The sequence below is a fragment of the Cupressus sempervirens genome, chromosome 6, assembly GCF_028749045.1.
Source record: "Cupressus sempervirens isolate cs-2001-9-10 chromosome 6, ASM2874904v1, whole genome shotgun sequence".
Lineage (NCBI taxonomy): Eukaryota > Viridiplantae > Streptophyta > Pinopsida > Cupressales > Cupressaceae > Cupressus > Cupressus sempervirens.
In genome coordinates, this window is record NC_143123.1 from 89039027 (window position 1) to 89183205 (window position 144179).

The 144179-nt window shown below is 33.8% G+C and overlaps 1 pseudogene; it reads left to right on the forward strand.

Annotated features, from left to right (window-relative positions):
* The first annotated feature begins 6573 nt into the window (after window positions 1–6573).
* LOC149551331 (MAP3K epsilon protein kinase 1-like) lies at window positions 6574–81123 on the forward strand (annotated as a pseudogene).
* The last annotated feature ends 63056 nt before the right edge of the window (window positions 81124–144179 follow it).

Genomic DNA, 144179 nt, shown 5'->3' on the forward strand with positions numbered 1-144179 from the left:
TAGTTCTCTGATTATAACATCTATAAGCCTTGATTTTTAAAGAATAACTAAGAAACATACCTTCATCACTTCTAGCATCAAACTTACCAATATCACCATCTTTTTTAATATAGCACTTACTCCCAAAAAAATTGAAATACTTAACTATAGGTGAGTGACCAAACCATATTTCATAAGAGGTGTTGTTTGTGTCCTTTTTGACTTGCACTCTATTCATAGTGTAGACTACAATAGTCATAGCTTCTCTCCAAAATGTCTTGGATACATCATTCTATGCTAACATAGCTCTTAAACTTCTGTAACTGACTTGTTCCTTCTCTCTGCAATGCCATTCTATTCAAGGGTTCTCAAAGCTGATAAATGTCCTTTTGATTCCATTTTCTTCACCAAACATGTTAAACTCACTTGAAGTAAATTCTACTCCTCTATTTGATCTTAAACATTTAATCTTCATACCAGATTCATTTTCAACTCTATTCTTGAATATTTTAAACTTATCAAATGCCTTAGATTTATGTTTAAGAAATGTAACCCACGTCATTCTAGAAAAATCATCAACTAGAATCATAAAATACCTTTTACGAGAGAATCTTTTAGTCTTTGTAGGGCTGTTGAGATCTATGTGTACAATCTCCAACTTTTTTGTAGTGGTAAACTTTTTGCTGGGAAAAAAAGCTTTGTTATGCTTTTCCAAAACACACTCCTTGCAAATTGTGTTAGTAGGCTTTACAATCTTTGACAAATCTCTAACTAAAAATATTCTACTAGTCTTCACAATACTGTCAAAGTTTATATGACAAAATCTCTTATGCCATAACCAACTTTCATCTACCTTTGCAACCAAACATGACATTTCAGTAGGATTCAACTAAAATACATAACCTTTAGATCTAGTTCCTATTCCAATTACCTTTCCATCTCTGTCTTTAATCATAACCTCTAGATCTAGTTCCTATTCCAATTACCTTTGCATCTTTGTCTTTAATCATGCATGTCTTTTCTATGAACTATAATTGATAGCCTTTGTCTACTAATTGTACGACACTCAAAAGATTGTCTTTTAAACCATCAACAAAGTATACATCTTCAATGTTAGTCTTACCTGCCTATATATGTTCTTACAGATTCATCTTCCATCATTAAAGCATCTTGAAACATACAAATCCAACTTTGTAGCCTCAACTTCTTAGAATGTGCATCACCTTCAAAACTATTTTCCAAATCTTTCCAAATCAAATGTGAAGTAGCAAATGATTTTACCTAAGTTTAATCAATTTTAGGAAGTGTAGTCAATAGTGCTTCTCTAGCTCTCATGTCGCACATAAAAAGATCTCTTTTTTCCTTGGTACAAGTTTTCAAATCCTTTTCAACAATGATTGTCTTCTTTGAATTTGTCAAGATCCAATATCTTGGACCCATACACAACAGATTTGTCTTCATATTTTCTTTCAAGCTTTCATAATTTGTTCCATTGAACTTCAGACTATCTTTCCTGAACATATTTTCCATGGACCTCCCAAAGTTTTTAAACTTTATCTTTAAGGACCTGATGCTCTGATACTAATTGTTAGAAATAATAGTCTACCAAGATAACTAGGAGGGGGGGGGGGGGGGGGTGTGTGTGAATTAGTTATCCAAAATTTAAAAAATTTATCTTCCTTAAACAAACTTAACCATTCAACCCAAGTAAACAAAAACCATAATAAGATGCACATAGACAATTACACTAGATATGTTGACTAGGGAAACCCTTGATTAGAGGGAAAACCTCGATGGGAATGATTCCCACAAGTTGATATACTAATATAAATATTCCTTGTTAGAATATGGACCTTGTTAGGAGTGTATTACAACATTTAGTAGAATGATTCCTTGTTAGGAGACATTGAATCCCTCTTAGGAGATTCCAACCCTATTAGGAGTTGTAGTACAATGTATGCAAGAAGAGCCCATTGCCCAAACATGCAATTTCAACTACAAGAAGAGTTCACTAATCAAATAAGTAATTTACTATTATTTCTTCATTTCTTTTGTTTTTTCAACCAAACCAATCACTCTTAGACATTGTAAACTAGGTCATGAACCTCAAATCCAAATTCCAAACCTCAACGCACTCAACAAAACCTTGGCAATGAAGTTTCCTTAACTTCTGCACTGCTCTATTCAACTTTGCACTCCACACTCTGTGCTACTTATCATCAATCATAAAACCATATCATTCATTACCATGATAAAGGGAATTTTCCTTCCTTTATACCAAGTCCTTAAACAATTCCCTAAGCTGGCTATTAGACCTTCTCAATTAATTATTATAGGACCATATTAAGAACATGTTACACTTAGTGATAACATTAATCTTTTGCCTTGCAACTTGAATAACTTTCAGCACATGCAATATTATGATGAGTGAGATTAAGCATGTCATTGCCAACATGTATTCTTCATGTCCTCAACCTTGATTCTCAGAATAACAACTCTGCTAAGAGATATAACAACTTTACTAGAACATGCCTCTATAAACTCTATCTCAGAATATACATCACCAAAACTTACATAACTTCCTCTATACGCATCCTTTCTTCTTCCAATGTTAACTACACATACCAAATACTTAGAAGTATCTTCCAAAATCTTGAGTAGGTAGAATACTCAACTACCCATCCATACCAAATTGATCTTTATGTTGTTCTTATGTCAAATAACATAGAAAATTGTTATGTTGACATTAATGACAAACTCAATCATGAATGTAATATATCATGATAGTAACATATCTACAATACTCCCCAATATGAATATTTTCATCATTCATGCTTCCAACCAATCTTCTAATAGCCTAATCTCGACCAACCAGAGATAATAGAGCAGATGATTTGATCCTAGGACCAATGATTTGAAATATACACAACATTGTTCATCTAAACTAAGCAACACTGCAACTTTTAGCATTAGGTGAGAAAGGCATACCAAATCCAAACAACGTCAAATATCTAAAAAATGAAATAGGTTTTTGTAGGCATAGACAACATAATCCTATAGTACTTGGTAATTTATTTGTACCTCAGGTGAGCTCAGAGAAATGTCTTCTCAAAGATCAATACTTGATGGTGCTTAGAGACCCTTAGGAATGCTTCTGTTCAGTGTGGTTGATATTATTTGAGGGATGTTGTGGTTGAAATGAGGTTGGTCCTAGCCTAAAAAATGACCAACCATACCTAACAGAGCAAATAATTTGATCCTGGACCAACGGTTTGAAATATACACAACCTTGCTCATTTGAGCTAAGTAACATTGTAATTTTTGGCACTAGGAAACAAAGGGATTCCAAATCCAAACAATGTTGAATCTCTAAAAAATGAGATAGTTTTCTATATGCCTATACAACATGATCCTTTAATATCTAACAATTTGTCAATATCTCACACAATCTCAGAGATATATTTTCTCAAATATCACACCATGATGGTGCTTAGCTTTCGTTCAGTCTGGTTGATGTACCATCTAAGGGATGTTATGGCTGAAATGAGGTTGGTCATAGCCTAAAGTTAACCAACTGTAGCTAACAAAATAGACAATTTGATCCTAGGACTAACAATTTTAAATATACGGAAGCTTGCTCATTTGAAATGAGCAACATTGCAACTTTTGGCATTAGGTGAGAAAAGGATGTCAAATACAAATAAAGTCAAATGTCTAAAAACTAAGATAGGTTTTGTAGGGCTAGAAAACACAATCCTATAAACTTAATAGTTTTTCATTAGTTCACACAAATTTAGATAAATGCTCATTCAAAGATTTCAAACTGATGGTGCTTAGAGACCCTTAGAGACACTTTTGTTTGGTGTGGTTGATATTGTCTAAGGGAAATTGTGGCTGAAATGAACTTGGTCCTAGCCTAAACTTGACTAACCAAAGAAGATGATTCAATCCTAGGACCAACGGTTTGAAATATACACAACCTTGCTCATTTGAATTGAGCAACATTGTAACTTGTGGCATTGGGCAAGAGATGGATTCCAAATCCAAACAAAGTATAATATCTAAAAATTAAGATAGGTTGTTGTAGGTTGTTAGTGAATAGATTGTCCTTCGAGAAAACATGTGCAAATCTGACCCTAAATGCCCAAATGAAAGGACTAACTAACACCAACAGTTGGACAGGTTATCATGGAATTGATAACCTTCCTCTGAATTATCGTATGAAATATTCAATGAATTATTTGTGAATGCTTTTGACCAGAAAGCATAAAAGGATATCAAACATCTACCTGTAAATACAATGTAGATGCGAAAACCTATACTACTGCATAAAAAGAGAATAAAGAATAGAAGATGACACAAAGTTCATTTGTTGTGTGCTACATTGTGCAATGAGAAAAAAATTGTGTCTTTCACCTGCTTGAGAGAATTAAAAATCAGAGCCTCTAAATATATTTTGAAAAGATAATGCAACAGGGAAACAACGATATCGAAATGTAATTCAGAGAAAACTGAAAATGACACTAAGTTCATTACCAGTGGAAGGAAAATATACCATAATCAAAGTTCTGATATAATTAACCTTTAGTCTCCCTTCCCTGACTGTAAAAGATTATGAAATGTCTTCTACTCATTACAAACAAACCACTGTTTCAAAAAGAAAGAAACTTCTTTCATAAGATTACATCAACTATCAAAAATCTTGCCCCTATCTCAACTACAAAGTTTTGAAAAGAGGAAAAGAAAAAAAAAGCCCAAGAATTAGTTATAGAAACTGAATAGTTTGCCACCAAATTCTATAAATGGTGAAAGTATTAAACAAGGCGGGTTCCAATTTTTGGCTGCTTCCTTCCAGACAAGAGACTTTGTGTTCCAGAAAGGAAGGAGTTTTAGCAAAATCATTTTCACTTTCCTTGAGAGCTTGCAAGAGGCAGAGCATGGGCTTTATTTTTCTTTTCCTCTTTTTTAGAACTTTGTAGCTGAGATAGGGGCAGGATTTTTGATAGTTGATGTAATCGTATGAAAGAAGTTTCTATCTTTTTGAAACAATGGTTTGTTTGTAATGAGTAGAAGACATTTCATAATCTTTTACAGTTAGGGAAGGGAGACTGAAGGTTAATTATATTAGGACATTGATTATGGTATATTTTCCTTCCACTGGTAATGAACTTAGTGTCATTTTTAGTTTTCTCTGAATTACATTTCGATATCGTTGTTTCCCCGTTGCATTATCTTTTCAAAATATCTTTAGAGGCTCTGATTTTTAATTCTCTCAAGTAGATGAAAGACACAGTTTTGTTCTCATTGCACAATGAAGCATACATCAAATGAACTTTGTGTCATCTACTATTTTTTATTCTCTTTTTATGTAGTAGTATAGGTTTTCACATCTACATTGTATTTACAGGTAGATGTTTGATATCCTTTTATGCTTTCTGGTCGAAAGCATTCACAAATAATTCATTGAATATTTCATACGGGGAGCTATACCCGATAAAATTTAGAGGAAGGTTATCAATTCCATGATAACCTATTGAACTGTTGGTGTTTGTTTGTCTTTTCATTTGGGCATTCAGGGTCAGATTTGCACACATTTTCTTGGAGGAAAATCTATTCACTAATAGATTTTTGGCAACTCTGCTGGGGATCGAAAGCGAAGATCAGTATTAACATTTGTTTCCTCAATTTTCTAATTATCTCCGTGTGCAAGAGATTGGTGACTCTATTGCAAAGACCATGCCGACCATAAGAGTCATGAGGAGATTAAGGAAAAACTGTTCTCTCCCAGAACTTTATCAAATGGATGATAAAGTATTGCATGAGTTTGTGGACAACTTTAAAGAAAGCATTTCTCGGGGTGTCCGAAACAATATAACCATTGAAGATGATGACCTACCTTGGCTATTATGGAAAAATCTCTATGCTAGGTATCATAAACTGAAAGATTTTGAAGAAGAATTGGATGTTGGTGACGAGGAAGCCCTGGTGATTCCATCTCATTTTATATCATGCAATTATTCAGTCTTTAGTGAAGAAGAAATCCAACCAGAGTTACTCCAGCATCATGCTAATCCATTTTTACAAAAAGAGAATACTCGTGACAACACTGGAGTAAGGGTAAGCGATAATGCTGAAATCTTGTCTCAAGATCTTTCTTTGTCTCATGTAGAAATTTTTACAATAGGAAGTCAGGGTGATTATTCTTTTCCTGAAGTTTCTGTTTAGATACTTTCTAAAGATAAGTCATTAAATGCCACAAATGAATGTGAAGGTATTAATCCTTTGAAGGAGAATGTTGAAAGAGATCCTATTCTTGAATCTTTCTATTCTAAAGATTTTACAACAGAAAACCTTGTAGGTGATACTATTTTTAATGGACATGTATTCAAATCTTGTTCTCTGCATCCTAAGAGTTTCGGTTTCAAATATGTTGATAATCTCCCTATTTCAGAATTTCCTATTGATGAGGAAGTTGACAACTTTCCTCTGGATTTTCAATCTTTCACCTTTGATGTTGATCAAATTTCTTTGGAAAATCTTCTTGATGAAAAGATTCAAAATAATACGTAGTTTTAAAATGAATTTCCCTTTGTCATGAAGAAAGAAGATGATTTCTTATGCTTGCAAACTAGTGACCAGCCCTTACAAAAACTTTTTCCATTTGATGATGACATATGTAACTATGACAAGGTGAAAGTGAATGAAGAAGAATTTCTTTCTCATTTTGAAAATGCTGAAATTAGTACTCAAACTGTAAACTATCAAGCATGGAAAGAAATATCATTTGATCAACAAGAAGAGGTAATTGCCAAATTCTTGCTATGTCTTCAGCCTGAAGATGTCTCTCAAACCAATCCTCTCGATGGTGATTCAATTCTTCATGGAGATGAAACAAAAATGCCACTAGACAAAGATGCCCCTGTTGGATTTCTTATTGAGAAAGAAGAATATGAAGCTGACCTTCAATCTAGTAGTGGAGAAGAAGAAATCATTAGTACATTTTTGTCATCACTCAAGCTGGATCATTTCTTAGATGATGCCTCAGGTACTTGTTCAAAACAATTTCAAAATGAAGTATTTATTGGAAATTTTCCTTTTCATCCATCTATGCATGATGGTGCTGATTTGGGTAATGCTAAGATATGTGATGGCATTCTAAGAAAGGAAGGGGATGGAATTCATGATATATTTGATGACAGCTGGTTCAGTGAAAGAAATGAAGAATGCATACATCTGAAAGTTGATCCTATGCAGAAGGAGGCATCATTATGGCTGCAAATTGATCATGCACGAGAGTTGAATTTGCATGAAAATTTTCATGAGGATTGCACATTATCCTTTGGTGAAGCTTTTTCATTTCATGTTCTTCAATTTGAGGTAGAATCAAATCATGCCAGTGTGAGAGATCAATTCTTAGTGGAGATGAATACTACGATGAGCTATGGCTCTTTGGAAAAGAGAGGTGGATCAACATATGCATGTATATTGTTAGCTCAAAGTTTGGCATTGAAAGGGTCGTCATCAAACAATGGTTTGGAGCTGTTCTATTGAGGTATGATTTGTTGATTCGAAAAGTCTCCTATTTCTCTCAACCAGTAAATGGATTCACATAACTTCTTCTTTCTACTAGTTCTTATGGTAGGTTCTTTACCTACCTTTGTAAATATTGTAAACAAGTTTTTGTAGTGTGTAGTGGTAGTTTGGAATAATGAGCAAGCTTTGTGCTTGCTGGTAGGTGAGGAGTTTTGGTTTGCTAGTTTTGCCCTGCTCCCCTCCGCTCTCTCTCTGCAAGTAGCTTTCATTCTTCTTCTCTTGCTGACTCTATTTGCCCAATGGATAAGGCACTGTTCTTTCCTAGAGATTGTTGGAGTTCTCTGATTTTGTATCAAAATCAGTCCCACAATTAGAGCCCCTGTTAGCACTTGATATGGACACAATTTTAAAACTTCAAGTGTAGAGTTTGAACCACTTCAAACTGAAGTTCAAAGTAGTTCAAATGGGTTCAAAATATAGAAGGGTTAATTCATGGAGATTCATGTCAAGGCTCAAATTGCCAGATTCAGTGGTTTAGTGTAGAAATTTAGAGATCTTAGTTTTAAGATGCTCCTCAACCAAAGAATAAAATGCCATCGTAATGGATCTTTAGAATTCTTTTTAGTGGTTCAGAGTTGGTTCAATATGTTTGAAGTCATAGGTTTAGAATTCAATTCAGGTGTTTGGTGATGTCATTGTCAAATTATAAATGTAGAGACATTTAATTAAAGATGATCCATTCACCAAAAGGGAGAAAATGAAAGGAAATCGGGCTTCATTTTGGGATTCAACTTAAAATATGAAGAGAAGCTTGGTTTTTGGGTCAATCTATACAATGCTCTAATGATTCATGCTTATTTGGCTTATGGGATTCCTCGAGGTCATTTGTAAAGAACACAATTGCTATTAAAGGCTGTATACAAAGTGGGAGATCATTCTATAAATACCCATATCATAGAAAGCATCTTAGGATACCATTTACATCATCCTTCACAATGGTTTCAGACATTGCAGATGCTACTTTAAGCTAGGATGAAGTTTAGAGTAGGTGATGAGCGACAGGTTGTGCTGCTAAGTTTTTAGAGAAGTTTCTCATGTTCATAACTGTGGGGTGGATCGAAAAAATTGCTTACTAATGAAGCACCAAAGGAAGTGACCAATTGCATAAAACATCAAGTCCACGGCTTTAAATGGTGAATGAATTTGAGTAGGGCAAGGAAGATGAAGCATCTAAGAGAGATTTTCTTATTATTGTGCTCAAACAACATTCTCACATGGAGACCATGCAAACAGTAGCATTATCATATAATGGCTTGCTACTATTGCAAATATACATTCTTTATGGCCCCTGACCTATTTACATGCAAATAATCTGAGTGTGCTTCTTATTTGATTGGCAGAGTGGTGATTCAAAGATTCACATGCCATAATACCTTAATAATCTTCTAAAATTAATGCCTCAAAGTCCTCCATAGATACCACGCATAGCAATTTGGTGAAACATCAAAGTCAAGCAAGACGAGTGACTAAATCATCTTATAGCCACAACATCGAAGCTAAAGACAAGGTATGTAAGAAGCTACACGGTCCAAGGTGATGAAGTGAATGCAAATGCAACTTATGCGCAAGCACGTGAAGCTGCAAGTTCATACACAGCTTCTATGCATCATGTCTAGGTAAAGTAACCAGAGTCACTAGGGCTCTATGAACATGAAATCTATCTTAGAAAAGACAGAACATATGTATATTTTGAATCTAATGATCAACCTTTTAAAAAAGAAACATAGAGAAATTAGAATCCAAATAAAGAACTCGAACCCCAATATTTGGAGTGCCGACTGTGCATACTTGGCAAGAGCAATAGCAATTATAAGTAGAGAATGTCCATAGATTGAGAGTGGCCATTTATACTGTTATAGATGTTCAAATAAATGCCAAACCAAATGTCTCCATTCAGAACACATATACTTAGAATGGTTCTTCTCAAAATCATATCGGGTCCTGACTAAAATATGGAGGTGTTGTGACCTCGAAGCCATGAAATTTATTGGATTTGTTGTGCTACACATGCAGCACGGAGTGATCTGGCATCAAAAGTTTATATTGTCAAAGCCTCATGTTTTCTATGATGCTCACAGAATGTTGTGATTTTTGAGTGTGATGAAGGTGGTCTTTTGATCGACAATAACCACCATGAACCCCGCGGGTCTGCCTACAGCCGTACGTATGCACATTGTGCAGATGGAAAACATATGTCAAATGCTTGCACAACAAAACTTGTAGAGCTAATTACCTTGGGACCCATTAGTTCCAAAGCTCATTGCAAACATATGATCCTTGGCCTTTTTGTTCTAAGTATAAGAATTACATGATGTCAGACAATTGCAAGGGTGGTGAGTAGGATCCCCATGAATCAGAAGGGAAGCCTTTTAAAGATTCTTGAGCTCGTATATATCAATGTGTTGGTGGTGATGGAAGAAGGCACACTTTAGGCGATAAGTTACCCATTTTAGTGGAAAATCAAATTCAGAGTTAGGAGGACTCCATCCAATCCCAAAGCTACATAGTTTCAATATAAACCACCCTCAATACAATTGGGCTATGTGAACAGGATGGTCATTGCGAGCAAGTTAACAGAACTGTATCAAGGTATGAAGGAAGTAGTCATGTATTTATGGTTTTCAATTGAAGACACATCAAAGTCGGAGCTACAATCCTTGGTCACATAGTATCTCCAAGTATAGGGTGAACTGAAAATACCTAGTAGCAAGGAGCCTACAGTCAATTTGGGAAGACTAAAGAAAAACAATGATTCATTTTGTAACATGTGGCTAGACAAAATTAGATCAATTTTTCTCAAGAAAAGTTGTGGTCTATCATAATCCAATATAATACTAAAAGGGATTTGTAATAAAGTGTTTTATTATAAATTAAACCTTATGCACATATGAAAGTGAAAGGGAAAAGGAAAGGGGAAGCGATAGATTTCCAAGAATCAGTTATAGAAACTGAACAATTTGGCACCAAATTCTATAAATGGTGAAAGCATCAAACAAGGGGGGTTCCAATTTTTGGCTGCTTCCTTCTAGACAATAGACTTTGCGTTCTAGAAGGGGAGTTTTAGAAAAATCATTTTCACTTTCCTTGAGAGGCTGCAAGAGGCAGAGCATGGGCTTTATTTTTCTTTTCCTCTTTTTCAAAACTTTGTAGCTGAGATAGGGGCATGATTTTTGATAGTTGATGTAATCTTATGAAAGAAGTTTCTATCTTTTTGAAACAATGGTTTGTTTGTAATGAATAGAAGACATTTCATAATCTTTTACAGTCAAGGAAGGGAGACTGAAGGTTAATTATATCAGAACTTTGATTATGGTATGTTTTCCTTCCATTGGTAATGAACTTAGTGTCATTTTCAGTTTTCTCTGGATTACATTTCGGTATCGTTGTTTTCCCATTGCATTATCTTTTCAAAATATCTTTAGAGGCTTTGATTTTTAATTCTCTCAAGAAGGTTAAAGACACAATTTTTTTCTCATTGCACAATGCAACGTATAACAAATGAACTTTGTGTCATCTGCTGTTCTTTATTCTCTTTTTATGCAGTAGTATAGGTTTTTGCATCTACATTGTATTTATAGGTAGATGTTTGATATCCTTTTATGCTTTCTAGTCAAAAGCATTCACAAATAATTCATTGAATATTTCATATGGGGAGTTGTACCTGATAAAATTTAGAAGAAGGTTATCAATTCCATGATAACCTATCCAACTGTTGGTGTTAGTTTGTCCTTTCATTTGGGCATTCAGGGTCAGATTTGCACATGTTTTCTTGAAGGCCAATTTGTTCACTAACATAGGCCTACACAACATGATCCTATAGAACCTAACAGTTTATCTGTGCCTCTCAAGAAGGTTAAAGACACAATTTTTTTCTCATTGCACAATGCAACGCATAACAAATGAACTTTGTGTCATCTGCTGTTCTTTATTCTCTTTTTATGCAGTAGTATAGGTTTTTGCATCTACATTGTATTTATAGGTAGATGTTTGATATCCTTTTATGCTTTCTAGTCAAAAGCATTCACAAATAATTCATTGAATATTTCATATGGGGAGTTGTACCTGATAAAATTTAGAAGAAGGTTATCAATTCCATGATAACCTATCCAACTGTTGGTGTTAGTTTGTCCTTTCATTTGGGCATTCAGGGTCAGATTTGCACATGTTTTCTTGAAGGCCAATTTGTTCACTAACATAGGCCTACACAACATGATCCTATAGAACCTAATAGTTTATCTGTGCCTCACACAAGCTCAGAGAAATGCCCACTCAAAGATTGCAGGCTGATGGTGCTTAGAGACCCTTAAGGACACTTCCATTCAGTGTGGTCAATATTGTCGAAGGATGTTCTAGCTGAAAAAGGTTGTTCCTAGCCAAAATCCAACCAACTGGAGCAAGCGAAGAAGACAATTTGATCATAGGACTTTAAAATATACACAACCTTTTTCAATTGATCTGAGAAATATTACAAATTTTAGCATTAGGCAAGAAAGGGATGCCAAATCCAAAAAATATTGAATCTCTAAAAAATGAGATAGGTTGTTGTAGTCCTACACAAAATAATCCTATAACACCTAAAAATTTTTTAGTATCTCACACAAGCTCGTAGAAATGCTATCTCAAAGATTGCAGCCCAATGGTGGTTAAGGACACTTAGTAATGCATTCATTTAGTGTGGTTGATACTGTCAAAGGGATGTTGTGTTTGAAATAAGGTTGGTCCTCAACTAAACCTAATTAACCAAAGATAACAGAGCAAACAATTCAAAACTAGGACCACTAGTTTGAAATATTGACAACCTTGCTCATTTGAACTAAGCAACATTGCAACTTTTGGCATTAGGCAAGAAAGGGATCCCAAATCCAAAAAAATTCAAATCTATAATAATTGATATAGCTTATTGGAGGCCTATACAACACAGTTCTAAAGAACCTAATAGTTTTTTAGCACCTCAGATGATCTCAGAGAAATTTCCACTCAAAGATCGTTTCCCAGTGGTGCTTTAAAACCCTTAGGGATGCTTTTGTTTAGTGTGGTCAATACTGTTCGAAGGATATTGTGGCTGAAATGAGGTTGGTCTTATCCTAAACCCAACCAACTAGAGCTAATGAAGTATATTGTTCAATCCTAGGACCAATGGTTTAAAATATACACAACCTACGTAACACCTCATTTGGGAACCCAAGAGAATTAAACATAATATGTTGAAATGTTTATTGAACTATTTTTTTTATAATAAATTTTAAAAAAAACAAAGTAACAATAATGTAGAAGAAATAAATACATACACATCAAGTATACATAAGCAATTACAAATACAGTTATCCATTCTTCAAGAGTTCCTTCACGTTGAGTAACATTTAAGAAAGTTTATAATAATTAGTTTAAGTCTTCAGTACAAAGTCTCCTAGTCATAAAGAAATAAAAGATACATTATCACATAAGAAAATGCACAAGTACAAGTGGATCTAATGAATAAGATCCACTACACATGTCATAGGGTATGTGAAAATAGATACAAAAATATCCTTATATAATATCCCATAGGATCTCAAAACACATGATACATAGATACTTCAAAGGAATAGAAGTCTCAAAGATAAGAATAAGAATGATAATGGTACCATTGTATTAATGAACCTCCAACAACTAGAAATGTAAGGGGAACCCTAATGGTAAGAAGAAACTACCTCTCGACCTTGTAATCACCTAATTAGGCTCCCACTCCCATCGTGTAGGAGAGATAATGTATGATCCACACATAGATAATCAGATCATAAAACAATCGTAGGTAAGGAATATTGATAGCCAAAACTACCTCATGCGTAACACAAACTATGCAAGAGGAAGAGATAATCAAAATCGAAAGGAAACACATTCCAATACCAACACTACATACCAAATCAATATACAAATACTAAGTACAAATCAAATATAAAAACCAAAAAGATACAACCACCTCCAAATCAATGTCAAGTGTCACAAATAGAATAACCAATAGATAATAATTGTTGTCAATAAAAGTAAACCACTGATCACTAACTCTAACAATAAAACACCACCAATGAATAATTGATCATATGTTAAGAAAATCCAAGCGTCAACAATAAATACAACCAATCAATGAGTAACAACTCAGAATAAATACACCATCAAAAGTAATATCCAACAAGTGCACCACTAGAGGAAAATATTAAAAAATCATGAAGGAGACTCAGGCTATAGAGTGTCATTACATGAGCCAATTCTAAGGTTACCCTGGCAGTCTTTCAGGACCCCGACCTCCTAGTGACTCTACATGGAACTAGAATACCCTCTCATGAAGATGAGGAGAATAGTCATATCTCTCAAGGTATCATCTCATTCTCATCCTTAGTCTACACTAGTAGTCAAGGCATGACAAGGAAACATCACTCACTTATATTTTTAATTTATCTCAAGGCATGGGGGAGGAAAATATTTTAATTACTATGTTATCACTTGTTACACAACTTACAATGAGTTACCATAGCATCCACTTTGGGCCCCGACCCCCATTACAAGCCACTCCCATAGACATGTACCTACACTACCTTCCTAAAACTCACAAACCACAATTATGTCTCACAGAAAAAAAGTAATATTGATCAAATTTGGTTCCTTAATAGGAAATTAAAAAATAACATTGGTTCTCAAAACCCAAGTTCTCATAAATGCTCAATGGCATAAAGCTCATAAAACATAAATCTCAATTCAATCATAAAGTTCATTATGACATCTAGTTAAATAATCATAAAAGAAATCTCAAAAATACCTCTAGTTCACATCCTAACTTGGCCAATTAAATAACCCACAAAGAAAAATTATCACAAAAATAAATATCAAAAGACTATAAATAAAATATTAGAAAACACATAGTTTTCAGCTAGATGATTTAATTCCATCAATTTATCTTGTTTAGTTTGGGTTATCAAGATGTTTTATAAAATTTAAAATTAAAAAATAATTTAGTAAACATTGTAACATATTAGGTTTATTTATCTTGAGTTCCCGAGCGGGGCATTACAACCTTGCACATTTGAGCTAAGCAACATTGCAACTTTTGGCATTAGGCGAGAAAGGGATGCCAAATCCAAATAAAGTCAAATCTCTATAAAAAAAAGAGAGGTTTTTATAGGCCTATATAATGTGATCATATAGCACTTGAAAATTTTTCAATACCTCACATTAGCTCAAAGAAATATTCACTCAAAGATCACACCCCAATGGTTCTTAGAAACTCTTAAGGATGCTTTCATTCAGTATAGTCGATATCATCTGAGGGATGTTGTGGCTGAAATGAGTTTGGTTGTAGCCTAAACCTGACCAATCATGGCTAATAGAGCAGATGATTCAATCTTATGACCAATAATTTGAAATATACGCAACCTTTCTCATTTGAAGTGAGCAACATTGCCACTTTTGGCATAAGGCGAGAAAGGGATGCCAAATCCAAAAAAAATCAAATCTCTAAAAATTGAGATAGTTTGATGTAGGCCTAGAAAAAGCAATCATATAGCACATGATAGTTTGTCAATACCTCATATGTGCTTAGAGAAATGCCCACTCAAAGCTCGTAACCTGATGGTGCTTAGAGACACTTAGGGAGACTTCCATTTAGTGTGGTCAATACCATCTGATGGATGTTCTGGCTGAAATAAGGTTGGTCCTAGCCTAAACCTAACCAAATAGAATAAATGATTTGATCCTAGGAACAATAGTTTGAAATATACACAAACTTGCTCATTTGAACTTAATAATATTGTAACTTTTGGCATTAGGTGAGAAAGGGATGCCAAATCTAAACAAAGTCAAATCTCTAAAAATTGAGATAGGTTATTGTACACCTACACAACACAATCCCATAGCACTTGACAATTTTTTAGTACCTCGCACAAGCTTAGATAAATGCCTGCTCAAAGATTGTAGCCCGATGGTGCTTAGAGACCCTTAGGGACAATTCCATTCAGTGTGGTTGATATCATCTGAGGGATGTTGCAGCTAAAATGAGGTTGGTCCTTGCCAAAACCCAACTAGCCAAAGCTAATTGAGTAGATGATTCAATCCTAGGACCAATCCTTTGAAATATACACATTTGAGAAACATTACAACTTTTAGCATTAGATGAGAAACAAATGCCAAATAGAACAAAGTTGAATCTATAAAAATTAGGATAGGTTGTTGTAGGTCTCCACAACATGATCCTATAGCACATAACAATTTTTCAGTACATCACACGAGCTTAGAGAAATACCATCTCAAAGGTCACCGCCTGATGGTGCTTAGAGACCCTTAGCGATGCTTTCATTCAGTGTGATCGATACCATCCAAGGGACAACATAGCTAAAACAAGGTTGGTCCTAGCCTAAACCTGACCAACCAGAGCTAAAAAAGAAAATAATTTGATCTGAGGATCAACTATTTGAAATATACACAACCTTGCTCATTTGAACTAAACAACATTGTAACTTTTGGCATTTAGCGAGGAAGGGATGCCAAATCCAAAAAGAGTCAAATCTCTAAAGCCTAAGATAGGTTATTTTAGGCCTACACAACATGATCCTATAACTCTAGAAATTTTATCACTACCTTACACGAGCTTAGAGAAATTCCCACTCAAAGATCATTGCCTAGTGGTGCTTAGAGATCATTAGGGGCACTTTCATTCAATGTGATTGATACTATACGAGGGACATCGTGGCTGAAAAGAGGTTGGTCCTAGCATCAGCCCAATCAACCAGAGCTAACAAAGAAGATGATCCAATCCTAGCACCAATGATTTGACATATAGACAAGCTTGCTCATTTGAACTGAGCAATATTGCAACTTTTGGTATTAGGAGAGAAAGGGATGACAAATCCAAAAAAAGTTGAATTTATAAAAAACAAGATAGGTTTTTATAGGCCTACACAATGCAATCCTAGAAAACTTGATAGTTTTTCAGTGCCTGACACAAGCTCAAAGAAATGCCTGCTCAAAGATCACAGCCTAATGGTGCTTAGAGACCCTTAAGGAAGCTTCTGGGGTAAAAGTACAAACCCATGTCACCTTCAATAACATGATTTAATTTATTTTTCTCCAAATTCCATTATGCTCTTTCCCATAATAATTGTTGAAACAAATTAACTCTTGCAAACAAAGATGTGGATAAACTTGGTGGTGACAATGGCTCATGATGAAAGAGGTCTATCCATTCAGGCACTAATTGATGACTTTTTTTGACATCTACAATGTGGAGCACCCATTTTTTCTTGTGGAAATGATTGTTTTCTCTTTTTCCTCCTTTCTAGATTCTATGGTTGTTGTAGCTAATGTATCCAACCCTTTGTGATCTAGTTTTTCCAATACTTCTTGAACAATTTCAGCTCTAAATTCTAGATAATTTTTTGAACGGAGTTCTATAGAATTTTCACTAATGTCTTGCATAGCAAGGTTTTCTTTAAATTCCTTAGAAATTTCAATCTCACTAGATTCCCTATCATTGTCAATAAGGACGTAATTTATACTACACTCCGCTTCAAGTGGAAGATTCTGAGTTTTGCCCTTTATTTTCACTAGCTTCAATTTGTGGTAGTTTTTCGTTGGAGAGGTCTCTTTTTCATGTTCAGACACTTTAGGAGTGATTATAGGAATGGAAGCCTCTAGAACCCTACTCCTAGAGAGTCTTACACTTCGCCTCATGGGTGGTATTGACAGGCATGGGGTACTCTTTTGTTTCTACTTGCTTACAGGTGTTTCTACCATAGGTGCTTTAGAAGGTTTTTGTAGGTCTTCCTCCTCTTGAGAGTGCAAGGGTTCATTAGGGTTACTCTCCTCATTTGATTTCCCTATCTTTTCTACTTTAGGTTCCAAAATTTTTCCTTTTTCCTTCTTAGCAAAGGACCTATTTTTAACAGATGATGGGGCTTTAGGAGCACTAACAGTTTCTACCTCTTTTCTTTTCTTCTTCTAACAATGGAGGGTTTACCCTTATAATCTATTTCTTAGTTGGATTAAGAATAGAGGGAGAGGCTTTAGGAGTATTCTTAGCTCTAGGGACAACTTTACAAAATCATATGGATGTTGTTTCTCTTTGTCCTACACCTTGTCCTCCAGGGCTGACCAACCTAGGTTCTACCTCTTTCATCTACAAGAATTCCTACCATGACCCAATTGCTTATTTATTTAATTATCTTTCTACAATTAACTTTATCATACCATGATGAGAGATTGATTGATCACTTCCTGACTAAATTAGAGAAGCTTGCTTCTTAGTAATATTGAACAAGAAGTTGGGAAGGTTAACCTATCTATACTCATGTCGTAGGTGAGCCAACAACTTAAAATATAGAGCATGTAGATATTTGTATCATCCCTCACATGTCAAATATCAAATGATAAACTTAGAAGGTTTAATAAACTCCATTCACAAGGATAGCCTCAAAGTTCCTTGTTTCTTATCAATGCCCAATGGTGGGTCCTAGTGTATGCTAAATTGTACCCTAGCTGTCTTCAAATCAAACTCTTTCTCCCACTTTTTGCCCTCTTATGACAACCCAATGACTCTTGCTATTAATTCCTTTAAGAACTCAATTCTCAAACATTTAATCACTACAACTCCATCTCTTAAGATTGTCATAAATTGAAGAGATACTTCTTCATTAAATCTACTCAAACAAAGGCAATAATCAAGTCATTCCCTTCTAAACATTTTACAGCTAGCTACATCTCCCAAAAGGACTCGATGATCAATAGACTCATTCCTCTATATAAACCCACCAACGATCAACTACAACTAAATTCTAGGGAAAATCTAATGTTCAAATCTTAGCAAATCAAGGCTTACAATGCTAGCTCTAGTTTTTTTGAAAAATAATAGGTACTTGAGAAGTTAAATACACCATATCTCATAATATCCTTTTACATAAAATTTCGTAATTTTCATGCATGTACAAGTTCATCACCCAAATATGTTGCAAAACATCATTAAAAGTTAAATAACCACTTTTAATATCCTTAATTACATAATGACACAATTTTAGAAGGACAAGTCACCAACATGTGAAATTAAATACATAATTATTTCTAGTCATCTCAATGCACTTTGAAGGTACATGCACTTTGAAAATTCTTTAAAAAAAGAAACCAAACATCCATTTAAATATTCCCCTCCCCCAATTGAATGAAGGCATGGGTCCCACTAGGCCAGGATAGGCAAGATTGAATAAACATAAACAATACCAAATTGTAATAAAGCATGAATAAAATAAAATTCATGCAGAGTTATGCAAAAGGTACCTGACACTGCTACAAGAAAGATGTTCTGAAATGATCATCAAAATTGATAGAGTGATGGGATGGAAAGGTAAGATGGAAGAGAGAAAAGAGGAAGTAAAATGAGTGGTAAGAAAGTACTTCAATTAAATAAGTGTTTATTGTGAATGTCTTGATCACAGTTGAGAACTAGCAAGCGTCAGGGTAGAAGACCTAGACACAGTGGCTACAAGAACGATGATATATCATTGTGCTAGAATCATTGCAAGAACTCTTCACAACTAGCAAGTTTATGGTAAAGCTTGAGGCGATGCCTATTGACAAGCAATTTTAAGTGAACGAGATCAATGGTAGATAACTGAACTGCACCATTTGGAAATACAATAGCAATCTCATACGGTCCTAACCAGTGTGTGTGGAACTTTCCTGGATTATGTTGGTATCTTGAGTCATAAAGGAGTGCCCAATCGCCTATAGAAAACATTTTCTATTTGATAAACTTATCATGCCATTGTTTCCTTTGGTGTTGAATGAGCTTAGTATTATTTAATGCAGATTTCCACCATTCATCAAGATTGTTTAAACTAAGGATTTTGTCCCGTTGGACTATATTGAGTTCTATCCTGAGCTCCAAGGTAGTTTTCAATGTTTTATATTGAAATTCAATAGGCATTATAGCTAACTTACCATAAACAATTTCAAATGGAGTAAAACTAGTTGTGGACTTCTAGGTGGTTCTATAAGCCCATAGAACTTCAAGAAGGCATGTTGCCCAATATGAAGTGCTATAGTCTTGGTGAGAATAGATTCAAGTTCCCTATTAGTAACTTCAACTCGACCTTTAGCCTAAGGATGATAAGGTAATGGTTTTACATTCCTAATGGTATACTCCATAAAATCAATTATCAAATTTGATGTAAACTAAGTCCCTTGATCGGATGTCAATTTCCTAGGAACACCAAACTATGTAAAAATGGATTCACGTAAAAAATTTGCCACATTGTTATCCCTTGGGTGTTTCATTGGTTTATCTTATGCCCATTTGGTAACATAATCAATGTACACCAGAATGTAGGATTTGACTTGTGAAGTAGGTTCAATGGGTCGTAAAGTGTCAATCCCCCATTTGTCAAAGGGTGTGACAACTACTTGACGCTGTAGGGGCATTTCATTTGACTTAGTGGGTCTTCTTATTCGTTGACACTTGTCACATTTCTTTGTATATCTGGTTGCATCCTTATGCAAGCTTGGACAATAATACCCAGTTGTTAATATTTTGAAGGCTATTCTTTTGGCTACAGAGTGTCCTCCATATGGTCCATCATGATAGGCCTTCAAGATATCATATGTTTCATCTTCTCTTAGACACCTATGCATGACTTGATTAGGAATGATATAGAACATAAACCCAATAATCCATGAATAATTAAAGCTCTTCTTTGCTAGTAGTATTTTGGCTTAGGTAGAGAAATATACTAGCATTTTTCCTGTGGTGAGGTAATTAGCAATATCTACATACCAAGGGTTTTGTGTAGCTAATAGGAAAAGGTATTCATCCAGAAAAATATCATCAATGGCTACATGATCATCAAGGAGATGCAACCAAGAGAGAAAGTCAACTACCACATTGGCCCTTCTAGGTTCATCAACTATGGTGATGTTGAATTCTTGCATGAGCAATAACCATCAAGCCAATCTTCCTCAAATTATAGGTTTTTTCACCATATATTTTATAACAGAATGGTCACTGTGAAATAATATCGCATATCCAATGATGAAATTCCTGAAGTTATTAAGATCATAAATAGCCGCAAGTAATTCCTCTTCAGTGACTTTGTAATTGAATTCTACACCTTGCAAATTCTTACTGATGAAATAAATAGCATGTTAAAAAGAGTCTACTTTCTGTCCTAGGACAACACCTATAGCATAGTCTGAGACATCCATATGAATGTGAAAAGGTAAGCCTCAATTGGGTCCTCTCAAAACAAGCACTATGGGAAGAACTTCCTTAAGCTATAGGAAGGATGTTGCTTAGTTAGTATTCTAAAAAAATTTAGAGTTCTTTTGAGTAGGTTGTAGAGAGATGTTGTAAGTTGACTGAAGTTTTTAATAAATCTTTTGTAATATCTAGCATGTCACAAAAAAATCTGTACATCTTTTTGCTTCTTTAGCATCGTCAAGGTACTGATAACTTCAATCTTTGCTAGATCTACTTAGTTTTTGTGGAGAGAGAAACAAAATAAACCAAATACTCCTAGGAATTTAGGGTGACTATAACATCTTCTATCATCCCATCTGGTTTAATTGTGGAACTATCAACAAGTTGAAGGATGGTGGGTGTTTCTCTAAGGCCAAGAATATGTAATTGAGGCAATACCTCCTTTGTCATGACATTAATAGATGATCCTAGGTCAACCAAATCATTTTGAACTTGGATTCCATGAATAATAACTATAACTACAGGGTTCCCAGGGTCAGAGTATTTGGGTATAGCTAATTTCTCCAGCATTAAGTCAAACAACTGTCCTAGGACATGAATGGTTTTTGGATCTTTCCTCTTCCTTCCTAGCTCTTACTGCATGCTTTCTTAATAGCTTTAGTATAGGTAGGGACTTATTTAATAACATCCAACAATGGTAATTTTATTGTCATCTATTTCATCTAATTAAGAAAATCAATGATTGCATGGTTCTCCTTAGACCGGCCTTGTTCTATCAACGTATGGGAAAATGGAGGTTATTTGGCTATAGGAAAGGTATGTTGATTTGATTCATTTGCATGCCTAATTAGAGGATCCTCAACTTTAGTTATTATAGGTTCTTTAGGTATGAGAAGAGTGGTGCCTGTTCTTAAGTGAATATCATATGAAAGTCCTTTTGCATATGGCAATGCATTATGCTGACTAAGATAAGTGAGAACCAATTGACTCCACTACTTATAGTTTTTTGTTATCAAGGTAGTTAAATCTTCCTCATCTATGATGTACTAATCAATGTATCCCCCAAAATGCAAAAGAAAAAAAAACAATGACCCCCCCTAATGAAAGATTCTGGCACTTTTTATACTCAGTGTGACTACAATAGCCAATTTAGGGCCTATTTTTAAAAGCAGTATTTCTACCCATAGAAGCCTATAATTTGATTGTAGATCTAGAAAGTAGACAAAAAATCATGCACTTTCAAAAAAAAATGGAACTTGATTATGTGTTTAGATGACCCCGTACTAAGCATTTGAAGTTGTAAAAATTGGGATTTGTGATATGCAGAAAAATTTAGGAACAGAGAGCTTAAACATCCTACGCCAATGTGTAGATCATGAAATTCTACCCCCAAAAAAAAAAAAATTCTCACAAAAAGTAGTCCATATGAGGGACATATTGTTGTTTGAAAATCACCTTTGCTGTAATTTTTCGTGAATCACCATCACCGCAACTCCAAAAATTAATTGTCTCTAGATTTCACCTCAAATGGTCTAATTTGGTGAACCAAAAGTCAATTTGGGGGTTTTTGGACCTTTTGAATGTGATGCAAATATCTAATTTGCACCAACAAGCTCTAATATTGTCCTCCAAAAAATTTCTCCTCTACAGGCCTAATGGCCAAAAAAATTCTGGAAAATAATGCAGAGAAATTGTAGAGATTGAAATAATAAAATATGCATAACTGAAAATTAAATTTAGAGAACTAAAATGATCATGCCAAATTTGCAAATCAGGCCTTTGGGTGCCAGTTTTCTAAAAAAAAAAGCCTCAAATTTGACTATGGCCTTGGGTAGGCAAATTTATAGTCAAATTTCACTGAATCAACACTCCAAACGTAACAAAAATGTCTTCTTTGGCTCTAGACACTCCCAATGACTGTGATACTCTGGATATTGGTCGAGGTATCCTCAGAGAGGTGAAGTGAGAATGGTCTTGAATGGCTATGTAAAGAGAAATTCTCTCAGCTCTGATACCATGAAACAATTTGGTATAGCTATGATACCAAATAAAAAATTTCCTTAGTGCAAAATTACCCAAGATCAAGGAACTTAAGCACAAGTACAATAGTAGACCAACAAGGTATGATTAGAATAACAATATCCAAAATTGATTTATTGTCATTCAATGTTCTATACAAGTACATACACACTAGGAGTGCCTACATATAAAGGCCTCTAGAATTCCTAGGAATCAACATACTGATAAGTCTTACAACTAGGCACATGTCCACCAGGAGTGGATTATCCTCCGTTAAGCACATGAGCAAGTTCAATGATGAGAGGGTAAGCCTATAAAGGTGTAGCACATAAAATTATGTTGTAGACACCATGTTCTTAATTGAGAGTGTGAACACCTATAATGTCTACATGAAAACTTAGTTGATTATGTAAACTCCAATATTGTAGACACCATGTGCTGAATTAGAGTTGCTTTCTCCTATGTTGTCAACATGATAGCTCATAAGAGCATGCAAACTCCTAAGTGTATCACCTAAGAAATAATAAAATAATGCATTGACCTAAGTAAACTTAAGTAAAGTGTAATAAGTAAATACTTATTTATACCAACATGCTTGATATATGACAACAACAAGTAGATTATCTTGGTATTCTAGTTCAACAAAGAGGTCATTAAGATGCAAGAATTCATCAAAGGATGAGGGTATTTTTTCTTGAGCAGCAATGCATGTATTTTCAAATGGTTTTTCATTCTCGCTATGAGGTTCTTCAGGTTTAGGATTAAAAATGTCTTCCTGAAGATTACGGGGAAGAAATCTCCCAAAATGGTCTCTTCTTTTATGCATGCAAAAATGAAAATCTAATCTAATATAATGCCTTCAAGGTTGAATTAGATTGACACCTTTCCCAAAATTGGTGCCAAAAATGGTCGGTCAGCTAAATACCTTAGTAATAGAGGATTGGACATCCTTCTACATTAATTCCATGACTAGATCAAATCATGTATTTTCTAGAAATAACATACTATCTTCATTTTATTTTTCAACTTGGGAGCGTAAGCTTGAGAAGGTGGCTGAAAAGTATATGCTTTGATTCCTCTTTAAGTCATTACAACTACAACAGAAAATGAATGCTAAAGGAAATTAAACTAGGAACCGAAATGACATTTGCATTAAAGCTTAGAGTAATGCTACAAATAGTAAATCTACTTAAACACTTATGCCTCAGGAACAGTTCAATGATTCTGTTATGAATGGCTATAGAAACAATAGAAGTCTACTTTATGAGGAAATAAACTAAGAAAGGAAATCTACTCTGACAAAGCAATTCACTCACCAAGTGGGCCCCCTTGGAGTGAACAAAAAACAATCAAGTTTGAAGGCGAAAACTTGAACTCTATATTCTATTCATTCATAACAAAAAATTACATTTGAAAACAAGATTGTACTATGCTAAAATAATCTACTCTATTTCCTTCTAGTCAAACTAGGAAAAGATCAAAATCTAAAATACCTTTTCAAGGTTACATCAAAAATTATTTAAAGGAAAGCTCAATAACTTCCTACTCCTACAATCACTCCATCAACGAGGATCAATTACAAATCATAAATTCTACAACAGAAACACTTATAACTGCATTTTAACTACCCTAGAAATATAGCAGGTTGAGGAAGCTATCTTCGTACACTGATATAATAGAGTTCACATCATGACCTGCTTATATGGTGATTCTTCAATCATCTAGTTGACTTTGACTTTAGTGCTGAAATGTTGTCTTCAATACGTGTGACAACACTTACAGAGCATTAAATGCAACAACTTCTACATGCATGCATTCATTTCATCATCAATGTTAGAAAAGGTATAATGTTTAGATTATGACTCTTGCAAATCCTATGGGTGTAGGAAGGAACCTACCTAAACATAGGATAGATGAGGAAATATTTATTAGCATGTAATATCCTTCAGTAAACCATAAAAAATCATAGATTTAAGAAAACACAACATAACTGATGGATTTATACTTCAATCTTCATGTCTTAACATATAGATAGCATATTCATAAAACATATAGAATTTTTTTTTAAAACCATAGAGTCATAAACTATTTTTTTCAAGATAACTGTTAAAAATAAGATTACAATTTCTCAAAATTATGGCTTTTTAGAGGCTCATCATTAGTCCTAGCCTAAATCTAACCAACTGAAGCTAACGGAGAAGATGATATGATCCCAAGACCAACGGTTTGAAATATACACAACCTTGCTCATTTGAATTGAGCAACATTGTAACTTTTGGCATTAGGCAAGAAAGTGATGTAAGATCCAAAAAAAGTTGAATCTCTAAAAACTAAGATAGGTTGTTGTAGGCCTATAGAACGTGATTCTATAGCACATGATAATTTTTGAATACCTCACATGAGCTCAAAGAAATTCTCACTCAAAGATTGCAGCCTAATGGTTCTTAGAGACCCTTAGAGACGCTTTCATTCAGTGTGGTAGATATTGTCTAAGGGACATTGTGGCTAAAATAAGGTTGGTCCTAGCCTAAACCCAACCAACCAAAAAATAATGGATAAGATGATTTGATCCTAAGACCAATATTTGAAACATACACAACTTTTTTCATTTCAACTAAGTAACATTGTAACTTTTGGCATTAGGCGAGAAAGGGATGCCAAATCCAAACAAATTTCTCACTCTAAAAACTGATACAATTTGTTGTAGGCCTACACAACTTGATCCTATAGAACTTGAAAGATTTTGAGTACCTCACATGAGCTCAAAGAAATACTTGCTCAAAGATCACAACTCGATGGTGCTTAGAGACCCTTAGGGACACTTCTATTTAGTACGGCCGATATTGTCTGAGGGACATTATGGCTTAAACAAGGTTGGTCCTAGCTTAAACTTGATCAACTAAAGATAATGAAGCAAATGATTCGATCCTAAGACCAATAATTTGAAAAAATACACAAACTTCCTCATTTGAACTAAGAAACATTGTAACTATTGGCATTAGGTGAGAAAGGGATGCCAAATCCAAACAAAGTCAAATCTCTAAAAACTAAGATAAGTTGTTGTAGGCCTACACAACATGGTCCTATAGCACTTGAAAATTTGTTAGTACCTTACAGGGGCTCAAAAATATGCAAGAAAAAAGGATTGAGGGGTGTACACCATGAGAAAGCATTGTTGGAGGCTATATAGTTGATCCAATGGTATACCAACAAGAGATATGCCTTAATAAGGGTTAATTTTTTGAGTTGATGTTGACTATATATGTTGAATTGAAACTGTACATTGAAATTATCAATTTTGAAAGTGATTGCAAAGTGAATTCATAGAAGGCCCTAGTTTTTAGGAGCAAGTGGTGAGGATTTGATGGTTGGGAATGTAAACAAGGCCAAGGGGACTTTAAACCTACTAAATCTATGGTTTTTACATCTAATTAGGTATTGTTCAAATTTAGGGACTTAAGGATTAAGGATAAAGAGTAGTTTCTTTGTAAAAGTGGCTTATTATAAGCCTAAAAAGGGGTGTCATAGTGTGGCAACAAGGACATAATCTAAAACAAACCTATCCAATATTTTTATATGTTTTAGAGAATTCAAATGGGTATCCAAATATATAATTTATTTGTTTGATGTTTTAGGAAAGTTATGAGAAAAATGCAAGAGGACAACCATGTAGGTGTCATTAGGCCTATTAGGTGAATTTTGTATTTCCCTTATAAATCCATATAAGTTGAAGATAATTGAATATTTTTTGAAGGGTATGTTATCATAAAACTCATGAAAAAGAGTTCAAGAGCCAAATTTATAACCATAATAATAAATTCAATGCACAAATTTATATTAATAATGTACAATATTTATATCTCTTATCAGTTTTATACAAAATTTGACATCTAAATATGCACATGTGAAATCTCTTATCAAATTTTAATACAAAATATGGCATATAAATATGCACATGTTACATGTCTTCTCTATTTTATATACAAAATTTGGCATCTACATATGCACATCACTATGAAGTTGCAACATCTCACATAACATATATTAAAAAAAATTCAAAATTATTCTATGATATGTAGAACGATTCAACTATATAGCGCAAAATCAATAAGGAAACCTTCTAGATCAGCTCTAACCCTTATCGTATCAAGTATTTCCTCATGTTTAGATTCACGTACTTTCCATAACTTCTTATATTGACCTCAGATTGGTTTTGACAAGTGAGTGTCTATATACTTCAGTCATTTATTTAATTCATATCGAACAAATAGTATATACCAAGTACAACATGTATAAGATAGAGCATGTTGATTCCACAATGAGTGCCAAGTCTCTCATGTGCCAAGTCACTCAAGTGTCGAGCAGACAGTGTATGCCAAGTGATTTAGGAGCTGAGTAAGCAGTTTGTGTTGAGTCATTCAGATGCCAAGTCACAATATAGAAATTAGTATATGCTAAGTATTGAAAAATTCAAATGCCAAGTAACATAGTTTTGTCATAGTTGTTTGTATTGGCATAAACTACTATGTAAACCATTTTTGAAATGACTTATAGATTGAATAATGATATTTTGGTGATAAGGATGAATCTTAAGTTGGAATCCTTATGAAATACATGCATCCAATCAAGTAAAGGGAAGGTTTAAGTAGCAAAATAGATGACTCATAGTCTTTAATTCATACCTAACCCTAAGTCACCTGGGTCTTCTTAAGGTGGACAAACCCTAAACTTCATATGTGTGTGGAAGGAGTGACGAGAGAAGTTTGCATGTGCAAACATAGTATTCATGCTAGCTAAGGATTTATGAATTGAAATTGCATTGCAAAATTAGTTAAAGGAGAATAAGGAAGGAAGTAGTATACAATAGAGAGACATCTAATCAATAAGGATCATGAATACATCAATTTAGAAGTGATCTGTCATCAAGAAACAAAGTGCTAATCTCAAGATCAATGTTGAGTCATTCTAACAGGTGAATCAGATAAATCTCTTAACAGAGTAGTTCGAATAGTCTATATTGAAATCCTCGAACAAGGTGCTTACTTAATTGTGAGTTATAGTCCTTTAACAAGGAACACTTCTAACAAGGTGTTGAAATCCTTTAACAAGGTAAGACCTAACAGTCTTTGTAAGCCTTTAATAGGGCAGACCTTTCACAGGGTAGATCATGTCTCATGATCAAATATTGTAACCTTCATTGGATATTCTTTATTACTGCAGTAGTGAAGATTTGTGGGTGTCATCCCCACCCTAGTTTTACCTTCTTATTGGAGGATTTTTGGGTAATCATATCCGGTGTCATATATATGTGAATGCTTACTTGTTTACATGATTTAGATGTACATGCTTAACATGGTATTTTAGTTTACTTATTGAATGTATGAGATGGATGTGTGGCGAATGTTTTATGGGTCAAATTTTAAATTATTGATTCACCCCCACCCCCCTCATAAGTTTACCTTTCCTATTCTAATTCCAAAAATTGGTATTAGAGCCTAGTTCTCTGAAAGAGAAGCTTTGCAATTTTGAGGAAAGATCTTAAAAATGGAAGTCTACAAGTTGGGAAAGATCATTGAGAATTAGGAAATTGAAACACAACTCATTCTACATCAACTGAATGAAGCAAGAGAAGACTTAAAGAAATATTTGAAGAGAACGAAGGAAATTTCTATTAAGGAGAATGACACACAATACAAAGAGATGGACACTACTAGGAAATTTGTTAATGTGGACTCCAATGAATTTGATGCAACAATTGCAAATCTAATGGAAAAGAATAGAGCCCAAGCTGAAGAAATAAAAAATCTCAAGTTAGAGAAAGAATCACAAGCCATACTACTATGTGAGGTGACTAAACATAAAAAGAAAGCTATCGAAAACAAATCCATGATTGAAGATGACAAAAGAGTTTTGACCAACAAACTAGAAGAGAAATCATCAAAGCTAACTAAGATTGATAATGTGTAATTGGATACTTTGAGTCAAATGATGAATGCAAACTATGAATTGAATGTCAAGGACATTGAGATAACAACATTGAAGTTGTGGAATGAACAATTGAATAATGACCTAAAAGGGGAAAAAAACTTGTTAAAAGAGTCAATATACCAAGTGAAGCCATCAAATACTTTGAGTAATTATTGTAATCCCCTATATCCAACAATGATATATTTGGATTGGGATACACAAGTATTAAGGAAGGAGAGTCATCCAAAAGTATTGAAGAAAGGAGTAATAAATGTAAGAATTCCAAACCTACTTGTCATAATTGTGGTAATAAAGGACATACTGCTAATATGTGCAGGAGCAAGACTACAAATTAGAAGTTTAGGCATAAGAGCATGGTTCACTATCATAAGTATAAAAAACAAGGTCATCAAATACATGAATGTAGAACTAAGACCATGCACACACAAAGATTTGAAGGATACTATTACAACTGTTAGAAGTACAGACATAGAGCTTTTGAGTGCAAATCCAAACCCATGTGATCATCAGATAGGCAAATAAAGGTAAAGAAAAATGATAACTCTTAAAATTGGGATTATAATACAAGATATAGCTATCATTATTGTCAAGAGTATGGACATGTTCCTAAGAATTGTATTAGGACTCACTTCACAAGTGACTACAAAAGGTGGTTGATTCAAACCACATGTTTTAGTTGTTTGAAGATTGGTCACATAGTCAATATCATCCAACAAGGTCAAAGGCACCAAGTTGTTAGTTCAATAAAGGTAAAGGAAAAGGAAATAAAAATATTGAAAATGTCATAAATGAAATAAACAAGACATGGATGAAAAAGGAGGATTGTAGCATATCAAGTGGAGAAGGGATCACTTCACCCGATGGGTCAGGTGATCACACCTCATCAAACTAAGAAATCAAGAGGTATGTGGGATTGATAATCAAAAGTTATATCATACATTAGTTCTAAAGGCTTTAGTATTGAAAATTCTACATATGCATGAATAAAGATGCAAGATGTTGTTAGGAATCAAAGAATATTATTGTCGAGCATGAAAAGTTTTCTATGATTTTTGAGTGAAATGCTAGAGCATGTCAAGCTAATAGATTGGCTAGTTGTTGTCAAGCTCATAATGTTTTCCAAATGAATGAAAAGACTAGTGGATGTCAATTGAGCTAGAAGTTAGTTGATGCTGAGCTTACAACTGTGTAAGAAGTCATCATTAATTACAGTATTTCAAATGGGCATTTGATCAATTTTTTCTTATTTAACATCATTCAAAATTGAGAAAGAATAAGAAGAGGTAGACGTGATTTGGAAATTCATTTGAAGTAATTGCAAGAGATTTGAATAGTAATTTGACACCATTTCATCAAATTTTACAAGGTTTTTATCATGTGTTGAGCTGTGTTGTTTCTTATTTATAAACCCTAGTTTTGTAAAATGGTATCTAGTTCAAAGGGTGCAGAGGGTAATGAGGTTTTTAATTTTCAATTGGTTAGTAATGAAGTAAAACAACCTATTTTCAAAGCCATACTAGACATTGCATACAAACAAGATCCCTCTAGTGCATTATCCATGATACCACCAAATTTTCAGGATGTCAGAAAGTGTTACAATTATAAAATTGGAAGTATTGGTGACATGGAAATAAGAGAAGCATCTGGAAAACTTTGTTAAAATGATGTGTTAAGGGAAGAATTCAAGATTTTAGAAAAGAAAGGGTTAACTCATGTCCTATATTTCTCTAATGTTTTCAAAATTGAATGGATCAGGATTGCATTGAGTAGGATTCATGATGGTTTAATATGGTTAGACAATGGCCCAATAAAAATCACCAAAAGAATAATCCATAGGGTAACAAGATATCCAACCTTAGATCAGCCAAAGACTATGAGGAGTGAGTCAAAAGAGGTTATTGAAAAGAATACAAGGGCTGTATGGAATAGGAGAGGAATGATAATTGATACCATCACAAATCCTCTGGTAGATTTTAGAGTAAGGGTAATTGCACATAAGTTTTATCAATCAAGAAAATTGAATAGTGTACCTTATATTGCATTGGATGTGGGTTATGGATTATGAAGAAGGATCAGACATATGATCTTGTTGAGCTACAACTACAACAATTGATTGAAAACCTAGGAGCAATAAGGAAAACAAAGAGTGCTTAGTGCAAATTTGGAACTATTTTGATATGTATCTTCTTTTAAGTTCAAGACACATTTCCTACATTTGGCATTGTGGCATGGAAGACAAATAGGTCTGTGGTAGTTCAAATAGGAGAGTTCATTGAATAATTAGGTGAAAAATTTTGAGTTAGTAATGACTAGTTAGTTTGAGGACTTCAAGCAATCTATGAAGAAAAGATTGAGGATTCCAATATCATTAGTTGAAAAACATTATGATGATGTTTGTTTCCTAGTTGATGTTAATTTTAGATTTATTCAAGAAACAACTCCAAGAGTAAGATGGCTAAGGCCATTAGGCTATGAAATTAATGTAGATGAGGCCTCTATAGCAATAACAACATTACTTGCAGAAGATATAGATAAAGATGCCAAAGCATTTGGTAATTATGAGATGGGCAAATCTAAGATTACCATGGAATTAAAGACTACCTTTTTCATCAAGAAGAAGGAGAAGTTGGTAAAGAAATTGAAAGCTAAGTTTGGTGAAGGTGCCAAGCAAGAAGAGGATGAAGAGGGGGAAGACACTCAGACCCAAGCACCACTTGCATTAACACAAGGAAAGGGTGAAGATCAACAAGAGCAAGAAAAAAAAATTGCAAAAGGCATCGAGGAAGAAAAAATTGACTAAGCAACTACTCCTACTTATAAGAAGAAGAGAAAGGCTAAGGCATAAGCAGTGACAATATTGAAGAAGGTTGCTAAAACATACCAACACCTACCATAAGGGCTAGTACATGTGTCATTGTGTAAAAGCTGGCTGAAGAGAAAGAAAGCAGGAAGGAGGAGCAGAGAAAAGACCAAGGAGAAAGTACATTTCTCAAGTTGAATCTGATAAGGAGAGAACAAAATCTAATGATAATAGCCAATTCCAAGTGGTGAGTCATAATCCATTTTTAGATCTAGACAACCTATGTGAGAATGTTAGAAATAATGTAGATTTATTGAAATTTTCTCTAATTGATTTTGATAATCTTGGAAAAGTTGAAAAGAATCAGGTCGAGGAGGCAATATATGCCATGATGGAAAATTTTAAGAAAGCCCCTGTAGAGATTGCCAACTCTATGCTTGAAAGCCTATATAAAATAGCTGAGAAAAAATAACATCATTGTTTGAATGTAGAAAGGTGAATTAGGGAGACATCACTTGCTCAAGTTATGCCTAAACTCAGTAAGGCACAGATTGCTAAATCTATAAAGAAATATGTTATTTGATTTTTTCCTTAAAATAGAGCCTTATATTGCAGAATAACATAGAAGATGTTGTAAAGAAGACCACACAAATGTGGAAAATTACATATGGACTAGCTACAGTAAAATAAGTAGAAAAGAAGCCTATTGTGGTTAAAGATGATGAAGAAGATGAAAATAATGAAAGCACAGTTAAGGGAGCTATTGAAATGAATGTAGATGGTTAGGTAATAGATGAGATAGAGAAGAAACAAGAATAGGGTGTACAAGATACACAATTGACAAATGTTAGCCCTCAAATAATAAGTGTGAATATTGAAATAGTTATAGTAAAGGATATTTCTAATCTCACTACTTAGAACATCAACCCCTTAACCAAGGAAGACTTGAAAAAGATACTTTATCAAACTACACTATAGGCTAAATTATGTGAGAACCCTATATTAGTGAGTGTAGATGAAATTCAGAAATTAGTTACCAACACTACAAGGGAATACGTGAAAACACAAGAACCACCTATCATCACCCCTCAAGTCACTAGTATACAATCTTTAGATAAAATACCAGAAGTTACATCAGAAAAGGTTGATACGGTTGGAGAGGATAAAATGGAAACTCAAGGCACTACTGAAACACAGAGTCAAATAGGTCAAATAGATTTATTTGCACCTCCAACACAAGTTCAAGGTGTAATTGAAGGCATTGTGGCACAAATGGAAAAGCCTAAGCAGCCTAAGTTGACACCCAAGCTAAAGGAGCAAGTAGCCATTCAAGCCCTGGTAACTTTACCAAAATTTGGCACTCCTAGTCACATGCTTTAGAGGCCAAGCACAAATGCAACACCTTTGAAATTCTTATTGCTGAGTTAGAGTTCATCAAAGGTAGAAGAGGTAATAACATATGGAAATGTAAGCCTGGAAGAAGATTTTTTTCTCCGAAATGTGATTATTCCACAATGACAATAGAGCAGATGGGTATACTACGAGAAGCTCTGGCCAGAAAGAAACATCAAGAATTACTCAGAAGGGATCATAGGTAGAAGCAAGCTTTGCTTGATATTCAAGACATCTTCTTAGATGCATTTAGTCTACTTAATCTAGATGAAACCAAGCCACTTATTGAACAATTGAAAAATATAATGGAAAACGTTAGTGATGCCGATGTTGATACTAATGCAAAATTATTAGAATGGTCTGAAAAGAAATTTCAAAGTAAATGAGAAAATATTTAGTGATATAACACTTACACAAGTTGCATTGGCAACTAAGGTAGAAAGTGTGAAGAATATACTTGAGAACATTTTCTCATTGTACACCAAATTGTGCAATCATACACTCTTGACAAAAGAAACAAGGAATCACATCCTGAGCTTGGAGAGTAACCTATAGTCATTAGGAGCTAAATTTCTCATGACTCTAGCTCAAAGTGAGAAGTATTTCAAGACTTTATTGCAAACCTAGAGTCAGTTAGCAACATTATCTATAGAAGAAGCCAACATAAGGGCCAAACTGATCAGCATCCAAACTAAATTGACTCCTTAAATGGAGATTTTGCACAAGTTACACTATGCAGAAACTCTTATGAAGAAAGACCCCAATCTTTCTACATTATATGGCCTAGTTCACCTTGTTGCTGAGCTGGCCATCCAAATTAAGTCTTTTGATGCAGCTTGTGACAATTTGGATGTTGCTCTTAAAATTATCCTTGAGGTGCATAAATATTTCTTGGAAAAACACACTATTAGTGTATAGCCCATTGACATCAGTGTCAAAAAGGGAGAGAAAGTAAAAGCTTAAGAAAATAGGGAGAAAGAGAGTTAAGCTAAGAGAGAGTAAGAGCATGGGGGAGAAAGTATGAAATGCATGACTATAAATTAAAGCATATCTACTCAACAAGAGTAACATTTTGAGTATAGAACTAGATCTAACAACTCAAGGGGTGTTACCAGATTTTGAGGTATAAGTTTTTGCAAAATTTAGATATTTTTAAATTTTGTAAAGTAGCCAAATAAGAGATATGTTATGCTCATAAGAATAAGGATATCAATGCATGACCAAGTGTTTTTGACACTCATGTCAAAAGGAGAGATTTTTTTATCTTAGATTGGTTTTGATAAGTGAATGTCTATACACTTAAGTCATTTTCTTAGTTCATGCCAAACAAGTAGTATATGTCAAGTACAACATGTATAAGATAGAGCATGTCAAGTCTACAATGAGTGTCGATTCACTCAAGTGTTGAGCAGATAGTGTATGCTAAATGATTTAGGAGCCGAGTAAGTAGTGCATGTTGAGTTATTTAGATGCTAAGTAACACAATTTTTCATAGTTATTTGTATTAGCACAAACTACTATATGAATTATTTTTGCATTGACTTACAGATTGAATATTGATATTTTGGTGATAAGGATGAATCTTAACTTGGAATCCCTATGAAATACATGCATCCAATCAGGTAAAGAGAAGGTTTAAGTAGAAAAATGGATGAATTATAGTCGGTGATTCATACATAACCCTAAGTCACCTAAGTCTTTAAGGAGGACAAACCCTAAACTTCATATGTGTGTGGAAGGAGCAAAGAGAGAAGTTTTCATGCACAAACAAAGTATTCATTGAAATTACATTACAGAATTAGTTAAAGGAGAATAGAGGAAGGAAATAGTATACAAGAGAGAGAAATCTGATCAAGAAGGATCAGGAATACATCAGTTTAGAGATGATCTATCATCAAGAAAAAAAGTGCTAACCGTAGGATCAATGCTAAGTCATTCTAACAGGTGAATCAGATAAATCTCTTAATAGAGTAGTCCTAATAGGCTGTATTGAAATCCTCTTAAAGGGTGCTTACTTAATTGTGAGTTAAGGTCCTTTAACAAGGCACACTTCTAACAGGGTGTTGAAATCCTTTAACAAGGTAAGACCTCACAATCTTTGTAAGCATTTAATAGGACAAACCTTTGACAATGTAGATCATGTCTCATGATCAAACATTGTAACCTTCATTAGATACACTGTATTATTGCAGTAGTGAAGATTTGTGAGTGTCATCCCCATCCCAGTTTTACCTTCTCATTAGACATTTTCTGGGTAATCATAACTAGTGTCATTTATGTGTGAATGCTTACTTGTTTACATGATTTAGATATACATGATTAATGTGGTATTTTAGTTTACTTATTGAATGTATGAGATGGATGTGTGGTGAATTTTTTATGGGTCAAAGTTTAAGCTATTGATTCACACCCCCCACCCCCCAAAGTTTACCTTTCCTATTGTAATTCCAACACTTATTAAGAGGCCTACCATGATATGGTATCAATTGAATATTTGTTGCAACAATAAGGTCAAAGTAATGAAGAATATGTCTGTGTGTCTCAATATCCTTAAATAACCATGTAGCAGAATTCTTGATAATTGGATACTTGCATTTAATTGTAAGATAATTTAAAGTCAAAATTGAAACATTATACATGAAAATTTGACTTAAAAAGATCTTCATAGAAGGAAACAAAAATATACTACCTACAAAGCCATGTGCCTATTATTAGTTAGACAGAAAGAAACTTGGAAGCATTTGATTATGTCTAGCACCATCAGTGGCATTTACTATTACAAAAGTAAAGATGACAAAAGAGTTGATGCAAACCCTAGTGAAACTGTATGAAAAACAATATGCTTCAAACAATGTATTTCTCATGAAGCATTTATTTAATATGAAAATGACAGAAGGTGGATCTATTGCAGATCATTTAAATGAGTTTAGTATTGCTACTAGTTAGTTGTCTTCTATGGGTATCAATTTTGATGAAGAAATTAAGGCTCTATTGATTTTGTGTTCTTTGCCTAAAAGCTGGAATAGATTGGTGATGGTTGTAAGTAATTCCATTTATGGATCTAATACTCTAAAATATGATGATGTGATCGGTGTTATTTTGAGTGAGAAAACTCATATAAAAACCTCAAGTGTATCTACATTAGGAAGTTCTTTGAATGCACAAAGCAAAGGCAGAATGATTGAGAGTGGAAATAATTTTAGATATCCTAAAAAATCAAGAGGAAAGTCAAAGGGGAAGAGGTCTCAATCTAGAGGACTAAGAGATTGATGGAACTATGGGAAACCAAGGCATAAGAAGAAAAAAATTTGGACTCAAAAGAAAAATGAAGGAGATAAACTAGAAGGGAACAAGGAGGAAAATGTGGTAAGTAACAAATTTGAAGGGGATACTTTGCTTCTTTCTCTAAATTTTTTTTAGAAAGTGTTGATGATTCATGGGTTTTAGAATTTGGTGCTTCATTTCATGCTACACCTCATAGAGTTTATTTTATTGATTATGTCCCAAGGGATTTTGGGCTTGTTTGTTTGGGGAATAGTGAACATTGTCAGATTGTTGGAAAGGAAAAAGTTAAAATTAAATTGCAGAATGGGAATCAGTGGAACCTACATGAGGTAAGACATGTTCCAAGGCTGAGTAGGAATTTAATTTTATCAAGGTAACTTAGTGTAAGGTTGCATAGTTATTTTTCATGATAAAAATTGGAAGGTTTCAAAAGGTTCCCTTGTAGTAGCAAAAGGTGTGAAAGTAGGCACCTTATATCTTTGTACAGGTCATATTGTTCCTATTGAGATAATGGGTGTTGCACATATTGCATAATATTTTATATTGTATTACTTTATTTTATTATATAATGTTGTACCTAGATGGACGTGCAACATGTAAAGATTCTCATGGGATATACTTGATGAGTTGTATTGTAACACTATGATAATATTTCATGTAATTATTTAATATTGGGGAAAAGAATTAAATTTCCAATATTAAATGTGGGGTCAATGCGTTAGGTAGCATATGGTTTATGTAATACAACTTGGTGGTTTTATGAGACTTACTACTATATAAGCAGCCATAAGGGTAGTTGTGAGTGTGACAAGGAGAAGAGAAAAAGGCAAGAGTCAATTGGGACACAGCTTGATAGGCTAGCCAAGGGAGCATTTGTGAAGGTTAGAAGCATGGCATGGGATGTGTGGATTCATACTTGTTCACATGGATTTATCAGTAATGGCTATGGCTTTGAAGGCTTCCATGGTTGTATTGCAATGATGTTTTTGTTGAATAATACATGGTGATGGATGCTTTTGGGGGCTAGATTTTTTCCCCCAATCAGGGTTTTTTAGGGTATATCTTGTGTCAAATTTTTGCGGGTATATTGTCTATTCTCTTGCATGTCGATTTAAACTGCATATATATTTCAGATCTATTATGGGTTATGTGGAAATGGTTATATTCTTTATCGCAAATTTCCTTATAATTCCTTCTACTTTAATTGTTTCAAAGAAAAATGAATGTTTAGAAATAATTGTTGCAGTTGATCAGGAAGAACAAATAGATACTATATATTATGACATAGTGTTGTGGCATAGAAGACTTGGGCACATGAGTAAGAAAGATATGAAAGTACTTCATTCAAATTTTTTTTTACCAAATATGAAACGTGTTAATATGGATTTCTTTGAAAGTAGTGTGTATGGAAAATAAAAGAGAGTGAGTTTTGTGAAGATTGGGAAGGAATATAAAAGTGAGAAATTAGAACTTGTGCATACAGATGTATGGGGACCGGCTCAGGTATCTTCCCTTGGTGGCTCTCATTATTATGTTACATTTATTAATGATGCAACTAGAAAGGTATGGGTTTATTTTCGTAGACAAAAATCTAATGTATTTCAAACTTTTAAGAAATGGAAATGCTTGGTTGAAAATGAAACTAGTAAGAAATTAAAATGTCTCAGTTTTGATAATGATGGTGAGTATTGCAGTCATGAATTTGAAGATTATTGCTCCACTAATGGTATTTGTAGATAGAAAATTGTTCCATAGAATCGATAGGAAAATAGAGTTCCTAAACGCATGGACAGGATAATAGTGAAGCATGGAAGGAGCATGTGGTTACATGTTGGGTTTCCTTTAAACATGTGTGCAGAGGCTATTAATACTACTATATATTTGATCAATAGAGGTCCATCTACTCCTTTGGGTTGTGGTATTTTGGAGGAAGCATGGACTGATAAGAAGTTGAGTTATTCTTTTCTCAAAACCTTCATTTGTGAAGCATTTTCTTATATAGATTTTGAAAATAGAACCAAGCTAGAGCTAAGTCAAAGAAATGTGCATTTGTTGGATATGGAATTGATAAATTTAGTTATAGTATTTGGGATTTTAAAATTTGTAAAATTGTAAGAAGTAGGGATGTCATATTCAATGAGAAAGTGTTGTACAAAGATTTGTTATAGTAACATGAAACGAAATAAGATGATTATGTAGTGTTGGATGATACTCCAAAAGATGATGTTCCAGTGATTCCTAATAATGTGTAGCAACCATAACAACAAATACCACACACCCCAATGAATGTTAGATGGTCAACAAGGCTAAATAGACCTCTAGAAAGATGTTTTCCTTCTTTTTACTCTATTTTACTAATAGATGTTGGTGAACCTAAATGTTATGATGAAGTTGTGTAGGTGGATACTAAGATCTAGTGGGAGTCTGCAATGAAATATGAACGAACTCTTTGCTAAAAAATAAGACTTGGGATTTATGTGAGTTTCCTGTAGGTAAAAGGGCTTTACAAAATAAGTGGGTTTATAGGTTGAAAGAAGAGTATGGAGGTAAGAAAAAATTTAAAGCCAGCTTAGTTGTAAAATGATTTGTATAGAAAAAAGGCATTAACTTTGATGAGATATTCTCTCCTATTGTTAATATGACTTCTATTCACATTGTTTTAAGTATTGTGGCTACTGATGATTTTTATTTGGAGCATCTTGATGTTAAAACAACCTTCCTTCATGGTGGTTTAGATAAAGAGATATATATGGCTTAACCACAAGGATTTGAGGTCAAAGGTAAGGAGAACTTAGTGTGCAAATTGAAGAAAAGTTTATATGGCTTGAAACAAGCACCTTGAAAATGGTATCTAAAATTTGACAATTCTATGCATGAGCATAAAATATAGTAGGTGTCATTCGGATCATTTTATTTACTTTAAGAGGTTGGATCATGATAGCTACATTATTTTATGTTCATATGTTCATGATATGCTTGTAGCTAGGTCTAACATGGATCACATTAAGGGGCTAAAATGCCAGTTAGTATATGCATTTGCTATGAAGGATTTTGGGATAACAAAAAAAACCTTGGTATGAAGATTTGTAGAGATAGGAAGAACAAGAAATTGACTTTACCTTAGGTTGATCATATTGAGAAGGTTTTGCAACGTTTCTCTATGGAGAATGCTCAAACTGTCAACACACCTTTACCTAGTCATTTAAAGTTTACTAAGGAGATGTGTCCAAAGAAAAAAGAAGAGGAGGATAAGATGTCCAAGGTATCCTATGCTTCAGTTGTAGGAAGCTTGTTGTATGTTATGGTGTATACAAGGCTATATATTGCACATGCGGTGGGAGTCGTTAGCCAACATATGATTCATCTAAGAATTGAGCATTAGAATGCAGTCAAATGGATTCTTAGCTATTTGAGAGGAACATCCAGTAACTATTTACACTTTGCAGGCTCTACTATAAACTTATAGGGCTATGTTGACTCAAACTTGGCAAGGGATATTGATACCAGGTGATGTACTACAAGTTATGTATTTAGTATTGGTGGGGCAATAGTGAGCTGGGTTTCTAGGTTACAAAAGGTTAAGACTTTATCCACTATAGAGGTAGAGTATGTTTTTGCTACAAAGGTAGTCAAGGAGATGATATGGCTTCAATTCTTCTTGGAAGAATTGGGACACCCTTACAAAGATAATTATTTATTTACAAATAGTCAATGTGTCACTCATCTTGCAAAGAATTCAACTCTGCATTCAAAGAGAAAACACATTCAATTGTGATACCAATTCATTTGGTTAGTTTTAGATGATGGATAGTTAAAGCTAGACAAGATATATGTGAATGATATTCTAGCAGATATTGTTGTGATGTAGAGCCTAATCAGACTTAGAGGTTTATTCAACATGATTTCCCTCCAAATTATTTTTGTAGGGCCCCAAGATAGGGTCAAGGGGCAGTGCCCTTGTGGGATCCTAGGGTAGTGCCCCAAGTGCACTCCTTGTCACAATACAGGGTGGGGTTGAGGGGCAATGCCCCCAAAGTGGTTCTTAGGGGCAGTGCCTCCGAAGCCAAAAATTCTCTTATATTGTAAAAGGCATTGGCTACTATTTTTTCTATTATTCTAGCCCTAGTTTTGTAAGTAGCAAAATCTTGTATAAAAAGGCTTAGGGTTGAGGATTTCATTTTGAATGGTGATATTGTAGATTCTTGCAGCGGTATTATGTTGTAAGGGATTACAGATTGTAATGAGGTTGTAATCACTGGATAATAATAATATTGGACTTGTTGTCAGTGGACATAGCCTAGGGATTGGGTGAAGCAAGTTAAATCTTGTTCTCATGTTCTCTTTTATGTGATCTACTATTTTTTGGTATTGGTTATATTTGCATCTAACTATTATTTCTGTCTGAGGTTAATCCTAGTAGATATGTTTACAAAGGTAGTGACAAGGGAGAAGCTAAACTCTACTTCATCTTTAGTTGGTCTTCTAGACTAAACAAGAATAAGATAACAACAGAGTCTGGGGTGATTTGATCCAGTGGGAGCCCCATGTGGTAGCAGTATTGCTACAAGATTAGTCTTCAAGTGGGAGATTGTCGTCTAATGTGGAGTCTAATTAGTCCCCAAGTGGGAGATTGTTAGTTTTTGGTGACTGATCAGGGAAGTATTTACAAAAAAAACTTTGGGCCCTATTTTATCAAGATTTTGGGCTGACATGTAATAATTAATTATAACCCTAAAGCAGAAAATACTTGTATAAAAGGGCTTAAGGTTAGGACTTTTTCACAAGGGTCCGATGTGAAAATTGCTTCTTGCAATAGTATTGAGTTGTAAGGGATTACAAATTGTAAATAGGTTGTAATCACTAGATTGTAATAATATTGGACTTGTTGTTTGGTGGACATAGCCCACAGATTGGGTGAACTGCGTTAAATATTGGTGTCTTGTGTTCTCTTTTCTGTGATCTTTTATTTTATGATATTGTTTATATTTGCATGTAATTGTTATTTCTGTTTGCATTATTATTATATAATATAGAAGGATAAGTTAATGCCAAAATTGAAAGTAATCTATTTTAACGAAGTATTGAATTGATAACTTAGTACCTGGCTCAGCTGGGTCAAATACATGCTCATAATTTGTTGATGCTTCAATATGGTTGAGTTGTAGTGTTGTAGGAAGTTGATATGAATCAATTGGATGCAAGGGTCTACAAGATCATTGGTGAACCACTCTTTTGATTCATATTCATCCCTTAAATGATGCATACAAGAAGAGAAAAAGCATGGAAGATTTCTAGTATGAATAGCTAATGACATTGCATTTAAACTTTAAAATGAATGCATCTCATTTGATGCTGCAAATTTTTAATGTTAGGTTCATGTATCAATAAAAAATAGCTTGAAAACATATACTTACCTATATTACATGGTCTCATTTTAGTATTGCACCATTGGATAATTGTTTTAGCATTTTCTAATATTGTACCACCTTCATACTTTAATTTATCTCTACTAAGGGCTCATTTTAGACATGCTCTAACACCATTATGCTCTCCCTTTCCATGTCTCGCTTCATTGAAATTCAAAGAATATTACACTCCACTTGTCACATGCATCTTAGAAGCATGAATATTGATGATATTCCCATGGGGGAGTATTGTAGATATGTTACTATGATGATATGTTACATTCATGACTAATTTTGTCATTGATGTCAACATAGTAGTCTTCTGTGGTATCTGATAGAAGAATAGCAAAAAGATCAAGTTGGTACGGATGAATAGTTGAGTATTCTCACTATCCAAGGTTATGGGAGATACTTTTAAGTATCTAGTATATGCAGTTAATTTTAGATGAAGAAATGTTAAGTCTGGAAGAAGTTACGTAAGTTTTGGTGATGTTTATTCTGAGATAGAGTTTACAGAGTCATGTTTTGGTAAACTTATATATCTCTTAGTAGAATTGTTATTCTAAGAATTGAGGTTGACAATGTGATGAAGACATGTTGATGATGATGTGGCTAAGTTTTCTCGTCATAATATTACATGTGTGAAAAGATATTCAAGTTGCAAGGTAGAAGATTAATGTTATTGCTAAGTGTAACATGCTTTTAATGTGCTCCTATAATAATTAATTGAGAAAGTCTAACAGTCGACTCAAGAAATTGTTTATGGACTTGGTATAAAGGAAGAAAATTTTCCTTTATCATGTGGCATGAATGGATGAAATTGAAAATTGATTATAAGTAGCAGAGATAGTCAAATGCAAAGTTGAGTAGAGTAGAGTAGAAGTGAAGGAAACTTCATTGCCGAGGTTTTATTGTGTGATCTAAGGTTTGGTATTTGGATCTGAGGTTCATGAACTAGTCTACAAGGTCTGACAGTGATTATTTTGGTTGAAAAAACAAGGAAAGAGGAACATAACAATAAATTACTTGTTTGGGTAGTGAGCTCTTCTTGTAGTTGAAATTGCATGTTTGAGTAGTGGGCTCTTCTTGCATACATTGTACTACACCTCCTAAAAGGGTTGGCACAATTCTTAATAGAGTTGTAATCTCCTAACAGGGATTCATATATACTAAATGTTGTAATAGACTACTAACAAGGTCCATCCTCTAACAAGGGATATTTATATTAGTACATCATCTTGTGGGCATCATTCCCACGAGGGTTTTCCCTCTGACCAAGGGTTTCCCTAATTAACATATATGGTATAATTATCTATGTGCATCTTACTATGGTTATTGTTTACTTCGGTTGAATGGTTAAGTTTATTTAGGGAAGATAAATGTTTTAATTGTTGGATAACTAACCCCCCAACTCTCGGTTATCTTGGTGGATTATTGTTTCTAATATCCTACTCAACCAATAGAACTATTGAAAACTAATTAATACAAGTATGATAAATGTGTTTTAATCATTTTTTTGTCACTGATGTCAAACTTGCCACTTGTTGGTAAGACAATTTCTTATATGATTTGAGTACTATCATTTATTTGATTGATGAAGAGAATTTGATCAAATTGGGTGACAATAGCACCTAGAGGAAAGGTTGAGTTATGATATGGAAAAAGAGTACAAGGATCAATTAAGACAATGATATTATAGTGCATTGACAATATACTTAAGGTTGTAGAGGATGGATACATTGATTAAGTTCAGAAGAAGAAGTTAAACAAAGTTTGTCTACCAAGCTTAACAATCTACATAGTAGCCAAGTAAAGTTAGTGTAAGCGAAGCATAAAATTAGTTTGGTACAAGCAAAGTAAATTTTAGTATAAGCTGAGTGATATAGTGTAAGTTGAGTAAATTTTAGTTGATGTTGAGCACTAGTAAACTTTAGTTCATGCTGAGTGATTTGACAGTAGATGTCGAGCAACACAGTATATGTCGAGCATTAGATGCAAGTTAATGTCCAGTGTTAGTATTTTGAGAAAGATCGACAACTCGATGAATCTAAGTCAAAAAGTTTGATTTCCTAAATTGTGTAAACCATGTGGAAGATAAGCTTGATGTGCTAGTTGCATAGAATTCTTGAAGGAGAAGTTTTTAGGAAGGGGATAAAAGAAAATGATGGGTAGATTCATTAAATCCTACCTAATCTAACATAACCCTAAAATGGATGAAGGGGGATGAATGAGAAAATATCTTAATTCTCTATCTATAGAGATGGTTGGTTAGAAGAAAAGGTTGTCATGTGTGAGAACCTAAGGAAGACAAGGAGTCTAGGGTATTGCTTCATTCAATGAACTAAGAGAATAGACTGATTTGGTAAGAAAAGAAATAAGGCTTAAGGGTATGGATACAGGATGGGTGAACAATTTATCAAAGATGAAGTGTGTGAAATTCAAGTAGAATGGAGGACTAAAAACAAATACTTGTAAATTGCAAATGGATTTGTAAGTTGTTATCAGATCAAGCCTTACTGTTACTTTCTAATCATTGTACTAGTCTAGGGTAAATCCTTTGGATTTAGTTTGACCTAACAGCCACTTATAAATCCTTTAACCAAGTGATATTCCAAGTGAATCATCTAAAGTTCTCTAACAAGGCTCACTCCTAACATGATGATTGAAATCCTTTAACTAGGTCACATTTAATAGTGTGCATTGTAACCTTTAATAGGGTTAGCCTTTCACAAGGCATCGCTTTAGAAAAGTGAGAATGAGTAGCATGTTACTGGTGGTTTTTCCCAAATTGGGTTTTCATGTTAGGTCATTATGTTGAATTGTTATTGAATCTATTGTGTTTCATGCTTATATTTCTGCAAAGTTGATTTGACAATAACCTATAAGTTTAAGTGATTGTATGATCTAATGGATGCATGCATGATGAAAATGTTTTATGGATATGGGTTCACTAAGTTGTGAAAAAATTTAATTGTACATTTGGACCTTGGATAATTTATTCAACCCACCGCTTAGTTATTCTAAAGAATTCCAACAATTGGTATCAAAGCCATCTACTTAAGAGGACTAGTTTGAAGGTACTAGAAGAAAAAAGATCAAGATGTCAAAAAGAGAGATACCCAAGCTTAATAGAGACAACTTTCCTACATGGGAAAGTCTAATGAGGCTATACCTAGGAGGTCTTGGAGGTCATGCACAATCTACCATTGTTCTTGAGCATGTTGATCCTACTGGAGCCCTAACTATTGAAGATCTAAAAATGAATAAAGAACACAACCAGGCAATGTTGGAGATTGCCTCTTCCCTAAGCTATGTCAAGTTTTATGATATCAAGTATTGTGATAGTGCAAAGAAAATGTGGGATGCTCTACACACTATTTGTGAAGGTGAAAAAAATGTTCTGAGATCCAAATCTGAAAGTCTTAAAGGTAAGTGTTGGCCAAATTTGCCTTCCCACCAAAACTAGTACATTTGAATTCAAATGATGAACGACCACTTCCCATTTTTTAAATATTTGAATTCCATGGAAATATGAAATAAATTAAATAATGAGCCTTATAATATTTCCATATCCACTTATGTTTTCTTTTTGAGCTCCTGCAATTTTCTAGACTATCAAATCTTGCACAAATATACGACAGGTGCTTTCCCACTTTCTCAAATGAATGACTTTTAAATAAAGTGGGCAAGTGCCTCCCTTCCCTGTGGTATATGGCTCTCATTTCTCATGGGAAACAAATGAAGTAAGGTATCATGCTGACATGCTAATGTGAGTTGGAATATGGCTAAGATTCTATTGGTAGTCACTTTCCCGCATTCTATCTTTTGTGAGATTTTCTGGCAATGCGGACAAGTGACATTGTGACATATGGGCTAGTGGGTCCATCCTTCCATGTGAGCCACCACCATTAAAAAGTAGTGCTAGTTGGATGTTAGGTCATGCTGGGGGGATGTTGAGTGGTCTATGGGCCTGAAAGATAAAAGGATAGGTGCAGTATTAATAAAGGTTTTCAATGATCGTCAATCTTTTAGAGATCAATGATCAACACTTTCTTGCATCATGGAATTGCAAGGACTTTAAGAAATACAAGGAAGTTCCTAAAGGATACATATCCTTGTGAGCTTAGGTAGTAATAACAGTGGTAACATCATGGTTGGGTTGTGGTTCCTTGGTTAATCATGGTTAGGGATGATGCAGTTATGATGGATAAGAGGGTCAAACCACAAGGAATTTGTAGGGTGGTAGAAAGATAAAGAGCTATTGGCCCATGTGGCTTATCTCAGTTGTAGAAATAAGTTGACCTATTGACTTCTGCTAATTTGTCAAGCCAACTATGGGAAAGAGACAATTTTCTTACATGATCCAATCTTCATGATCAATTCCAACCACTCTCAAATGAATGCCATGCTTGGTAAATGAAGGAAACACTCCACCACCTCTCATTTTGTCCATCTACCTAGTCAGAGAAACTTAATGCTACTATTTTTTCTTCTCAAGGCTCTATTTTGGGAAAATATTAGATTTCATTGTATCTAAATTTGTGCCAAGATTATATTTTCTTTAGAGTTGTATGATTGTTCTTTGAGCATTTAATGACAATAGTTATGGAGTAACTCAATTAGAAATATCTTAGTTATACCTGAGCTAAAAAGGTAGATTTTTCTTATCTTTCTCTGATTCTCTAGTATTTCTTTCATGCGTACTATTATAATTTCTCATGCCTCTGAACCATTGTAATCCTCTACTAAGTCTTTTTTAGCTGTTAACACACTGTACAAGATTTCTTTGCCTTTGGTTAATTTTCTTGTCTATATTTTACAATTTGCATGATTGTATATACTTTTGACATTTGAATGATATTAAGTGAAGTTCTTCCTATAAAATTCTTTTGTTGTCTAATCTACATGTGGTTGTTGAATTAAGAAAGGTTTGAATCTGTATTCTTTGAGGTTATAACTAGTTAACTATGCATTCATGGGTAGAGATAAGTTCAAACACTCTATATTTGGTGCATCACCCCCTTAGGTAAAAGTAGGTAGATTTTCTTTCATGCATTCCTTCTCCCCTTTTATCTCTAAGTGTAGTTAGGTGTACCCTAATAGCAAAGAAAGTTGACCTTCTCTGGAAACTCAACCTCACAATTCAAGTTCCATAGCTTGGAGGTTGTTTCCATGTTTCACAAGGTTGTCATTAGGTAAAAAGTTTGGACAAGGGTGTAAATGTTTGTGACAACAATTTTTGGCACACCTGGTGGGACCTTATGAGAAAAAGATTTCAAGTCTACTAGTGTCAAAAGAGAAAGCATTTAAAGCTAATGTTGAGAAGATGGTATTTCTCTTAGTATTCTAGGCCTTCAAGGGGCTCATTTTACAAGCACTTGGTGACTCTGCACCATTCACATCTCGTTCCATGACCAAAGTTTTTGTGATTCATATCCGAAGTTCAAATGAGAGTATCTTCTAGAGGTAATTTTTGGTACCAAGAGCTCTCATTTTCAAATCTTAGAAGAAGAAAGACTAGATTTTCTCTATCACCACTTAGGAGTATAGAGGAAATACATACCCCTACAAGATCAATTTCTACTCCTCCTATTGTTAGATCTCAACCTAGGAAGCCATTAGCCCATATTAATAGATCACTTGTTTATATGGCTAGAGCCCATGCTTTTTCCACCTTTAATGGTGGAAGTCCTTTGTTATTGGCCTAAAGACATGACACACTAGTAGTTGCACTTAAAAGTATACTTGGATTTAATGGTGAAACTACTATCTCTCCCCTAGAACACATTCAAGAGGTTGCAACTATCTGCAATATCCAAGGTATTATAGAAGATGATGTGGTCGTTAGAATCCTAGATTCATCTTTAAAAGGGAAATCCCTACAAAGGTATAGGGGTCTATCACATGGTTCTATAACAGATTGGGATGGATTAGGAGCAGGACTATGTAAACACTTTGAGGACAAAAGTGATTATTTTTCACTTTTAGAACAGCTAACTACTATAAAAAGAGCTCCCCATTAATGTATGACTTATTTCAACTATAAATTTTAGAAGACATGGGAATGAATACCTACTTCAATGAAACCTACCCCTAGTAATGCCTTCTTAAATTAACTTAGAGCTTTTAATAATGATATTGCCACTACCATCCAAACCATGGGAGGACATACCTTACTTGATGCTTATGAAATAGCAATAAGGGTAGAAAATATATTGATACAAGGAGGGAAGTTAGCTTCAAGGCCTTCTGTGCCCTTTTTCCTTGATGTCCCAAATCACCAACTAGCAATGGCCCTTGTTGTCACACCTTCCACACCACGACCCCTTGTTCTATTTCCTCAAGATTCCACATCTTTGAATGGAATGAATGAAATCAAGGAGATGATGTAGTCTTTGATGTTGGACATAGATAAAAGATTGCAAGGCAAAGAAAAGAGGTTGGAATATAGCTTCTATGTGATGTAGAAAGTAATCAACAAAGTTGGACTTTGGAAAGGCAAGATGCTCAAGGTAGTAAGGCTCATCAATTACAATATCAAACTCCGAACAATGGTAGGCCTCTAAATCATAATTATGGGAGAAATTATTTTGACAGAGTGGGTAGAATAGTCATGCCTCTACCTTAAATGAAAATCAAAGTAGGGCCATAGTCCCTTAAAACAATATGGCTCAAGATCAATACTTTTGTCCCTTCTATAACTACATCCATTCCTATTGCATGTGTCAAAAGGCTAAATCTTATTTATCTTTGACCACTCAACATCTTGTAGTAGGACAATCATACAATGAAAGCCAACCCAAGGATGCCTCACATATGCAAAGACAGGGTGATTACTCCTTCATGAATCATCAAGTGGAAAAATATTGTAATGTAAACCAGGATTCCATTGCTCACAACACTAGGAGAAAAAGGAGAGCTATTGAAGATGCTACCCCTCCTCCTCCTAATAAAGCTTTAATATAAATGTAGTGCCCCATGCACAAGTAGAAAATGACCAACCCAATGCCCTCCAACAATAAAAATAGAGTAATTCTAGAAGAGATGTGAATGGCCCCCAGGTTTTTCCAACTCAACCCCCTACACTTGTAGTTATTAAAGCTTCTACCAAAGAACCTAATTCTTCATTCAGTGTGGTAGAACATAAGAAGAAGAAAAATGTGAATATTTCCATGTGGAATGTTGTTACCACTATACCCATGCAAAAGAGGCTTTTGCAGCAAGAATTGGAAAGTATTGAACCAAGGGACTAGCCACCTAGCGTGGAAGTTGCCACAAGCCTGGTACAACCATCAAGCAAGGACAAGACAAGTAAAAAGGTTAGACCTTTTCAATTTTATGTTCTTCTAATTATAGGGGATAAACTAGTTCACAATTGCATGATTGATTCAAGGGCTAGTAGTTCAGTGATGCCTAAGTGTATTGCTAATGCTTTAGAAGTGAAATATGAACCCATGGTTAGGGATGTATTATAGTTGGATGGTAGTACTATGAAGACTTTAGGGATCCTTAGGAATGTGGAAATGGCCCTACATGCATGCCTTGGTTGTACTATAACTCAAGATATATTAGTTGCTCAAGTCAAGCCACACTTTTCCATTTGTCTATCAAGAGACTTCACTGCCCAAATAGGTGGTTACATATCTTTTGATTGGTCATATGCATGTTTTAGGAAAAGATATGGGACCAAGGCTTCAATTAGAGTAAAGCCTCTAGCCCTCCATCATATCAAACCCTACACCCCTAACCTCATCAATACAAATTGCACTATCTCGGAAATGGATCCAAATGACATAGTGAATGAGCTTGTCACTTCTCTAGCAGAGATACCTAATTTTCTCTTAGATGAATGGGCTAATGCATATCAATTTGATCCCTTATGAGAAACTTTAAGATAGGTCTTGGTACATATTGTGTGTTAGAAAAGGATGTTCTTGTCCCTAACCTTATGAAAACCAAAGAAGATATGAGTGGGATATGGAGTATGCATTTTTATGGATCAAGGAATAAGAATGGATCAAGGGTGGGTGTAATGTTGATTTATCTTACACAAGTAAGGTAGTACTTCTCATTTAGGCTCCAATTTAGTTGTACCAATAATGTGGCTGAGTATGAGTCCTTGATTTAGGGTGTTCTACTTGCTCAAAAAAGAGGAATTCAAGCAATTAGTGTATATGGAGATACTGAGTTGGTGGTTAATCCAATAAGAAATTAGAATACCACTAAGAATGGTTTACTCAAGTCTTATAAACATAGGAAATGGGATTTTCTTGAAAGTTTCAATGCATTTAATATTCAGAGCATCCCTAGGAAAGAAAATAGACATGTTGATAGGCTTGCAGTAGTAGGTGCATCTTATGATGTACCAATGAATCTTGAGGAAGAGAGGATGTAACAAATAAAAGTGGTAGTTAGACCTGCTATTCCTAAAAACAACACCAATTGACAAGTTTTCAAATTTGATGCACAAATTGTAAGTTTCTTGCAGAATGAGGCAGAATTATTAGAGAGAAACCAATCTAGGTTACATGACCAGTATGGAGATCAGATCATTAATCTCACTTCCAACAAATTTCCTAAGGGTCTCATTATCTTAGAGAGCATCTTTAATCTTGATGACCAAGCAAGAGATGGAAGCATGAATCTAGCTACTGATCAATATGATTATACACCAGTTATGGTTGTTGATGGAAGGTCTTTAAACATGGGAAAGGCATGTTCTAAAATTGAGCAAGAAAGTTTCATTCATCTATGTCAAGAATTTAATGATATATTTTCTTGTACATATGATAATTTAAAGGGTTTTGACCCAAGGTTGTTTTAGCATACCATAGACCTATTAGGAAATGTCAAACCAGTAAGGTAAAAATAGACACCGATGAATCCTAGGGTTGAACCATTAATGAGAAAAGAGTTATCCTAGTTAATTGAGGCTAATATAGTTTTTCCTATCAAGCACTCATCATGGGTAGAAAATCTTATCCCTATTAGGAAGAAGAATGGAGAGATTAGATTATGTGTGGATTTTAGGGATCTTAACCAAGATTCCCTTAAGGATCACCATCCCCTTCCTTCCACGCAGTAGATCTTGTCCAAGATTAGTGGTTCAAAGATGTTCCATTTCTTGATGGATTCTCTAGCTACAATCAAGTGCTGGTCAAAGAGTCTGATAGATACAAGACTACATTCACAACCAAGTGGGGCACCTATGCTTATAGTAAAATGTCTTTTGGGCTAACAAATGTAGGTGCCACATTTCAAAAGGCAATGGAGATGGCCTTCAAAAACATGATTGAAAAATTTGTATTGGTTTACCTTGATGATTTGATACTGTATTCAAAGAATATGGCAGATCATTTTGGTCATCTTAGGAAAGTGTTCATAAGGTGTAGAGAGTTTGGGGTATCCCTTAATCCAAGCATGTGTGTCTTCACCACCAATCAAACAAAATTATTATAACACATTATTTTAAAGGAAGTTTTAACCATTAATCTAGATAGAAAAAAGGCAATACTTTCCCTTTCTCTTCCTAGTCATAAGAAGGGTCTGCAAAGTTTTCTTGGTAGAATAAACTTTGTGACGATATTTTTCCCTAATTTGGCTACCATGGTGAAACCTCTTATAGCCATGCTTAAAAAGAGTACAATGTTTACATGGACCAAGGAAGGAAAGGTAAGTTTTGAAGAGATCAAAGCAAAAATAGCCTTAGCCCCTACTCTCATCATTCTGAACTTTGAGAAGGATTTCATTCTTTATACTTTAGGTGGTGAGTTATGTATCTCTGCTATCTTAACTCAAACAAATGATAAGAATGAAGAATAGTCTATTACCTTCTTTAGTGAAGGGCTTAAGGAATATGAAGACAAATATAGTTTTGTAGAAAAGCAAGCCCTTGCAATCATAAGAGCTTTGAAGAAATTTAGACATCTTCTATCCCATAACAAGATCCATCTGCTAGTGCCCCATGCAAGTGTGAGGGACTTTCTTATAAGCAAAGACACTAGTGAGAAGAGATTCAGGTGGATTACTAAGGTAATGGAGTATGATGTTGACATATAGGTTTCCAAATTGGTAAGAGGAAAGGGATTTTGCAAAAAGATGATTTTGTCTCAGGAATCAGATGAGGAAGTTGCCATGATATTGACAAAACAACAAGAAACAAGGAGTAATGACCCAAACAGTTGGATAGATGAAATGACAACCTTCTTGTCAAGAAATGGATATCCTGAAGGGTTGGATAAGGCCAAAAGGAGAAAATATAAGTTATAATCAATTCCTTATGACATAATTGATGGTATCATTTTCAAGAGGGACTTTAACAGAACCCTGTTGAGATGCATTGATACAGACCAAGCTAAAAAAATGAGCAAAGAGCTTCATGATGGTCCTAATGGTGGCCACTTCTTAGCAAGGACAACTGCAATGAAGATCATGAGATTTGATTACTACTTGCTATCCTTGTTCCATGATTGTCATAAGTATGTAAGGAAGTGTGGAAAATGTTCTTTCTTCTTTGGAAAGCAAAGACTTGTAGCTCTTTTCCTTCATCCCATTCAAGTGGACCAACCCTTTTCTCAATGGGGATTGGATTTCATAGGCCTTGTCAATCCTCCTTCTAGCTCTAGTCACAAGTGGATCCTAGCTACTGCATATTGTTTCACCAGATGGATAGAGAAAATTTCATTAAAGGATGACATAGAATCTTTAGTTGTCGAATTCCATGATGTAATTATTAATAGGTTTGCTGCCCCCTTGATAATCATTTCAAATAATGCAAAATATTTTGTAGGAGCTTAGATGTGTTCATGGATAGTTGATCATAATATTTACTTGAGCATGTCCTCAAACTATTATCCCCAAGGTAACAGATTGGCTAATTCATCTAACAAAAACCTACTTAGGATTATGAAGAGGACTATAGAGGACAACCAAAGATGTTGGCATCAAAAGTTGAAGATAGCATTGTGAGCTGATAGAATAACACCTAAGAGGGCCATATGAAATTCACCCTTTATGTCGGTATATGGTAGAGAAGCAAGGCTTCCAATTTCATTAGAATTCCCATCCTTAGAACTGGCTCATCATCCAGAATACCATGATAGTAAGAATGGCAGAGCTGATGGAGTTGGAAGAGAAAAGGAAACAGGCCATGTAGATCCTAGAAACACATCGACAACAGGTGAAAAAGAGATTTGATAAGAAGGTTAGGATCAGAATCTTCAAAGAAGGTGATTTGGTACTAAAATGGGATGTAGACAGGGAAAAACCAGGGAGGTAGTCAAAATTTGATGCACTATGGAGTGGTCCCTATGTGATTATCAATTGCAAAGAGGCCAATAGTTTTCAATTAAGTAGGCCTAATGGTGAAATTTTGCCTGTTCTAGTCAATGGAGATAAGGATGAGTATTTCATGTATATAATTAGGTTAGTTTTCTTCCTATGGTTTCTTTTTTTCCAAGAAGTGCACAAGAACATGTGTGTTGTAGAGGTTGTAGAGGATTTCTATTCTTGGTTACAGTTGTAGAGAGGTAGTTTTGAGTTTTCTTAGGTATATTTTCTATAATTTTAGGGTTTTGTTGCATAGATTCTCACATTTTCTATGACTCTATTGCCTAATGGATGTGCAGGCTACTAATTTATGAAAAGCTAGCTTGCATCCCCCTTGAGTTGCCAAATTTGTTGGCCAAATTTGCCTTCTCGCCAAAACCACCATATTTGAATTCAAATGATAAACGACCACTTCCCATTTTAAAAATATTTGAATGACATGTAAATATGAAATAAATTAAATAAGGATCCTTATAATGTTTCCATATCCTCTTAAGTTTTCTTTTTGGGCTCCCACAATTTTTTGGACCATCAGATCTTGCACAGATCTATGATGGGCGCTTTCTTGCTTTCTCAAATGAATGAATTTTAAATAAAGTGGGCAAGCACCTCACTACCATGTGGTGTATGGGTCTTGCTTCTCATGGGCCATAGATGAAGTAAGGTATCATGCTAACATGTCGATGTGAGTTGGGATACGACTAAGATTCTATTGGTAGTCACTTTCTTGCATTCTATCTTTTGTTAGATTTTCTGACAATGTGGGCAAGTGACATTATGACATATGGACTAGTGGGTTCATCCTTCTATGTGGACCACAAGAGTTAAAAAGTAGTGCTAGTTGGATTCTAGGTCATGCTGGGGGATGTTGAGTGGTTTGTGAGCCTAAAAGATAAAAGGATAGGTGCAGTAATAATAAGGGTTTTCAATGATTGTCAATTTTCATAGATCAATGATTAGTGCTTTGCCACATCATGGAATTATGAAGACTTTAAAAAAATGATTAATTTGCTAAAGGACATGTATCCTTGTGGACCCAAGTAGCAACAACAGTGGTAACATCACAATTGGGTCACAGTTCCTTGGGCAATCATAGTTAGGAATGGCACAGTTGTAATGGATAAGAGGGTCAAACCACGAGGACTTTTTGGGGTGGTAGAAAGATAAAGAGTTATTGGCCCACATAGTTTATCCTAGTTTCAAAACTCAGTTGACCTATTGAATTCTATTGATTTTTCAGGCCAACTATGGGTTCAAGAGATGGTTTTCTTGCACGATCGAATCTTCATGATCGGTTCCAACCACTCTCAAATGAATGCCATACCTAGTAAATAAAGGAAACACTCCACTACCTCTAGTTTTATCCATCTACCTGGTCAAAGTGACTTAATGGCATTGTTTAATCTTCTCAAGGCTCTATTTTGGCAAAATATTGGATTTTATTGTATATAAATCTATGCCAAGATCAAATTTTCTAATAGTAATTGTGGAGTAACTCAATTAGAAATATCTTAGTTATGCCTAAGCTAAAAAGGAAGATTTTTCTTATCTTTCTTTGATTCTCTTGTATTTCTTTCATGCGTACTATTATAATTTCTCATGCCTCTAAACCATTGTAATCCTCTATTGAGTCTCTCTTAGCCGTTAACACACTGTACAAGATTTCTTTACCTCTGGTTAATGTTCTTGTCTATATTCTATAATTTGCATGATTGTATATACTTTTTACATTTGAATGATATTAAGTGAAGTTCTTCCTATAACATTCTTTTGTTGTTTGATCTACATTTGGTTGTTGAATTAAGCAAGGTTTGAATCTATATTCTTTGAGGTTATAACATTAATTGTGCATTCATGGGAAGAGATAATTCAAACACTCTATTTTTGGTGCATCACCCCCTTAGGTTAGAGTAGGTAGATTTTCTTTCATGCATTCCTTCTCCCCTTTTCTCTTCTAGTGTAGTCAGGTGCACCCTAATAGCAAAGGAAGTCGGCCTTATCCAGAGACTCAACCTCAAAGTTCAAGTCCCACAACTTGGAGGTTGTTTCCATGTTTCACAAGGTTGTCCTTAGGTAAAAACTTTGGACAAGAGTGCAAAATTTTGTGACAACAATAAGCTCAATATTTCTCTTGGATAAAAGATGTTGTTAATGCAATAAGAGGAGCTTACTAGTAAGATAGATAATGAGACTCTACTAAGCAAAGTTTTAAGAATACTAATTCCTATTTATGCTATTAGAGTTTCTACAATACAAGAACTAAGATGTGTACCAAGGACTAATATGACTCTTGAAGGTCTGGTAGGTAGGATCACCACTTTTGAGCTATCTAATTTTGATAATTACAAAACAAACAATGTTGAATCTACTTTCAAAGACAAGTTGTCAATGAAGGAACCTAATGAGAAGAAGAAGAGAAAGGAAAAATATGTGTCCAGTGACAGTGATATAAGTGAGGAAGATGTAGATCAACTTGAAGCACTAATAGCAATGAGATTTTTGTAGAGGTAAAGGCAAGCTCAAAGGTAAGTTATCTATCATGTGTTTCTATTGCAATGAGGTTGGTTATATTTCTGCTAGATGTCCAAAGAAGAAGAAGTACAAAGGTGGAGACAAGTGCAAAAGTAGAAGAGATGAAGACAACAAAGATTACAAAGAGAAAGGCAAGAAGTCTTGCTACATTGTTGAAGAGGGAAAAAAAGATGGATCTAATGGTCATGATAATGAAATGGTGTATGTCACAATGAAGGATGAATCTAATGAGGATGTGACAATTGCACTAGTGTCTTGTGTGAACAAGAATGATAGATGGATCATTGACAATGGGTGTTCACTTCACATGAGATGAGATAAAAGGTAAGTTCTTTACCTTGAATTATTATGATAGAAATAGTGTAAGGTTTGGTAATGATGCACCCTTTATGATAAAAGGAAAAGGTTCCATCTAACTCACATAAAAGATTTTATGTGGCAATTCTTATTATGTTGAAGGACTTAACTATAATTTGTTGAGTGTATCACAACTAAATAATTTAGGCTGTAAGATTGAGTTTGAGAACAATATTGCTAAGATATATGATACTGATGGAAAGTTAATTGAAAAGGTGATCAAAATAGAGGTAATCTATTCTACCTTGATATACAGGATGCTACTTGTATAATTGTAGAATTTGATGATGTGTGGCTATGGCACAAGAGGTTATGCCATGTTATTTTTGATAGCTTGGTTAGTATTAGTAACATGAGAAGAGTTAGAGGTTTACCTAAGTTGAAGAAACCTGACAATATAATTTGCAAACAATGTCAATTAGGCAAAATGACAAAGTGAAGTTTTAAGAGTAAGACTCATACCTCTAAATGAATATTAGAGATTGTTCATACTGACTTGTGTGGACCAATTGAAGTGCAAAGCTACAAAGGAGATAAGTACATTATGCTACTTTTTGATGATTATTCTAGAATGATGACAGTTATGTTTCTGAAACAAAAATTTGATGCTTTCCAAATGTTTAAGTGGTACTTAGCAAGAGTTAAGAAGGAAACTGGTAAAAGTCTAAAATGTTTGAGATTTGACAAAGGAGGAGAATTTAAATCAAATGAGTTTGAGATGTTTTCTAATGACAGAGGAATCAAAAGACAGACATATGCTCCTAGAACCCGTCCACAAAATAGAATTACTAAAGGGAGGAACAGGTCTATAATGGAATGTGCTAGACCATTCATGATGGAAAAAATGTTTCTTTGAAATAGTAGAGAGAAGTTGTAAGTACAACTATCTATACCTTGAACCCTGTGCAAGTCAAGAAAGATACCCATTCAACACCTTTTGAACTATGGTATGGATATTCACCCAATCTAAAATATTTTAAGGTATTTGGAAGCAAGTGTTATATTTTCAAAGATTTTAGGAGTGGTAAATTAGGTGCAAAAAAGTGAAGAAGGTATATTCCTTGGTTATTCCATAAGAAGTAAAGCTTACAATTGTTTAAATTCTAACACTAACAAAGTTGTGGAAAGTGCAAATGTGAAATTTGATGAATATGAAAAAATATGAAAAAGTACATGAGGCTAAACCTATGAAGGAACCAAAAAAATACAAATCATTTGTATACTTTTATGAAGGTATGTATGCTAATGAAGACGTTGTAAACCAAGTTGGAAACCAACAAGAAGTTTTAGTGACTGCTGAGTCACATACCATAAATGCCAAGTTGCATTCAGGAACTAAGCTACACTTAGGTACCAAGTTACATAATGAAGTTGAGACACATTTTTATTTTGAGATTTATGTACATGAAAGAGATGTTGAACTACTCGACAGAGATGTACATAGTGATTTAGAAGTTAAGAGACCAAGTGAAGAAAATAGCTCATAGAACCAAGATTGTCTAAGTCTGTCAAGAGACATCACCTGGTGCACAATCATTCGAGATAAAGATGCTAGACCAATGACAAGGAACAAGTTGAGAAATGATACATGTTTTATGAGCATGCAAGAACCTAAAATAGTGAAAGATGCCTTAGAAGATGTGGATTGGAGTAAAGCCATGAAAGAAGATATTGACCAATTTGAGAAAAATAAGACATGGACTCTAGTTCCTAGACTAGAAGATAAAAATGCGATTGACACCAAGTGGGTATATAAAAAAAGTTAGATGAAAGTGGTGAAGTCACAAGGAATAAGTCGAGATTAGTTTGTAAAGGATATGCACAAGAAGAAGGGATAGGATATGGAGAAACATTCGCTCATGTTGCAAGATTGGAAGGAGTAAGAACTTGGCTTTCTTACTTTGCATACAAAGGTTTCAAATTTTACCAAATGGATGTTAAGTCTACATTTCTAAATGGCATATTGGAGGAAGAGATTTATATAAATCAACCAAAAAGATTTGTTGATGCTGACAAAAAAAACATGGTATGTAGACTACACAAAGCTTTATATGGTTTGAAGCAAGCACCAAGAGCATGGTATGAAAGGCTTCATAATTATATTCTGAAGATTGGAAGTGAGAGGACTGGTGATAACAAAAATTTGTACTTGAAGATAGAGAAAGGAGAATGTATTTTGCTATCTAAATTTTTTGTTGATGATATTATATTTGGAGGTCAAGGTACTTTATGTAAGGCTTTTGCAAATGAAATGAAGAAATAATTTGAGATGTCTATGTTTGGAGAGATCAAGTTCTTTGTGGGTTTGCAAGTAAATCAGATGAAATATGGTGTTTCCATCACTCAGCCAAAGTATGTAAAGGAGATATTGAAAACTTTTTGATTGGAGGATTCCAAGCTAGTAAGTAGACCTATGGTGATAGGACATAAGTTATCAAACAATGATGATTTAACTGAGGTGAATCAAACATTATACAGGTCTATGATTGGAAAATTATAATATGTAGTACACAATAGACTTGATATTGCGTTATCTATTGGAACAATTGTAAGAATCTCTGCTATTCCCAAGGAGAATCACTTGACGATAGTTAAGAGAATAATGAGATATCTAAAAGGAACAAAAGACTATGGTCTATACTACAAAAAAAATGAGAAATTTGAATTGAGAGCCTACACTAATGCTCATTGGGCTAGAAATATTGATGATAAAAAGATCACTAGTGGAAAAGTATTTTTTTTAGGCAAAAGGCTAGTTACATTAACTAGCAAGGAATAAAACTACATGTCTCAATTGACTATTGAAGCTAAATATGTTGTTGTTGCAATAAATTGTACAAACATTGTATGGATCAAACAACTACTCAAAGGTATGAAGGAGGAAATCACTAAACATGTGATACTTTGTTGTGATAATACAAGTGCTATAAATATATCAAAGAATTATGTGATACATACAAAGACTAAGCACATTGCAATCAACTATCATTACTTAAGAGAGTTAGTTCAAGATAAAGAGGTGAGATAGAATATGTTAACACAAAAGAGAAAATAATTGATATCTTCACAAAAGCATTACCTAAGTATGCTCATGAGTATCTAAGAGGTAAACTAGGGGTGATGCCCCTATCAAAGGCTATCTAAGAAGCATGAAGAGTGCCTTACATCAAACAAAGTTAATTGATCTATGTTACACATTGATATAGTGGATCTTACTTTAGGACCTACTTAAAGTAATCAAAGAGCTAGAGTTACAAATCAATCATGAGCTAGGTGACCAAGGGAGAAACTGAAAATGTTCATTTTTGCATATTAAGGTGACAATCCTTTGACATTGTTGTCAAAGAGGGAGAAATCCTACAAAGGGAGAAATGAGGAAGAAATCTTGATTTGCCTCATCCTATTGAGGGAGAAATCTTGATTGCTAAGGGAGATGAAAGAAAATATAGAAGAAACATGAATACCTAATAAGAGGGAGTTAATGTCAAAGGTGATAGAATAAGTGATCTAGAGGGTATCATAAGGATGAGTTGATTGATTGTATGTTAATCAGAACATAATTTTGTAACCTATTAAAAAGCTAAAAGTTGTTGATAGAGGGGGAGATTTCAATACAAGGAATTATTTTCTTTTTAGTATTTTGTTGGTTATAATGATTAAGTTTGGTCAATTCAGTTTTCCATCAATGCCAAAGAGGGAGATTGTTGAAAATAGTTTGATACAAGTATGATAAATGTGTTTCAATCATTGTTTTGTCATTGATGTCAAACATGCTACTTGATAGTAAGAAACTTGCTTATATGATTTGAGTACCATCATTTATTTGATTAATGAAGAGGATTTGATCAAATGAGGTATCAATAGCACCTAGAGGAAAGGTTAAGTTATGATATGGAAAAGGAGTACAAGGATTAGTTAAGAGAATGATATTATAGTGCATTGACAATATACTTAAGATTGCAAAGGATGGATACATCGATTAAATTTAGAAAACCAAGTTAAAGAAAGTTTGTCTAACAAGCTTAACAATCTACACAGTAGGTATCGAGGATAGTTAGTGTAATCCAAGCAGAAAATTAGTTGGAACCTAGCAATGTCAATTTTAGTGTAAGTTGAGTGATATAGTGTAAGCCAAGTAAGGTTTAGTTGATGTCAACATCTAGTAAACTTTAGTTTATGCCAAGTGATTTGGAAGTGGATGTCAAGCAATACAATATGTGTCAAGCATTAGAAGTAAGTTAATGTTGAGTGCCAATATTATGAGAAAGATCAAGAACTTGATGAATCTGAGCCAATAGGTTTGATTTCTTGGATTGTGTGAACCACGTGGAAGATAAGCTTGATGAGCTGGTAGCACAAAGTTCATAGTGAACCATTTTGAGGTGAATTCAAAGAGGATTGAAGGAGAATTTTCAAGAACGGGGATAAAATGAAATGATGGGTAGATTCATTAAATCCTATCTAATCTAACCTAACCCTAAAATGGACAAAGGAGGATGAATGACAAAAGATCTTAATTCTCTATTTATAGAGATGGCTAGTCAAAATAAAAGGTTATCATGTGTGAGAACCTAAGGAAGACAAGGAATCTAGGGTATTTCTTCATTTAGTGACCTAAGAGAAGAGACTGCATTAGAAACAAAGCAAGAAGGCTTAAGGGTATGGATGCTTGAAGGGTGAACAATTTATCAGAGCTGACTGTAATCTGCAAATGGAGTTGTAAGTTGTTATCAAATCAAGCCATACTATTAATTTCTAATCATTGTACCAGTCTTGGGTAAATCCTTTGGATTAATGTTGACCTAAAAGTCATTTGTAAATCCTTTAACCAGGTGACATTCCAAGTGAATGATCTAAAGTCTTCTAAAAGGCTAAGTCCTATCAGGTGATTGGAATACTTTAACCAGGTCACATTTAACAGTGTTGTAACCTTTAACATGGTTAGCCTTTCATATGGCTTTACTTTAGAAGAGTGAGAATGAGTAGCATGCTACTAGTAGTTTTTCCAAAATTGGGTTTTCACATTAAGTCACTGTGTCAAAGTTGTTGTTGAATATATTGTGTTTCATGCTTACATTTCTACAAAGTAGATTTGACAGTAACCTACAAGTTTAAGTGATTGTATGATCTAATAGATGCATGCATGATGAAAATGTTTTATGGATATGGGTTCACTAAGTTTTGAAAATTTTTAATTGTAGATTTAGACCTTGGGTAACCGATTCACCCCCTCTCTTAGTTATTTTAATGAATTCCACCATAGAAAATCCTTACATTCTTGAATTGTGCAATGCAATTATCTAACCATATAATGTGTTGATTGTATCTTACATATTTTTCGTCAAATTGTCATAGAAAACTCTAAAACATTCTTGCACGAACTCTGATAAATGAGTTTGATCATTTCTGATATAGATGTGATACTCTCTTAATACCTTTTTGTCCTCCTCCATGCTATCATGTGTATGAATAAATACTGTGTACAAAAATTGACACTTGTATAGAGTTGTAATACATTGGTTGCACTTCATTTTGAGGTTTTAATGTAAATATTTTGGTGAAGTCAACAACTGACATAATCGTACCTAAGGGAAAAAATCCCTTACAGAACTTGAATTTCTCATCTAACCATCTAGCTCTATGTGTATGACCTATGTACTCATAAATTCTTTTCTCTTGAAATAATTTCACAAAATCAGCTACAAGGACATCACTTTTCACTAATTCACACCTTTTAAATTTGTTTCCATCTTTAACACCATATGTAACTGCTTTGTACTTTCTAAGAGAAAGTAGTGTCTTACCAATTTCATGTGTGCTATCTAGATGTATGCATCTATGCAATTCAAACCACCACATTGAGGGCAAAAGTCTTTCAAACATATGGTTGTATAATGTAATTCCCCACCATGTGACCCAAAAGAAGTTAATCTAAAGTTTTACTAAGTTTGACAAACAAATTTTTAAGGTAAAGATACACAACTTAACAACAACAGATATAAATATAGCAGAAGCAATTAACATACACCCATACATCAACACATAAATAGGTTACAACTCTTAAGGATCCCATGACGTTGAATCACATTTAAGTTTAATTAATACAAAAACCAATATATCCATATTAAATAAAGTCTACAAGTACAAATACCATTTAAATAATATACAATTATATATGATACCACTAAACAATAGTCAGAATGCACAATCATCCACTATATAGGTCACAGGGTATGAAACGTTGAAATAATATACATCATGAAATAGATAATATCATCTCGTAAGATCTATGAAATCAAATACAATACACTAGTTATAACCATCCAACATGGAAATACAGGAATAGATAGAAAGGAACATATGCACAAACACATCCAATAGTGGCATCTAACGGTCAGATCTCAATGGTATAAGAAAAAGCACTACCGCCCGACCTAATAGAACCTAAATGGCCCACTCTCACCAAGCCAAGGAGATAGTCTCAAGTCCCAAACATGATAACAAACTCAAAAGTCAGAAACCAACATCTAGGTTCAAGGAATCACCTGAGAGCAAACTATCTCAAAGGGTAAAGACACAAGTATCAACTAAACCCAAAGGCAACACAAACACATAGGGAATCTACTATGCAAGTGGACAAGTGTCATCACACGAACCAACTCTACAGTTACTCGGCTAGTTTCTTAATCCTTTGGGCCCCTAGTGACTCTATGTGGCACTAGTATCTTTGTGTACTGATAAGGCATACTAACGAGTCAACTCTAAGGTTACTCGGCTAGTCTTTTAATCCTCCAGTCCCTTAGTGACTTTTCGTGGTACCAATATCTTGTTAATTCATTTTAATCCCTTTTAAGAAAATATTATTACTTATTAAATAACCTACAATGGGTTACTCTGGCAGCCACTTTGGGCCCCAGCCTCCATTGCAAGCCACTTCCCAACTTAACATACAGATAACCTACCCTAAGCTTAGTAAAATCAAAAGATCACAAAAGGCCACATACCATACATCAGTTCTTAAACAAGCAACTAACAAGTATTGAAAAACACTGATCATAATCAAAGATTCCACCAATAGAATCATCCTAACAAGACTGATCCCAAAATCAAGTATACATAAACCAATCCATGTCATAACATGACATCGCCAAGAAAAAATTATACAAACACCTCAGTCCTATAAAAGCAACTGGAAAGCAATCCTAATGCAACTAACCAAAGACTCAAAGGTTATATCAAATAGGTCACACCATTCACCTCAGTGTCACAAAAGAACACTGGAAAGAAACAACAATCAATAGATCAACACACATCATAGAGCATACTAGACACATTACCATGGTTGAGTATAAAAGATTGAGATCAAAACATCATCATGACATCATAGACAAAACTGACAAGCCTCTAGTAATACAACTTGATTGGTCAAAGCTAAGTGAAACCCTGACACCCAATAGTAAAATCACACATCATAAGAAGATTGCATACAAAAGCTACTTTCACAATATATTAGGTTTTGAAAACACACCAGTTCCATTTTTCACTTATAGGTTTTCAATTTTTAGTTTCATTAGCAAAATATCAGTTCATAATCTTTGCAATCTCAAATAGGATTTCAGTTTTCATTTTCTCAAAGTATTATAATTATTAAGGTTTTTGCTAGTATTACAAACAATTTTCATATATCTGAACCATATAAACACATCCAAGTTTATAAAAAATAAATATTTTTCTCCTAATTAATTTCTTTGATTTTTAATTTACTTTAGAATTATATTTAAATAATAAAGTAATAAATCAAATTTTCAAATTTGAACAATACTCATTAAAATTAATAATTATAATAATTATCAATTATTACCATTATAATTTTAAGTTTATCAAACTTTGGAAAAACTTTCTAAAAAAAAAACCTACTAAAAATAGAAACTTTCCACAAATAGAAACATACTAAAAATAAAAACTTTTCAAAAATAGAGACTTTCTTGAAATAGAGACCTACTAAAAATAGAAACTTTCTCGAAATAGAAACCCACTAAAATAGAGACTTCCCAAAATAGAATCTTACTAAAAATGGAAACTTTGCAAAAATAGACACTAAAAACAAAAAACTACTAAAAATAGAAATCAATTTTCTTTCACACAAGGGTTTCGAAACTTAAATTCATTCACAGATATTTTTCAAGAAACAAAGAGCCATAATTTCAATATGAGGGTTTCAATTTTCCAATTTACATACAAATGATCTCAAAACAAAGAATAATAATATCATGAACAAGGTTTCAGATTCAATTCATATACAAAGGTTTCTCAAATAAAGAATGATAAAATCAAATACAAAGTTTTCAAATTCAATTCAATTCTGAAAATAGATTCACAAACACAAAGAAGACAAAGAAATCGAAGAATGATCAACTACTGTACAAATCCACAAGATCCTACCTAGATCTAATGCTAAAACAACAAATGCACATAAAACACAAGAATTTTCCTTCCCTTCAAAAACCCTCTTTCTAGAAATCAGTTCCTCCAAACCTATGTAATTGCAAAATGAGCTCTAAATATCTTATAAAGAGTTATCCCTTAATTTGGGGCTCTGATTGTCCAATCACATGAGAAAATTCGCTGATCAATTACAATTTATTACTTGTTATCTTTTACCTCTTCGTGCACAAACTTTTAGATATTTAATTAAAATATCTTTATTAAATTAATTCGCACTCACTTTATTTAATATATTATATTTTAATTTCATGCATATACTTTATGCAATTTAATTAAAATAAACTTTATTAAATTATGTTTTCTCTCTCTTATTAAATCATGAGATGCTTTAAATGTTTTGCATGTGGCTCATGATTTGATTTTCCAATTCATCTTTTGACAACATCTTTTTGGTTTGGTGAAGCTCTTGTGTTATGCCAAAAATTTTCTATTAATGTTCTTAATGCGTTAACAATAACTTTATCCTTAACTGGGAGTCTAACTTAGAATGACCAAAAAAAGTCTCATTAGAATTCTCAATTTTCTCTCGCCTCACTAAGGCTTTGACTAATGTTCTTATACTTATCCTTAATGATTTACTTGTTTTGCTTATCATACAAGTTTTTTCCATTTCCTTTCCCATTACGGTTGATGTGAGGACCCGTCGACTTGTATTAGCATCTTTATTACATGCTTTTGAATCAATGGATTGGTATGCATGAAAGAGTTTTCTAACAATGCTTCATTCACTACTATTTTCATATTCTTAACCCCAAAGTTCTCATTGTCTCTCTAAATTTCAGATTTTTAACCATTTCAACAAGTTGACATATTCCTCTTTGATTTAAATTTTCAAAATAGTTATTTGAAATCTTTTGAACTATTCTCCTACAATTTCTTTCTGACATTTTATCATGCATTGGCTTCAAAATATTTTCATCAATGTCAATTATAAACTTTGGTTTTCTGCAAATTATGCTAGGAGATGTTGATGTAAACACGTGCTCTATATTTTCATTACTTACATTATGTACATTCATCATGTCAACTTGAGATGTCTCATTAGGGGTATTAGGTGATGTAAGTGTATTTGTCACAATCATTTTAATTGGGGTATGTTGATTTTTTTTATTTTATCAAATCAAGTGCATTTGTGACATCAACATCAATGGGTAGATTTTCATTGCTTACATTAGAAGCATTTGATAATGTATGTTCATGTAATCTCCTCATACACTCTCTTGTTTGTGACTTTGTTGCCTCTCATTTTTCAAGTGTTCGTCTCTTGTTCTTTCCCATGATTGTAGATGCATATTACCCTACAAACAATAACATGAATCAAATACACAATAAAATACAAAACTAAACAAATTTTCATCATTATTTTATGCTAAATCATAAGATACAAACATAAACTAACATGTGGATACAAGATTTAGTAGAAAAAATTTATCATTTCCAAGCATTACCCTATAAACAATAACACAAATAGAATACATGATCAAATACAAAGTTAAACAAATTTTTATGATTATTTTATGCTCAATCACAAGATACAAAATTAAATATAAAATAAGATGTTGGCACATGAAAATAGATCAAATTTAGTATTCCTAAGAACAAAAAACCCTGATACTTGCATACCTAGTACCAAAATACATGTGAAACAATAGTAGAATCTCTTGGACCACACTAAAACAACATAATAACCATTTACATGTTGTTTTATTTATAGTTTTCAATAACGTGATCAGGTTATTGAGTCCTAAAAAAATTATCACTAGTACAAATATAGCAATATGTGATTAAAAAAACTACTAAATTTTGTATATACATGACTAAACTTAGTCACGTGACTAATAATAGTTAATATCTAGTTATTTATAACACTACTAAATTTACTACTAAACAATTTTAGTCACTTATTTGGTCACTAATTTTTATCATTGATTTAGTCACATATTTAGTCTTATATTTCGTACTTGATTTAGTCACATATTTAGTGGTTTATTTAGTTGTATATTTGATCACATATTTAGTATATTTAATCACATATTTAGAAGTATATTTAGTAGCATATTTGATCACATATTTAATAGTGTATTTTTAGTCATATGTTTAGTAGTATATTTAGTAGCATATTTAATAGTATATTTAGTCATCATAAGGCATGATAGAATTGAACCACCATCCTCCTGCTTGTAAAGTAGGTGCCCTTCCATTGAGCTAGCACCCTTTAAAGAATGCATCATAAAACTAATAAGAAGGTGAATCTAAATCTATTAAAACCATTAACATGACAAGTGAATGCATTATAAAACTCCTTTGAGTTAAAGATTCTTATACAACTTAGATCTCTAAATACATTTGTATGGTGTATTGCAGATTACTTCATATTTGAACATCCATTATTGTTGGAAATAATAGTCTAACACAACACTTCAAGATACAAGAGTAAGAATTACTTCCATTTTAAGTTTTTCATATGATTTATTTTAAAAGCATATAAATGTGAAGATGATGCACTTACAAATCTCACCTTTAAGGTTTTGGAACTCTATGTCTTCTACCATTCAACTTGTGTTCCTATGTAAAGAGAAAGATAGAGGTCGAGGAAATGGTTCTATTATAATGGTCATAAATCAGCTTTGATATGTAGACAATTTTTTTGAAGAAAATGTTTTGTTATATGTACTTGTGTATGCTCTAAGTATATAATAGCACTAACTTTAAATAAACAAAAATGATGAAATAATTGTAACACTTGGATTGAGGCCCTTTTAATGTCATTTACCATTTTTATCATGCATACAGATGTATCTAGACAAAGAAATTCACTTCTTACAATGTATGGTAAGGTGACTATTGTGTTAATTATGGTTGTGATCTACTAATTAAAAAGGCTATAGAAGAGGAACAAATGATCTACCAAAAATTGAAGCTCTGAGTGCTTGCAAAATTTTGAGTTTGCATACGAACAACGTCAATTCAAGTATCATATTTTGGTACCAACTCCCATAATTTTTATGTGTCATGGCAAGAACTGTAGACATCTATCTAATTCTAGGTGGCTTATAGAGTAGAAGATGAGCTTGCTGGTGTACACTTGTCAACCTATCAATTTCATCACCATTACCCATACTAATATTAAAATAATGTCTACAACATTCTCAAACCTTCTAGTGGAATAGAAACCATATTATCACAATACTAAGTAAAAATAATGTCAAAATACTTTAAATATAATACCAACTCCTAAATAACTACAACAATACATATTAAGAATGTGATTCTTTCACATTCCATGTAACTGAGAAAAGATCCTGCAAGAAAAACATAATCTGTATTTTTGAAAAAAAAAATCTCACACTAAAACTAAAAATGCAAAAACTTAAATAAAACAAACACCCTTAAACTCCATAAAAAGAGTAAATATTGTACATGGAATAGAACAATATTAAAATAATTGGTCACAATTCACTAATGAGAAGAGCATTTTACTCACATGGATTAAATATTCGTCAAGATCCCAAAATGTGGAGAAAGAGTTTTGAATCAAGCCACATTGGCCTTTTGCCTAGAACTCAATGAAACTCAATGAGCTATGCCATGATTTGGAACTTGTCAAGTTAAATTCTAAAATTTGGTGGAATAACCTAAAAAGAGCCATATCAAGAGAGACATCTACATTGAACCATGTTGTGATCGGGAGCCTCTCAAATTAAACTCTATATTTTGCCAAAATAGCTTGAAAAAAGCCACAATAATAGAGACATTTCAAATTATTTACATATTCATGACTAATTGCAATATTTTTCGAAAGCTTATGACTTTCTTATTGTTCTTTATGGTCATGCTTCAAATATCTGTCCTTAGTATAAAAATAGCTTGCACTATGTATTCTTGATTTGAATGGCCCCTAGGTTCTAGTACCCATTGTTAAATGTGAAGAAAAATATGCAAATTTATTTTAATGTGATTATCAATTAACTCCTATTTAACTTTCATGATTATCAATAGCATTAATTTTGATGTGTATTTCTTGAGATAAGATATTTGTTCTCATAATATTTCTAAATAACAAAAAAGGGTCTATACCTTGTGCACCTCAGCATATCCCAAAACTCTCAACATTTTGTTTTCATCACTTCCTCCTTGAACTTCTACCAGTCGATCCAGCAAGTGATGATGTTACAAGATCTTTGACCCTTGAGATACATATCTGTAGTAATTAGCAAAAAAAAGCATCAAAACATAATTCTTGTTTCATATAATGATATAACAACTTACTAGTTTTCTACAAAGCATGCTAATCTTTATTTCAAAGAAACAAACCATAAAGAAAAATTAAAATTCTTTGAATCGCCATTAAATGATAAATTATAATAAACGATAATTTATAACTGCAGTAAATGACATGCCAAGTTTTCCCATCTCTTTAACATATAGATGATCAATCTTTGAACTCTTATGTATGGAAGTATCTTGAACAACTGATCAACTCCTCCATCAACAATCATGATTTGAAATAGTTAGCATCCTCCTCCCATTATTTTCATGCCAAATACTGTACTTTTATCTTCAATTCCATTATTTTTCCTATCTACATTTATTGAACAATATTTACAAGTCAATTTGTGCCATCTCAACCAAGGCCACATTGGGAGTAGCTATAATGTAACTAGCAAATGAAGCAACAACTTCATAGTTAATCAAGATTAACTTCCAAGAAATAAAACATATAATCATTTCTTCTATTTATAAGTTAATCTTCAAAATTTTGAAGTTTGAAGCTAAATTTTATATGAAGAAATTAGTCAAAACCAAGAAGACGAGTACATGAAGTATAAAGAAGCACCTAGAATAAAAGTTCTCTTGATACAGAAAGTTGCTCATTTGTCGATACTGATGATAATAGTTATCCAAATGCCTGCAACAAAAAAATGTGCTAATAAAAGAAACAAATAAGGCTAATAATCTGAATCTTTAATACATGACCAAGTAGATCTTTTCTTATAAGTAGTTTAGATCATACAAATGAAAGAAACAAGATATCTCACACTAAGAAGTCAAGGAACGACATTTTAAAATTGGGGTCTTAGATGAACTCTTATCTATACATATGATGTTAATCTATTCTAATATGCATGTATGCTCATAAAGAGCACACACATATGAGAAAAATAAAATAATATAGTTCCATTTCGTCATTGTCTCTGCCTCCTTGTATTTATTATGGAGAATAGAACATTTTTTTACACACATACCCTTTTGGAAAATTCCTCTACTGTCTTTTGTTTCCCAATACTGTCCAATACACAGAATGCAAGAAAGAACCAAGTATGAGCAGTTAGTCAAGAAAAACCCCAACTAGCACCATAGCAACAACATTAAATTTATGGTGGAAAAAGGAATTGCACCCAAAACGGACGATACAGATCAAAATATGGGAACAACAACAAATTACGGTAGCTAGGGAGCTGCTCAATATTAATGGGGGTAGTTCAAATAAAAATCAACACATTGGCCCTCGGTAATAAAAGAATTAGTGAAATCAAATATTGCAGGCTGCAGATAATCTTTTGTTGGCACTTTAAGCGCAAGAAACACTTTGGGTGGTTCCAAGAACCGAAGAAAGTTTTGACACCATTTAACTTTCTTTCCTCCCTTCAAATCTGACTTCCAGCTATGCTCATGGGATTAATTCACCTCTCTTTTGCAATGACACTAAAATACATGACAAAAAATACAAGACACAACTAATACAAAAGAATTACCCTTTCAAACCAAATAAGATATTATTGCAGAAAATGGAAGCTACTTTCATTTTTAGACAATGTAATAGATAAAAAATAAGCTAGGTTGTACAGTTGTAAGAACTTTAGACTATTAAATTGACACATAATATGAAAAAATGTTAAAAATTGAAGTACAGTCGTTAAAACAAGACATTGCAAGTAAAACTTCAGTCACTTTATTCCGCATTTTATTTGTAACTAGTAAGATTTCATTTGTAACTAGTAAGAAAGCAACAACATAAAGGATATGATGTTTAGAAAGAAAACTCATAAGAAATGGTGTTTTCTTATAAGATATCAATGGAATCTTATGGAGCGAAAGAAACCTATCACTTCATTCTATCACATATTTAGTATATTTGGTTGACCATCTGCATAGAATATTAGAAGGGTATTGTTCAAGTCAACATTTAAAGAAAATATAGTTGCACAATCAACAATAAAAGATATGACCACTAATGAATCAATCAATAAAGACAATGATAGATAAGGATCACCTTTAACATCTCCAAAACTTCCCACTAAGAGTTCCAGTATTACTAATAGTGAGAGTGACAAAGCATTAGCACAAGAGGCAACATTGGATATTCCTAAAAACCTGTTAATGAATTTGAATTTGAATTTTCTAGGGTATTCTTTAGAAGAAACACCTAAATGTACTGCAGAATCATTGGTGATGCCAACTTTGTCAAATGCCAAGTACTCTGGATGAAGTAACTATTTGTGAAAAGAAAGACTCTCCAACATCCAATGGCAATTTAGAGATGAACGAAAAAGTTCTTTCTACAGAAATAAATCTTTTGTCATTAAATGATTATAAAGCTATAACAAATGGCATTAATGTTGATAGTGATGAGCAAAAGGCTAGAGAATCAAATCTTGCAAAGGAGGCTTCAAACTCAACATCATCTTTAATACCAAGTAGGTTCAGTGATACAGTTGTAGATGGCTCCTTGGATGACTTATTTGAGGGACCTCTAGACAGTCATCAAGAATCAAAAATTGCAGAAGCATCTACCTCATCTACTACACCTTCTCAAATGAATTTGGGTAGTTCAAATTTAACTAAATATGGAAATAATGATCTAGCAAACAAATTGAGGGAAAGGATGGATTAGAAGAAAATAGATGGAAAAGGAGAAAGGACAAATGGAAATTCTTTATCTTCTTTGATGTTGGATGTTGTTAAAGAGGATGGCATTAGAACAGATGGACTTGGATTTGAGGTAAAAATTTGACACATGGATATTTTCCCTATGTACAAGCTATAAAAGTAAGTATATTGATTAGCCTGTTGAAACCAAAAAAATCAGGAGATATGGTGATAGTCTGCATGCCAAAAACTTACTATAATGTTTCAGCGGTGTCCTAATCAGAAAATAATCCATTTTAGTCAGAACGGGTTAATGCCTTTGAGGGAAATACCTGAAGTGGTTAACAACCGAGTTACAACTTCTGTGCTACAAATTCTTAATCATCTCATTAAAGATAATGCAGCTTTCCAATAGAATGCTTGCCTTATTGGTCGTATTCCAGTTATCATTAAGTTTTCTCAACCTGACAACTCAAGAGAAATTTGTATGCAAGTAGCATATTTTGTACAACAATTGTGCCAAACAAGTCCACTAGCCTTGTAGATGTTTATTGCATGTGGGGGGTTGCCTAAGTTAATTGGGTTTCTAGAAATAGATTATGAAAAGTATAGAGAAATTGTATATTTGGCAATTGACGACATGTGGCAAATATTCAAGCTTCAGAGTTCTACTCCCAGGAATAATTTCTGTCGAATATCTTCTAAGAATCACATACTAATTAGACTTGTTAATACCCTTCACAACTTGAATGAAGCAACATGACTTGACTCTATGGCTGGTGCTAGTGCAACTTCTTCTTTAATATATAGTTTTTCAGAACATCACAGTCAGGTTCACTTGAGCCTTTACATCATGTTTTGGGATATCGTGATGTAGCTTAGCCACTCTCTAGTTAGCTAGATCCTGTAAATATTAGGCCTACCCTTCTTGACCCCCACCATATGCCAACAATAACTTGAGAGCCTTCACAAATGTCAATATCACAATCTCAAAGGTCAGATCTAAATCATTTTGATTCAAGGAATAGCCCAGGTCAAACATAGAAGTCATGTTCAACATCAGGAGTATTATAGACTTCAGTAGTTACTAATTCATTAGAGCTTGCAGAAAATGTTTTATCTTTTATGGGAAAAGATCCACTGGTGGGTTTGTCTAAGGATTGTGACCAGTTGGTTTCAGGACGCCAGGAGCTTTCTTTCTTGGATGTAAACACAGTAAGATAGCACCGAGGAATACCATTAATACAAAGATTTAGCACATATCAGTCATAGAAACAGATTCCTCGGTCTTTGAATAGGATAGTTGGAACTACACAAGTTTCATCATCTCAGCATGAGGCAGTGCAGCCATTGATAAGCTTATTAGAAAAGGAACCACCTTGTAGGCACCTCTCAGGCCAGCTTGAATATATTATTGTCTCTCAGGAGGATTTGAAAGATAGTCCTTCCTCTTCTAGAACATGCATCAATAGCAAGAAAGACAAATGGTGAACTAGATTATCGAATGTCTGCATTTGCAGAGAATGGTAGAAATAATGGAACTATTGAGTCAAGTACAAAATTTTCACCAAAATCAAACAAAAAGAATAGGCCACCAGTGTGTGGAAATCATACAGTTGCTGGGGAGGGAATTGCATCCATGTTTGGGCTTGCTTCACATACAACATCAGGTATTCTTTCTGGGTCTAGAGTTCTGAATCATCAAGCATACTTTCCCATATGGTACCAATACTTGATGTCGAAGATACAAGAGAATACTTGGTGAAAGTAGCAGACCTGCATTGGAGTTTTCTTGAGAAGATACATTAGTCAAGTTCATGTGCATCTCAGTTTTGCTAGTTTTCTTTTTCCAAAGAATAAAAAAGACTAATGTTGTTTTCATTATTGACAGCCTTCATCCTGTCAGTATTAAGCTGCACTTGACAATGTTAAATATTATTTGTTCACTGGAGTGGTACGCATTTAAAATTGAGGAGACATATCCAATGGGGCTAGATTATTGTGAAGGCTCTTATCAGCAAGAAAGTACACTATTTTAAATAGAACTGTCAAAGTAATTGACACTAGTTCCCTGATACCTTTATTCCAGAATATAGGGATCAATGTACGTTGAAGGGCCAAATATACAAATAACACATTGTTTGCTAAAAATATAGAATGCATTTTTTGAGATGCTTATAAGTTCAAGATACATTGGCATAATATAACAATAATAATGTGAATTTCTAATTGATTATAGCCATGCTTATTTTTTAACTAATTGCCCTCAAGCACACTTGAGGATCCATACATAGCATTTCTTGGCTGGTTATTGTGATTAAAAATGTTTATGTACATAAAAAGAAAATGTTAGACAATATTGTCTTCATAAAATTCAATTTACACATGCACTAAATCTCAATTACTTTAGTATTTTCACATACCCTAGATCAAAAGAAAATTGAAGTTGCCTTGGTTGTTATGCCCTGAATTATAATAAGATTATGCCAGATAGACTGGTGGCGCTATTTTATGAAACTCAAGATGCTTGTTTGTGTAGGATTTCACCTACTCAATAAATAACATCTTGTTATATATGTGAGTACTTCATGTAGTGTACACCATGTAAAAATACATATCTGTGTTGGCTACAAGTACTTCCTGTCGATAATCAGGATAAGGTTCTGGCCCCTGGGTTGTAGGTCCTGCCTAGGAACATCTCAGGTATGTTACACATGACCCACAGTCCAGGATTGTACCTTGGTCATACTTGGGACCAGTAAACAACATTTTCAAGGAATTCTTTTTTTATTAAATAAAATAATAATAAAGGTTTTTAAAAAATATAACTTGCCCTAGAAGTACCTACCTAAATACACTAACTATACAAAGACAAAAGAAAACAACTTTTTACCTTTCATTTGTTATTCACCAAAGGAAAAAACTCAATTGCTCCCAGTTGCTTAGGGCTGAAAGACTAATTTGATGATATCTATGGTTTACATCTGTAGTTGCCTGTATGGCCACTAAGTCTTGTTGTATTTGAATTTTAGAAGTTGTTTTAGTTTATCTCTAACATTTTACATTACTTGGTGAGTCCCCTCTTTGTAACTAAGGTAATCTGGTAACTAAGTTTTTAATTGCTGCAGGATCCTGATGGATCCATAAGCAGGATCCTGGATCCACGCTCAAATCCAAATCCAGCTCAGACCTCAATCTGGATCTGGCCTTTGACTCACGAATCCGGTAACTAAGTTTTTAATTGCTACAATGAAATTATGGAGATTTGAAAATTTTGGAAAAGAGCCAAGTCCTTGAAGGAGAAAGAAATTTTTGATGATGTATCAAAGGGAAATTCTAGATTTTTGCCGATTCATCTCTACAATAATTTGATTCAAAAAAATTAGCCCAATGAAATAGTAACCTGCCATTGACTGGCTCAAGAAGTCCATGGATTCCTTATGAATCTGTCAAAGTCTGGCTTCATCATACCATCCCAATTTTGTGACACAAAAAAGATGTTGGATCAGAAACCTAGTCACATACGGTTGTAATTTTGGCCCTCTAGTAGAAAGGTATCCTACAACATAGTTGTGAATATCCAAACGCAACTGCAGGGAAATAGAATATTTAATGAACTATTTCAACAACCTGGAATTGGACATAACCAATGCATAAGGAGAAAACTCATTATAAAAACTGAATTGACATTATGAAATATATTCTATATTTACTAAAAAATACTACAAAGTTCTCTTAGCATGAGCTTGTTCTTCTAAATCCTGTGAATTCTAAAGCCCTTTGAACAAGGCTTCCAGTTGCACTAAGCTCTCCATTAAATGAAACAAGCCAAAAACTATAGAAAAACAAAATGATCAAGTTCTATGACTGAAGGTGTTTCATTTCCTCGCCTATAACAAATAAGGTTTAACCTCCAAACACTAATTGTAGATTTATCCAGCTGCCACTTCAAATTTTATGACCGAGCAAATAGAGCTTGTAAATTATTTTTCCTGATTTGTTTATGTCTTTTATAGTGAGTTATAATTGAATGTAGTGGGAATAAATCATGATCCAACAACTAATGAAGAAAAGACCATATTACAAATAAGATTATAGTTACATGTTGATCTGCACTAGTTTATCTTGCTTGCAGTGCATTGGAGTTGATTAAGGAGAGTTGGAAGCCGAAATAAGGGCTAGAAAATAAAACAATTAGTTAACCCAACTTTTGGAGTAGTCAATATTTCCCATTTGGGTAGGGGTGAATATTTATTTTTATTGCTAAGAATTGGTCAACAATTTAGTAAGAGGAAGTAAATATTCAATTTCTGATCTCATTTCCATACCACCAACAACCACCATACAGTTTAGTGCAAGCTAGACATGCAAATTAAATTTGTGTCCATTCATTTTGATTTGAAAAAATATATAATATACTCTATTGGCGACAAATTATGATGCAGCACATAAATGTGAATGTCACCATCTCTTTTTCATGATCAAACACAATACCCCTCAATATTAAAAAAACATGCACACCAACAATGAAGATGTTGATGAAAGCCAACTTCACAATGCCCAAAGATTACCTACATGCAAATAACCTGCTGAAGAGAAACTAAAAGAGAAAAAGCAGAGCTTGGAAAATCTCAGCAGTGTGAGAGTAAAATTGTATTCCAAGTTATGAAAACAAAAAGTACAAAAGTTCAACCTTAAAGGTGAACGAAACCCTAAAGGGAAATAAAACTAGGTTTGTGCATTATAATTAATAAAAAAATTAATTATATGCACCTAAGAGAAAGCTTAAGTAACTAGAGTAATAAAAGACTTAATTAATTAAATCAACGCGATCTAATTAATAAGCGTAATAAATAATTACTCTAACACCCCCCCTTAAGCGAAGCTCAGGAGGAAGCTAACCTCGCAAAGTTATGAAAGCAGGAAAATGGGTCCCGACAACAAGGCCTGATCAAGTACCCAAAACAAGGAAATCTTTGAAAATCGGAGACAAAGGAGAAAACCCAGTGGGAAAACCTCTCTCCAAAAAGAGATAGAACAAACATCCTGAAAAAACATGAAGGAAGGCCTCAACACGACCCCCCAAGGGCAACTTCCATAACCCTAGGCATAGACCACAATTGAAGATAGCGAGGCGATGCAAATGACTTGGTGAAGATGTCGACAACCTGGGCATCAGTGGGAATATACTCCAAAGAGAGAACACCATCTTGGATCAGATGACGGATGAAATACATATGAAGCTCAATGTGTTTAGTGCACTGATGTTCCACCGGGTTGTGGGAAATATGAATAGCACTCTGATTATCGCACCACAGAATAGTGGGATGATCAGGAGGAAAACCAAACTCAGTCATGAACTACCGAAGCCATAAAATCTCCTAACTAGCAAGCACTGTAGCTTGATACTTAGCCTCTATAGATGAAAGTGCGTGAGCTTTCTGCTTCTTGCATGACCATGTGATAGGACTAGAGCCAAGACAAAAAACAAAGCCGGAAGTAGACTTTTGATCATCAACAACACCGGCCCAATCTGAGTCAGTGTAGCCAACAATGTGAGGAGTCCCTGATGTGTAATGAATGCCATACATCAATGTGCCCTGAATGTATCTCAAAATATGCTTGGCAACTTGGCAATGACTCTCATGAGGCTCATGTGAAAACCAAGAGACAAGACCCACTGCAAAGGAGAGATCAAGACAAGTGTGTGTCAGGTACAACAAGCTACCAACCAACTGCCTGTACAACGTGGGATCCACTGAAGGCGAAGTGCAAGAGGTAGACAAAGTAACACCCGATTGAAAAGGTGTAGGAGCAGGCTTGCAATCAAGCATGTCAAAGTGTCAAAGCATGTCAAGAGCATACTTATGCTAGTAAACAAAGATTCCAACAGGGGACTGAATAATCTGTAGATCAAAAAAATAGTGTAGCAGACCAAGATCAGTCATCTGAAATTGTTCCATCAATGCTCTTTGAACATCCTTAATCATAGAGGACAAGCTAAATGTGAGAAGAAGATCATCAAAATATAGCACAAGGATCAAAACCTCAGCCTCAAGATGCTGAATGTAGACTGTAGGATCGAAATGGCAGCGCAAAAAGGATTTAATCTTCTCATACCAAGCCCAAGGGGCCTATTTGAGACCGTATAGTGAGTGTTGGAGTCTGCAAACCAAGGAGGAATCCTGCACAAATCCCTGAGGCTGCTCCATGTAAATCTCCTCAGTAAGATCACTGTGCAAGAATGCACTCTTCACATCCATCTGAAAAATGGGCCATCCCTGTGAAGTTGCAAGGGATAAGACAAGGCGAATAGAGTTCATCTTGGCGATAGGGGTAAATGTCTCAGTGTAATCAATACCCTCAACTTGTGAAAAACCCTTCGCAATAAGACGTGCCTTGTACTTATCAATAGAACCATCAACAACAAACTTAGTACGATATAGCCATTTGCATCGCACTACCTTTCTTCCCTTAGGAAGAGAACAAAGATCCCAAGTATGATTCTTCATCAAAGAAGAATACTCCTCCATTGCATTGTCCCACTCAGAATGTCCTGTCGTTGCTACAAATGTCTGAGGATCAGCACAAATGGCATGACTAAGAAGACTAGAACCCATAGTATGAGAATGGGTGCGACAGGAAGTGGACGGGTCACTAGCTAGAGATCCTCAAGCCTCAACTGTAGCTCGAGCCCATTTAGGCAACTAGGGAGGATCCTATGGCGGAGGTAAATGGGGATCACCAAGATCATCATCCTCATCATCCAGAAAAGAGAGTGGAAAGGATGAGGGAGTAGTGGTAAGTGAAGTAGACTCTGGAGATAGGGTATCTACTACAGGAAGGTGCCCATCAAACTATACATCCTGTCGAAATAGGACCTCTCTGAAATCAGGATCAAACAACCTATCAGGATCAAACAACCTATAGGCCTTAACATCTTCGTAGTAGCCAACAAAAATGAGGTGTCAGCTCTTCCACTCCATTGCTCTCCTTTAAGCATCTGGTACAAATGCCCATGCTTCACTACCAAAAACTTGAAATGAAGATACATCAGGCTTGACATGAGACCAAGCCTCCTCAGAAGTCATATGTTGAACTGCCTTGTGAGGCATCCAATTCTGAATATAGTTGGCACAATTAACTGCCTCTTCCCAAAAACACGAATCCATGGACCTGGACTGAATCATACAATTAGCCATCTCCTAAAGTGTTTTGTTCTTTCTCTCTGCCACAACATTCTATTGAGGGGTGTAGGGTACTGAAAACTGATGGTGAATACCATGTTCAGAGAAAAAATCCCTAAACGCTTGGTTCACATACTCCCCCCCATTATCTGTGTGTATCCACTGGATAGAAAGACCAAACTACTTCTCTACAAATGTCTTAAAGACTCGAAAGGAGTCAAAGACATCAAACTTGTACTTCAAAAAGTACACCCATGTACGTTTGGAGAAGTCATCAATGAAAGTAAGCACATATTTGGCACCAGAAAAAGGAGTGAGAAATGACATGAGGTCACTATCAGATCAACTCCAATGGTGCCAAAGCACGAGTGGCTTGTCCATGTGGAAAAGGATCCTTATGTTGTTTGCCAAGAGCACAACCCTGACAAACACCATCTGTGCAGGAGATTTTGGGAAGCCCAAGAACAAGTGCATGTGTACTCATTTGCTAAAGATATTTGTAATTGACATGGCCCAAACGCTCATGCCAAAGTCTGCTTACTGAATCTGCATGTGCAACAAGACATGAACCTGTGTCATCAGAAGACTCAAATCCATCAAATTTGTAGAGGCGAGATGCAAAGTCAACACTCCCAGTAGCCACAATCATCTCAGAATCATGCAAGTCCTGGATAACCACTTCATGTGGTGAGAGCTCAACTATCTTACCAGAGCCAGAGTGGCAAATCTGATAAATAGACAATAGGTTCATCGATATGTCAGGGACAAGGAGAACATCCTGAAGAGAACCCCCAGCTAATGCAACAGAACCAGAACCCATGACTAAAAGATGTGATGAGTTCCCCACAGCAATCTGTGAAGTAGCACAAGGGGCAAGAGAGGTGATCAACTACTGAGTGTTTGTCATATGGTGAGAGGCACTGGAATCAAGAATCCAAGTAGGCCTAGAAGTCATAGCTCGTGCAGTAAGAGTGTGAACTTTCCCTGCAGGGGGGATGAAGACTTAGGAGCTTAAATGTGATGCTCTTGCATGGCTTCCTCTAAAGCCTCCAAACGTTTCCAACACCTAGAAACAGGATGTCCATCCTTTCCACAAAAATTGCAAGTCTCAGTTGATTTCTTCTTAGTCTTGGAGGTGGACTTAGTAGACTTCGAAGAAGATTTACCCTTGAAAGGGTTAGCTGGAGGTTTGGAATCAGTTTTTGGTGTATCTTTCTTCAGTTTGGCTTTCTGTTTTGGTTTCCCCTGAGAAGTCTGAGCAAACAATGCCTGGCTAGAAGAGCCAGAGGCATCACCTATTGGATCTTTGCCTGTTTCCGTGTCAACCAATCACAAAATGTCTCAAATGAGGGCATCTGATGTTTGTTACCCAAGGCATCCATAGTGGAGTAGAAAGTGGAAGAGAAGATCTAATACTGTCCTTGCAACTTTGAGAGTATCAAAAAAATACACTCATCATCTGTTTTGGTTTCCCCACATCCCTACAAAATTGTATGTAAAGATTTGAACTTCATCAAGAAGTCTTCAATAGTGGGAAAGCTAGCTGGTGTCAAAGAAGTCAACTTTGCATCAAGCTGTAGTGCTCGGAACTCATTCACTGTACCAAAAAAAGTTTGAAATTTGGTCCAAATAGCCAGTAGAGTGGTCAAACTATCCAAGTGAAATAGTAGACTACCTGAGATGTTCAATGCAATCAATCCCATGGCTTCCATTTTGTTTCTATGCTAAAGAATCTCAAAAGGGCGTTGCAGAACAGGTTGGTTCGCATCTAGACATGACCATAAGCCTCTTGACATAAGAAACCTAGTCATTTGTGTTTTCCAAGCATGATAGTTGTGTGGCGTGAGCTGGGTCATAGAAGGATCTGACATTGAGAGAAGAAGACAAAAGCAGAAGGGTCTTATTCTGAAGCAAATTACAAAAATGAAAATTCTCCCCTCCACAACGTATAAATATATCCCTCAAAAACCAAAGAAACAACTATTGAACACACAAAAACTGAGAAAAGAACCTGGATTCTAGATGCAGAGGAGGAAATAGAAGCCTCTACTTCAACGCTAAAAATGGGAGCTCAAACGAACTCAAAATAAAATGAAACCAACACCATTGTCTTTGTCTCTGAATCAGCTTTCCGACACTTCTTTCAGATCGGAAAAATACCTTCGTATGCTCAAGTTATGGCCAAAAAATCGACTGCAGGTCCAAAAGAGGAGCTCACTGGAAAATTACAGACCTGGGACAAAATTTGACGGCCGTATGGCCATCAAGAGGATGTCACCGGCAATGAAATCCGGCTGCCTATTTGCTAACGTTAGTAGCTGGAAAGATGACGTCACCTAGCCAAAAAATGACGTCAACACAGGGCCGGAACTGATGACATCAACCACTGGAAAAAGGTGACGCAGCACTGAAAAATGACGTCAGCAGTCGCAGAATGTTGACATAGGCCCCCTAAGTGTGACGTCACTCGCCAAAGCGGTGACAGGCAGTGGTCCATCGATAGCGGTGGTGCCTGGGAAGAAAACCCGACGGTGCTATTGCTGCTCTGCTCACGGCGGTGGTGGGTTGGTGGCCCATTGGTGGCGGTCGGGGCCGGGCATTACGGGAGTGGCACAGCCGGCTTCGACAAAGAGTGACTGTCATGTGAGCGAGGCCACAATGGCACGGTAGTGGCCGCTAAGCGGCCTTGCATTTTTTAAAAAAAATTGAAATAAATGCAAAAAAACTCGTCCATACGGCCTCTTGGGGAGCTAAAAATAATTTCCTAGATGCCCGGAAGCCAAGAACGAAAAGTTTTATATGAATCCTTAGTATAATACGCCTTTTGGACTCAATGGTAGCGTCCATTTAGGCCCAAAGTGCCTTGAAAATTCACTCCTCCCCCCGATTGAAGAAGAAAGCACAAACAAACTGGGGTTTGTGTCTCTGAATCGCGGCTTCAAAAATTATTCAATAGAGAAGTAGCAGGGAGGCTCTGGTACCATGAAGATGTTGATGAAAGTCAACTTCACAGTGCCCAAAGATTACCTGCATGCAAATAACCTGCTAAAGAAAAACCGAAAGAGAAAAAACAGCGCTTGAAAAATCTCAGCGGTGTGAGAGCAAAATTGTATTCCAAGTTATGCAAACAAAAAGTACAAAAGTTCAACCTTAAAGGTGAACGAAACCCTAAAGGGAAATAAAACTAAGTTTGCGCATTATATTAATAAAAAATATTAATTATATGCACCTAAGAGAAAGCTTAAGTAACTAGAGTAATAAAAGACTTAATTAATTAAATCAACACAATCTAATTAATAAGCGTAATAAATAATTACTCTAACAAACAAGACTACAAAGCTTGAAACAAATGTAATACCAAGTCAGGACAGACAATCACTCATGTTGAGTGAAGAAAGATGAGAATAATAAGCTTCTATCATTCATCTGGGAACAATTCTTTTTTTGACTTCCTTGTAATGTCTCTTGCTGGATCAGTCTATATTTTATCATAAATTCATAAAAGAAGATATTACACTTCTCTGTCATATGTTGTATTCATTGAATAATTTCCTCCTTTTAGGCTATTTCTTTATTGGAAATAAATTTATGTATGTTGATTATTGATGGTGTATTTGTATATTTATTTCACTATTTGATCATATTATGTTTTGCCCTTTATCACTTCATATGATCGAACAATGTGTATATGTCTTCCCATCCACTGAATTTGTATAATTTGGAGAGTATATTTTTTTTTACATTAATCGCTGCCTGATTGGGATTCTTCATTTTTGGTACTCATTAAAGAAAATCTTTGTCATTTTATGTGCTTACTTATATCCCATTCCCCCCCATGATCCTAGACACCAATGTACATATGTTGACTTTCATGGATAATTACATGAGTTCGACAAAACCTTCAAAACACAACTTTAATTTCATTTGCATTTCCCAAGTTGTAATTGATTAGAAGACAACTCTTGTAAGAGGTTGAAAGTGCCTCTAATTTCTTGCAGCCTGCCTAGAATCTTCCTGAAGCATCCTACATATTTGCGATTCGGATACGTTGTACATCATTTGCATTCAGACCTGTATCTATTATGCATCTAGTTATTTCTTTATAGGTTGTGTGTAACATATCTTCCAATGCTATAATATTAATTTTGTGTTATATCAACCATTTGACCAACATAGACCATATCATTGACATACTGACCATTTATTAAATCTTCTATATCATGGACATGGAAGAAGGATTTGCAAGAAATGGTCAAAGAGAAATTCATATTGTAGAAATATAAAACTTTTTCAAAAAAATATTATCATTTCCAGAAATAATCTTTTCTTCCTCAAAATTTGGGGTAGAATTTGTTTGACTCGTAAAAGATGGTATATAAAGGAATGATTTGGGCTTACAGATTGGTAGAAGAAAGAATGGAAACTAAAGCATGTGGAAATTGAAAACTTGATTCAACACTCAAATACTAAGATTGTGCATACAAGCATAAAAAAACTGTAAGACTAAAAGCATACATGCACACAAAAGTTCAGATACATTCATATCTAATACAAAATATCAATAATATAAGGAGGCCTAGATAACTTTGCGTACCTTTTGATTATAGAAAGTCAAATTCTTAATGTTGGATGTTGTGCTCATTGACAACTGTGTTTCTTGAAACCTGCACACACTATACCAGATCAGAAACTGCACTCATATACTAATATTAAGATAACTAAAACTTATTTAAGAAATATAGACGTAATCTATGTTCTCAACATAATTAGTACACTCACCTAGCCCTATTTAGAGTTTACATGTCATCTTTGCCCCAAATAGAAAAGTCACCTCTGTTTACATACAATTTAAGATATCTTACTCCCTCCATTCCTTTCCTTTTAATCAATTCGTATAACTCTTTTATTGGTTATCAAGTTGTCCATCTTTCCTATAATACACAGAGTCATGCATGCATCACTTCTATTAGCCAACACTAGTATGACTATCACATAGAATGACAATAACTTGGCATGCATAGATTAAAAAAACATAATTTACATTGATAAACACAATACTCTTCTTGATTTGATAAACAAGATTTTGATCTCTGGATAGTGAAACCGCTACTTTATGCCTACCAAGGGAATCATTTTTGGATAATTCTCAAGAGAGCTACCCCTCTTTACTACCATTCCACATGAACATACACCAGTGATAAATTACAAATAGCCCATCTGCTTAAGGATTCATTAGGCTTATATTCCATAGTAGTTATCACTGTTCACAAACAACACAGAAGTAGGCCATTTGAGTCAACAAATGATTAAAATTTTAGATGAATGAATGGAGAATCTGGATATAAGAGAAAAAGACAAGTTCATGTTTTCATTGAGGGTAGCTGAAGAGATAAGGCTCTATAATACTCTACCCTCTCTTCTATTCTAACCATTTAACCTGTTAAGTATATAATGTGAGTTGCTTGGATGATCTTTTAATGTGTTTCAGCTATTTGATTTATTATATTTACATTATTCATTGTGTTGCTGATTTCAGAATTTGAATAGTTAAAAAAAAATCGATTTTCCAGCCAGTCTCGCAAACGGTGCAGGAGCAGAAGTAGGACATCACCACATAACCTCAGGCAAGGGGGGATTCAAGGTATGAGAGTATGATTAGAGGAACAGGGGCACCTCCTATGTAGTATGATACTATGATTAGAGGAACAAGGGCACCTCCCCTATGTAATGACTTTGCAAAAGTAAGGTGTAAGGAACATCTTCTAAGTTTCTTCACCATGATGTTTTTGGTGATTATGCTAGTAGGTGGGCTCGTGGAGGAAGGGTTGATGGTCATTCCAAAAGAGATATTCATGCCATAGAAAATTAAAATAGAGCTTCATGTGTTCATCTCTCTTAGTTTCAGTGATATTCTCTTGGTCACTTTTGCTCAGTTTCTTCCATCCTCCTAACTGAAATGTGACATTGTCAGCATAAAATAACTTTACACTGAATTCACTATAGTTGGAAATGAAATAATATTTTAGGGGCATGCCCTGCTATTATTTTTTTGTTTTGACACTAGCAGAATTTAGAATGAATAAAAGCACACATCCATATTTGAGTGTTGAACAAGAATTCATGCCTTTTATACATAAAAGAAACCCTCAAAGTCATTATTAATTGAGTTGTGTTGACCTTCAAAAGTGCAAGAATCTATGCAAGTGGTGGCACACATTTTAGATGGGGAAAGAGAGTTGTTTGCTGAAGGTTAACGAAAAACTGTCATAGAATTATTAGGTGCTACTGCGGGGGTCATATCTTCCAAAGTGACCGTTGGATTTTTCTCACCTTTTGATATGTTGTTGAGGAGAAAATTATGTCAAAGATCAACGGTTAGATTGAGGAAAGAAGCTCTGGTTCAAAATTTATGAATGACTGTGTACGGGTGTATACTTAGGACAGCAAGAAGGTACCTTTTAGATTGTTTGATTGAATAGAATTGACTGAGATGAATCTAATGCGTGTCTTGGAGTATAAAAAAATCTAAGGAAGCATATAAAGAATTGAACTTGATCCTTAAAAGTGTGTTAAGATTGGAACCACCAATTGAATCATGTAAGGTGTTATCCAAGGTCTGACAAGAATACAGTACAATTTGTGTTGTGGTGATTTGTGAAAGTAATTGAGATTGTTGTTGTGACGTGTTGGGGAATGAAGTTTCTGATCTAGGATCCTTAGTAGGAGAGGTGTATGGGAATGTTGAAATAAGAACCAATAAGGGTGATGGGTTACTATCATTTAAATGTTGATATGCAAGTATAAAGGCTGATTATCGAGTTGGGTTCCTAGAGCATGTGGAGTAAGGTGGATTTGAGTTGTGGAGTGACCTTTTGATGGTCTTGTGATTGCATGTGGTAGGAGAGTGCCTGAGGGAGTCAACAATGATGTCCCTTGTTGAGAAAGAGTTGTTTAGTGTCTTCGAATGACACTTTGATGTGAGAAGTTGTATCTCACATTTGTTTTATAAGAGTGTTGTCCTAATTGATTGGACATTTGATTGATCCACTTTGCTCTACATCAGAATAGAGGCAATTAGCTGAAAATTTTGGCTTTGTAAACTCAAAATGCTTCAATGAGAGGTGTTAGATCGTTATTCTAAGGAATTATGGTTATGTTTAATATGTGCCCATATCTTTATGCTCCTCTAAATGTTTTTCATCTTTTTTCGACATATGGTGAGATATTTGCTAGTCTATTGTGGCAAAGCAACTTCAATAACACTCAACTTTCTCATAAATTCTACATAGAACATCTAATTATCAAGAAACCCTTAACCACTAAGAAGCTTTTTGTTTACTCATTGATCATTGGAGAACCTTAAATGACATAACTATACTAATTTTGTAAGTTTGAGGATTTAGAAGATTCAAGAAAAATCCATGACTGCAAAGCAGTAGTCACGAATGATGGAAAAATGCCATTTTGTGCTATGCTTGAATGTCTCAAAATGAAATCCACCTTCTATTGCTCAACACAACACTACATTTCTTCACTCTTACTACTCCAGCCAGATTGGTTAAACATAATTCCATTTATCTGGAGGTTGGTTTAGCATGATCTATAATATTGTTATGTGATTCTGTACTCCTATGGTTGATCTGCTCAAGTTAATGCCTCCACTTTATTATAGAGTGATGCATTGGGTTATTTTTGGCTCAACAACAAAGAGGGATCTAGCCTCACCATGCCAATAGTTTTCCCTAACAACAGAAGGAAAAGACCTAGATGATTCTGCCATGCTGAATGATATGGCTACCTAGATAATTGTATGACTTAGCACTTGTACAATTCATAATTAATGACTTATTGATTAGATTATAACACTTAATACCTAGTTGAATTGGAATTCCTAGACATGATGATGCACCAAAGTCCATATAGAAGCCTACTTTAGGATGTTTAAGTCAGTCAAGGGGTGTATAAATATTTATAAGTTTTTTTAATTATACTAGTTTATGTGTATGAATGATATATAGTATGCAGATTTACTCTTTGGTTGCCTATATTAATTTTTAACACAAATTTATTAAAATTTTAACATATTAATATGATTTCCTAATGCATGAAAATCATGTATGGATATGGGATGAGTTAACCACTGTTAAAGTTCTTGTACCAGGAAAATATATTGCACCCAAAATGAACACGAAAATAGCCAGTATGCAGCAATTGGAGTTCTGGAACAGGTTTTCAACATCTATTAAGGTGCATATGAACCTTTTTTTAAATGTTGTCATAGAATTGCAATCACCATGATTGGTGTGTTTGTAAAATGCAAGAGCATGGATAAAGACCAAAGATGAAGACATGAGACATGAATAAAAACACAATTTCAGCATGTAAAAATATGATTTAAAGAAATATTTATCAACAACATAATAAATAAGAATATATAAACGAGGCATACCTAGTAATAACAACAAGGATCCGATCACATGCTGCAGCATCAGCAGCTTTTACCTTTTTTTCATGCCACCTCATCCTGCCTTGGACTTTTCATGAAAGGCGACACTCATTATAGTTTTCTCTTATGTAAAAATGAATAAGCTTTGAACAAGGATTAATTGGAGGTCCACTATAAAGCCCATAAACATCACTAGAAGAATCAAAAGATCGGCTTTCAACTCAAGTGCTAAGAGAGAAGCCAGACTATCATTATCCCAGAAAATCCTAGAGAAATCCTGGAAAGATGAAGAAGAAAATGAAACAGCTCAATAATTATGAATGATGATGATAAAGAAAAGTCCTAATAAAATAGCTTATAAACAAGCAAATAGAATAAGTAAAGGTAGAATTTCGATCATCGAGGTACCAGTTGATCTTTCAATTCAATAATACAAATTTGACTTGCAATATAATTCATATTGTGTTACATTCAAAGGCAACGGACAATCATACAATTATGGATGCAACCATTGAATAAAAATTCATACATCAATGAATAAAAACTCATACAATAGCGCTAAAGAGAGGCATTAGTTAAAAGTGCATAACATAGGTTATTGAATAACGTAAGCGCTTATGTAATAATCCTTTCATTTAATAGAGATCAGTTTCTAGTTAGTTGTTAGGTGGTTTTGGTTGGTTAGTAGCTTTGAGCATTGAACAACTATACAAAGCTATTGAATGTAATAATGTAATATGTTGCAGATGAATGATTAAAAGGTTTTGTTAGAGCTATACAAATCTATTGATGCAATACCCTCAATACACCTAAAACAATAACTTCAAACACCATCAACAAAGTGATCTTCTATATGACTGTAACTGTCCAATATTCAGTCTTTCTAGGACAGTTTTCAGAAATCCCTTTATTTGACCCTCTAAATATCAAAACTAATTTTTCTGGAAGGAAAGAAAGTTGTAGGAAACTTCAATATCTTCCATTTCCCAAAATTTTATATTTTTGTGAGTCCGTTTGGTCCCTCAAACACTAATTTTCAGACTTCTCATTCTGGAAATGTGCATTATGACAGCCATACTTTATTTTCTTCTCATCGGTTCCACTTTATATCTATTGCATGAACCTATGCAGAATTGAGGGCATGAATCACATGTATTTATCCATATCCCCTCCAAAATTTGGGCCTAAATACACGTTTACTTTGAAAAAAATCACATTATGTTAATTTGTTGGTTACCCTAGTAAAGGTTTAAACAACCTACACAAAAAATTACATAACGTTTTCAATACTTAACCAATGAAATGATTTAAAAGCCAGAATTCAGCAGATTCATGGCTCCATTGAATGAATTAGGTTTTATAGCAATAATGTAAGTTTATGATATGAAATGATGTTTGCAATCAGACTGCAATGTGCTGACAGAATAATAAGAAGTACAGGAAAGTATCTCTTATTGAAATCAAACTTATTAGATTGACCCATGCATCCACTTTCTATGCACAGCCACTAACCATGCAACTTCAATTAAAATATTGGACATTTATGAACTGATTAGAGATGAACACATGAACTATCCTCTATCATATAGTGTTGAATCTAAGAAGACGCTTCTAAGAGTTGTAGCAGGCTGCTAGTGCAATATCTTATCCTTGAAGGTACCTAAGATAGTCCTTAGATGGTTCTCCCAACAATATGAGATTAGATACTTTTTGATGTCACAGCTACTCGGTTGGTGTAAAAGTGTCTACAATGCTGAAAAGGGTGTTGATTTAGGACTTTGAAGAGATGAAACTTTGGACATTCCAAATAATGACTATCCCCACATTGATATTGTTGTGCTAGCAGAGTTGGTAGAAGAAGGCGGCTATGGTACAGATGTTCTTGTTTTATTTCTCAACCAGATGATAGATAGTCATCTAGAAAATGACCTTAGAGCAGTTTTATACATTTTAGTGAATATAATTAATCTGCTTCCAGTGGCCTTGAACTACTTTTGTAAAAATGGTGTTTTAGAGGCCCTTCATCAATCTTACTTTCCTATAATTTCTGTATAAACAATGATCTCTGTAACAATGCTAGTTTTCCACATACTGTTCTATGCAAGATTTAAAGCTCTAATAAAAGAAGATTCACGGGCTCATGGCTTGCAATTTCTAACTAGGTAGATTTAGTAATTGATCTCAATAAGATAGAACACAAAACTTATTCAATACATTATAATTCCTCTTATCAATGAATAAAACTTTACAGTTATGGGAACCTGGAATATATCAAACTGGGAAATGCATGCAAAATATGCAAATGTGCTCATTTATTTTAGGTGCATCTAAATGTTTAAAATATTGATGTACTCTTTTCTTTTAGGTGAGTCATATACTTAATAGGAAAGTTAAAAAATAAGATTTCTTCCAGTCATAAAAGTGTAATTATTTTCAGTCTCCTTTCTCTTTTATTGCAAAAGTCCAAACATGAAGAGGACTTTCTTCGAGAATCTTCAAGATCTGTAGTTCTGAATAATCATTTGGGGTAAACGACGGAATGTATAATAAAAAATGCTTGCATAAAATGTCTTGAACTAGTAGAACTTGCAGAGCAAATGAGCAGTGGGAAAAATCTAATATCTGCACTGGTGTATCATTTTTTCTGGCTGAACAGGTAGGTTAAAATATGTTTACTCAACCTTTATATGCATGAGACACCACAAAAATTATCATGTTAATTATTGAACCAGGAAGTACATGTAGTAAAATCTACTATTTTAGGGGAAAACTCCATGTTTTACAAGATAATGTAAACAATCAATATTCTTTATTCATTGATTTCTTCATCTCACAAAATGGTCAATCTTTATCTTTGGACATCCCAACTTTTATAAGCTTCGTCAAAAACTAACTTTGGTGGATGAAAAGATACTAGTTTGTTGCATGTCCTCATTTAAAGATTTTTAGTCAAAATCTTTAAAATAATTAAAATCTAAACCAAAATAGAGTAAAGCTTTCTCAAAATAGCCGAGGAATTTAAATATGAATGAGGACAATTGTCTTAGCTTGCAATTCAAAGATTGAAATCTCTATTGGGATCAGAGTACTGTTAAAGCTTTAAGAAGTAGAGATAGCTAATTTAATCTTTAAAAACCCTATAGAAGAGATTACAAGGCAAAAAGCTTTGGATCAAAACCAACTGACAACATTGCATTAAGTTTCTAATAGGATTTCCAAGGTTGTGCTTTTAATGTTTAGAGTTTTTGAAGAGTGAGAAAGTGCTAGCTACTAACAAAACAATATTAAACCATTTCCACAAATAGAAAACTTCCCTGGAATACATCCCCAGAAAAACCCACCCACCAAAATGTGACATCCCTATAATCAGAATCCAAAAACCCACAACAAAACAAATTTTAAAATTCTCCTTTTCCAAGAAATCAACAAAATACTAGATATGTTTATTGTGAAACCATGTTTTTGCTAATTTTCATGTTGAAACCTTAATACAACCCTAATTGTATCTCCACACTCTAGCTTAGAAGTCCAAAAACACAGAAAAATACCTATGTTTGTCAAATCCATCACACACCCTTGCCACTAATGTTTTCCTCAACATCATGAAAGTCTGAAGGAATATATATCCTCCCACCCCTAATCAAATAATCTCTATTTAATATTTCTCATTCTCATCATGTGCAGGAAATTACCAAAAGAAATAAAGAAAAATAGATTTAGGAACAAATCTAAGAATTGGCATATCATACACTACAGAATCAATTAAAATATGATAAATAAATGAAAATAAGCTTAAATTAAAAGAAAGACATAAAGTTCTAGTGCTAAAATAACTAAATTTTTATTACAATGAAGTACAAATCATGCCCTAAAACTCTTTAGGCATCAATCGACACTGGAAAGGCTGAGTAAATATGATATCTCAACTTTATTCACTGGAAAAATAATAGGAAAGTATTCAAACCTCCATGGTATACTGTAGCACCCTGTATATCCCTTTTCAGACAAGCGTGCCACTGCAAAAAGGCCAAAATTTCATATTTACCAACATTTTCTCTTTTTGGCTAGGTTTTACGTGGCAAAAGGTTATATCCCACAGTTTGCATTGTCTTAATGGTTTTTATTTTTTTGATAGGTGTCTTAATAGTTTTGATTTAAGATAATTAATATAATTTTAATTAATAATGACTAATGTAATAGTTTAAGATAGAAATCATATTATTGTCTTTGAAAATTTACTTAAAGGGTATTCTTATGTATTTGTCAAAATAAAATAAATGTGAAAACTAAAATCCTACCTATGAATCTATAGAAGAACAATAGGCTCAATAATCAGTGTCATTCAAATCAAACAACAAGAATCTTAAAGAAATAGGCACCGCACCCATAGGGTGCAATGTGTGAGGGCATCTGTCTAGCATGTCCAAAATTGTTCCCAAGTATTTCAAAAGGAATTTCAAACAAAATATAAGATTTAAAGGAGATCGCCACTAAAAAAATTAAAAACCAATTACAGTGTTCCCAAATGTGTAAATAAAGAGAGAGCATAAGAAAGAAAAATAATGTGTCAATAATGTAGAACTAGATATAATACATAATCATGGCGATATAGCTCTCTATCTATCTCTTTATATGTGACTATTTTCAACTATCCATCTATTTCTTTATGTCTCTTCATGTTATTAAATATATTTTTAATTAGTATTAAATAGTAATTTTTTTTACAATGTTTTTTACTACTAGTTATAAATTATTAATTCTTTTAATTATGAATAATGAATAAATAATTGAGAATCTAAATGAGTGATATAAATAGAAGAGAAATAAATTAAGCAAAAAATTATTAATCCACCTATTTATTGATATAACTCTTAGAGGAAAACTAAATTAGTTTGTAACGTTGATCAAAGAGCCCAAAATGGTGAACAAAATCTCCCAAGCCATTTAACGAAGTGTTATGTATCCTAGAAGATGAAAAGTGAAACTCCAATTAGTATGAGAAAGAGAAGGTCCAAGTGTCATAAATGAGTTATGGAAACTAAAATCAACCTAATCCATTAATAAATAAACCTTAGACAATGTGAAGGGAGGAAGTATAAATGGAAAATTATTAGTGACTAAATATCTAGTCACTTATTTAGTAATTTATTTGGTAGTTTATTTAGTTGTTTGTGTTTAGGTGACTAATTATTAGTGACCAACTATCTAGTAGGTTATTTAGTCACTTCTATTTGATTGAACTTGTAATTTTATTGGTGACCAAATTAGTCTCCTATTTAGTCACCTATAATACAAATAGAAAACAAATAGTAGAATGTGATCAATTTTAGACATGTGACAAAAAAATTTAGCGATGTGACTAAATTTTGTAGTCACGTAGTCACATATTTGCCAAAATATACTAGTGTATCCATGTCAAATAATAACCCGATTAGGTTATGTATTACTACTACACAAAGAGAGCGAGGGAGAGAGGGAGAGGGAGGGAGAGGTAGGGAGGTTAGGGAGGGAGGGGGACAGAGGGAGATTATGAGAGAGAAAGAAGGGAATAGGAGATAGAGAGAGAGGAGGGGATAGGATAGGATAAATAGAGAGAGAGAGAGAGAGAATGAGAGAGAGGGAGAGAGAGTGATGGAGAGGGAGGGGAAGGGAGGGGAGTGAGTGTGTGCGTGTGTGATAGGATACAGAGAGAGGATGTGATAGAGAGGGAGTGAGATAGAGAGAGTGGATTGGATATGGACATGGATATATATATATATATATATATATATATATATAAGTGGATAGGAAGAGGAAGAGATAAGGGCATATATGATAGAAAGAGTGTGAGAGGGATGGAGAGATGGAAAGAATGAAGGGGATAGGAGAGAGAGGAGGTAAGATAAAGAGAGGATGAGATAGACAAGGAGTGATGGAGAGAGGGAGAGTGAGAGAGGGAGGGAGCGAGCGAGCAAGGGGAGTGTGTGTGTGTGTGTGTGTGTGTGTGTGAGAGAGAGAGAGAGAGAGAGAGGTTACTCATAGACAGACAAAAAGGTTGAGGGTAACAAGTTAGAGAGAGAGAGAGAGAGAGAGAGAGAGATTAGGACATAGTGACTGAAGGTTAGGAGTTAGTGTGTATAGGAGGGAGTCAAGAAGAGAAGGGAGTGAGAGCATTTAAAATATGTTTTACATATTCAAGTTTACTTATTGGTTACACGTTTGGAAAATAATGAGTACCTATATTAGACTATTCTTAATTCAAATGGATGGAAAAAAATTTATTTATGTTCTAGGATTGTTTATCTACATAATTTTCTAGATCTCTTCAATAACTTTCCAATGCATTTTTAATGGATTCAATCAGACTCTGTATGTGAAAGTTATGGCCTTAGGAGTAGAACCCAATTGGGTTTTGAATGTACTTTTTACTTCTTCAAAACCTAGTCAGTTCATTTGAAAATATAAAACCCTATCAGGTTATGGCTTGGTAACATCCTTGGGATTTGAGCCAAAGGCTTGTGAACTCATTTTTCCTCCAATTTTATTCCTTTAGACATTTTTCATCTTATAAGATGAATTCTCATATTTTCCTTCATCAAGATTCTAATTGGTAAAGTGGGTATATCTAAAATCACCACCATAATCTCGCATGTCTTCTTAGCTTTCTAAACATATACATCTTTCCTTTTTTGGACAACATTAAGATTGTAAGCTTTAATTAGTTTTACCACTATATTCATAGTCTTCATAGACATGTGTCTAACTTTTTTAATAACTTTTAAATATACTCAAACAAATGAAAAATAAAGTATATATTATTTTATTACACATAATTCTAAACACATCTTTTTAAAAAAAAAGTTTTTGTTTTCGATTATTTTGGTACAAGTTATGCCCTACACATGAACATGTACTAAAATTTCATGATGCAGTCACTTCAAAAACTCAAAAAAATACTCATTAGAAAATTACAAAATAATATACAACTTCCAGATATCACTCTTATCCATCATCCTACCAAAGGGACTCACAAAATGTTGAATATAACCAATTTTTATGCACAACACATGAAAACAACTATGTTATATTTCCTATAAAAATAAGGAGCTATTTTTCGTGTGCATAGGGTTTGACCCACCTAATCGTATCCATTTTGTAAAAAATCTAATAGTTTAGAAAGTAGATTTAGAGTACTATAATTTATATATTTTACACATCATTTCATTTTGAGTCAATGACCCTCAAACATCTCATCCAAATGCAAGTTTACTTGATTTCAGGAAAAAGGCGTCTGCTTATACACCCCTTTTCGTACACCATTTTGGTGCACTCACCCAACATGCATCAATAATTATATGTCTCTTACTCATTTGTGTCATAGATTTCAATAATCTTTCTTCCTCTATAGGAATCTCAAATTCAGCTATCTCAAGATCTCCAACAACTTCTTCAAATTCACCTTTAGTCTTAGGGTTTCTCCTAACCCTATTCAATGCATTCAATCTTAGTCCTTGTCTTATTTTTTAATTCCTCCATATTTTTCTCTAACCTTCTAGGTTACATTCTTCTAGGTGGAATACTTACAAGGATGCCAATCTTCAATCCATCAAGTTTGACAGTTTGACCACAAGTGTTGATTGCTTGAAACCATCAGGAAATCTTCCAACATCAATAATCTACCTTAAACAAGGAATCACTTATTCCTATAATCAACAATATTATACTCATATAAATCAATGATTCTTCTTCATACAAACCTCTACAATTTTAGGTCATACCTATCTTCTATGACTCTAAAATAAAGATTTCAAGGGTTCACAATCTTTAGAACTGAATATGATTTGTCCTCATTGTTGTCACTCCCTCATGTCATGCTAGTCAAGAAAAATCCCTATTCCTGACCACCTTGTGCAAACTAGTTGATGTAGGTCAAATCCATAGATATTGCACCCCACATAAAAAAATTAGCAAGCTCAGGAATCAAAATCTATGAACCACAAATCACGATTGCACTCATATACCACTTGATGTGGTCAAGATCAAATAATCCCCAAAAGGATACATCCAATCTTACAAGTAGAACCACCACAAAAAAAAAAATTCACACAAAGTGACAATAACACTAGCCAATAAGGAAATGAGAACTTTAATTTTCATCAAGTTGGCCTACAAATGAAGATTACATATGTAAGACACAAGTCTTGTTACATTCGAGACATATGGGATTGAGTATTTACTAAATGAAATTTTAGCCTTCAAGTCATTCTCTGTAAAATAAAACTCCACTATATAAACAAGGACTACTAGCCCACTTATATACAAGATCACCAACCATAAGTCGGCTTGTCCGATCAACAATATCCAACACAAAGGAAACATATCACAACATATAGATTAGGACCTAAATTCATAAAAACACCTCCAAATAGATACATCATGTCATGCAGATACATAAGAGAGTTATCCATGTGTATAACAACATAGACTAATGCACCAATTATCATCATACATTGAATGAATGTCAACCATGTTGTCTTCTAAAATAGGAAAACCAATATAGGACCGGATCAATCATAAGATAACTTCATTTGGAAATCTTGAAATAATATGTGAAGATATATATAGGATATCCATGATGCCTGGACCATGTTATAAGGATTACATAATATAACAAGCCAACTAGATCAATATCTAACTATAATGACATGAAATTTCCCAAATGAATAATAAACAAATAAATTGAAAAGACATCTTTTTGAGTGATGCAAGATTGCCAATGACCCAAGGATACTCCTGCATCAAACTTATAACATATTTGCAGATGAAAAACATGAAACATAAACACCATGAACAATAAGATTTACATGGAAATAAAATATGGGGTAAATCATTGATAAGTTATTTCTCATTATATCAACATCATTAGGCGATTTGTACAAGGAATCACTCCCACTTTACTCATAGCTGGTTGTCTCATCACCAATTGGGCCAACTACCTAGAAAGAAAAGGTTAATTGTCAATACAAATAGGCACACTTCTAGAACATGAGAAATAACATTATACTTTCTTCAAAATATATCTTCAAAATACTTTCTTCTAAATCTATCATTAAAAATATATGTTTAACATGCTTCCTTTTGTAACATACTATATAGAATTTTAACAGATGAAAAAAAAAGTCCATTGAATCTAGTTGGAGAGGATTTTCTTACAAAGTTTATAAGGAATTTAGATAGCCATGTCCTAGTGAGATAAGGCCAAGATTTTTAGTATCCCTCAAATCCTTGCAGAAATTATAAATTGTATAGTTTTAGCAAAACAAACATAATTTAATTGTGAAGTTTTGATAAATACTTCTATTTGAGCAAAGAGCTTTCTTAGAATAATAAAACTTCTCTTTGCCTATGTCAAATTTATTAAACTCGATGTTAAAATCTTGATAATAAGTTAGAAATGTGGAAAGCAATTAGACTTACAACCCAATAACACTTCCATTATTGTTACATGAAACATAGTCCCATTTGCAGGGATCTTGGTTTGTTGTGTTTTCGTTCCATTTAGCTTGAACATTGTTAGGATCGTTTAAGCCTAACTTGAAATCTATCTAAACTTCCATTTCATTGTTTGGCTCAACACTAGAATGAGCAGAAGAAGGTTCACTATAATAAATGATACCCACATAAAATACATAAGTGTGTATTTATTGGCCATGGCTAATGAAAACCACTTGATCACGACAAATTGATGGAGTGCTTACAAAGGTATTGAGTAGATGAGTTAAGGAAGAAAAGAAACTCAACATAGGAAAGATAGGAACACGAAATGAACAAACTCACAAGTACATGAACGAAAACGACATAATTTTATGAGTATAAAATACAAATGATTTTATATTTATGGAACATTTAATTTTTAAAATATTTTTTATTAATTAAGTAAGAAAAGAATTATAATCTCAAGAATTAGGAGAAGGCAATATTTTTAGTGTTAGCTTAGAAATTTATTTTTGATTTAATAATTAATTTGAGATTTTTAGTTTAAAAGTAATGATAGCTATTTATTATTTTATTAAAAAATCAAATAATACATAGTCTATTTTAATATTAAAAGAGAAGTTCAATTATAATTTGTATATATATCTCATCTAGAATTTATACAATTAAGTCCAGAAATAGGGAAACTTCTATTAAAGCATAACAAGATTTCAAGAGAGATTCTAAATCAATAATAAAAATTCTTTAGTTTATTTTTATTACTAATAATATATAGAATATTTTAGATTTACAAAATATATTCAATATTTTATTATTGACATATAAAAACTGCATATTTAAAAAATGACAAAAAAACTAAATACTATTGAAATTATTACTTAGAAACAAATATAGATATTTTTAATTTTTTCTCAATGTATTAATGACCTAAACAATAAAATTGATTCTTTTTATAATTTTATAATTAATAATAAAAATTACTTAATATTAATAATGTTGAATTAAAAATAAATTTTCAATTTGATATTGTCCTTATTTTCAAGAATTTACTCTTAAAATAATTATATACATTCTATTTTTTAACAAAATATTTGTAAATCAATAGATATTTCTATATTATATATTATATATGCAATTTATTTTTTAATATATTTATACAAAATAAAAGTTTAAATTTTATTATTACATTATTAAAATCAAATTTACAAATTAATATTCAAATTTTCAAGATAACTTTAGCTTTTAGAATTAAACAAAATTTTCATATCTTTTTAAAAGTATTTTTATTAAATCAAAACATAATGAAAAGATTTCATCATGAATGACAACAATAATACTATAGAAGATTATTCAAATAAAATATTCATCAGACACTATAACAATAATACTATTAAGATTTCTCAAATAAAATATTCATCAAAAACTACGATTTGCACACTCGTAACATTGTCAAACTCAACTTCACTTTCATTTAGAATCATTCAACTTCACTAATAGACCAAAGACCCATTGACAAATTTAGTCATTCAATAGAATATGAATAATCATGATAAAATTACATATATTATATCGGTTATTTTCTTCTCATATATCTTTTAACATACAAGACAAATAGATTAAAGAACACTCCTAACTTAGTTTACCCCTAATTGGTTGTGAGATTGGCACCTTATCGGGTTCTTATCTGGGTTTACCCCTTTGCATAGACTCACCTGAGATCTTTTGGAGTTTTTTGATTGATAAAATTTATTTGAAGTTAGTCTAATGGAAAAGTTCCCTCCTTAGTCAGGTTGATAAGGTTATTCTCCTCAAATCCATATTGCAGAATGTTTTGCTATATGCCTTGAGTGGTTTTAAGATCCCTAGAAAGTTTGCTCTATTAATTGAAAAAATTCAGAAGCTTTTCTTATGGACAGGTATGATAAAAAAGAAAAGATTGGCCCTGATTGCTTGGGAGAAAGTTTGTGTGGCTTTTAATAAAGGTGGATTTGGTCTTAGAAGAGTTACCACGATGAATGATTCTTTGCTTGCTAAGTTGTTATGGAGATGGCATAAAGAGGAATGATTCTTTGCTAGCTAAGTTGTGATGGAGATGGCATAAAGAGGAAGGTGAATGGTGTGATATATGGAAAGATAAATACAATAGGGAGAATCAAGAACTTAAAAACTTTCTTAACAATGAGACTTTTCAAGGGGGATCAATGATTTGGAAACATGCTTAAAAAACAAGAAGATTATTAAGAAAGGGATCAGATGGAAGGTGGTAAATGGGAGAAGTGTTATTTTTTGGGATGATATTTGGACTCTTGATCACCCCCTCAGTGTTGATCAAAGATGGAATGGTCTTATGGAACAATGTAAGAATCTCTTCGAGATTTTTGTTGAAGACTATTGGGAGGAGAATAGTTGGTGGACCTTAAGAGAGTGGATAGAAACCTGAATGATCTCAACAAGATTTTGAATGTTGTCTTTTCAAGCCATGATGATGGTGCCCTAATATGGAAATATAATCCAAATGGTTTTTTTCTATGTCCTTGGTGTATGTCAATGCTTTTGAAGAGCATCATGAGCCCTATTGGGCTAAAGCTTGGTTTAAAGGAATGACTCCTAAAGTTAACATATTTTTATGGATTCTTCTGTAGGATAAAATTTTGACAATGGATAACTTATTGAATAGAGGATTCAACATAGTTAATAGATGTTATCTTTGTAAGAATGATGTTGAAATGGTTAACCATATGACTATTCATTGTTCTTATTCTAGAAGGCTATGGGATAAGGTATGTGGTCTATTGAATATTACTTGGGTTTGCCTTGCTACAATTCAAGATTTTTTCAATGGTTGGAAAGCTCCCTCTACTAACACCTTGGTTATGAGATTGTGGGATTTTATTCTCCCATTCCTTTGTTGGGGCATATGGAAAAACATAATGATAGAGTGTTTAGGGGTTCTGAATCTAATCCAGATCAATTATTTTGTAAGATTATGAATCTGGTGACTGAGAATATAAAATCCTATAGAAAAGGACACCAACCTCAGAATGACAAGGAAGAATCAGTGCTTAAGAATTGGAATTTAAATGAAATCATTTTGGTGTGAAGTGGTACTAATCTTAGAGATCTTGCTAGATGGGACTGTCCCCCGATGGACTAGTATAAGATAAATTTTGATGGGGCCTCGAAGGGAAACCCAATAATTAACAATTGTGGTATCGTCATTAGGAATGTTTATGGGTATATAGTGGGTGTAATGGTCATTCCTAGTGAGGCTCAAACAAACCATGTGTCATAAGCTAGTGTGGCCCTATATGGTCTTAACTAATCAAAAAGTTTGAATTTGAATAAGATATGGCTTGAGGGGAACTCCCTTAATATAATTAATTGTCTTGAGAAAGTTACCATTCCTTCTTGGACTATTAATAATATTATAGGTAAGGCCATTGAGCTTATCAATTCCTTTGAAATTTTTGCTTTCACTCACAACTATGGAGAAACAAACCAAGTTGTTGATTGGGCAGCTAATGTGGCATGTGAGAGTGATGACAAGTAAATTTGGAACCATAATGACATCATACCTATTAAGGGGTTTTTATTGATTGAGCATGACAAAGCTAGAAGTAAGCAAAAGTGTTTCAATAATGATGACTATGCTAGAAAAGAGTAATTATTATATGGGCAAAATTGGGAAGTAGTGGGCTATTATGAGAAGGATGGTTTATTACCAATCGATGCGACACAGATTGTGGATCTTTTTTCTACTAATTTCCTTGGCTTCGATATCAGCTATGGTTTTCTATTGCTGAGGATTTTTTTGAGAAGAAAGAAACTTTGTATTAGAGACAAGAAGATGGGAGGAAGGAGAAAAACAATTGAACTTGCAAGTTGCAAAGAGTGGAGGAAGAAGAAGGAAATCTGGGACATTTTGGAGCAAGGGAATTTTATTGGTCTTATGGGAAAATTGAAAGGAAGAAACCCTACTATAACCCTACATTTCATAAAGACATGGAAAGACGGGAGTGTTTTGGTGGGGAATCAAAGAATGGAGGTCCTTGAAGACATCATAGCTGAAGCTACGGGGCTGGATATGGAGGCCATCAACTTCTACTAGGACATAAAGCTCTCAGATTGGGTGGTTGATGAGTTTGCAGATTTGGCTAAGGTATGTAATAGATTGGTGAAAATAGGTAGTTCTTACTTTAGCCCTAGCTCCATTTTGTGCCCTTGTAGATTCAAGATGTTTGTGATTATTGAGTATCTTACTTTAGATGGGCACTTCACTAAGATTTATAATCACCATTTCATGTTGGTTAATCATTTTAGGCATAGGGTTAGGATAAATTTTCCTTTTTATCTCAGACAATCTCTGGGTAATTCTATTCTTTCCTTTCAAAATGATCTTGAGGGAGATCATGCATGCCATGAAGGGTTAATGGTTTTAATAATGAATCTACTAAAGTCAAAAAAGGTGGATAGGCCCAGACAGAGTAAGAAATCGCTTGATTATGAAATTGAGGGTAGTGATTCTGAGGAGGACTTTGATATGGATACCAAGGATGAGGTGGATGAGGTTAATTTAAAGAAGACCAAGAAAGAGGATTTGGGAAGCTCTTCCAAGAAGAAAAGGAAGGGAAAGGAGAGTGCATCAGATCAAGATAGTGATTGCGAGGAGTAGAGGAAGGTCTTTTAGAAGAGGAGAACCTTGGGAAAGGTCTCAATAAATAGGGAAAAGGTTGCAAAAAGGGATTTTGTCCCCTTTGATAATGAACCCTTAAAAACAAGGTTGGAATGACAAAGAAAAAATGTGGTTGCTCAGGATGCGAGGGATGACAATGATCTCAAGGAGGTGGACCTTAATAGTGCAAATCTATATGGTATTCTATTGATTGTATAGATGACCTTTGCTAAACTAGCCCTTTGCATTTGTCGATGTTGTAGTTGACTTAGAAATGGAGTAGGAGGACTACTTTGATAAAAGGGAAGAGGATTAACAGGGGTTCCTAAAGGGCATCATGGGTAACCCAGGATCAATTATGAAGGATATTGGCACAAAATAACAAATGTAGGATATATCAAGGGACCTTAATCAACTCAGCAAGGCAGCAAGGGGGGAGTGTATGTTGGGTCAGCATATTGATAGGCTATCTGAGGTTATTGGAAATGTAAAAAAGGTAAAAAAAACTTGATGAAGCGTGTGGCAACAATTGAAACCAAAAATAGGAACCCTGATCAATTAAGCAAAGAGATGCAAAAAAGGATGGATGGTTTGGTTGCTAGAGTGAGTAATATGGAAAATTCAGTCAAGAAACGAGCATATCAAAATTGCATTATTTTGAAGACTATAGCTGATAATTTCAATACCTTTTTGAACAAGATGGAACAGAGTAGAGACCAAGACTCCCCTATTGTGAATGAAAACTAGAGCCCAAGAAAATGCACAAGGGCCAAGTCCAAAAAGATTGAAGGAGTGGAAGCCAAAAAGATGGATGATATAAAAGCTTCTATGGAAAATATGAACATTCTAGCAAATCAAGCTACAAACTTGTTGAAGACCCTGTAGTTGTCCAAGTACTTTCCTTTTTCTTTTATTTTGTTGTCTTTTTATGCATAGTTGTACTTTGACATCCTATTTCTGTGGTTTTTTATTTGTGTTCTCGAAGGCCTTCTATTATCTAAACTTTTATGTTTGTACTTCTCTGATACTTTGTTAAAGGTTTCAGGTCCTTTAAAATCTATTATTATGTAGTCAGAACAAACACTCCTAACTTTAGTATAGTTGAAAGGAAATATGAAAATAAAGGGGTAAAAACTTTATTAAAGATTAGAAAGCACTAATACAAAGAGATCAAGGACCTAAGGTCCCAAGGAAAAACAAAAGCCCAGCCCCAAATAGAGATAAAATAGCCAACACCATCATCTTTCATCATTCTCAACCCTATCCTCATCAAGAATGCTCCTTAAGTCAAGACGGAGCTCCTGAGGAGCCAACTCCCAATCCTCAATTCTCTATCCCTCAGCATGCTCAGAAGCCTATTTCACCAAATAATTAGCTACCCTATTCCATTCCCTTGGAATATGGGCAAAAGTCACCATTTGCATCAAAGAACTAATTTGCAAAATCTGTTGCACAATCCTAGCCAACTGCCAATGAACATCCTCCACTTTCTATTCAATAAGCAGGATGATCAACACCTAGGAATCAGATTCACAAATTATTCTTCTCCATCCTAAAGCATGAGCTTTCTCAAGGGCAGCAAGAATCTTCAACCCTTCCACCAAGTTAATGGTCTAAATCCCATCATAGATCAAAAATATAAAATTTACTAAGCCTAGAGAATCTCTACCAATCTTGCCAATACCAGCTAGACCCAGATTTCCTCTTGAAGATCCATTAGTGTTGATCTTCGAGAGCCCATAGGGGGGAAGCTACCATTTTCCAACCTTGTCAATTTTTTGCTTCTCATGATGTCGTCTCTTAGCCCTGGATAAGGCCAAAGAAGACCCTAAAGTCCCCAATCTCTCCACCAACTTAGTATCTCATTTACCCAAAGGTAATTCCACTTCACACTTAGCCTCCATTTTCTCTTGAACCATGCCCAATAACCTCTACCAAATTTGTTGCACTTGTCTCTGTTCTCCATGAAAAATCCTTTAATTGCGCTCCAGCCAAATCTACCACAATAAGAAGATAGGCCCCACAAACCACACCTCTTGCAGAAAAGGAGCCATAGAAGGAGGTCAACCCATCCCTTACCAAAACTCAATCAAGAAGGAAGCGCGGACACAAGGAGTTGTCCAAACACCCCACCAAAAATGCAAGAGTTGTAAGGTGAAAGAGCAACAAGAGAACAAATGGGTAGAGTCCTCCTCATTAGCCCCATACATAACACATATAGAAGGGCCTTGGAATCTTCTGTTTCAAATATTCTCCCAATTCAAACACTTATTCCAAGCCAACATCCAAATAAAACAATTATATTTTGGCCAAGATAGCTTGTTCCAAACTGTCTTCCACCACTGCATTTCAGGCAGAACCATCTTATGAGACATCAAATTGTTGTACCCAAAGGCTACCATATAGGTCCCCTTAGTATGGGGAGACCAAGCAAGCACATCATCCTCCTAGAGAGAACAACATCTTCTACTGGAGAGGATATTTTGCAACACAGCACATTCCTCCTATAAATCAACAACTGACCATTCATTTGGGGACTTCTACTTAGCCATTTCCATCTGACCGCAGGGGAAAAAGGACTTAAAGTCACTCACCCATGACCAACCAGCCTCCAAAAACCATTGACAAAGTATCACTAGGTTAGGAAACTGAGAAGTGATTGGGGGATATCCATCCCAAGAATCTGACCAGAATTGAGCCTCCGCCCCTCTCTTGCAAATCCAAAGTAATCAATCCTTAATAAGCTTAGCCCCTTTCTTAAGAGTATCCCAAATCATAGATCCCTTCCCCCCAAGAGGATACCTGGGAATATCAAGATGAGGGATCCTTGAGAGATACTTTTGAGAAATAATCATCACCAGCTCTTATCCTACTCATTACACCAATGTCAGTAAATTTTAGCAACCAACGCTTCTCCAGTCAAAGCCGACTACCTCAAGCCAAATCCCCCATATTGTTTTAGACTGCACACCACTTCTCATCTAACCAAAATCCATTTGGAGGTCTCCAAGCATCTAACCCATAAAAATTGGTGCACCACAGAATCTAGATCCTTAAGAAAGCCCATAGGAGCAACCTAAAGCATGCATCTATAAATGGGCAAAGCCTACACAACTGACTTAATCAACTGGACATGTCTAGCAAAGGATAAACAACAATGAGTCCAGTGATTAAATTTCACCTAAAACGTGTCCAAAATAATCTGCCAAGACTCCCTAGGAAACCTACTCACCGAGATGGGAATGCCAAGATACTTTAATGGAAGATTCCCAATTTGAAATCTCAAAGTGTGAGAAATCCTATGTTGAATAGGGTCTAGAGTATTGAAGAAGTAGATGGAAGATTTTCCCTCATTTATATTTTATCCTGAAGCAACCAAATACACATCCAAGACCCTTCGAAGATTAGATGCCTCTCTCATTGTAGCCATCCCCATCAAAGTAGTATCATCTACGAATTGCAAGTGAGTCTGTGAGGGTAAGGTTCTACCCCACCTTCAGCCTTGAATAAAACTAGACTCCACATTTTGTTTAATCCATCTCCCTAAGCCTTCAACCAAAAGGATAAACAAGTAAGGGGAGAGAGGTTCTCCCTGATGAAGCCCCAAAAAGCTCTGAATGACTCCCATTAATAAGCATCGAGAAAGAAACTAAAGTAACACAACTCCAGACCCATTGAATCCAATATTTCACAAATCCAAAAGCACTAAGAACATGCCACAAGAAGGACCACTTGACTCTATCATTAGCCTTGGCCATGTCTAGTTTGATAAACATCACCTTCTCTTTTGATCTAGCCATAGAATGGATGACCTTAGTTGCAATAACAATCCCATCTAGAATTTTCCTACCAGCTACAAAACCACTTTGCTCCTCAGAGATCAAATCAGCAAGCCCCTTCTTCAACCTGTCTACAACAAGTTTAGAAATAATTTTGTAGATAACATTGCATAAAGAGATGGGCTAAAATTGACTCAACCTATCATACCCCTCATGCTTGGGGATAAGAGCAAGGAAACTATCATTTAGAGCCCTTAACATCTACTTATTGTGTCGAGGCTTATGAACCATAGCTAGGAGATCAAATTTGATGATATCTCAAAAATCTTGAAAAAACTCAATTGGGAAACCATCTAGACCTAGAGCCTTCCCTTTCTTCATACTAGAAACAACCCCTTCAAGCTCCTCAAGTGATATATCCCTCATGAGCTATTGATTCATATCTTCAATCACAAGAGAGGGGATACATGAAAGAACTTGTGCTTCCTCTGGAGACCCCCTTTGCGAGTCCTCTCTAAAGAGAGATTCAAAGCACTGCACTACCTCCCTAAACATTTCTGGAAAGGAAGAAAGATGCTCTCCCCTATCAATTACCAACCTAGAGATAGAGTTACCATGTCTCCTGGCTTTCACAGAGTTGAAGAAAAAAGTTGTATTTTTTTCCCTTTACTGAAGCCACTCAATTCGTGCCTTCTATTTCCAATACATTTCCTCTTGCAATTCCCATTCTTCTAGCAATTTCATAGCCTGAGCCTCATCCTAAAGCAATTCATCTATTACCCCTTCCTCCCTTATCCTTCTTGTGATATCATCTAGATTAGCTAGGGCCCCTGCCTTTTCATGGAACACATTCCCATAGTCTAAACAATTCTATTGTTTGAGCTCAAATTGAACATATTGAAGAAGCTTAGCAAAGATATACATTGAGGTGCCATAGGCTGATCTACCTTTCTTCCACCAATAGAAGACCAAATCATACAAAGATGAGTCCCGAAGCCACATAAGTTGGAATCTAAAAGAAGGCTTTCGAAGCACCCGAGTTGACTCTGTAGAAAATTTAATAGGCCATTGGTCTGATCCTTTCCAATCCAAGATCTCAGAGCAAGATGATCACATCCCTCCAATCTAGTAACCAGAAACTAGAAATTGATCTAACCTTTCTGCAATACAAAACTCTCCACTCTGACAGTTGTTCTAGGTGAACTGACCATTGCTAGGTTTAATATCCACAAGATTCAAAGTATTGATATTGTCTCAAAGTAGCAGTATAGAAGGATCCAATCTTCCAGTACCACTCTACTTCTCAGCCAACTCACAAATAAAATTGAAATCTCTAGCCAAGATATAAGGATGAAAAGGCAACATGCTACAAATAAACTTGATGTGGGACCACAAAGCTTGTTCACCCTAGAAATCAGTAGGAGCATAAATATTGGACAATAGTATGACATCCACTGACTCTAGGCTAGTAACAATCATGGACATAGATGATTCAAAAGAAATCCACCAAAGAGGTTGAATTTTTTGAGGATTCCATAAACAAGCCAAACCCTCGGAAGCACCATGAGCCCCAATGCATTGGCACTCCCCACTTCTCCACAACCTAGGTATTAGACCTTGCATACTCTCAATAGATAACTTAGTTTCCTGCAAAAAGATAACATCAAGACCTTGCCTTCTGACTAACATGAACCACTTTTTGTCTAGGGTCGTTGTTCAAGCCCCACACATTCCATGATAGAACAATCATTTCAAGGGGCATGAAAAAATAGAATCCAAAGGCTTAACTGTCCCCGACTTCACCAAATTTTCACCAGCTAATTTAATCTTTTCCACATCCTTTTTTCAGCTAGGTTTAGCAATTTTTTTTGCCCCACCCTTCTTGATATCTTTCTGTAGAATTCCCAGTTTGGGAGGAGGCTTGACCTTCACTACCAAGCTAGAACCAATGTGTTGCCCAATAGACGGAGAATCCACAACTACTGTTGTAACAATGGCCAAGGGTTCCTACACCACAAAAATCTCCCTTTGTTGATCTACATCCAATTGCTAGCACTCATCCCCTAGTGGATCCATAGTAGAATCAATAATAGGATCCTCTTGAGCTAAATCCACAAGACCATGATCCAAGTTGATCAAACCCAAGTTCACCTCCTATTGGCTGAGCTCATCCAAAACCTGAAATCTATTAAAGGTATCATCCTGCCTTTCTTTAAAAGGCCTCTTTTGACCCTTATTCCTATTCCAAGCCCTAACTAGAACAAAGCTTTCAGAAGCACCTACCTCATCAAGAGAAATGTTTTTCCCATTATCTGTCTTAGGAGGATTGCTCACAAGCTTTGACAGTTGGGATTCTTGAGGCTTGTTCCTTGGGCATCTTCGCTGCAAATGACCATATTCTTGACAAAGATGACAATGAAAAGGAAGAGTTTCATAGTCCAACTGCTACACCAAAGAATAAGAACCTGCACACATCTCTATTGCATCTAGTAAAGGTCTACTTAGATCAATTTCAACACAAATGCATGCAAAATTCATTACCTTTTTACCAAGGGTCTGTGATGAAGTCCCTACTAGATTTCCAAGCACTGAGGCCAAAAGATGCAACACATCCTCTCGACAACATTCCACAAGGAACCTTGGTAAATGAACCCACACTAGGACTCAATTTGGTAGCTCCTCTCTAGGGTTGAAGCCAACATGGCATGGCTTGATAAACAACCCAACCTTATTGTGGAAATAAGGACCTCCCTCGAACACCCGATTGCAATCAGCAATGCAGTTAAAAGTAACCATGAAATAATTGTTTGCCATCAACATTATCTCCATTTACCCCTCCGGCTCCCAAGTCCTTCAGGCCCAAACCTCCAAAAATTGCAAGGAAATCCTCATCCCCAAAAACTTACAATATAAGGAATGATGCGAATAATATTCAACATCATTCGCAATCATCTCAACCAGAATAACTAGTTTTAGCCTCTCCTTGCACCTCTTGAGACATCCATTGGTCTTCAAAATCCTTGAGCCATTCAATAACCCCACATCAATAGTCTCTGAGTTTAGAGCAAATAGATTTTTGTTAAAGGCCTTCATCCCTTGATTTGAAAACTTAGGGCCTAATGTCACCTAAAAATCCAAGTGAGGGCTCCTCATTGTTGCCTCACCCTTAGCATCAACAATTTTCCAAAAAACAAAGGATGTGAAAGGGAGGCCTCCCCCCACCCTTAATCTATTCCTTCTCAACTACAAACCAACACCTTTGATCCCCCGTCCTCCATAGCAAAGAGTAGACCAAGGTCACAGGTTGGAAAAACCACTAGCAACAACAACCACTTCCCATGCAAAATGCAGATACAGGTATGCACAAGATGGTATCCATGCATAGCACAAAACTCCTCCTTCAAATGCACGACCCAGTCTGTGACCTAGTAGGAAGAGCCCCCCTAGACAACAACCTTGCAGACACCAATTGCCCACTGTCATAGTGCCAGTAATAACCAGACAGAGCTAGGGCATGGTTGCCCTAGCTCAAGACGTAGGTCAAACACCTAAGAGCCATCCTCCAAGCATCCATCATCATTAGTTTTTTTTTTGAAAGGAAATATGATAAACCTACCTACAATTTAATTGGTTTATCCATAAGATACAAAAATGTGAATATTGAAGAACCTCCTATTTTTCCAAAATGTTGTCCTTAATAGATAAAATGTTTGACTTATCAAATATGTTGTAGTATTGTTATTTCTCAATCTTTCCCTCTCATATATAAAAATCCTTTCAAAATTTAAAAAAATAATCACTTCATTGTTGAGAGGTGGTAAATTCTTGTAAAAATGGTTTCTACTCAAGAATCCCTTTTAAACATAAGACATAAAAAACATGTGAGCTTTGGTATCCTTAGGAAGCTCCAATTCATTGGCTAGTTCAAGTTAGACTTTATGATAATTTTATAAGTTCCATATTATGTGGGCTTAATATTTTTAGCTCAATTCTTTTTTGAGGTACTCTATTTATATATGGTTACAATCTATAAAAACCAAATCACTTAACTAAAAGTTCTCCTGATTCTCTTTTTATTTGCATACATTTTTTATTGATTGTGTGCATGTTGTAAATTATGTTTAAGTGATATCAATATTTTTTGAATTAGATTGATAAGATCATTGATTGCAGGCACTATGTACTATCTCAAAATAATAAATAAGGAAAATAAAGTGCATCATATCCATAAAGAGCCTAAAAAGGATTCATATTAATAGAAACATAGTAACAAGCAAAGCACCTATACTTTCCAAGGTCCAATAATTTTATCCAATCATTTTCCCAACTTGATATGTATAGAATCACAAGTATTCCTGAATCTATTTAAATTTAATATCTCTATGGAACCTTTTGTATATGGATGGTATTGTTTTCAACAAGCCAAATAACTATTTGGGGAGGGTAGTTTGTTGGAAGGGGGGGGGGGGGGGGGGGTTGGAAGTTCAATTTTCAAAAAATCTTAGTTTTCTATACACTTAAAGAACTTTGAAACTTTGATCCAATCAAAGTTGGAGTATACCCAAAAGGAGATGTCCAATCTTATAGCTAGAAAACACCATAACAAAAATGACAACTCTAAGAAACAAATATTGGCCAATAAAGACATAAGAACTTCATTATCATCAAGCTCACTTTCTAATGAAGATTATCTATTCAGGAAACAAGTCTTCTTACGTTCCATGCAAATGAATTAGCCCAGGTAGGGTTTTCATATAAGAACTTTATAGCATCTTACTGTGGTGTTGAGTTGTCGGGGATTTATGATCATAATCAATTGATTTGGTAGATAATAAGATTAAGCTATCTATTTGGTGGACCTAGCCTAGGTTTGGGTGAATAAAATTAAATTCTCTATGTCTTCTTGTCTCATTTTTCTATGCTTTTACTCCTTTTGTTTTTGGTCGAATATGCATTTAACTATTAGATATCTATCTTATAACCCTAACAGGATTGAGTTCATTCCTTGGATCAAGAAAATGATGCTTCTTTGTCAAATTAGTCAATGGGATAGAAAGGTAAGAAAACATTTATAAAAATGTCCTATAATAACAACAAAGCTCAAAAAATCATTAGAATTCACATTAGATTGGTCAGTAATGGCCAATCTAGGATTCCTTTGACCTCTATTGATCAATTAAACACCTTTGGAAATTATGAAATAAAACAAATAAAATAATTTAGCCAATATAATTTACATTTCGACAAATTCTCTTAAATATTATATAATTTTCCAAAATTCTCAAGTCTACATATTGTAATCCTCCAAAAATTATTTCTAAGTTTTGTTGTAAATAAATGTATCATCAAAGAAAACTAAGACAATTTTTTACTATCCAATCTAGGATTTATTTGATCTTCTACTAATCAATTTAGACACCTTTGGAAAGTTTGACATAAAACAAGTGAAATATTCTAGATAATCTAGATTTACATTTGCACAACTTCTCATACATATTATATGTTGAGAATTGTGTCTCAACCTTGGAAGCTTTTTCTAGAAATTCTAGAATTTGTTTGTAGGATTTTTCACATGTTTGTGAGTTGGAAAAAGGTGTATGGGTTGTTAAAAATGTGTCTTGTCTCTAGAACAATATAGAAGGACTATTTTTAGAGTATAAAAAACTCATTATATGACTTTTATGGGGGTCTAAACTAGAGGACAATATTATGGATGAAAATGCTATTCTTGGAGTTAAAAATGACAAGTGGGTACATGTGGCATGGTTATTTTGTCCATGGTTTTGGCCCGTGGTTTTGTAAGACCACAAATGGTTTTCAAGTTGTAAATCACTATAAAAGGAGGGCTTGGGGAGGTGTTTGAATCATTGAGTTTTTTTTGCAAGACTGGGTGCTAGAAGGAGTCTCTCTAAGTCCAAGTTTGAGTTTGAGTTATGGTGATATGCTCCTGTAAGAACTTGCATTGCAAGTGTATTGTAATCTTCTTGATTTGAGAATACATTATGCAGATTTTGGATGGTGAGGTTTTTTACCCAGAAGAGTTTCCCCCATAATAATCATTATGTTATGCATTCATTGTTATTTTGATTATGTTATTATGAATTTCTTGATATCTTTGCAATAGTTAGTTGAATTTACATAATTGTCCTCCCGAGATTAGTGTAGAAAGTGATTCCATGGACCTTTGCTTCCTTAAAAGTGGTATCAGAGCCTGGCCAGTTTTGGTTCTATTTGTTGGGTATAAGGTTTTTTGAGCTAATCAAGGTTTGAGTTGGAGCTTGTGCAAAGGTTTTCATTTCTGTGTTGCAAGATTGTAAAGATGGCAAGCATATCAGAAAGAATTGATGTAGAGAAGTTTTCTAGCACAAACTTTAAGATGTGGAAGCTTAAGATGGAAGATCTATTGAATGATTGGGATCTATCAGATGCAATTGATGAGAATAAGATGAGGCCCACAGATTTGACTTTAGCCACATAGTATGATGTGATAGATAGAAAAGCTAAAGGTCTCATTAGATTGTGTTTTGCAGACTTGATTTTGATTAATGTCCATGAAGAACCCACTGCAAAGAAGCTTTGGAAGAAGCTAAGTGAGATCTATCAAGAAAAATCACTTGTAAACAATATTTTCTTGAGGAAGAATTTGTATTCCTTGATAATAGAAGAAGGTGGACAGATTTCTAAGCATCTTGAAAGTTTTAATATGTTGGTGACTTAGTTGATCTCAGTTGGGGTGTCAATGGATGAAGAAGAAAGGTGCAAAATCTTAATAAGTTCATTTCTAGACTCATGGGACAACCTTGTCATGGCCATAGGGGGCACTTTAGTTGTCTTGAAGATGGAGGTCATTGTTGGTTCTCTACTTTCTAAGAAGATGAGAAGGAACCTCTCTCTGAATGCTAAAGAGGCTTTGAGTGTTTGAGGAAGACCAAAAGAAAGAGGTAAGAATGAAAAGCAACATGGTCATTCTAAGTTCAAGAATAAGGGGAGATCAAAATCTCTAGGTAAGTCTAAGGTGATATGCTAGAATTGTGGCAAACCTGGACACTTCTAAAAAGACTGCAAAGAGGAGAAGAAGAAAAAGAAGAAAAAGAAATATTCTAATTCTTAGTCTAAGAAGGGAGATGGAGATGTTTCATTGTAGCCTTGTCCACTCATGCAGATGACAATGCATGGTTGATAGACTTAGATGCATCTTTTCATATGACTCCTAATAGAAATTGGTTTAGTAAGTATGAAAAGTTTGATGGTGGTAAGGTGTATTTGGGTGATAACTCAATTCTTGATATTGTTGGTCGTGGAATTATTCGTGTGAAATTTTTTGATGGTAGAATTAGAAGATTTGATGGTGTCCTACATATCCTAGGACTAGCAATAAATTGTTTATATGTCAACAAACTAATAGATGTGGGTGTGCATGTACAATTTTCTAAGGCAGGTGTGAAAATGTTGAAGATTCTATGGTAATAGCAAGAGGAAGTAGATTGGGTACATTGTATCATCTTCATGCATGCATGGTTGAGTGCAATAGTACTTCTGATAAGAGAAGAAGGAGAGGGTTTCTCTTTCAACAGATGGTCATGGTTTTTGGGTACCCAAGGGTTCTCTATCTATTGAATCAAAGTCACCTCCAGAGAAGACTATGTTATGGCACTAGAGACTTTGCCACATAGGTGAGAAGGGTCTACGAACCTTAAAAAGGAAAAACCTTGTTAATGGTTTGAATAGTTTGATTTTTGTGAGCATTGTATCTATGGTAAACAAAATTGCATTCAGTTTTACTCAAGTTCTCATAAGTCCTCGTGTATTTTGGATCTAATCCATTTGGATGTATTTGGTCCAGTTGATGTTCCTTCTATTGGTAGATCAGTTTATTGTGTTTCTTTCATTGATGATTTTAGTAGAAGAACATGGGTTTATTTTCTTAGGAGTAAAGCTGAAGGTTTTAGTCATTTCAAAGAATTTAAAGCAATGGTTGAGTTGTAGATTAGAAAGACGATAATGTGTTTGAGAATTGATAATGGCGATGAATTTTGTACCAATGATTTTGACACATTTTGTAGAGATTGCAGTATTAAAAGAGAAGACAACTTTATATTCTCCACAACATAACGGAGTTGCAGAAAGAATGAATAGGGCCTTGATGGAGAAGGCTAGGAGTATGCTGAGTGGATTTGGACTAGAAAAGAAGTTCTAGGTTGAAGATGTAGCCACTGCTTACTACTTGATAAATAGGTCTCCTACATCAGCTCTTGTTGACAAGACACCAATGGAAGCATGGTTGGGCCACAAGCCTTCGCTTAGACATCTAAGAGTTTTTAATTATGAGGCATATGCTCATATACCAAAGGAGAAGTGGAGAAAATTGGACAACAAAGTTGTCAAATGTATCTTCATTGAATATAGTTATGGTGTGAAAGGATACAACTTTGGGATCCTATTGCACAAAAGGTATTTTATTCTAGAAGTGTTATTTTTAGAGAAACTAAGCCTTCTTCTATTACAATACAAGCAAAATGGATAGAAGAAAATAAAAAATTGATTCAACTATTGAAATATGATTGAAAAGATCATTGTTGAAGATATTGAAGAAGGAGATTGTTGATAAAGAATGTTTTCAATCATTGTTTTGTCACTGATGTCAAACCTGCTATTTGCTAGAATGACAACTTCTTATATGATTCAAGTACTATCACTTAGTTGATTAATGAGGAGAAGTTAATCAATAAGATGTAACAAAAGCACCCAAGGGAAAGGTTGAGTTATGATGTTGTAATGAAGTACAAGGATCAGTTCAAACATTGGTAAAATGATGTACTGATAATATACTTGAAGATATAGAGGTTGGTCACACTTAGAAACATTAGAAGAATAAGTTGTAACAAGGTTGTCTGCAAGGCTTGACTAAATTCATTAATGGGTGCCAAGCAAGTTAGTTTATGCCAAGCAGATTTTTCATCTAGTGCCGAGAAAATGCAAATTCTAATGTGTGTCAAGTAAAAGTGTTCAGGTGTCAAGCAAATAGTAGGTGCCGAGAAAAGTTTAGGTGCCAAGCAGTAAAAATTTAATAGGTGTCCAGCATCAGTAAAATCTAGTGGATGTCAAGTGAATCCACAAAAGGTGCCAAGTAACATAGTATGTGTTGAGCACTAGTATTTCAATAATGTTGAGCTATTGCACTATTTGAAAAGTCAAAGATTCACTAGATCTGAGCTGATAAGGTTGTTACCTTGAATTTTATGAACCAAGTGGAAGATAAGAAGGTTGAGCTGGTGGCACAAAATTTTAGGTTAACTATTTTTAGGCGAATACAGGTGGATTCCACATGATGTTTCTAGAAGAAACAAAATGGAGGGAAAGTTACATTGTATCTTTCCAAATCAATTCAAACCCAAAAGTAGGAAGAATAAGAGTGAGAAATGCATTCTAAAATTCTACTTAAGAAGTTATAGGTCAAAGAATCGAAAGAGTGTGGTTAGAGAGGTGTTTTGTTGCAATGTGAAGTGTAAAGAAGAAGGCACAAAGAAGGAAGATCAGAGAATAGAGACTCTACTTCAATAAGAGACCATAAAGAAGAGATTGCATTGGCACAACGAGCAAGAAGAATCAAAGAGACAAAGATTGAAAGGAGGTCAAGTTGTCAAAGTTGCAAAGATTGAAGGCTAGGCAAATGTGTGAGCTAAATTGTGATTTGAATTCTACAAGTTAAGTTGTGAATTGTATCAGGTCAAAAGCCCTTAATTGTTACTCTTGCAATTGTATTAGTTGAGGAAAAATCTTATGGACTTAGGTTGGCCTAACAACCATTAAGAAATCCTTTAACATGGTGACATTCCAAGTTGAATCTTCTAAAGTCCTTTAACCAGGCACACTCCTAATAGGGTATTTGAAATCTCTTAACTGGGTCACATCTAACAGTGTGTTGTAGCCTTTAACAGGGTAGGCATTTCACAGGGCATCACTTTAGAAGGGTGAGAGACAAGGTTACATGTTACTAGTGGTTTTTCCCAAATTGGGTTTCCATGTAAGTCGTTGTGTTATGTGTTGATTTCATGTGTTTGATTTCTACATGTTGATTTATCAATAACTTGCTTAGAAGAAAGTTTAGCTTGGATGTATGGTTAGTTTGAATGGGCTCACTATACATAGTGAAAAGTTTGATTAGGCAATTTTGGACCTTGAATAACTAATTCATCCCCCTCTAAGTTATTCTAAAGCATTTCTAACAATCGGTACTAGAGCCATCTGTTGATTTGGTTTAAAGGTACTAGAAGAAGGAAAGATCAAGATGCCTAAGAGAGAAGTTCCCAAGCTCAATAGGGATAACTTTGTAGCATGGAAAAGTTTGATGAAGCTACACCTTGGATCTATAGGTGATCATGCACAAAAAAAAATCATAGTGGAACATGTTGATCTAGCCGGTGTCCCTATTGCAGAAGACATGAAGAAAAAGAAGGAACATAATCAGGCTATTTTGGAGATTGCCTCTGCTCTCAATTATGCCAAGTTTGATGACATTAAAGGGTGTAAATCTACATTCCAAATATCAGAAGCCTTGTCAAATATTTATGGAGGAGATCAGAATGTCCAAAGAGAAAAAAAGAGAAAGTCTTAGAGGAAATTTTGATGAAATGAGAATGGAGGAAGGTGAGAACATTGCCCAATATGCCTCTAGGATAAAAAAAGTAGTAAGTGCAATAAGAAGTGCTAATGGTGTTCTGGATGATGAAACTATTAATAGCAAAGTTTTGAGAACCTTGCTCCCCATTTATGCTATTAGAGTATCATCCATACAAGATTTGAGATGCATACCAGGAACCAAACTCACTCTTGAAGGTATAGTGGGTAGGCTTACTACATTTCAGTTATCTAACTTTGATAACTACAGACCTAAGAACCTTGAATATGCTTTCAAGGCCAAGCTATTGTTGAAGGATATTGAAGAGGTTAAGCCAAAGAAGAAGAAAAGAAAGATCAAATATGCATCCAATGATAGTAATACAAATGAGGAATATGTAGAATAGTTGGAAGCATTGTTGGCTAGAAGATTTCATAGACGTAAAGGAAAATTCAAAGGTAAGCTTCCTATTATTTGTTTCAATTGCAATGAAGTAGGTCATATTGCTGCAAGATGTCCATAGAAGAAAAACTACAAAGAAGGAAACAAGTACAAGAATAGAAGAGAAGATGATAGCAGGGACTACAAGGACAAATGCAAAAAGGGCTGCATTGTTGAAGAAGAAGATTTAGATGAAAATGATGATGAAGTAGTCTATGTAGCCATGAAAAATGAATCAGATGAAGATGAGGCAGCAACACTAGTAACCTATGTAAAAGAGAATGACAAGTGGATCATAGATAGTGGATGCTCTCATCACATGACTAGAGACAAAAGTAAGTTTATTACCTTTACTCAATATGGTGGTAATAGTGTTAGATTTGGAAATGATGCTCCATGTCTAATCAAAGGAAATGGTAGCATTAAACTTATAGAGAAAATATCATGTGATAATGCATATTATGTTGAAGGTTTGAACTATAATATACTGAGTGTGTCACAATTAATCAATGTAGGATGCAAAGTAGAATTTGGAAACAAAAATGCCAAAATCTGTGACACTGATGGAAATCTCATAGAAAAGGGTGACCAGACTAGGAGTAACTTGTTTTACCTATATATGGAAGATGTTGCTTGTTTTGTTATAAAATTTGATGATATGTGGCTATGGCATAAAAGGTTGTGTCATGTCAATTTTGATAATCTGATTAGCATTAGCAAGATGAAGAAAGTCAAGGGATTGCCAAAACTGAAGAAGCCTGACAACACAATGTGCAAACAGTGTCAGCTAGGGAAGATGAAAAAGTCTAGTTTTAAGAGAAAAACCTATACTTCCAAAGAAGTACTAGAGTTAGTCCATATCGACTTATGTGGTCTAATAGAAGTGCAAAGTTATAAAGGAGATAGATACATAATGCTATTTTTGGATGACTACTCTAGAATGATGACTGTCATGTTCTTAAAGAAAAAATTTGATGCATTCCAAATGTTTAAGGGGTACTTGGCCAATGTTGAGAAGGAAAGAAGAAAAAGCTTGAAGTGCCTAAGATCTAACAGAGGAGGTGGCTTCACATCAAGAGAATTTGAGGTGTTCCACAATGATAAAGGAATTAAAAGACAAACATCAGCATTTAGAACTCCCCCACAGAATGGTATTGTAGAAAGAAGAAACAGATCAGTGATTGACTGTGGTAGAACTTTAATGATGGAGAATAATCTTGTACTACAGTACTAGAGAGAAGCTATAAGTACAACAGTTTACACCCTCAATCGAGTTCAAATCAAGAAAAGTACTAATGCAACACCTTTTGAACTATGGTATGGTCACTCACCTAATGTTAAGCATTTGAAAGTGTTTGATTGTAAGTTTTATATTCTTAAAGAGTCAAGGAATGGAAATTTTGATGCAAAAAGTGATGAAGGCATATTCCTTGGATACTCCACTAGAAGTAAAGCTTATAAGTGTTTAAATGCTAACACTAAAAAATTTGTGGAGAGTGTGAATGTGAACTTTGATGAGCATGCAAAAGATCAAGATAATGCATCCATCAAGAAACCAAAAAAATACAAATCATTTGTGTACTTCTATGAAGGAATTCCTATCGAAGAAGAGGTTGCCAATCAAATTGGGAATCAACAACAAGTTTTAGTATTTGTTGAGTCACAACCACTAAATGTTGAGTTGCATTTAGATGCCGAGTTACAAAATGGAGGTAATGCACATTCTGATTCTGAAAGTAGTACACATGAAAGAGATGTAGAGCTACCTAATAGAGATGTGCATAGTGACTCTGATGTTGAAAGACCAAACATGGAAATAAGGACAAAACCTAGGCTATCAAAGTATGTGAGAAGGCATCATACTACAGAACAGATCATTGGAGACAAGGAGGAGAAACCAATGACAAGGAACAGACTAAGGAGTGAAACATGTGTACTTAGCAAGATTTAACTCAAAACAATGAATGATGTACTACAAGATGATTATCGGTGCAAAGCAATGGAAGATGAGATAGAGCAGATTGAGAAGAAAAAGACTTGGACTTTAGCTCCAAGATCAACATATAAGATTGTGATTGGAACCAAGTGGATGTTCAGGAAAAAGCTAGCTGAAAATGGTGAGATCACAAGAAATAAGGCTAGACTAGTCTACAAAGGCTATGCACAAGAAGAAGGACTAGATTATGGGGAAACATTTGCCCCTGTTGTAAGGATGGAAGGAGTTAGGATTCTGCTTGCATATGTTGCCTACAAAGGTTTTAAGGTCTACCAAATGGATGTAAAGTCTGATTTTATTAATGGTATACTAGAAGAGGAAGTCTACATAGAACAACCAGACAGTTTTGTTGATGAGAACAACAAGGATATGGTTTGCAAACTACATAAAGCTCTCTATGGTTTGAAACGAGCTCTTAGAGCTTGGTATGAGAGACTTCATAAATATCTGGTGAAGATTGGATTTGAAAGAATAGATGACAATAAAAACTTGTACATCAAGTCAAAAAAAGGAAAGGATATCTTGATATCAGAAATCTTTGTGGATGATATAATCTTTGGAGGGAAAGATGTACTATGCAAAGATTTTGCTAATCAAATGAAACATGAGTTTGAAATGTTAATGTTTGGATAAATAAAATTATTTGTTGGATTACAAGTACATCAATTGAAACATGGAATATTTGTGACCCAATCAAAGTATAACAAGGAGATACTCAAGACATTTGGCTTAGAGGATTCCAAACCTGTTAGTACACCAATGATAATAGGACACACATTATCCAAGAATGATGAGTCTACTAAAGTCAATTAGACAATGTATGGATCTATGATTGGAAATTTGTAGTATGTTGTTCATGTAGACCAGACATTGCATTAGTTGTTGGGATAGTAGCAAGATTTTTTGCAAATCTAAGAAAAAAATCACCTTATGGCAGTAATGAGGATAATGAGGTATCTAAAATGAACTGATGACTTTACCTTATACTACAAGAGGAGTGAAAAGTTTGAGTTGAATGCCTAAACTGATGCAGATTGGGGAGAAAACGTTGATGACAAAAAAAGCACCAATGGAGGAGCACTCTTCTTAGGAAGAAGACTAGTCACTTGGACTAGCAAAAAGAAAAGTTGTACCTCACAATCCATAGCTAAAGTTGAGTATGTTGCAGCTACCATCAATTGTACCAACATTGTATGGATTAAGCACCTACTGAAAGGAATGAAGGAGGAGATAACTAATACTCTATTGTGATAACACAAGTTTCATCAACATATCCAAGAATCCTGTGATGTATGCAAAAACTAAGCACATTGCAATTAAGTATCACTATGTAAGAGAACTGGTGGAAGACAAACATGTGAAGATGGAATATATCAACTCAAAGGAACAAATTGCTAATATCTTCACAAAACCATTACCTAAAGATGTTTTTGAGTATCTTAGAGGCAAGCTAGGGGTATAGCCCCTATCCTAGGCTATTGAGCAATAGCTAAATGCCCTGCATCAAAAATGTTGATTGTTGAAATAATATAAATTGATGCAGAGGATACCTAAGTGCTGAAAATTCCAAATCAGTCACAAGCATATTGACAGAGGGAGAAGTTGGAAGTTGCAAAGTCTATATCTACATAATTAAAGATGTTAAGTGTTTGGCATTGTTGTCAAAGAAGGGGAAATAGTAGAAATTGATCAACTATAGAAGATTAGAGGGAGATGTGAAATTGATCAAAACAACACCAAATAGCAGAAACTGATCTAAAGGATCAAAGGGAGATACAAGGAACTAGTCAGTTAGAGGGAGAAACAACAAATCTGCATGATTAGATGTATAGAGGAAGAAATAGTAGAAAAGAAATAGTAGCTAAGAGGGAGAAGTAGAAGCAAAGAATGCCAGATCTAAGAGGGAGCAGAATAGAGAAATTAGTAAGTACCAGCAAAGAGGGAGATATGAAGTGACAACAAGTTTTCTTTTTGGCATAGTAGCATTGTGGTAACTTAGTTGATCAGCTTGGTTGGTTGATCAGTTAGGTTTTCCATCAATGCCAAAGAGGAGATTGTTGAAATATGGTTGAAAAGTTCATTGTTGAGGATATTGACAAAGGAGATTATTGGTAAAGGACATTTTAAATCATTGTTTTGTCATTGATGTCAAACCTTCTATTTGTTGGAATAACAATTGCTTATATGAATCAAGTACTATCACTTAGTTGATTAATGAGGAGGAATTAATCAATAAGATGTAACAAAATCACCCAAGGGAAAGGTTGAGTTATGATGTTGTTACAATGAAGTACAAGGATCTGTTAAGACATTGGTAAAATGATGTACTGATAATATACTTGAAGATATAGAGGTTGGTCACACTTAGAAACATTAGAACAATAAGTTACAACAAGGTTGTCTGCAAAGCTTGACTAAATTCATTAATGGGTGCCGAGCAAGTTAGTTCATGTCAAGTAGATTTTTCAATTAGTGTCGAGCAAATAAAAAATCTAGTGTATGTTGAGTAAAAGTGTTCAGGTGCCAAGAAAATAGTAGGTGTCGAGAAAAGTTCAGGTTTCAATCAATGAAAATGTAATAGGTGTTGAGCATCAGTAAAATCTAGTGGATGTCGAGTGAATCCATAGAAGGTGTCAAGTAACACAGTATGTGTTGAGCACCAGTATTTCAATAATGTCAAGCTTCTACATTATTTGAAAAGTCAAAGATTTGCCAAATCTGAGCCAATAAGGTTGTTACCTTGAATTTTGTGAACCAGGTGGAAGATAAGAAGGTTGAGCTAGTGGCACAAAATTTTAGGTTAACTATTTTTAGGCAAATACAGGTGGATTCCACATGATGTTTCTAGAAGAAATAAAATGGAGCAAAAGTTACATCATATCTTTCCAAATAAATTCAAACCCAAGAGCAGGAAGAATAAGAGCGGGAAATGTAATCTAAACTTCTACTTAAGAAGTTATAGGTCAAAGAATCAAAGGAGTGTGGTTAGAGAGGTATTTGGCTGCAGTGTGAAGTGTCAAGAAGAAGGCACAGAGAAAGAAGAATAGAGTACAGAGACTCTACTTCGATAAGTGAGCAAAAAGAAGAGATTACATTGGTACAATGAGCAAGAAGACTGAAGGAGACAAAGCTTGAAAGGAGGTCAAGTTGTTAGAGCTATAGAGATTGAAGGCTAAGCAAATGTGTGAGCTGAATTCTGCAAGTTAAGTTGTGAATTGTATCAAATTAAAAGCCCTTAATTGTTAGTCTCTTGCAATTGTAATAGTTGAGGAAAAATCCTATGGACTTAGGTTGGCCTAACAGCCATTAAGAAATCCTTTAATAGGGTGACATTCCAAGTTAAATGTTCTAAAGTCCTTTAAATAGGCACACTCCTAACAGGGTGTTTGAAATCCCTTAACCGGGTCACATCTAATAGTGTGTTGTAGCCTTTAACAGAGTAGTCCTTTCATAGGGCATCACTTTAGAAGGGTGAGAAATAAGGTAACATGTTACTAGTGGTTTTTTCCAAATTGGGTTTCCATGTAAATCACTATGTTATGTGTTGATTTCATGTATTTGATTTCTGCATATTGATTTATCAGTAGCTTTCTTAGAAGAAAGTTTAGCTTGGATGTATGGTTAGTTTAAATGGGCTCACTATAATTATTGAAAAGTTTGATTAGGAAATTTTGGACCTTGAATAACTGATTCATCCCCCTCTCAATTATTCTAAAGCATTTCTAACATCAACTTCCTGCTACACCTAAGAAAGTTGAATCAAGGCCCTTAGAAATATGAGATGTTGAAGAGAGCTCTACGAGTTTTGAATCATCAGAGGAAGAGGGAGAACCTAATCATGAACCTAAACTAGATCTTGTCTAAAGGTCTAATAGATAGATGAAAGCACTAGAAAGGTATGGATATTCTCCTAATGATTGGAGATGTATATTTTCTTTGAATGCTAATATTAATGAACCAAAATCTATTGAAGAGGCTCTTGGTATGAATGATTTAGAGTCCTAGAAAATAGCCATGGAAGAAGAGATGGAAGCTCTTAAGAGGAATGACACATGGGACCTTCTACCATTGCTTGAAGGATGAAAGCCTATTGGTTGTAAATGGGTGTTAAAAAAGAAGATGGGTTCATATGGAAGCATTAAGAAGTATAAAGCACAATTGGTTGCAAAAGGTTACTCCGAGATTGCAGAAATTGATTATGGCAAAAAAATTTCTCCTGTAGTGAAAATGACATCCATTTGATTCTTGCTTTCTATTATAGCAACTTATGATCTAGTAGTTGAGCAGATGGATGTGAAGACAACTTTTCTTCATGGAGATTTTGAGGAAGAAATTTATATGACACGAGAAGAGTACTTTGTGGTGAAAGGTAAAAGTCATTTGGTCCGTGAATTGAAGAAATCATTTTATGGTCTAAAAAAAAGTCCTAGAATGTGGTACCACAAGTTTGATACATACGTATTGAGTTTGGGATTTGTGTGATCCAAATCTGATCATTATATATATTACAAGTCTAATGGTAATTATTTCCTAGCTATTGCCTTATATGTTGATGACATGTCTATTGGCACAGGAAGATGTTTGATTGCAAAATTAAAATCTCAACTCTTAGCAAAGTTTGAAATGAAAGATCTTGGTGTAGCAAGGCACTTTCTGGGAATGGAGATTATAAGAGATAGACAAAACAAAAAGCTTTGGCTAGGCCAGAGTAAGTATGTTGGTAATATTATGAGAAGATTCAATATGCAGTATCCCAGACCATTGAGTGTTCCTGTTACTATGGAACAAAGCTTTCTATCTCACAATGTCCTACATCCCCATTGGAGGTGGAAGATATGAGTCATGTACCATATCAGAGTATTGTTAGAAGTTTGATGTATGCTATGGTAGGTACAAGACCATGCATTGCCCAAGCAGTGGGAGTACTTTCCTATCACATGTCTAATCTAGGAAGAGCACATTGAGATGTAGTGAAAACTATTTTTAGATACTTGTGAGGTACCTCAAAGCACTCTATATGTTTCCATGAAACAAGAAATGAGCATTCCTTAGATATTTGAGGCTATGTGGATTCAAACTGGGCTGGTGATGTTGATAGAAGAAGATCCACCAGTGCATATGTATTTACATTATTTTATGGTGCAATCAGTTGGATGAGCAAGTGACAAGCTGTAGTGAAGAACTTGACATTTCATGCCAAGACCAAGAAAATTGATGCACAATATTATTTTGTGAGAGATATGGTCAAAGATGAAAAGGTGAAGCTAGAAAAGGTGGAGACTTTGGCAAATGTCATTGATGCATTAACTAATTTTGTAAGCACAAAGAAATTCAGATGGTGTTCAGAGTCTATGGGCCTCTTAGCCCCTAACAATTAAGTCCATGACACCTTAGATCCCCTAACTCTTGCAAAGTGTTTGACAAGTTGGAGAATGATGAGAATCATGTCTCAACCTTGCAAGCTTTTTTTGGAAAATTCTAGAATTTTTTTGTGGGAGTTTTCCAAATGTTTATGAGTTGGAAAAAGGTGTATGATTTGTTAAAATTGTGTCTTGTCTCTAGAAAAATATAGAAGGACTATTTTTAGAGTATAAACAACTCATTATATGACTTTTATGGGGGTCTAAACTACAGGACAAAATTATGGATGAAAATGTTATTTTTGGAGTTAAAAATGACAAGTGGGTACATGTAGCATGGTTGTTTTGCCCATGGTTTTGGCCCATGGTTTTGTAAGACCACAAATGGTTTCCAAGTTGTAAACCACTATAAAAGGAGAGCTTGGGGAGGTGTTTGAATCATTGAGTTATGTTTGCAAGACTAGGTACTATAAGGAGTCTCTCTAAATCTAAGTCTGAGTTTGAGTTGTGGTGATGCGCTCCTGTAAGAACTTGCATTATAAGTGTATTGTAATCTTCTTGATTTGAGAATACATTGTGCGGGTTTTGGTGCATGGGTTTTTTTCTTGGAAGGGTTCCCCCATGGTAATCATTGTGTTATGTGTTCATTGTTATTTTGATTATGTTATTATGCATTTCTTGAGATCTCTGCAATAGTTAGTTGAATTTGCATAATCGTCCTCTCAAGATTAGTGTAGGAAGCGATTTTATGCACCTTTGCTTCCTTACATTATATTCTTCTCCAAAATTCTAAAGTCTACATAATATGAATCCTCTAAATATTCTTTCTAAGTTTTGTTGTAAATAAATATATCATCAAAGAAAACTATTCCTTTTTTTATTTCTTATTGATTAACTTGTACAAGTTTATTGGAATGCCACTAGTACATTAGTGAGTCCATAGGGCATTACCCTAGATATAATATGTTCATAGTTATAGCGGTACCAAAATTTTATCTTCTCCATGTAATACATCTAAGATTTCATCCATCTTTGGAATATGACCTATTCTTGATGGTCTTCTTTTTAAGTTATTTACATAACCTATACATACATTTTAAGAGACTTGTCCTTCTACTTCATAATAACTACAATTCATGCTTGATCAACTAGAACATAGTCCAATGTAACTCCATATCGAGGGATTCAAGATTATACGGTCATTTTAATTTCCTCTATATTCCCTCTAGAGTGATGGTATGAAAAGGTTCTAACAACTTTTGTTCCTAGTTTAGGCTAATTTTAAGCTCAAGCCGTTTATATGGTGGTAATCCTATAAAAAATTACTAAAAACACACTATACTTACCTAGAATTCTTTGTGTATCAACATGATAGGTTTGTTTCCTATTGATGAATTAAAAAAAATGTGCAACTCTATATTAATGAAATTTTACATTTATGAAAAATTTTCTCCATTATTTTAGTTGTTATTGCTCAAAGAGATCAATTGGAAAGTCCTCTTAATACCACATCATTAAATCTAATTTAAACACCAACTCTATAGATTTTTAATTTTAAGTTTAAGCTCCTATAAGGAATTGATGTACTAAATACTCACAGCCATATCAGTTTCTCCAATCTTAACAACATAAAAGTCATCACATACTATATAATATCTATAATATATGTTGGCTGGACATTTTGCAACCGAAAATTCTTATTTAAATTCAGCCACAAAATAGGTAGACCAACCAAAAAATATGAGACAAAGTCTCTCCTACCTTGAAGGGAAGGCTCCCCCTTCTCACTATTCCTTAGATCAACTCAAGGTAAACAAGAAGTTAAGATAGTTTTTAAGACATGTTACCAATATTCTTTCCTCTTATCTTTCAAGAAAGAATCCACTTACCTATGAAGCGAGTAATGTGCAAGATTGAATCTCAAACTACACCTCTATCCAATAGTTAGAAATAGTGATACCGATAAACTAACACCAACTCAAATGCTAATTGAAAGCATGTCGATTTGGCTCAAAGTCCTATTTTACTCTATTTTCTAAGAAAAACCTCTACCATTGGGGTGTAAATACTTCCAAAAGTAGGGAAATTCTAACTATTTTCATGATTTTGAGATGATAACACAAGCTACAATCAAATCTTCTAGTTTATATTATACCAATCACTCTCAATCAAAGCTTTGGCTCCAATTGTTTCTTAACTCATCATGCTCTATTATTAAACACACAATAACAAGATGGATAAAAGACAATAGAAAAAAATTATAGTCAAAGATTCTAATTTGCAATATCACAATTACTCTTAGTCAAAGTTTCTGCTCCAATTATTTTTTTGTATGCACTTTTCTTCAAAATTGGTACTACACAATCAAAGTTGTGTTTGCACAATTTTCTCAGAGCTCTCTTGAATAAAAATAAAGATGGGTATTACAATGAGGGGGGTGCTCTTTATGTAGGAAAATGATTGAGAGAAAAAAGGAGAAAAAGGTGGGATAAATTCAACTACTTTGACCTAGTCAAACTAGGTAATATGAATTATCGGATTACATATTATGATGACATGGAATCAAATTACACACAATTCATCTTCTATAACTACAATAATATGAAGAAAAAGTTGGATTTTTTAAATCAATTCTGTAGATTGACAACAAAATCCCTTTTACTTAGTGATAAAAATGTGCATGATCATCAGATTGGAAGTCCTTGTATTTTGTACTATTGCACTATCTTTAATGAATTGCCATTTATTAATTGAAAAATTGATGCAATCAAGTTTTTCCTCATTGCATAGTTGTGAATTCTTCTTTATTAGATTCATACATTCTAGAGTTTCTGACACTTTAAAAATCTTCTCAATGATGTCTGGATGTAAACCTAGAACAACTTTCCCATCAAGATCTTCAGATGATTCTTATCTTCTTTTTTTTACAAATCAAAGTGCTTTGACACATTGCTACATGAACTTAGGTTCTAGGAAACCACTTAGAAAGTACAGACCAAATGAATTATTGTTTCCTTGGATTTGAAACACATCTTCTAGCTGATATGCCTCTATTCTTTGAGGAAATTTTGACATTTTTTGAAGAGTGCATCACAAAATAAAGATGAAAACATCTTCCAATGAGATCAGGTCCTTGAAAACTTTAGGATTTGAGTTATAATGAGGATCCATGAGAGATGGGTGTTTGATGCATGGATTAGATACTTCTTGAACACATTTGAAGGTTGGGAATGAATGATACAACTTGTATTTTTGGAAAAAATTGCCAAAATTAGGTTTAGGGTGGTGGATTGCATGTGGGAAAAATGAGGCATTTGCTAGGACAAGTCAAGAATGCAAGTTGGAGGCATTTGGGTATGTGCAATATGAAATTTTGGGTACTTTAAAATATGATTTTCACCCAAATCAAGTTCTCTAAATGTCATTGAATATGGTAAAAACTTCTTGTTTACATTGTGCAAAATATGTAATCGGGTGTAGAGAATGTAATTATACGTACTGGAGAATGGAGTTTGGAAAATGGATGAAGTGTGGATTGGCATGGAAGATGAAATTATGTATATTAACTTGCATTCATTGGTGGAAATCCTCAGGTTTCTTCCAAAAATAAATCAATACAAGCAACAAACATGAAAGAAAAACTAAGAGCAAAATAAAAACTTACCTCTTTCTATTGACTCAAACATGACAAACTTTAAAATCTCTCTTTACATGCAATTTTATTTTTGGAGTTTGGAAGATTTTTTGCATTTGCAATAAGAGGATTTTAAACTTATTTAAGGACAAAATGCAAAAGACATGTTGCATTTGAAGAATGGACAAAAATGAGTCGAAGAATGCAATATTCTAGCTAAACAAATAAGAAATACAAACAAAGTTGAATCCTTCTACTTACTTGGAGTTCAATGAGCCAAAAATGGAGGAAAAAGAAGTTTGGATGAAAATATTTTCTCCAAAATTAGGTTCTCCAAGAACAAACACATGCAACAACCAAGAGACTTTCAAAAATTCAAAGTTTTAATGTAAATCATGGTCTCTAAGGGAAAACTCGTTGCATGAGTGAGCAAGATGTTATCGCAACCTTCTTCCTTCAAACACTTTTGGTGTAAATTGGACTTACAAGGCCCAATAACATGGCTATTTTTTATTCAAGATGCAAAACATGGTTTCCAATTAAGACATATACATCCAAACATTTTTAATGGATTTACATGTATTAGGTATTTTTTGGTGCACATTGTTCCCTAGAAATGCATTTGCTTGAAACATTTTTATCTTTAAAGAGAAAAATTGTGGACTATAGAAGCATTTGTGTGCACTCAAAAGCCAAAATGCATGCTATAAATGAAAACACATGAGTAAAAATGCTTGCATTTGTCAGTTTTAGTGCAAAACACACTCTAGGGATGTAATTACATGTGACACATGAGTTGTATTTGGGAAACGTGCATTTGAAATGCTTTTTACATGTATATATTAGTATACAAGATGCAAATCACACCCTTGGGACCTCATTGCATATACAAAATAGCTTGTCAATAACATGTTTTGAGTCCCTTACTAAATTTCACTCTCTAGAAGCTCAAACACATGAAACAGATACATGCAAAAGATAAATTATATGGTGCAAATTGCACTCTAGGAGGCTCATGGCATGTAACATTTTGCATGTAAAAGGTATTTCTCATGCAAAACACAATCTATAAAGCCTTTTGCATGTTTGAAAATTTGGTTTTTATTCAAGCTTTTCATTTAAAGAGCAAAGAACACTCTCCAAGTCAAACACATGTTTTATTTTTGGCCTTCAAATACAAATGACACTCTCTAAGTATGTTTGCATTTCTTAAAATATGCTTTGTCTTGTCATGAATTTGGGTTGGACAAGCCAAAATCATACTCTAGAGATGCATTTGCATGCAAGAAGATAATCACATTCTCTAAATGCATTTGCATGTGACATATTTTAAAAAAAGACGCGTTATTGAGTTGCATAGTTCTTGAATTTTTTGTTTAGCACATGTATAATTGCTTATTGAGAAAATATCACTTAAAGAGGTCAAATAAAATATTTACAATTTTTATATTATGTATAAACATTCAATTAAAAGTAAAATTTTACTTAATGTTTTAAATAAAACATTAAAGGAAATCTCAACATTAAATTAGACTATATAGTGCACTATAGTCATTTAAGTGAAAAATTTAAAAACAACTCAACATCAAAATATAACATAAAGTGCAATATAATGACTTAAGTGATAAATGTAAGTCATAAAGTAACTTAAAAACATAACATAAAATGAATTTAAGTAATATTTTTCAAAAAGTGCAACTCAACATTATAATATAACATCCATTTTTGAGAGCCACCTGCAGTATAGTGGTGAATTGGCATGGCTTCCTTCAAGGAGGTCATTAGTTCAAAACCTAGCATTGTCAATAAAATAAAATAAAATATAACATCTATTTTTTAAATATACAGTTAAGTGTGGAGAGTCCACTTTTTGGGCACTTATCTGGACATATCTTTTTACTAACAAGTTTGATTAAGCCCTAAGATATACCAATTTGAAGGGGGAAATGAAAGCAAGAGATTGATCAAAATAAAAAGATTAAAGAAAACTAAACATGAATTGTAACACCCCACTAGGGAACCCAAAATAAATTAACCTATTAAGTCATTAAGTTTGCTAAACATCTTTTTTTTTTTGAAAGATTAAAACTACAAGAGATAACATAGTGAAAACAATAACTCACATACATACACGAGCAATATGTTTATAGATTACATCTCTCAAGGGTTTGATGACAATGAATCACATACATAAATTTTATTAATATTAAATTTGATAATTAAATAAATTCCACATCATAGAATAACCAAAAGTATGAATTAAATTAAAATTATATAAGATGCCACATGGCATAATCAAAATTCATAATCATCATATGTACAAGTCATAGGAAATGAAATGCTAAAAGAATATAAATTAAGATAAGATACAACATCTTCTAGGATCTTAGATAATTAAAGTATAATAAATCATAATAGAACCATAGAACGCAATCACAAGATCAGAATAATAAAACAACTACACAAACACATCCAACATCGACATCCAACTATCAAATCTCAATGGTATAAGAAACACAACCACCCGACCTCATGCAACCTAAATGTCTCACTCCCATCATGTTGAGGAGTTAATCTCAAGTCCCAAGCAGTTAACAATCCAAGGTCATAATAAAAACCTAGGTCTATAGTAACATCTAATACTAAAGACAACAAAGACATGTAGGAAACCTAATATGCATGCAAGTAAATTTCAATGCATGAGCCAACTCTAAGGTTACCTTAGAAGCCTCTCTAGACTTTGGCCCCCTAGTGACTCTATTCAGCATTGATATCCTTTCTTATAGACAAGGCATATTGACGAGGTAAGGTCAGAATTGAGCATCCTCTCTACTCCCATCTTGGCATGTACTAGCACTCAAGGCATGGGCGAGGTAGTGCACTAAATCTTTTTAGCTCTTTTTAGCCCCAGTAATGAAAATGTTATCACTTATTATTACAAATTACAATGGGTTACTGAGGCAACCTCTTTAGGGATCCAACCTCCATTGCCAAACACTTCCCATCATACATAAAGATAACCTACCCTAACCTCATCATAGAGAAACTTATAAAATCACAATGTCTACATCAGTTCTATACAAGCAACTAGAAATCACAATAAATAATCGATAGATTCTTCAAAGGTTAAATCACGAAAAATTACAACATAACCTAACAACATCATAATCAATCACTTCCAAAGCCTTTGGTAAACATACCTAACTAGCCAAAATACTAGGTTTTTCCAAACCCCATCATGAAAATAGGCCACAAAAATTTGACATGCAAATGAACAAGTGTAGTTAATTAGTTATTTTGATTTATCCATCTAATTCATAAAAATCAATTCATAATTCTTTTCAAGTTTTCATTTTCAAAAGTATCCCAGTTGATAGAAGTTTCCAATTTCGATTGATCAAATAATAGGTTTCATTTATATAACTTAATCAATTACATTTTCTAGTTGTGTTTGATAAGATCTCGTATTGATTTGCATGGAAATAAAATAGTTTATAATACATACAATTCTCAATTAACATCTTTCTTCTAAAATCCACCCATAAAAATCATTTATTAATATTTTAAAAGTACCAAATTATAGAATTTAAATAATCATTATATTTAATAAATGTTAAATTTCATTTTAACAAAATCAAATTTAATAGCATTGAACTATAACTTAGAGATTCAATTCAATTTATACTTAATTAAATTATGCACACATATATGTATTTATTCTTTTAATAATCGATTTAAAATTAATTAAAAAGACAAATTTAATAAAATTATATGAAAAATAAGTAAACTTACCTTTTTTTAAAACCTCATAGGCTATAAGGCCATGACAGTGGTGTTGCCTGCAATAGCAACATACTGTTGTAAGGCAGTACCTATTGCTACAACAATAAACTGTCATGTGGTAACCCTTCAATTACTTACAAAAAATATATTAAATTATCATTGTAATTATTTAATTACTGTGGCAAATTATATATATATATAAATATATATTTGAAAACTTTCTCATTAAAATTATGATAAAGAGAATACTTTCAACCAATCAAATTTATTTGAAATCAAAACCCTGACCACAAACTAATTTCTATCTATATAAGAATTTAAAATGTGGGTTTCAAATCGTTTCTTTAACAGACATTTCAACAATGAAGAACAATCATTTTTCAAACAAGGGTTTCATTTTAACATACAATTTCCATAAACAAGATCCATCTAGTAGTCGCAAAGAAGACATGGATATAACAAGAGATTTACAATGATGAATTCTACAAAATTCTTACCTCGATATGATGCTAAGATTTGATAAATGCTCGAAGAATGCAACAATTCCTGTCTTCCACAATCTTTCCAAAAATTGCTCCTCCAAACCTGTGTGTGGAGAAATGAGCTCTAATATCCTAATAAAGATGTTTTCTCCTCTTAGGGCTTTAGTTTTATGAATATGCAAAAGTCTATTCTTTTATTATTTTAATTTATTTAATTCCTTCTGCACACTTTTTACTTTTAATTAGAATAAATTTTATTTAAATAGTACGTATTTAGAAAATACATTTATTAATTTAACTAATAATAATATTTAATGTTCATTATTAGAATGAAACTTCTAAATTGATTATTATTAAATTAAATAAATATGATTATGCCAAATTTGGTCTTTTAATTAAATCTTTAAATTTAGTTCCTCTATTTAATTAATTTATGAATTAATTAAATATAATTTAAAAATATTTTCCTTTATTATTTGTTTGTTTAATTAAATCATTTAATTTACCTTTTTTTGATTTAATTATAGCCAAAAATGACATCAAACCATAAAACTAAAAAAGGAAAACTCATGTAAAAGACAAAGTACAAATTCAAACTCCAAGGTTAGAAATCTCAAAATTACATCACTTGACGAATTCAAAAGGGTAGTTAACTCAGATACTTGTCCTATATTTTAGGACAAATAGCTCATGTTTAGGATTTGGACTTGAGAACTATCTCCCCTCTTTACCACTGAGATATTGCAATAGGGTGCACTCATCTTGGCAATTAAGAGAAGTTGATGCTTGGTACTTGCAATCTGCATAAATCTGAACATGTACATATGCATATATATCTAAACTAAATAAGCAATGACAAGGAGTGGTACATCATGTAGATCCTGACTAGCAAGTGACTTCGAATCCCTCCCTAAACCACATAGAAAATGTCAAAAAAAAAAAAAAAAAATACATGTACACTATACACATGCAAGTATGGGGTAAGTAACCATAAGCACTATATATAAATCATTATTTATCATCATGAAATAACTGAAATCACTAAATGAAACATACAAAGAATCATCATCAAAAGAATAATGATGAACAAATGAAATAACTAAGTACAAAGTAGCTCATCAAATACATAATCTAAGTATGAAATATCATCAATCAAATCCATTAACCAAGTACTACTAAACCATAACACATAGCCATAAAAGTTGACCTAAAAGAATTTGACAATATAACATGAAAATTAAACTAGGGTTAAGCACTATAAGAACTCAAAAGTGCAAATAATGACTTTAAAGGATTACAAAAATAAAGCATAGGCTAATAAAAATGAAAAAAATTTATGAAAAAGGACTTGATGAAAGTCTTCAGTAAAAGGATTCACTATGGGAATTGGGAATGATTGGTTGATCAATGTTGGCCAATTAAATAGTGAATTATCTTAGCGATATGTGAAACTTAGTTGGAAAATTTCCATACTCTTACCTCCATTTTGTGATCACGGAATGAAAGACAACAATATCTACACATTATATTGAGACTTTCATGATCATCCTCATATTAGGCATAGTTAATCCATCATCTATATTAACACTGAATCGTTCAAAGTCTTATATCTTATATCATATCTTTTTAACTAACCCTTCATTAATAAAATTATAGGTAGACCCACTATCTATTACCATTGTCATTAATTGTCTAGAAAAAATGTCATGAACTCTCGAAAGGGTGATATTTTAAATGTTGTAAAGGGATAAAAGTGTGTCATTAGGGCTATTCTCCTTTACTTGTTAACAACCCTCTTGTGAAACATTCTCTTCTAAAAAATCTCATGGCCCATTATCTAACTCTAAGTATATATTATTCCACATCAATCTAATCAGCTTGTCCTTTATAGAGTATGAACAAAAATTTAGTTTTGTATAGTAAAAACACAATTTTTTCCTCTTTATTTTATTTTATTTTAGTTTCCATATCAATCTTCATTAATGTAATTGGTGGTGAATGTTTTTTTTGAAATAGTGTATGAAGGTATTGATTTTGGAATGTCCATTGTCTAAGATGCATGTCTAACTCCATAAAAGTGTAGTAAACTTCTCTATAATAGACACACATTCAACTTAATGAACCAAAAAAATCTTTATTAATAATCTTATTAACTTAGATGTGCATAAGTACATGAAGAAAGGGGATAAAAAAGATGCCACTCAACTTTTTGGTACCTCCAAAAAGATATATGGTGTGTGTGTCTATATATGGTACAATTACGTATGGCACATGATGTATATTGGTCAATGTGTTGAGCCTTGATCTTGGGCAAACCAAGCATATTTTGGTGTGTACCAAATGTTGCAATGAAAACAAGTAGAAAATTCTTTGCATATGGTACACACCAAATGTTAAAATGCAACATTTCATCAATCCTAACAATGTTTGTCAAATTTGTGTGGAATGAACTTATCAAGACCTATTTCAATTACAAAAATAGGGTGATTTACATGGATCTAGAACAACTTAAAAATCAAGAAATAGTGTGCACCATGGAGTTTTGGGTGGTTCTAAGGTGCTAATTTGGTTTTGGTGGAGGGGTGTTGTTTTTGGACCCCACAAGGGGTGCAATCCCTCAACCCCACAAGCATAAGCGTCCCTTGACTGCAAGAGAGGTGTTTCTCCTTGACCGCACTAGGGGAACTACTCTTGAACCCCCATTGAACAATATAGGGAGAAAATCCACTAATATAAGTGGGAAAAAGTTAACAAACAATTTTGATTAGGCTCCATATAAAAACATTAACATTTAAGGGAAAAAAGGGACAATGAGAAGAGCTATAGATAATGGAGATAAGGAACAAAGAGAGAGAGAGAGAGGGGGGGGGGGGGGGGGGGGAAGAGGCTTGAATTCTTTAAAAAATGTGTTCCATATTTAAAATGATGTCTTCAATGGATGTGTCAAATAAATGTAAAAAACTAATTACTAAGGACATCTTACATATATGTTAAGTACTAAAATTTGTATAAAACCCATATGCTAGTTATAAGCATAATCCTAATCCAAATGATAATATTCATTCTAAATGTAACCACTATTTCAATAACATTAATAAAAATCACAATCTTGAATTAATCATACCATAATAATAACACTATGCAGTTCCCTAGATGTTATCTTTCACAATAAACCCTAACTCTATCATTAAGTATGATTCTGATCCTAACTCCAATACATGTATGATAACATTAACTTGAATCACAACCCTAATACTAATCAATATAGTATTGATGCTAACTCTATACCCTATATACCATCTCCCATCAAATCCTTTTTAAACCCTAATTATTGCATTAATCCTTATTCTACTTCTAACCCTTACCCTAATTAATGTTATAGAATTAAACCAAAGCCTTACCATAACCAAATGCTCCAACCCCACACCTAAATCTGACACAAGCTATTATATTAATGCTAACTTTAAAACCTACATCTTATTCTCAACCACATCTATAATCTTATTCTAATATTCAACCAAATGTCAAGCCTTACCATAGGTCTAATTAAAACCTAACTGAAAATGTTACATCCTAAACCTTACCATGACATTTAACTAACTCAAACCTTAATCCTAAAAGTAACTCTACACCTTACCAATATCCTAATAATTCAACTAACTCTAAACCAACCCTAATTATTCTAAGCATTTACTTAAAATTTAAATCTAACCCTAACAATAACTATACTACTACGTATGATTCAAATCCTACCTATCAATGTACATCCTATCATTGTCTACATTCATTACCTTTCTATAACAATTGCCCTAAGATTAACCTTTGTCATAACTCTAACCCCTAATCCTAATTGTAAGTGTAAATATAATATTACTTACCTTGACCATACTACTGCCCCCAACCCTAACCCCTTACCCTAATCTTTACCCTTAACATTACCCTAAATATGATACACCGCCTAATCACAAACCACAACCTTAATTTCATCCTACCTCTAGCTCTGATTCCTCAACCTATCCCCAACCCTAAAGCTAATTGTTGTCACTAACATTATACTACTCATAACATTAACCTAATTTCTACCCTAACACCAACTTTAACAATAATAATAACACTAACCTTAACAACTTAAAAGCAACACTAATGTTTACAGTAACCTTAAAGGTAACCCAAACCAAAACATTAATCTTAATACTAAATGTAACTATAATTGTAAACATTTACATACTAATATTCCCAAGATTAAATCTTAACCCTAATCATAACCATAACCATGTCATTTACCATAGGTGAAACAATAAACATAACTATAATTTTTATACTAACCCTAAACATGATACTAATCCTATCCCTAACTATGAGCTTAATCTCATCCTACCCTAATACCTCACCCTCACCCTCACCCTAACTGTAAGCCTAACCCTAACTCTAATTTGTTGTTGTTAACATAATACTACTCATAACTTTCAACTGTTCAAACTAACTTTTACCATTCCCCTACTAGTAACCTTAGGTTAGATGCCAAGGTTACATGTGATACTAATGATAGTTCTAATGTTCAACTCTAACCTTAATCATAACCATAATCCTTCCATTGTCCTAAATAAAAATAAATAAGCATAAATGACATATGTGGGGAGATACTGATTATAAAAATATTAACATTTAATTTACTCTAGGTATATTTATATTTCCTTGTATTTGTATTTGTTATTTGTTTTTTAAATAAAGACTTAAGTTTTTTTATTTTAATTTCTAGATTTGATTACTCATGTCATCCAAAACTTTATTTTTATCAAATCATATCCTTATTTTTATTACTATTTATTGTATTAATTTTAAAAATAATATAATATTTATAATAAATATTAAAATTGAGACATCGATAATTGTCAAATTTAAACTTTAAAAATTATTAATATTAACACACTCTATCGCACTCAAAGATCTGATTCCTCCACCTTTTCTTACCATTGCAAAAACCTCAAAGATATTAATTAAAATCAAATTTAATAATTTAACATTGATCTTAACAAAATTAAAAATTAAAAAACATCTTCTATGTTACCCCCCAAACTTTTACTATATATTACATACCCCTCCATACTATATATAACCAATAATAGAATCAATTACAAGCATATATTTAAAAAAGACGTAAAAACAAGTGCCACGAAGTGGTTAAAACAAGTACCACAAAGTGGTTAAGTACTTGCCTCTAAGCATGATATTTGAATAACATATAAACATTAGTTCAGTGAAAGCCATTTGAACAAATATTAATCTTTGAACAAGAAAATTCATTTTTGTTTTTCAATTTTATTTTAACTATTTATTTTTTGAATTAGATGCATAGAAAATTATAAAATTAATGATCCTTATAGTTTTAATGGAGAAGTATACATTTGAGTAATTTATTTTTTATATATCTAAGTATAATATAAAATATTTAAATTTGAATATGGGTTATATAATTACTTATTTACTTATTTCTAACTAATACTATGTATTAAAATAAAATAGATAATATATAGATAACAAGGGCTCTGTTAGAACTAGAGTCCCTGCCTTTTGATTAGAAAAATAGAGGAGTGTATTGAAACATAAAATAGGAACATGCACAATAGAATAGACAAAACATAGAAGAGATTTAGATTTTGTACTAAATTGTATACAAATAAAGTGAACACTAATAGAGAAGTTTTGATTTTACTAAATTTCTAAAATAAATATTATTGACAAGATTCAAAATATGAATTGTTAAGAAAATAAATAAGACACACATCTTTTATCCTACCATATAAAAATATTTGTTTTGTGCATTCTTGATGCTATAGTTGAAAGTAACACACATCTTGAAACCTATCTTTTAGTTAAATTTGAAAACTTTGGTGCAAGATTCTACCATCTTTTAGTATTATATTTAATTCTTAAAGTGGCAATGTTTATTCTTATTAGTGGTGTAAAGCTCAATTATTGTTAGAAAAGTCATCAAGAACTATTAAAATAGGAGTTGAAATTTCGAACAAAGAAATTTACCTTTTAATAGCTCTATTTTTCCACATATATTAAAATATCTTTAATTTTAAATATATAAAAATAATAATTAATATATAATTTAGTTTAAATTATAAATATATTCTTATTATCAATTGATATATAATGTATTTATATTAGAAACTATATAAAGAATTGTAATTAACATTAAAAAAATTATATTAGAAATTCTAAATAATAATTTAAGTTTTTACATTCAAACAATACTTTTTTATGCCGAAAAATAGCAGTGTTGCTTGCTACGAAGAAGATGCTTTGAGCATTTCTTCTACGAAAATATCCAAGAGTAAATATTTGATGGTAGAACACAAGATCTATATGGAGGAAACAAATATATATATGAACGATATAGGCCAAAGCAGAAAATTAGACAAACCAAATAATAGCGAAAAAAAAACTTTCTAAGGCAAACTAATGACATGACCATCATCAAATATATATTTCCAAATCTCCAATCAAGGAAAAGAAGTATCACCGCAAACAAGAGTTGATAAAACAAATATCTTCAAGGGATTGAGAAAAAAAATACTATCACCTCTAACATAAACTGTCGAAACTAGCATTATCGCAAGGTTGAGATATATATTAAAACCAATCAAAAGTAGAAGCAAGAAGTAGTCCAAGAATTACATAAGGGACAACCAACTTTTATAGAATAAAGAACACATAAGATACTGAGGAAAATAACCATTCGATCTAGTACTAGTAAGAGAAAGCATCAAAGATTCACCACATAGTAATAGGAAGTGAAGGCAGAGAAATACCATTTCATAACATCATTTCTAAACAAAATAAAAGCATCATGTGATCAAATAATAGAAAACAGGAAATGAAGGAAGGTATCTAAATTATTCGAGGCTTTTTCCCAACGAGGCAAGTTTTCTCGCAATGTCCAGGCAAGAATGGCAACAAGGGTTTCCCATGGATTTTGAGATAAAATCAAAAGAATTGTGAGGAAGTTCAAAAGGATCTTTGCATACAAACTGGTATTATAAATCCTTACATTATTTGAAAGTTTAATGATCTAATCTCCTTGGCATTCATATGCATATTTCACTAACAACAAAGGTACGTGTGATGACCCCTTTTTTAATCTTCAACCTGATATTAAAATTTTAGGCCATAAATTAGGAAGTCATCCAAATTAACAAACCTATGATTCTTATTGTTATTAAAATATTGGAGGAGTTGAGCATTAAAAATCAATTTATTGGTTTACTGGAAGATTTGTCCTTATAGTACTAGATCATCTTCTCTCATCAGGTGATGATCATCTCGTGATGGTAGAATTACAGTGCAGAGGGCGTGTGAAACAAGCTCCAAGCGATTTTGACAAGTGCTCGAAATTACTTTGCATTTCCTTCCACCAACTCCCTATCTCAGGATTTCATCCCTCAGGTGAGGATAAGATTTTTTGTACTATAATTTGAAATGCATCTCGTTGTTATTTAAGTCTTAAGAACATATATAAGTATAATGTATCAGCATCCTTTTGATTGCAATATTGATTAATATGTTACATATTAATGTCTACTTGAATCCTATGTTATCACACACAGACACACACACACACACACACACACACAGATATATATATATATATATATATATATATATATATATATATATATATATATATATATATATATATATATATATATATATATATATATATATATATATATATATATATATATATATATATAATTCTATACACATATTGCAACACTTAATAACATATAACACTTCCTTATTTATTTTAATGTTCATCCTAATGTCCATGAGAAAATGCTTGTAAATCCACAAATGAAATGGTATTAGGAATCGTATAATCTACAGCATAATAATATGACGTAATATGTGTTCTTTGATGTAATCATATGTCACAAATTAACAAAGTTTGCTTTGCATTATTCCAACATTATTGATATATATTTATTTGTATTAATATCCATTGTCTTATATTGATTTACTCCAAATATGTATAACATCATGCGAATAAACTTTAATAATCTTTTAAGCATAACCTTTTAATGTAAAGAATGGAACGAATGTAATAATTATATGTATCTCAATGGAATGTTTGAATTCCACATATAACACACGTAGGAAATTAACAATGCTTGCTTCCTATTTAACTTCATTATATTCATGTAGAATAACATGATTATGTTAGGGGTGCCTGACTGTTTGATGGCGCTCAGCGATGTCAGTCTCGTGTTGAGGCAATACCTAACTATCCTTTGCTGTGATCACTATAATCAACACAATTTACGTTTAATATGTTGCACAGGTTTGTGTAGTACTTGGTGTAATTTATATTCGAGCCTCCACATTTGGTATTTACTATGCTTCCTGCACTTAATATTATTTTCCATGCATATATATATATATATATATATATATATAGTTATAGTTATAGTTATCTTCCTTTCGACACTCTTAATTTTTGTTTATAACCTTTTTCTTCCTTTTTCTTCTGTCTTTACGTATTGTGCCTAAAGCTATTAATATGTTTAGGTTTTGTCATGTTGGAAAGTCAAGTCCAAGCTATTCTCAACGTTTAGGGTTAGGTTTAGGTTTTTAATTAAATATTTATAAAGTATAGTAAAGTTTTTCATTAATTTATTAAGTTAACATGTAATCTATGTTGTTTGATTTAGTTAATACATATTTTAATATACTTTGAAGAAAGCAATTATTTTATAAGATAGAAATCAAAAGAGATAGGAATTAATTGGAAAGACATCTCATATAATGATTCCAAATTAAATAATTGTAATGCAATGAATATTTCAAAGAAATATTTAATCAAATACATTAAAGAAGAATATTAATTTTGGTTCATGAAAGTACGATGGTTTTTTACTATTGATCTCATTTTTCTCAAGTATGAAATTCCTATTGAGGATCGATTTTCTGTGACATAAGAATCAGGATTTGTGAAACAATGGCATAGGTTTTAATTATTTCCATGCTTTTCTTTTCATATTGAAATTTAGTTTTTGTTAATTTAGTGACCTTGAAATTTTCATTTTTAACTTTTTTTGTGGCCACCAGGGTTTGATTATTTTGTGCTTATCTTAAGGGTTTCATGTTTATCGAATACCTATTATTATTCTTATGTTCTAAAACCTAGATGACATTTGATTTCATAGAAACACTGTAGAAACATGGTTAGTAGATGATAATCTTCTATGGTTTCTATTTCTTGAGACTTCTCCCTCTATTGTTGGTAATTTTTATTATATAAAAAGATTTATTCTTGTGCCTTTACTAAAAATTAAAAGCATTACATAATATTTGTAGTAATAATAAACTATTTTTGTAGAGCAGTAATAAAATATTTCTTTTCAAAAATGATGGCAAACAGAGTAGTTTTAAGTTTTGTGAAACCTTCGAACTTGGTGAATAATGACATACACCATTATTTTACTAAAGGTCATGACTAAAATCTAGGATTTTTGGGGAAATCTCTATTGGTGTAAATAAGTATTTACTATTTACACTTACTTAAGTTTACTTAGGTTAATGTATTATTTTAATATTTATTTATTAGTCACCTAGGAGTATGTGCACTCTTGTGAGGGGTCTGCACCTCTTTTATGCACATGTTGTCTACAACACAAGAGTTAGCACAAAAATTCAACACATGGTGTCTATAACCTTCTCATTCTTATCCACTCATCTAGAATGTTGGATAAGGCTTGTGCTTAGTTGGCAATGCTAATCTTATCTCTTAGTTGTTTCTAGAGATATTCTAGGTGCTTCCTGAGAGGCCTTTATATATAGGCACTCCTAGTGTGTATGTACATGCTTATATGCTTCTACATGCTTCTAATAATATAAAACATTCTCATATTGATCACACTCTTTGGTCTACTATGTGCTTGTGATTGTGCTCCTTGATCTTGGGTGAATCTTGCCCTAAGGAAAATTCTTACATGGTATCGGAGCTATACCAAATTCTTACATGGTATCAGAGCTCGGGGAGATTATCATCACTAGCCATTTGAGACCATAGTTGCTTCAACACCTTGACCTGAATCCAGAGAATCTATAGAAATTGGAAGCATCTAGAGCCGGATCTGACCTCGCCATTGCATCTAGAATGTTGATTTGGTGAATTGACTATAAATTCACCTATGTTGGGCAATAGTCAAAATTGAGGCAAAATTGGTATGATCATTTCAGATCTGTACATTTAATTTTTAGATCTACATTTTTTTCATCTGCTTCTCTTCAAAAAAAAATTGAATTTGCATTTTTTTTGAAAAAATTGGCCATTAGGCCTGTAGGAGAGATATTTTGCAGGTGAAGATTAAAGCTTGCTGGTGCAAAATAGATATTTGCATCACATTCAGAAGGTCAAAAAACCCCCAAATCAGATTTTGTTTCATCGAAATCAGGCATCTAAGGCAAAATCTAGAGCCATTTCATTTTTGGAGGCGTGACTGCGATTCAAGAAAAATAATAATAGCAGTGATTTTCAAATAGCAATATCTTCCTCATACAGACTCCTTTTTGCAAGTAATTTTTTTTTGTTTTGGGGTCGAATTTCACTATCTACACATTGGTATAGGTGGTTTGAGATCTATGTTCTTGAATTTTTTCTGCAACTCAAAAATCTCAATTTTTGCCACTTCAAATGCTTGCTACGAGCTCATCTGGACTCCAAATCAAGTTCATGTTTTTGAAAGTGCATTTTTTTTGTCTACTTTCAAGTTCTACAATCAGATTATAGGTTCTATGGATAGAAATATTGCTTTTAGAAATAGGCCCTAAATTGGCATGTGGTTATTGCACTAAGTGCCAAATCATACATTGGAGGGGGGTTGATTGATTATTTCTATATTTTGGGGGGTGCATACATTCATTGATCTCATGGAGGCTTGTCAAATATGTCAGTCTAGTATAAGACCAAAGTTGACACCAAGGAACTATCAGAAATGGAGTGCCTTAATCATTGCTCATCTAAGAGAACATAAGGAAGTACTTCCTTCTGTATATTCGAAGATACCCTCTTCATTCAAATATCTGCCTTTTCTTCTTCGCTTTATGTATAATAGTATGAGTATGAAATCCTTTGCTCCTCTTCTTATGACAAGTTTTCCTCATGATGTTTGGATGGCTCTTTGGGAAGCATATGGAGATCCATGTGTTCCTCCATTTCTAGAGGACATTCTACATCTAGTCACTTCAGTTATGGTACCTTCAACTCTAGTTGAGATCTCACTTCCTGATTCTCTTGTTGATTCTATTGATCTAGTTCTAGCCATAGATTCTTTGGATTTAGGGCTGCAAGACCCTTCATGTCTTCCTACTTTGCCTTCATGCAATGATGACTTCCAAACATTGCAAGAATTTTTGTGGAGTCTCACATTGAAGATATGGGAGACACTATTGATGATATTCATCTTCTCTTTGAGATGAATAATTCATTCATTGCTGCAGTGATAGATTCATGTACTTAACCACAACAGGGTACACATAGTCTTCCAGGTGATGACTTCTTGCCAGACATTTCAAATTTGTTTGTCGAGTCACACATAGCAGACTTGGAGGAAATCTTTGATGATATTCAGCTTCTCTTTGCTAAGGACAATCCTTCTACAGTTGTTGTGAGGGCCCGCTCTGACCCTCATGTCCATTCTCTACATGATCAATCTTTACAGGCTGATGTGATTGTAGATACTTATGTACAACAATTTTCAGAGGTCTCTTTTCCATTTGAGAAGACTATTGGTTCCTTGAAATAGGTTCTACATCACTCCTTGTTCGATTTGCACTTCTTCTTAGCAATTTTGTAAGAAGCCACCATCGACATTGATATAGGGACACTTGAACAGGTTTCAAAGACACCTTTCACCATCGAGATTCTTTCCACACATAGGGGAAGCATCTCACATGTACCTTTGGCATTATTTCTTCCTAAGGGGAGGAACACCATTCTACAATCTTGGATTAACTTCTTCATCGGAGCAATCACTAGTTGGCATTCTGCTTTTGTTGGGGGCTGGGGGGGGGGGGTCGTCTTGATTACTCCATCCATCCATTCATCCTCTTTCATCTCTCTTTTTGGGGAAGGATTTTTCCCATGAGGTTTTCCCTCTTTCCCCACTTTATGAGAGATTTGCATATGCATTATGTACATGGGTACCTAACATGGCCTAGTAGTCGGGACCCATCTTGCATTTCATCCCAGATCATGTAAGCTTAAGGCATTCCCCTAAGTTACACTTAAGGGGGGGTGTTGGTGTAAATAAGTATTTACTATTTACACTTACTTAAGTTTACTTAGGTTAATGCATTATTTTAATATTTATATATTAGTTACTTAGGATTATGTGCACTCTTGTGAGTTGTCATGTTGACAACACAGTGGTTTGCATCTCTTTTATGCACATGTTGTCTAAAACACAAGAGTTAGCACACTAATTCAACACATGGTGCCTATAACCTTCTCATTCTTATCCACTCATCTAGAATGTTGGATAAGGCTTGTTCTTAGTTGTCAATGCTTATCTTATCTCCTGGTTATTTCTAGAGATATTCTAGGTGCTTCCTGAGAGGCCTTTATATATAGGCACTCCTAGTGTGTATTTACATGCTTATATGCTTCTACATGCTTTTGATAATAAAAATAATTCTCATATTGATCATACTCTTTGGTCTATTGTGTGCTTGTGATTGTGCTCCTTGATCTTGGGTGAATCTTGCCCTAAGAAAAATTCTTACATAGTATCAAAGCTATACCAAATTCTTACAATCTCAAAATCCTAAATCTGTTTCATATTGCAAGTAGTTGGTGAAACATCCTTTGCCTTCACCATAGAGAATGAGAGGAGATATAAACAAGTCTAGGAAACTTTGCATCGGTAACACTCCTATAAAGTTGAGGTATGTAGTGAAGATGTCAAATGTATTTTCGGCTCTTAATGAGCCCATTGGTTTGCAACGTGCTAATATCCAACAGACAAATTT